This window comes from Schistocerca cancellata, chromosome 2, assembly GCF_023864275.1.
Source record: "Schistocerca cancellata isolate TAMUIC-IGC-003103 chromosome 2, iqSchCanc2.1, whole genome shotgun sequence".
Lineage (NCBI taxonomy): Eukaryota > Metazoa > Arthropoda > Insecta > Orthoptera > Acrididae > Schistocerca > Schistocerca cancellata.
Genome location: NC_064627.1, coordinates 529,402,238 through 529,546,416, shown reverse-complemented (window position 1 = coordinate 529,546,416; position 144,179 = coordinate 529,402,238). Strand labels below are relative to the sequence as shown.

Here is a 144,179-nt window from a genome sequence, read left to right as displayed (position 1 = left end):
TCTGTCGAGGTCGCCGTGTCCGACCGCTCTCCCGCTGGGACTTCTCCCAGGCCACCACATGCGTCAGCTGCCGTCACGGACCCCGCCCCCGGCTCCTCACACTGGGGCACGCCTGCTGGTCCCTCGCAGCAGCCAGCACGTGCATCACCTCCATCGTGTGAGGTACAGAGCGCCTCACCTACTTATAGCTCTAGTATTAGTGATCCTGTGGCTAGTGGCAGTTCTGTCCCCCGCCCTTTTAGTGAAGCAGATCAGGTCGGTGACACCATACTGCAGTTACAGTACTCGGCGATTGCCGACGCCTTCCAGGAGCCTATCTCAGTCACTAGGATCGAAAACCTGTCAGGGGGGAGCCGCGATCCTGTTGGATTTTTAGACGCGTGCCTCCCTATCCTAGAAACCGAGCTCCTCAAGGTAGTCGTCGATAATCCGCGTTATCCCACCGTTAAGTGCAGTGCAGTGCTCTGCATTGAGTTATCGCACCTCCCCCCCCCCCCCCACCAAAAGATCAGTCTGGTGATGGAGAGACCAGCATTCATTATCTTTGGGGGGATAATGGCGTGATAACGCGGAGCACATCGATCGCCGAGTGGTTCCGGAAATCCATCTTGAGTGTCATATTGGGCCGGTTTTCCGAGATGGAAGTCAACGGCTCAGCTAAGGCACTCAGCAGAATTCTACACCTGGAGATCCATATACATGTCCACGATCCGCTAAATGGAGGGCCTAGCTATATTAATCTCCCTCAAGATATAGCTAACAAGAGGGCGTGCATTAACGTCCAAAATAGATAAGATCAGGCTTGTTTTGCATGGTCAATCCTGGCTTGTGAAAGAAAGTATAATTATAGATATCGCACTTGTCGTCCAGCTACATACAAAGTCAGTGATATTAACACATATTATAACTTTGATGGTATTGAGTTCTCCTTCAAGATCCAGGACATACCTACATTCGAGGCACAAAATACCGGAATATCGGTACATGTTTATGGCATGGAGAAGAAGAAAAGCAAGTCAGATGAGCAAGACAAGCATCTCCTAGTCGGCCCCCTCCATTTCTCAAAATTTGCTGGTGAGCGTGAACTGCATGTAAATATGCTTCTCTTTTCTGAAGGTGACAATTATCACTATGTCTGGATCAAGGACATGTCCCGACTCCTTTCCTCCCAACTATCAACTGATTGTCGTGTAAAACATATTTGTTATATCTAGTAGACTGTACCTCCAAGAATGCAGTACGTGTTATTATGCCCATGGAGGAAAACAAATTCATAAAGTTTAGGAATGCTCACCACCAGGAGCGGTGTCCGTTTGTAGTGTATGCCGACTCTGAGTGCCTGCTCGCTCGTGTGACCCACTGTGAGGGTGACTCTACGATCGCCGGCCACGGTGGCCGTGCGCTTCTGGCGCTGCAGTCCGGAACCGCGGGACTACTACGGTCGCAGGTTCGAATCCTGCCTCGGGCATGGGTGTGTGTGACTCCTTAGGTTAGTTAGGTTTAAGTAGTTCTAAGTTCTAGGGGACTTATGACCTAAGATGTTGAGTCCCATAGTGCTCAGAGCCATTTGAACCATTTGACTCTACGATCACCCACACCACCTTTACAGAAAAACACATACCTTATGCGGCAGCGTACCAAACTCTATCGTCATATGACACCAACCTTAACCGATACAAATCTTACGTCGGCGATAACCCATCGATTTGGTTGCTCTCTGAGCTTGAAAAATTTTCACTGGAAGTTGATAAGCTGTACAGTGGCAACGTTCCAATGACCAAATCGAAGGAGAATGAAGATTTGTATAATAAAGCCACCGAGTGTCATATTTGTGGGCTGCCGTTGGACAGAAAAGCGGAAACTCCTCGTAGGGACCACTGTCATCTTACAGGGAAATTCCGTGGCGCAGCTCACAATGGGTGCAATTTGAAGTACCAATTACCTAGGCACATACCAGTTTTCTTTCATAATTTAAGTGGGTATGACGCTCATTTTCTAGTTGAGCACTTGGCCGATTTCGGTTGCGAGAAAAATCAGGTGAGTGTCCTACGTGAGAGCGTCGAGAAGTATATATCATTCTCCAAATGAATGACGCCAAGAATTACGCTGCACTTCCTCGATACACTACGTTTTATGCAGGCACCACTACAGAAACTTGTTGAACTCTACCTCCGGCGGATAAGCATATCACTCGAGCTGCGTTCCCCGACGAGGAAAAGTTTCAACTTGTGACTAGGAAAGGGGTTTTCACATACGAGTATGTGAATAGTGTGGCCAAACTCGACGAAACCAGGCTACCCGACATAACTGCATTCTCCAGCAACCTCACAGGAGACACGATAACGAATGCAGAGTATGAGCATGCCATGAATGTCTGGCGGGAATTAAATATTTCTAATTTAGGAGAGTACGCACGTCTTTACATGGACACAGACGTGCTCTTGCTTGCGGACGTTTTCGAGAAGTTCCGGAGTCTATGTATAATCACATATTCTCTGGCCCCTGCCTTTTATTACACGGCACCTGGGTTGTCTTGGGACACGATGCTCAAGAAAACGAAATACAGTACGGATTATTGACCGATCCTGACATGCTTCTTTTCTTTGAGCGAGGGATCCGTGGGGGGCTCTGCCAATGTATTCATAGACACGGGAAAGCAAATAACCCGCGGATGGGTGACAGGTTTAACGCATCCCTTGATTCGAGTTATATATTGTATCTCGATGTGAATAACTTATACAGACACGCTATGAAGCAATGTCTGCCCATTGGCGAGTTTATGGGCTGTCTGAAGACGAATGCACGGGATTAGGTAGAAAAATCAGGGGGGGGGGGGGGTATGGCTGCCGATTCTGATGTAGGGTATGTTGTGGAGGCAGAACTCAAATACCCTATTAGTTTGCATGACACACATGCCGATTTGCCGCTGTGTCCAGAGCAACTAGTTCCACGAGGAGGTTCCACACCGAAACTGATGACAACGCTGGGGGACAAGCAGAGGTACATCATTCACTATCTTAACCTCCAGCAATGCCTCAGCTTGGATATGGAGCTGGTTAAAATCACCCAGGCCATCTCCTTCAAGCAGTCTCCCTGGTTGAAGGAGTATATTGATCTGAATACAAGACAGAGAACTTCCGTGTCGTGTGACTTTGAGAAAGATTTTTATAAATTAATGAATAATTCAGATTTCGGAAAAACTATGGAGAATTTCAGGGAACGACGTGAAATTTTTATTATAACGCAATGGGATGGGGGTTATGGCGTACGAAAATGCATTGCCAGACCAAATTTTAAATGGGTCACTATTTTCAATAAGAATTTTGTTGCTGTGGAGATGGCTAAAACTGCAGTAGAGTTTACTAAACCTATCTATGTGGGGATGTGCATACTAGACCTATCCAAACTCCACATGTACCGCTTTCATCGTGAGTTCGTGAAAACTCATTTTGCAGATCCTAAATTACTTTATATGGATACAGATAGTTTCATCTATTGGGTGAAGAACTGCGATCCATATGAAGTAATTAGGTACCATGCCAATGAATTCGACACGTCTTCTTATGCGGCCGATAATCCTTACGGTATTGTTCCGCAAAACAAGAAGGTTATCGGTCTCATGAAAGATGAGGCGAATGGATTGCCGATTGTGGCGTTTGTAGGTCTTTGGTCCAAGATGTATGCATATCGCACATTGGAAGGTCCCACTCAGAGACGGGCTAAGGGGGTAACACGGATGGCACCACGAGCTCTGTCTATCGAAGACTATTTGCAGTGCCTACGCGGTGATGAGCTGCAGCTGCCGCATATTGTCCGGCAAACTAGTATTCGATTGATAGCGCACGAGGTGTACACTGTGCTGCAGTTTAAAATCGGTCTGTCGCCTCATGACGATAAACGGGTCATCTGTGATGACGACATTGAAACTCGCCCGTACTCACACTACTCACTTGTAGCGAGAGAAGGGGTGGCGGACTCTGATTGAGAGGGAGAGAGAGATAGTGAGAGAGAGAGAGAGAGAGAGAGAGAGAGAGAGAGAGAGACGGCGAGAGTGTCTGCAGAGTAGCAGTATGACCCTTTTATCAAAGTGTAAATACTGGATGAGAGTGTTTTGTAGTGTGTATCAGCTTGCGTACTTCTGTGTATGTCTGAGTGTGTGTGAATGTGTGCGAGCCTGTGTTAAGTGTGCATGTGTGTAACTATTATTTATTCTATCAAAGAAAAAACAAAAAAAATCATAAAAAACAGAAACTAAAATAAAACCATTTATAAAAAAAGTCTTTATATATATTTGTATATTTTTTCGCTACTATTACTTGTCAATGGCTATATGACTGAAAACAGATAAAAATTTTACACCTCTTATAATCAAATAGAAGAAGACGAAAATACAATTTTCGCAGTTCGTATCTACTTCGATCTTAGTAGTAGTTGTAAGTTTCACCTGCTGCTAGCCATCCAGTCAGAACTAGTTTTTTAAGAATGTGAGTTCCACCAATTAAATTCTTTACATATATATATATAGAGGGAAACATTCCACGTGGGATAAATGTATCTAAAAACAAAGGTGATGTGACTTAGCAAAAGAAAGCGCTGGCAGGTCGATAGACACATAAACAAACACAAACATACACACAAAATTCGAGCTTTTGCAACCCCCGGTTGCAAAAGCTCGAATTTTGTGTGTATGTTTGTGTTTGTTTATGTGTCTATCGACCTGCCAGCGCTTTCTTTTGCTAAGTCACATCACCTTTGTTTTTAGATACACACACACACACACACACACACACACACACACACACACACACACACACACATATATATATATATATATATATATATATATATATATATATATATATATATTCACTTGACTGTGGAAAAAATCTTTATACCGAGAAATATGTGTTCATCTGCTTGTTGTAGTGGAAATTGTCTAGAGCCACTTACTTCAATGAAATATAATTTAAATTGCTAGTGGAAAATGTTTTAGAGCCACTATCTTGAACTAAAAATAAGTTTGCCGTTAGTTAAAAAAGTGTTTCCAGTGGAACTTCACTAAAGATATTATTTACTTTGTAAGATACTATAATTACGTTCTAGTGCCTCTGCTTTATATATATATATATATATATATATATATATATATATATATATACTGCACAATGCTTATATATTTGTGAATAATGTAAAAACACGTATCTGCAAAGATCAGAACTTTCATATTTTTACTTGAAGACAAATAATGTATCTCTAAGCTCATATAATGTGAAAAAAAAGAGTGAATCATTTTACTGTAAATTGATACGTCACAAACAACGTTTAAAAAAATCTGAATTGAATAATAAATTCAATTATTTTATTGTAAGAAAATTGCCCGTGTTTGTTATTATTTCCACCCTCAATTATGATCCATGTACGTTGCACTGGTACAGAGAGAGACCTATAAGGTTTTTAGTGATTTAAAGACAGAGATGAAATCTGAATGATGCGTGCTGGACTTTGTCCGCCGGTCACAAACAGACCCCGCCACTCTCTTTGTGGTCCTGTCACTTTAAACAGCGTGCATCTGGCGAAGCCCTAGCACTCTCTCTTTCAGGTCCTGTCACTTTCAACGGTTGACTCATCGCCGCGCTGGCGAGGTGGAAGCAGGTAAACTGGCTCAGACAGCTCCAGTGGAATGCGCTTCACGCACAGTATCCCCAATAAACTTACTTCTATGGACGTAGGTGCCACAGTAAGGAAACAACAAGAATTCTTATGGAGAAAAAAAAATTATTTATTTATTTGTGAGCCATTTTAAAAGTAATTTTACATTTTCAGATGCGGACACAAAACTATTTTTTTCTTCTTCCCACGTTTGCTGTCTAAGTTGTGGATAGGTGGACAATCGTAGTATTTCAGGTTCTGGATAGCCGCATATTTGAAGATTCGACGCAGCCAGCTACTCTTCTCATCGCCTTTAACGTAGATTATTGTCTTCTTGTGATCAAATACTCTCACCAACCGCAGCAAATGTTTATAAGAGATGCCAGAGGCATCCCACATAATACCATGATAAAATTTTGTTAGCCACATCGCACTTCTGACTGTCTTATTGCACTTGACGTCTTTAAATGGTTTCGGCGATTCAACTCTTGATACAAATGTTCTTATTACTCCATCACTTTGCGTGAATGCTATTAATGAACAGTCTTTATGAAACACCTGCACTCATCATAGTAAAATCCTTGAACGTCAGCTACGATCCTCACACCTTCAGGTAACATCGTGATCTACGCTAGAGCTAGCAGAGTGAGTATTAATTTATACAACTCGTTGCACTACAACAGTGAGCGGACAGTAGTTAACGAGACGATCATGCAGAACGAGAGCATATGTCGAAGTCTGATCAGGGAAGTTTGCTGAAGATTCAAATTCAGTCCGTACATCTATAGGTCCTGATTTAATTATCTCATTCTGTTTTGAACAATCAATCACTATTATTGGCGCTAGCTTCTTGAAACTCTGTGGGCTGAGTAGGCATCCTTCATCTTCAACACCTTCGTAGTAAGATGCTCGGAATCTCGCATACATGTCAAATACCAGACTGTATACATTACTATCCCACTGTAGATGTAGATTCTCATAAGGGTAGCATTCTGAATTCAAGTAGACTCTGGCGTTAGTTAACTTGCAGTGACAAATTCAGTTGAATCCTTTGATACATTAGCACGCCTTTGAGTTTGAAATGCGATTATGATGAATCGAGATGCTTCCAACTGCACTGATGTTTTAATAGCCCAAGTATGTGTAGACGCTGTAGGTAGGACTGGGTATTCAAAAAGCTCCCATGATCGGAAAGTTAGTGGTAGGTAGGTGCCAGCATTCAAAACTTTTAAGAACTTCAAGCGCTCCTCGTCGGCAACGGTGATGTGAGGCATTTTCCATGATATGCTATTGATCTTGATTTGAACATTCTCTGCAGCTGTTTGAGACAATGAATTCGCGTCACTTGCGCTTCTTACCAAAATAAGTTCCTGTTTAGCGTTGATAATTATTCGCTGCATATCCTCAAAATAACCCATAAGCATTTTTAGTGGCACGCACGCGGTAAATCGGCTTTGTCCACCCTCCCCATCCGCTGTATCTATGAACCACCCAGCATTTTCCAAACTGTTTGAATCAGAGGGTGAGGCTGAAACGTACGTCTTAAGGGCTGATGTAATACCAACGTTTCGTGTTCGGTCTATTTCAATTCCGTTGAGTTCATAGCGTATCTCTTGAAACAGGAATGCTACGGCATTTCGAGTGAGTTTCGAGAGCGCTACGGCAGCCCCGTCAGCTTTCTTAAATGTGTAGTCCAGGTAGAGGACGCTCTTGCTAGGCAGTGTTACCACGTCCTGATGCTGGATAACAATCGTAATTTCATCATTTTTGTTAAATGTGCTTGAAGCGTAGGGTTTGTGTGAGTGGTATTCATGACGAATAATTCGGTCATCATACTCTACTGACTGAGTTACGTTGAGCGACGTCATTCTGCGGTTTTAAACCTGCTAAAATGAGGAATTCGTAACTAAGACGTGTTATCGCCTTGCCCTTCCGTGTTGCACTGACGGGTTGTGCGCCTGGTGTGCTAACTTTATACCTTATTCCCATCTCGCCTTAGATGCAGGCATACAATGATCTCTTCTCCTCTAAAGTTAACAAACTGATTATTCTGGTGCACAATACGCAGTTCAAGGTAGTCCAGTGTCTGAACAGTCACCGGGAGATATATAGCGTTTGCGGGAGCTTGAACTATTTTATACCCTGTGCCAACTGTAGGAAAGAATCCGTAAATTGAGTGAGTCAATTTACCGTTCAGGTATGAGTTTTTGGCAATGTTACACTCAACGTGGATTGTACTCACTGGGAGTATATCTACAGCATGATCTGATGCGTAAAATTTACTTCCGTCCTTCACCAAAACGCGATCCTTCGCAAAACATAGCAGTGGACCAATTGAGTGTCTCTGTGTAAAGTCGATCGTAGCACTCTCTGTCCCTATTTCCGATTTAAGGGTATTAATGTTTGCCCGTAGTTCAATACCTTTTTTTGACTTTTTAAGAGTTCGTTTAAATCATCAATATCGTAGGCACCTGGTTGTATTTGTAGACTCTCCTTCTGGCCGTCAATTTCAAGATGTTGCTCTGTGTAATATTTGGAATGCTGTTATACGTCTCTAGACCAATCAGTGCAATACTCCAGTCCCCTGCACTTAAATCAATCGGCGGAAAGTAATTTGCGCGTAATACTGATCCTCGCTCTTTCAAAGTCAGAGTGTACAACATTGCATCTAAACATCAAATGATGGTCATGTGTTCAATGACAGCTCTTTTATATATCGCGCACATGATCTGACGATGACGCAATCTAGAGGGGGTTTGCCGACGCTGTGATGAGGAACATAGCGCAGAGATGACCACAGAGATATATGTTAAAGTCCTGATATCGCCGGACATTGTAGAAGACGCGTCTTTTGCTGGTGAAGTAGCGTTGTAATTCTTCAGGCGGCTGTAAATCGCCGAATGAATCGAAATACTGAAATGTATTTGGACTTATCTTAACATAAACAACCAAATGGGTCCCTGGACCCCCAGCAACATCTAAATTTACAACTCCGCACACATTAGTCCGCCACATGGTCTTCGGTAATGTATTCCGCATAAAGACGCCGCGGAATCCACGAATGTGAAGTTTTTGTTTAAGAATTTTAAGTAGATCTTTATTCGTGAGCGCTCGGTCGGGTAGGATAACTAACGGACTTTTTATTTATTTATGAAGAGACCTAGTCCTTTCCTGTATGGTTTCAAGTAGAGACCTTTTCCGATAGCTGCTGCCTCCATAGCGGGATTATGTCTTCTGGCTTCCTCTAGTTGGGCTTGTGTATTCTGAGAGTTTTTGACCGTTTTGGTGACAGCTGCGGCACCGCCTGTGAGTGACCCTACAGCGGACAGGGCTGCAAGGGCTGGAACGAGGAACTGGATAATTCCGCCCGAAGTCTTTGGTAGTGGTAGGATCCTAGGTGGTTTAATTGAAGTCGTGTTTTTCTTCTTGTTCCCACCATTCAACAAACGTTTAGCTGCAGACATCGAGGTGAGAATACAGTTTTTCAAACAACCGGGTTTGTTGTTGTTCTTCCTGTTCTTCTTCACTCGCAAAGCTGTTCGCGCTGCTTTCATAATTCGTTTGACATTCATCACACCCAAGCCCAGCTTAATTTTTCCACGCATGGTTTTATCAACCACGAATGCAGCAACGCGTTGGCCTATTCCGAGATCTTTTCTTCGCCTTATTTGCTTGGCTTTATCTGCTAATATCCGGTAGGCGACGTGGCGTACTGGGAGATCCTTATTTGCTGCGTATGCGAGGTCGTGCTCAAGGCAGGCTTCGTCTAGTAGGTTAATACCTTTATCGCCACGTGCCAGGCGCTTCTGAAGCTTTGTTCCAGGCCCACAGAAGTTATATCTTGGAATGTGCAATTCAACAGGCAACTTGTCGAGAACACCATCTCCACCTCTTATTATAATGTGCCTTCTATCGTGCATGGTACGCTACTGAGGAGATAGAGGTCTACTCTCCCTGTTATATACTAACATGTCAGCTTCGATCCAACTGTTTTCTGATGATGGAAATCCTAGCCAGCCGGCCGCGGTGGCCGAGCGGTTCTAGGCGCTTCAGTCCGAAACCACGCGGCTGCTACGGTCGCAGGTTCGAATCCTGCCTCGGGCATGGATGTGTGTGATGTCCTTAGGTTAGTTAGGTTTAAGTAGTTCTAAGTTCTAGGGGACTGATGACCTCAGACGTTAAGTCCCATAGTGCTCAGAGCCAGCCAAATCGTAGCCATTTAACCAGTGCTCTATTCCCACGACGTCTTATCACGCGCTCGATGAGAAATACATCTGGTTCAGAACTCTTGTGCAATTCCTCCGTGTAAAAGCATCCTGCAATTCCTTCGCCCTTGCCGTCCTGTAAGATATATGTCCTAGGGTTGGTTCGCTGCGCTTTGGATACTGTGAATATCTCAGCCGACCAATTTGGTAAGAACGATTTCTCGAACGCTGTCTTGTGTTTTGAAATACGTACTAAGTCGCCTATATTGAACCTCTGTTTGCGAGGGTCGAGCATTTTAATCCGGAAATATACTGTGTCCATGAGTGAATTATCGCGAACATCGATCGGTCTCATTTTTATTGTACTAAGTTTGGTTCGATTATACTTTGCAATTATCTGTGGGAGGATATCCACCCACTTGTACGAACCGCGAAGATTAAACTGCATCCACATTTGAGCTTTAATTGTTCTGTTTAAACTCTTGACGATACTAGCTTTAAGTTGGGTAAACGTGGAGTAGTGGTGTATGCCACACCGCGCCATCACAGTCTTGAAATGATCATTGTAAAACTCCCCACCGTGATCGGTTTGAAGATTGGCCAGGCATCGATTCGTTCCTGTCTGCAGCAGACGCTCAAACACCACAGCAATATTTCTACCGGTTTTCGTTTTCACAGGTAATGCCCATGCGAATTTAGAGTATGTATCAATAACCATTAAAATGTATTGGAATCCATTATTATGAGGTGAATATCGATTCATATCTACAAGATCAGCTTGCCAGAGGTCATCCAGCCCTTTAATCATGATATGTATATGAGGGTATATTCTGCGTGCTGGCTTGTGCAGTTTTCGAACCAAGGTCTCCATACTTATTCGATGATACCTCTCTCTCGAAGCTCTGAGATTATGGATACAACCTCATTCAAATGAGCTGAATTGCCCGCAGCAGCCGAAGCCATCAACGGTCGAAGTCTGTCTATTAGTTCATCTGGGTCATCGTAATATATATACTGTGGGACTTGATTGCTCACTCCTTTATGCTGAAAGTCTACACCCTCACCGACACTTTTAGCTTGCTCATTGAGTAAAGGTTGTATAATGGTAGTGTATTTAGAGTTTTCAGGCTTTTTCAGTGTTCCGTCGGGATTTTTGTACAGGTCAGTCAAGTTAAGTATTTCCCGATAGACTTTGCGATCATCGGTAGAGTATTTAAAGTTTTTTGATGGCCTTAGAAAGATTAGGTTCGTTAAGCCAGGTGTTCTTTTAAACTCTGTATCCCCGATGCGTATTGTGATATCGGATAAAGTTATAGTTTGAGAGCCCAGCATGTACGGTCTCGCCCTGCAGACACCAAATGTTCTATCTACCTTGACGGTCGGATACTGGTTGGTGAATTCTGCGATTGGGTCATTATTATGCAAAGCTACCTTGGTGATAGATTCGGTGACAGGTTTAAAAGTTTCATTTAGTGTTTGCTCGCGATCTACACTCCTGGAAATTGAAATAAGAACACCGTGAATTCATTGTCCCAGGAAGGGGAAACTTTATTGACACATTCCTGGGGTCAGATACATCACATGATCACACTGACAGAACCACAGGCACATACACACAGGCAACAGAGCATGCACAATGTCGGCACTAGTACAGTGTATATCCACCTTTCGCAGCAATGCAGGCTGCTATTCTCCCATGGAGACGATCGTAGAGATGCTGGATGTAGTACTGTGGAACGGCTTGCCATGCCATTTCCACCTGGCGCCTCAGTTGGACCAGCGTTCGTGCTGGACGTGCAGACCGCGTGAGACGACGCTTCATCCAGTCCCAAACATGCTCAATGGGGGGACAGATCCGGAGATCTTGCTGGCCAGGGTAGTTGACTTACACCTTCTAGAGCACGTTGGGTGGCACGGGATACATGCGGACGTGCATTGTCCTGTTGGAACAGCAAGTTCCCTTGCCGGTCTAGGAATGGTAGAACGATGGGTTCGATGACGGTTTGGATGTACCGTGCACTATTCAGTGTACCCTCGACGATCACCAGTGGTGTATGGCCAGTGTAGGAGATCGCTCCCCACACCATGATGCCGGGTGTTGGCCCTGTGTGCCTCGGTCGTATGCAGTCCTGATTGTGGCACTCACCTGCACGGCGCCAAACACGCATACGACCATCATTGGCACCAAGGCAGAAGCGACTCTCATCGCTGAAGACGACACGTCTTCATTCGTCCCTCCATTCACGCCTGTCGCGACACCACTGGAGGCGGGCTGCACGATGTTGGGGCGTGAGCGGAAGACGGCCTAACGGTGTGCGGGACCGTAGCCCAGCTTCATGGAGACGGTTGCGAATGGTCCTCGCCGATACCCCAGGAGCAACAGTGTCCCTAATTTGCTGGGAAGTGGCGGTGCGGTCCCCTACGGCACTGCGTAGGATCCTGCGGTCTTGGCGTGCATCCGTGCGTCGCTGCGGTCCGGTCCCAGGTCGACGGGCACGTGCACCTTCCGCCGACCACTGGCGACAACATCGATGTGCTGTGGAGACCTCACGCCTCACGTGTTGAGCAATTCGGCGGTACGTCCACCCGGCCTCCCGCATGCCCACTATACGCCCTCGCTCAAAGTCCGTCAACTGCACATACGGTTCACGTCCACGCTGTCGCGGCATGCTACCAGTGTTAAAGACTGCGATGGAGCTCCGTATGCCACGGCAAACTGGCTGACACTGACGGCGGCGGTGCACAAATGCTGCGCAGCTAGCGCCATTCGACGGCCAACACCACGGTTCCTGGTGTGTCCGCTGTGCCGTGCGTGTGATCATTGCTTGTACAGCCCTCTCGCAGTGTCCGGAGCAAGTATGGTGGGTCTGACACACCGGTGTCAATGTGTTCTTTTTTCCATTTCCAGGAGTGTATATGTCCCAACTTCAGCAAGCGTAATTTCTCTCGAACTGCTTTGCGCGCCTGAATGACTTTATGCTTTGTCGACATCTCGAAGGATACTAATCAGAGCTCTGAATATCACGTGGTTTTATATATGCTTTGTTGTACTTCTTCTTCTCCTTTTTTCCTACGCCACCTTCTTCAATAACAACGGCCTCGGCTTCTATCATGCCCTCAATTGCGCTAATTCTCTTCTATATCCGGTTTTGGTTAATGGCAAGAAGTTTCTGGATGTCCTTTAATTCCCTTGCAACTTTAACTAGTCTGGACTCAAGATTTTTAAATTTGATATCGGTGTACATTCGGGCACTCTGTCTTTGCACACCTAATCTCTCAGTCTGAGCGTCCGTCATGCGTGCGAATTTGTCCATGGTGAAGTGTTAACTGATGGGATAAGGTATTTTCGTACGTTTATATATGGAGAAAGTCTTGGAAGTTCGGGCTATACCTACCGTCATTTAGTTTACGGGTTTTATCAATAATGAGAAAGCCGTATTGTGGGTGGTTCCAGCAATCAGCACATATCTTTACAAATTCATTTATGACATGTCGGTCCCTACGTGAGCATGGTAAATGTGCTTTAAATTGAGGTTGTCTTGTTTGAATGCTATAAGGAGATTTGCGTTGTCCCTCACCAGCTGTTTTGGGATCCTGAAATACGTTTGATTCAGATAAAATACATCAACACCCATATGAAGGCCAAAGCAGAAATATTTACGGATTTGATCTTGCTTTTCAACAGCGACATCGTCAAATATGAAGACAGTATTAGGCTTTAGCTCTTCAGGTGGGGGGACGTCGTCGCTTTCACTGAAGGCTCTGTACGTTACACCGTCTACTCCATCTAATATTTTCTTCAGTAACTGGTACTTGGGTGGTTCATGGTGTGGGTTCCTGTAGTTATGTCCTAGTTCATGAACCACGGGCAACGTATGAGTGGCCAAGTAAGTGGTCCCGACAGTCGGGATACCAGTTACTTTGGAATAAGGCTGGGCATCTCGGACATATTCTGAGTCGTGGTCACCTTTGTGCTCATACGGCAAAGACTACCAAATCCATCGGTTAGTCCCTCAGCCGTTAGGGGTAAAACCCAATGGGACTCGGAGCAAGTAAGGCTAGCAACCTGCTTCCCTGGTACTTTAAATATGATGCTGGCAACAATCAGAGCAAAATGCCTCGGACCTTTGGAGGTGACGGAGTCCCATCTCTAACTGACAAACCAGGGACTCCTAAGATACGACTTGGCAAACAAATGGTAATGAGATGGGGAGCTATTAATATCAGTGGGGGCTACTCTGGGAAGAAGGTAGAGCTGGCAGAGGCTGCAAGTAAGATAGGGCTGGACGTTTTAGCTGTTAGTGACATTCGGGTAAGGGGTGAGAAAGAAGAGGAAGTGGGAAAATACAAGGTCTACCTGTCAGGAGTCAAAGCAGGAATAGCACAATGGGGTGTAGGGCTTTACATGAGGAAAGAAATGGAACCCAGCGTAGTTGCAATAAGGTATGTAAACGAACGACTGATGTGGGTAGATTTGACAGTGTCTAGCAAGAAAATTAAGATTGTGTCAGTATATTCGCATTATGAAGGGACAGATCAAGATAGGATGGATAGTTTTTGTGAGGCACTCAGTGATGTAGTTGTTAGAGTAAAGGACAAGGACAGTGTTCTGCTCATGGGTGATTTTAACGCCAGGATTGGAAATCGAACAGAAGGGTATGAAAAGGTTATGGGTAAATTTGGAGAGGATATGGAGGCCAACATGAACGGGAAACAACTCTTGGATTTCTGTGCCAGTATGGGCTTAGTAATCATAAACTCCTTTTTTAAACATAAGAACATTCACCGGTATACTTGGGTAGGCAGGGGAACCAATCTGTCATTGACTATATAATAACAGATCAGGAATTCAGGAAGGCTGTGAGGGACACACGTGTATTCAGGGGATTCTTTGATGACTGATCGTTATTTAATCTGCAGTGAAATTGGGATTGTGAGGCCGAAAGTGCAGGAGGTCAGGTCCATATGTAGGAGGATAAGAGTGTAGAAACTTCAGGATAAGGAAATCAGGCACAAGTACATAACAGCGATCTCAGAAAGGTACCAGTTAGTTGAATGTAGTCAATTACAGTCATTGGAAAAGGAATGGACAAGGTACAGGGACACAGTACTAGAAGTGGCTAAAGAATGTCTTGGAACAGTAGTGTGTAAAAGTAGGATGAAGCAAACAGCTTGGTGGAATGATACAGTCAAGGCAGCCTGTAAAAGGAAAAAGAAGGCGTATCAAAAATGGCTACATACTAGAACTCATGTATACAGAGAAAGTTATGTTGAAGAAAGAAACAAAGCCAAACAGATAATTGCAGCATCCAAGAAGAAATCGTGGGAAGACTTTGGAAACAGGTTGGAGACTATGGGTCAAGCTGCTGGAAAACCATTCTGGAGCGTAATTAGCAGTCTTCGAAAGGGAGGTAAGAAGGAAATGACAAGTATTTTGGACAGGTCAGGAAAACTGCTGGTGAATCCTGTGGATGCCTTGGGCAGATGGAGGGAATATTTTGAAGAGTTGCTCAATGTAGGTGAAAATGCGATCAGTAATGTTTCAGATTTCGAGGTAGAATGGGATAGGAATGATGATGGAAATAAGATCACATTTGAGGAAGTGGAAAAAATGGTCAATAGATTGCAGTGCAATAAAGCGGCTGGGGTGGATGAAATTAAGTCGGAACTCATCAAATACAGTGGAATGTCAGGTCTTAAATGGCTACACAGGATAATTGAAATGGCCTGGGAGTCGGGACAGGTTCCATCAGACTGGACAAAAGCAGTAATCACACCAATTTTTAAACATGGAAACAGAAAAGATTGTAACAACTACAGAGGTATCTCTTTAATCAGCGTTGTGGGTAAAATCTTCTCAGGCATTGTTGAAAGGAAAGTGCGAGTATTAGTTGAGGACCAATTGGATGAAAATCAGTGTGGGTTTAGGCCTCTTAGAGGTTGTCAGGACCAGATCTTTAGCTTACGGCAAATAATGGAGAAGTGTTATGAGTGGAACAGGGAATTGTATCTATGCTTTATAGATCTAGAAAAGGCATATGACCGGGTTCCTAGGAGGAAGTTATTGTCTGTTCTACAAGATTATGGAATAGGAGGCAAACTTTTGCAAGCAATTAAAGGTCTTTACATGGATAGTCAGGCAGCAGTTAGAGTTGACGGTAAATTGAGTTCGTGGTTCAGAGTAGTTTCAGGGGTAAGACAAGGCTGCAACCTGTCTCCACTGTTGTTCATATTATTTATGGATCATATGTTGAAAACAATAGACTGGCTGGGTGAAATTAAGATATGTGAGCACAAAATAAGCAGTCTTGCATATGCAGATGACTTAGTTGTGATGGCAGATTCGATTGAAAGTTTGCAAAGTAATATTTCAGAGCTAGATCAGAAATGTAAGGACTATGGTATGAAGATTAGCATCTCCAAAACGAAAGTAATGTCAGTGGGAAAGAAATATAAACGGATTGAGTGCCAAATAGGAGGAACAAAGTTAGAACAGGTGGACGGTTTCAAGTACTTAGGATGCATATTCTCACAGGATGGCAACATAGTGAAAGAACTGGAAGCTAGGTGTAGCAAAGCTAATGCAGTGAGCGCTCAGCTACGATCTACTCTCTTCTGCAAGAAGGAAGTCAGTACCAAGACTAAATTATCTGTGCACCGTTCAATCTTTCGACCAACTTTGTTGTATGGGAGCGAAAGCTGGGTGGATTCAGGTTACCTTATCAACAAGGTTGAGGTTATGGATATGAAAGTAGCTAGGATGACTGCAGGTACTAGTAGATGGGAACAATGGCAGGAGGGTGTCCACAATGAGGAAATCAAAGAAAAACTGGGAATGAACTCTATAGATGTAGCAGTCAGGGCGAACAGGCTTAGATGGTGGGGTCATGTTACACGCATGGGAGAAGCAAGGTTACCCAAGAGACTCATGGATTCAGCAGTAGAGGGTAGGAGGAGTCAGGGCAGACCGAGGAGAAGGTACCTGGATTCGGTTAAGAATGATTTTGAAGTAATAGGTTTAACATCAGAAGAGGCACCAATGTTAGCACTGAATAGGGGATCATGGAGGAATCTTATAAGGGGGGCTATGCTCCAGACTGAACTCTGAAAGGCATAATCAGTCTTAAATGATGATGATGATGACTGGTACTTGGGCTGAATGAGTGTTTTGGAGAAGACAAATAGGTGCTCGAAGCGGACTCCGTCTATATGCGTTAACAGAACCATGAGAACATTTGTCTTACCACAGCTGGATGGTCCTACAATCATAGCTCATATGCTGTCAGGAAGGAGTGGTCCATTCTTGTTGGTCTTCTGGTCTTGGTCATCATCACAGGACCAGTCACCTACAACAAAGCCCTTGAGGCGAGGGTGTTTCACCCAGCCTGCAATGATACCTAATGTGGTAGGTCAAGGTGTGGTATACGCTTTTATATGATTAAAAATATGTGTTTGTGTGTAGTCACTATAGCGCAGTCACCTTACCAACTGAGGTACAATGGCTACACAATAGAATGAACTCGAGGTGGTATATTTAAAGGGAAGGCTGTCATATAGATTAACGTAGGTGACATTTTGTCTTGACAAATAAAAAACACGCAATGACAAATTTAATATTATAAAATAATATATTTATTTATTAAAATATTTACAAATATGATCAGTATGAGAAAAAATCGCTACATTTTTTTTATGCGGTGCAGCAGAAGTACAGTATTTGGAAAATAGCTACTTATTGTATGCTTGAAATTCAGCACGTATATCTTGTAATGTTATGGGTGAATTACAATAGTCCAGTATTCCGTCAGTAAATTTGAGTTCGACATTTTCAACACTTATTCGAGGAATAGCATAAGACTTGGGCACAGGTGCTATACACATACTAAAACAATGTTCTATATCATCTATGTGAATGCTACATGTGTTTAGCCAGTTAATGATGTCGCTGTACACTGCCTGAACATATGGGCACCATCTGTTTAGTCTCTCTATCGTACTAGTTAGAGCCATGTCTAAATTGAACAAGTTATCAACAATGGGGTGATGCATGACAATACTATAACCATCAGCACTTTTAATGTTTAGTGTAGCATCATCATACATTGATAGAATACTCACAGTTAGACTGCCACAGTACATGTCGTGGTAGGAGGGGGATGGATAATATTCGGAAGTCATATGATTCTTGATGTGTGTTTTTAAACGACACAGTTCATCCCACTCGTAGTCAGAAAATTTCACTTTAATATTTTTGAGCACATTTTCCAGCACTAACACAGTTGAGAGGCTACCGTACTGTGAAACATCAAGTCCTACATGGATACGTTTTGAACCACTAACTGTTAACACATAGCTTGAGGCGAATAGTAAAGGTTGAGGTGAAGCGGCGGTCGGTATCTTCTCATCCACGACATCCACACCAGCGCTGTTAGTCTGCTGTCCTTGCACTGATGGTGGGATGTTCCTTGTGAGATTATGATCAGTGGATGGTGCGTACGAAGGAGCCCAGTACTGTGAAGCCCCATCAAGCACAGCCTCTGGCACTGACATTAACACCTGGCTATCCTGCTCCAGCATGCTGAGAAGCTGAGCTACAGGATCCTGCGTGGACGAGTCTGAGGACTCCACGTGCGTGGGCCGGGACATGCTGGGACCTGCTGATGCTGGCGTCATGGGTGGAGCTGCTGGAGGACCAAGACGAATATCCATAAGAAATGATGTGATGTTGGTAGAGAAATAATAATAATAGCAATAATAATAATAATAATAATAATAATAATAATAATAATAACCCCCGTGGAGGCCCGGGAAAAGAATAGGCCTCCGGTATGTTCTGCCAGTCGTAAAAGGCGACGAAAAGAACAAACCACTAGAAGGGCTAACCCCCCTTTTAGTGTGATTACTTGGTTCAGGACAGAACTAAAGAAGCCTCGGACAAGCGCCGTCATGGTCGGGGACGACGCTTGAACCCTATGCCCGCCCACAATGGTAACGACACTGCTAGCCAACTGGAAAACGATTTAAATCCAAATAGAGGTGTTTTGCAGGATATGCTTCCTGCAACCACCCTAGAAGGAAAACAAAGACAGAGGATGAGATGGTCAGATGAAGTTAATCGACACCTCATGTTCTGCTATTACCAAGCAACAAACCTAGGAACCAACACAACTGGATACAGATCACAAGTATATACAATATTTATTACCAGATACCCGGAATTAAAATTTTTAACAGAACAACGACTAGCTGATCAGATCCGTGTAATAATAAAAAATAACAGGATACCCCAGTCAGAATTAGAAAACATCAAACAACAAGTACAACAAATACTGGAACAAAATAATGTGCAATCAGAAGAAGAAGAAAATACAGTAATGGACTCAAACATCCCAGAGCAAACAAACAAACAACAACACGCATCAATTAAACAATCAGAGGAAAACGAAATCTTAAGACAGCCACCAGAACAAGCACAAATAGAACACGAAGAGACACACGTGTTAGATATAGAAGAGAAATTTCAGCTGACATATATAGAATACAAAGGCACAAATACAGACATTAGACCATTCTTGCATAGACCGCCAAATAACCCACAAGTCGAAACAACAATAAAAACTATCAACACAATCATACACAACAAAATAAATGAAAATACAACTATGGAAGAGTTACAACTACTGGTTTATATAGGAGCACACACTACACTAAGTATACACACTAGGCAGAGATCAGAACAAACCAACACACAGAAGAAGCCCACAAAACCAGCATGGCAACACAGGCTACAGATCAGAATAGAAAAACTGAGAAAAGACATTGGACAGCTAACACAATTTATAAGAAATGAAATATCAGACAAAAAACGAAAAAGGTTAGGTAAAATCTCACAACAAGAAGCAATAGAGCAATTAGATGAAAAGAAGCAGAAATTACAAGCATTGGCCAAACGACTTAGAAGATACAAAAAAAGTGAAAATAGAAGGAAACAAAACCAAACATTCAGCACAAACCAAAAGAGATTTTACCAAACAATAGATAACACACACATTAAAATAGACAATCCACCAAACATACCAGACATGGAACACTTCTGGAGCAACATATGGTCAAACCCGGTACAACATAACAGGCATGCACAGTGGATACAAGCAGAAACAGACTCATACAAGATGATACCACAAATGCCTGAAGTGATAATTTTGCAACATGAAGTCACCCGAGCAATTAATTCTACACACAATTGGAAAGCCCCTGGAAATGATAAAATAGCAAATTACTGGCTAAAGAAGTTCACCTCAACACATTCACATCTAACTAAATTATTTAACAGTTACATTGCAGACCCATACACATTCCCTGATACACTTGCACATGGAATAACCTATCTGAAACCTTAAGATCAAGCAGACACAGCAAACCCAGCTAAATATCGCCCCATAACATGCCTACCAACAATCTACAAAATATTAACTTCAGTCATTACACAGAAATTAATGACACATACAACACAGAACAAAATTATAAATGAAGAACAAAAAGGCTGCTGCAAAGGAGCACGAAGATGTAAAGAGCAACTGATAATAGATACAGAGATGACATATCAAGCTAAAACTAAACAAAGGTCCCTACACTACCCATACATTGATTACCAAAAAGCCTTTGATAGTGTACCCCACTCATGGTTGCTACAGATATTGGAAATACACAAAGTAGATCCTAAATGGATACAGTTTCTAAACATAGTAATGAAAAACTGGAAAACCACACTTAATATCCAAACAAATTCAGATAACATCACATCACAGCCAATACAGATTAAGCGTGGAATATACCAAGGAGACTCATTAAGCCCTTTCTGGTTCTGTCTTGCTCTGAACCCACTATCCAACATGCTAAATAATACAAATTATGGATACAATATTACTGGAACATACCCACACAAAATCACACATTTGCTATACATGGATGATCTAAAACTACTGGCAGCAACAAATCAACAACTCAAGCAATTACTAAAGATAACAGAAGTATTCAGCAATGATATAAATATGGCTTTTGGAACAGACAAATGTAAGAAAAATAGCATAGTCAAGGGAAAACACACTAAACAAGAAGATTACATATTGGATAACCACAGCGACTGCATAGAAGCGATGGAAAAAACAGATGCCTATAAATATATAGGATACAGACAAAAAATAGGAATAGATAATACAAATATTAAAGAAGAACTAAAAGAAAAATATAGACAAAGACTAACAAAAATACTGAAAACAGAATTGACAGCAAGAAACAAAAAAAACGCTATAAATACTTATGCTATACCAGTATTGACCTACTCATTTGGAGTAGTGAAATGGAGTGACACAGACCTAGAAGCACTCAATACACTTACACGATCACAATGCCACAAATATAGAATACATCACATACATTCAGCAACAGAAAGATTCACATTAAGCAGAAAGGAAGGTGGAAGGGGATTTATAGATATAAAAAACCTACATTATGGACAGGTAGACAATTTAAGAAAATTCTTTCTAGAACGAGCAGAAACTAGCAAAATACACAAAGCAATCACTCATATAAATTCATCAGCTACACCATTGCAATTTCATAACCACTTCTACAACCCTTTAGATCACATAACATCAACAGATACAAAGAAAGTAAATTGGAAAAAGAAAACACTACATGGCAAGCACCCGTATCATCTAACACAGCCACACATAGATCAAGACGCATCCAACACATGGCTAAGAAAAGGCAATATATACAGTTAGACGGAAGGATTCATGATTGCAATACAGGATCAAACAATAAACACCAGATATTACAGCAAGCATATTATTAAAGATCCCAATACCACAACAGATAAATGCAGACTTTGCAAACAACAAATAGAAACAGTAGATCACATCACAAGCGGATGTACAATACTAGCAAATACAGAATACCCCAGAAGACATGACAATGTAGCAAAAATAATACATCAACAGCTTGCCATAAAACATAAACTAATAAAACAACACGTTCCCACATACAAGTACACCACAAAATGTACTGGAGAATGATGAATACAAATTATACTGGAACAGAACGATTATAACAGATAAAACAACACCACATAACAAACCTGACATCATACTCACCAATAAAAAGAAGAAATTAACACAACTAATTGAAATATCCATACCCAACACAACAAATATACAGAAGAAAACAGGAGAAAAAATTGAAAAATACATCCAACTGGCTGAGGAAGTCAAGGACATGTGGCATCAGGATAAAGTTGACATTATACCAATTATACTATCAACTACAGGAGTCATACCTCACAATATCCACCAGTACATCAATGCAATACAGCTACATCCAAACATATATATACAACTACAAAAATCTGTAATTATTGATACATGTTCAATTATCCGAAAGTTCCTAAATGCAATATAACGTACACCATACAGTTACAAGGAAGTCACGCTTGATCAAGGTCCACGTCACATTCCATTTTTAACCAGACTTAACAGTCTGAGAAAGTAAAGAAAAAGAAATAATAATAATAATAATAATTTGGGGACTTACTTTTCTGGTGCTGCTTGCTCCTCCTCCTATTCTGCTGTATTGGTAAGTGACACTTCATCTTGACCGACTGGAACAGAGATGGAGAAGCTGCTGAGTGCTCCTTATATAGAAGCCAACATCATGATGCTGTGCTGCTATTGGTTGAATGAGGTGAACACGCGACCTATCGAAGTGCCCTCTAGTGGAGAACTCGTGAACTAGATCAGTTCGTCGCTCTGCTGGATCGGAGGCAGTCGTCTCTTGTGGGCTGGGAGCTTATATGTGGGCTTTAGAAAAGGTAGACAGTTCCAACAGTAGCAGATGTTTCCATGAGATGGGTAATGCATTTTTAAAGCATTTCGTTGGAGGGAATTTATTTGGAGGACTGTGTTCTTGTTCTTATTCATATGTTCCAGGATTAATGCACATTTCCATTCAGCATGTAGTAGGTTATGGGGGCAGTCCTTGGCTGTATGCTTGCAAACTAAACTGCTGTTAAACTCATCACAGTCAAACACCAATAACTCATCGATTGAACACATTCTGCAGGATGGTCTCCATGGTCTCCAATGGTATATACGTTGTATACGAATATGCTTATGCCGAAGTGAATTGGTGTCAACTGAACATCTCTTGCGTTTTGGAAGTGTCAATGTTTGATGGTAAATAAGCCTGCAGTTTGCGCATGCGCATGAGCATATGCTGGTTATGGGATGCATCCTGGATCCATTCCTCTGCATTGCCGAAATCTGCTGAACAGAATTCTTGTACTTATTGCCCCGACACTCCTCCATTATCATATGCTTCCACACCTCATGTAGTGAACTGTGGCTACAGTCCTCCCTCGAATGTCTATATGAAATACAGATATTGAAGGCTGCTCTATCACCCACATCTATTTCTATGATCGAACACATGGCAACGACAGCTCAGCAAAGACTGAATGTGCAAGAGAACGGTAATGGTAGTTCAGTGGAGGTAGCGCAAATGGCTTTCTTCCTGCCAAAATCAACCATCTTTAATGACATCACGGTGGCGCTCTCTGGTAGCAAGGGTATGAACTAACGCAGTTGGATTGCATACACACGTGCATGATATAAATAATAATAAATGATAATGAATGTTAACAAATGATAATCAATAATAATAAAGACGAGTACGGTTTTTGCATGCATTATTGTGTTGGAATTCAAACTTCCCGCCATTTTTTCTTCTGGAGGCTTGGGTTAGGGGACGTAGCACAATTGGTCTATTTTCCCGCCAAAATTCAAAATTGCCGCAATTTTTTCTGGAGGTTAGGTTAGTGGACATAGCCCAATTGGGCTATTTTCCCGCCAAAATTCAAAATTGCCGCCATTTTTTCTGGAGGTTAGGTTAGTGGACGTAGCACAATTGGCCTATTTCCCCGCCAAAATCCGACATCTTGGATGACATCATGTGATGTTGCCAAGTCTACATGCCGCCATCTTGGATGACGTCATCGCCGCCATCTTGAATAAATTTGGCAACAATGCAGAGTGGTCTGACGCATAGGTTGCCCTATTACTTACTCGATTTAACAAATTTTTCTTCTTCAGAAACGCTTTTCTTGACATTGCCAGTCTACATTTTATATCCTCTGTATGTCGACCATTATCAGTTATTTTGCCTCCCAAATAAGAAACTTCATTTATTACTTTAAGTGTCTCATTTCCTGATCTAACTCCGTCAGCATCAGCTGTTTTAATTCGACTACATTCCATTATCATCGTATTGCTGTTGTTGATGTTCATCTTATATCCTCCTTTCAAGACACTGCCCATTCCGTTCAACTGCTTTTTCAAGTCCTTTGCTGTCTCTGACAGAATTACAATGTCATCGGCAAACCTGAAAGTTTTTATTTCTTCTCCCTGGACCATAATTCCTATTCCAAATGCTTCTTTTGTTTCCTTTACTGCTTGCTCAGTGTACAAATTGAACAACATTGGCGCTAGGCTACAACCCTTCTCACTCCTTTCTCAATCTCTGCTTCCACCTCATACCCCTCGACTCTTATAACCTTAACTGACAGTCTGGTAATTTTCATACTTGTCAGCAACTGCTGTCTTTGCAATTGGAATTATTATATTCTTCCTGAAGTCTGAGGGTATTTCTTCTGTATCATACGTCCTGCACACCGGATGAAAGAGTTTTGTCATTGGCTCTCCCAATGCTGTCAGTAGTTCTGACGGAATGTCATCTACTTCAGAGGCCTTGTTTCGAGTTAGGTCTTTCAGTGATCTGTCAAATATTTCTCGCAATATCGTGTCTTACATCTCATCTTCAGCTATGTCCCCTTCCATTTTTGTAATATTGCCTTCATCTCCCTAGTATAGATCATCTAAATACTCCTTCCATCTCTCAGCTTTCCCTTCTTCGCTTAGGACCGGATTTCCATATGGGTACTTGCTATTTATACAGCTGATTCTCTTTCCTCCAAAGCGTCATTATTCTTCCTGTCGGCAATATCTGTCTTTTCCCTAGTGAAATATGCTTCTACATCGCTACATTTATCCTCCAGCCATTCTTGGTTAACCATTTTGCACTTACTATCAATCTCAATTTTTAGATGTTTGTATGCCCTTTCAACTGCTTCATTTGCTGCACTTTTCATATTTTCTCCTCTCGTCATTTAATTCAATATCTTCTGAATTATTCAAGGATTTCTACTAGTCATTGTCTTTTTTTCTACCTGACCCTCTGCTGCCTTTACTATTTTATCTCTTAAAGCAACCCACTCGCTTCTATTGTATTCCTTTCCTCTGATATAGTCAGTCGTTGCCTAATGTTCCCTCTGGTTCTTTCAAATTATTCAGGTCTCATCTCCCTAATTTCCTACCTTTTTGCAGTTTCTTCAGTTTTGATCTACTGTTCACAACCAGTAAATTGTGGTCAGAGCCCACATCTGTCCCTGCAAATGTCTTACAGCTTAAAATCTCGTTCCTAAATTTCTGTCTTACCATTATATAAGCAATATGAAACCTCCTGGTGCCTGCAGGTCTCTTCCACGTGTAAAAAATTGTTTCACAATTCTTAATCCAAACGTTAGTGGTGATTAAAGTCTGCTCTGTGCAAAATTCTATCTGGCAGCTTTCTCTTTCACTCCTTTTGCTAAGTCCATAGTCACCTTCAATTTTTCCTTCTCTTCTTTTTTCTGCAGCCGAATTCCAGCCCCCCTTCATAATTAAATTGTCGTCTCTCTTAATTATCTGAATAAGTTCTTTTATCTGATCATACATGTTTTCTGTCTATTCATCATCTGCGGTGCTAGTTGGCACATAAACTTGTACTACTCTGGTAGGTATGTATTTCGTGTCTATCTTGGCTACAATAATGCATTCACTGTGCTGTTCATAGCAGCTTACCCCAGATTCCTGTGTTCTTATTCATTATTAAACCTTCTCAAGAATTACCCCTGTTTGATTTTGTATTTATAACCCTGTATTGACTTTACCAGTAGTCCTGTTTCTCCTGCCACCGAGCTTCACTAATTCAAACTATATCTAACTTCAACATATCGATTTCCTTTTTTAAATTTTCTAACCTGCCTGCCTTATTAGGGGATATAACATTCCACTCTCCGATCCTTATAACGCTAGTTTTGTTTCTCCTGATGACTATATCCTCCTGATAAGTCCCTGACCAGTGATACGAATGGAGGACTGTTTTACCTTCGAAATATTTTGCTCAAGAGCGCATCATCATCACTTAACGTTACAGTAGAACTGCATGCCCCCGGGAAAAATTACGGCTGTAGCTTCACCCTGCTTTCAGCTGTTGGCAGTACCAGCACGACAGGGCCATTTTGGTTGCTTTTACAAGGCCTGACCAACCAGTCATCCAGAGTGTTCCCTCTGCAACTACCGAAACGGCTACTACCCGTCTTCAGAAACACACGCTTGTCTGGACTCTCCACAGATACCTCTCCATTGTGGTTGCACCTGGGGTATGTCCATCTATATCGCTGGGGCACACAAGCCACCCCACCAACGACAACGCCACGGTCTTACTGATTAGTGTTTTAATATTTGCTAGGAATTGGATACGAATTTTTGCTGGTCTTGAAAAGTTTATTTTGGTGTAATGCATATTTAGAACATCCAATATGGTATGATTAAGATCTCCACCGCCTCTTGGGCGATCACTCTGTATGGTGAGACTATCACTCCGATCCTATAGAAGTATGGGAAACGGTTACGCGAAAACTTTAAATTAAATTCTTCAGTGGAAGTGTAATATTTGGATTACTGTTGCGATGGCATATGAAATGATGGCAGCGGGCTTCAGTTACTGCAAATATCTATAAATCGATTCGACAGTGGGCCAGCAGATTCGGCATGTGCGGCCGCGACGAGTGGAATTCTTCAACTAAATCTACATCTATACTCTGGAAAGTACTGTGAAGTGGATATAAGAGAATTTTTCCATTCCTATTCGCATGTGGACCGTGAGAAGCATGCCTCTGTGAGATCTGTAACGAGCCTAATCTTGCCTTCGTGATACGTATGGCAGCAATGCGATTACTAGATTACGTACTTAACGCTGCTCTTGAAATAGGATTTCGCAGGATAATTGACATCCATCTTTAACTGTCTGCGACTTCTTGCTTTATCAGCATCTTTTAGACGGTCCCTTTTGTGTCCTAAAACGTTTGAACCAGTCGTAGACATTTTTTCTGCGTATGTCTCCGCTCACTAAATGAATACCGAGACAGTAAAAAAACGCATGTTGCAATTGTCTCAGTCTGGTGTTGGGAGCGACGCAGCTAAAGATGTGGACCGATGAAACTTTTGACAACGCAAATTGCTTATCGCGATCTGATAAACTCTCTGTGCTGTATGGTTGGCTGATATTCTGGGACAACTTCCTCGAATTAGTGCAGTTTCAGGTTGTATGTTAAGAGGAAAAAAGATATTGAAAATCAGTAACAATGTTACACACATAATGGATCGGTGCCACATCGAAATGTTGCGTCTCTCCCACAAAAAAGCTAAATATGGAACTAGCAGCGCAATGATTGTTAACATGAATTGAGCTTGGTATTTTAATAAAGTATTCAAACACAATTTGAATGAAAGTTATCTCAATATGTTAGAAATTATTCAAAGCTACTGGCAACGATGCTTACATGACAAAATCAGGATGGTAAAAGGCAAAAGCGAACAGCCAGGCGTCTCCTAGCTGCCCTCAAAGAAAAAACTGAAGGCTTCTCCCTCGCTTATTTGTACAGACAGTGTAAGTATTGCCATGTAGACTAGAATATACCAATTATATGTTCCTTTACACAAGCATACACAAAATGCTATACATAAAAATTATAATTTATAGAAACGAGGCCTTATATTGCTCCTTTGAATGGTTTCGAAACAGTTCATCGCTTTATTGTGAGTAGTGATTCCACTCACAGAAGTGATAGATTCCCTACACATCTAGAAAAGAAAAATTAATATACACATTTGTGCATGTTCGTCGAAAACAGTCCCCTGATTGAATGATACGTTCGTTAGTTGTCAAGTTCTTGGAACAGGCTCGTCTATAGGTACGCATCAGTATGACATGTGAGCAACACTATTGTTCTGAGGGTGAGAGTAGAGTTCACACTCTTGATTTGTGTACGTGACACAATGCAGGTCCCGAGCCCAGTGGAGTAGAGACGTCAGACGCAGGCTGCATGACGTCACACGGGCAGCTATAGGCCAGCGGGGACGGTTTCACTCCGTACGCCCCAAGGCCTACCAGGTGTACCGGTAATGAAATAAGCGTTAAGATGCAAATGTGTCGATAGAGAACATTTGTTGTGAACAAGCCTTAATTTTTTTTGTTTAGTTGGTATGACATCTGTCAAAGATATTCAGTATACACAAGTCATGGAACAAACAACATCATATGTTTTCATCGTGTTAACTATGTCGAATTTTGTACCAGAAAGTGATGATTTGCGGAAAGCATTAATTTTTTGTTTTCATTTCAAAAAACGTGCTGTAGAGTCGCATCGAATGCTTGTCGAGGCATATGGTGGTCATACTCTATCAGAAGCAACATGCAAAAGATGGTTTCAACGGTTCAGAAATAATGATTTTGATGCAATAAATGAAGAACGTGGAAGACTACCAAAAAGTTCGAAGACGCCGAATTGCAAGCAATATTGGATGAAGATGATACTTTGAGTCAGAAGCAAATGACAGCAATGCTAAATGTTGAACAACAAACAATTTCTGACCGTTTGAAAGCTATGGGAAAGATCCAAAAGTGTGGAAAATGGGTGCTACATGAGTTGAATGAAAGACAGATGGAAACCGAAAAACCATTTGTCAAATTTTGCTTCAGAGACATGAAAGAAAATCAATTTTGCATCGAATTGTTACTGGCGATGGAAAATGGATTTATTTTAAGAATCCTTAACGGGAAAAATCATGGGTTAATCTGGGACAACCATCAACATCGACCGCAAAAACAGATCGATTCGGCAAGAAGACAATGCTCTGTGTTTGGTGGGATCAGAAAGGTATGGTGTTTCATGAGCTTCTAAAACCCGGCGAAACTGAATACTAATCGCTACAGACAACAAATGATCAATTTGAACTATGCGTTGATGGAAAAAAGACCAGAATGGGCCAGAAGACATGGCAAAGTAATTTTTTTACACGACAATGCACCTGCACACAAAGCAAAACTGATTCTGGATACATTCAAAACACTTGGCTCGGAGCTGCTACCCCACCCGCCCTATTCACCAGACTTGGTCCCTTCCGACTACTATTTGTTTTCATAAATGGGACACGCATTGGCTGAGGAACAAAGGGTTCAAATGGCTCTGAGCACTATGGGACTTAACTTCTGAGGTCATCAGTCCCCTAGAACTTAGAACTACTTAAACATAACTAACCTAAGGACATCACACACATCCATGCCCGAGGCAGGATTCGAACCTGCGACCGTAGCGGTCGTGCAGCTCCAGACTGTAGCTCCTAGAACCGCTCGGACACTCTGGCCGGCGGCTGAGGAACATTTCGATTCCTACGAAGAGTCGAAAATTGGGTGTCTGATTGGTTTGCTTCAAAAGACGAACATTTCTATTGGCGTGGTGTCCACAAATTGCCAGAGAGGTGGTCAAAATGTATAGAAAGCAATGGTTAGTACTTTGAATAAAATGTTTTTACTTTTCAATTCAAAATTAGTGATTCATTTTCACAAAAAACGCTCATTTCTTACCGGTACACCTGGTAGAAACACAGTTTACCTAACGTCTGCTCGGATACGTGCAGTAATGCCAAATCTCCGCGATTCAGGAAAAATTCATTTCATGCCATCAGTCTCTTGAAAAAGATGCTGTACTACTGTGTACGCAGGGTTATAATACCGAGATAAGTACATACACAGTAGATAAAGTTTGTGTTTCTTTCGTGTCTATAAATAATGACATGAATTTAGAATGTTCATGCTATGTACAATAGAAATTACTCATTTTCATTTGATCTTAATTAATTGGAGAAACTTGGACATTCCCAGCGCACAGGTACATTTTTTAATTCAGTTGAATCTGTTAGTCTCTTTATCGCGATAGTGCGCTGCTTATCTACAAAACTCAAAAGTTGATAAATTCACAGGAGTATTATCGTACCCATGGTTTGTTCACTTACACGTATTTTAGTGTGTACATTAAAACGTTCAATAATGTGCTTCCCACAACCGTCTGGGGACAATCACATTTTACTGTAGGCACACCTGCGACGTACCTGTAGTTCAGTCATGACAGTTGGACGCGGCACATGATGTTTATGATGTGAAGTTTTCTCAGCGAAGTTTGTTCTTGGAGATGCGTTTTGAGTTCCTGTGCAGTTGAGTCCATCGACTCCCCTTGGGTAGCACACACTCTTGGAGAAAGCAGTTCCACTTTTGCGACAAGGCAAGTACACACCTTCGTATCCAGCAGAAATGCTGCGTATTTGTCCTAATGTTCTTTCAGCACCCCGCCAAGTATCGGGATTACGCACTGTACTCCAATTCTGCCCCAACACACGATTGGTCACTGTTTTATCACTTACACACCACTAGTTTGGGTTCACTATGGTAGAAGTTTAAATACCTTCATACGATATTTCGTATTTACTATGGGCTTTTATATTTACAGATTTTCTGTGCAAGTCATTTCATCTAATAATTTTTTAACCAGTGGCATATTTTCATGAATTTTGCTTAGCTTGTTATTAGCCTTTAAACTATGCTTTAGAAGCTGTGTGTAGCATTCATATATTATGAAGTTAATATTGCATTTATTTATATGCACGTTAAGTTAGATCACAGAAAAGTCACTACACCACGTCACTAAGTAAAGTACGTGAGAGAGAAATAGCGAAGTATCTTCAACTAGAAACGGTTCAAGTACAAAACAAACAGATACTCACCCGAAAAGAGCAGAGGGTAAAAACCAGTTGTTATATGTTTTGCGTCAGCAGTACACTACCATTTATGTTGCTGAGTAGTAATTTGCGAGTATGTGAGCGCATTACTAACGTTTGCTTTGTGAACAGACTACTACATTACGTATTTGCATATGGCGGTGTTGTATTCAGATGGTATATAGCACACAATGCAGTGTATCTGTATAAATATGTTCATTTATTGACAGGACATTATCTGGCATTTTGCTACTCACTCAGTTATATATGTTCATGACCGTCTTTTACGCTCTTCACAAAGTCTGAGATGCACCTCTGCTCTCCGAGAAAATAACCTTATATCTGTACAGTTGAATGCATTTATTATCATAATAAACGTAGAAAAACCAAAGATAGAAGTGAGTCAGTGCTACAGCAAATACTCCTCAGATTAATACGTGTGTACATATGCAAATGGATAAATAAAATTTCAGCAAGTGTAGATTCCGTACCAGTGATACATATATGTGTTGCAAAAATAATGATCATTCCAAAATGAAATCAGAATACCTGATGTTTCATGTGTTTTAGTTAATTCAGCGATCAGTATGACGAATATTCTCACAGCTGGTATTTACCTTCCATGATGCTGATTTACTGGTTTTCTGTACGTTGAAACTTCTTCAGGTCTTTGGTGGGTAAAAACCTTTAATCTTATTGGTTCTGGGATTTGTGAGTAAATAACAACCTTGGTGTGGAATGCATGTGATGATGTATTAATATGGTAGAAGTAACGCCCACTTGCTGTTTCTTCGTTTGAGCTGTGAAGATTCGCGATGAGTTCTGGGTAAAACATAATATTCTTTTGCGTGGTTTTGAGATTCTTGCGTGCTGCAATTTTCTAAGGTGCGCTTGACGAAAGAGCGCAATTAACACGGAGCTTACCTTTTCATCGAAGGATTCTGTTTGTCTTGGAAGTATCTATCCACTCATTATCTTCTTTGACACTGAATGTCTGCAGGAGTATATTGTGTATCACAAATAGGAATATGGTTCATTACCCGCTCAAATAAATCAAGACACAGCATCCAGGATGTGTGTTGATTGTGTGCTTATGAGAGTCTGAACCTGTTTAAATCGAGGACCACTCTTTCACACGGATTGGCTTTCTGGCTAAAGCGAGATTTTAAAATTATTTGTTTGCTATTATCTTGAAAATACTCTCTCCATTTGTAGCCTGCGAAGTAAGATGCAATGTCTGTTAGCAATGTCCTGCTATAGGAATGTGATTATTAGAATTTTTTTGTAATCACTGTAGCCATAGCGGACTTAGCAGCATATAATTTTACCAACATGGAAAAAATTCAGAATCATGAAATAACATACTTGGTATCTCCACAGGCAGCCGGTTATGGACCGACAAAATCAACAGCTGCGATTTCAAGAGGTTTGCTAGGCAAAGCAGAGTGCGGGTCAGTCTCGCTAGTTTTGTTGATGGGTTTTGCTTTCTGACAGATGACACAAGCGCCTGGTAATCGATGCCCTTTTCGTCACATATTGGGAAAACAGCAAAACAGGTTAAGCTTTCTTAAACACTTTGTAGTTCCGTAGTGGCCCCAGGGATGATGTGTATACCACATGAGCTTATCTACTACGCTTTCAGACGCTACGCGTACACTCCAAGCGTTTGTGTTGGAGTGCCTTCTATAGAATGGTACATTATGGTGTTGGGTGTAATATTATTCCAATCTGCTTGCATTATGCTGTTTCAGCTGTGTTCTCATTTAGTGCCGTTCTGGATCTGGGTCTCGTAGTTCATTCATGTTTCTGCACATAACAACGTATACTAGTGGTAATGTTTGTCATGTATGACTAAAATGTGATAGTTTTATTGTTGTTCTAATGTTTCTGCATTTTCGATTAGACTTTGTGGCAGTCTAGACAATGCATCAGCTACTTTTCCTGCTATGTGATTTATTTCAAATGAATATTCCTGTAATAACAACGCCCATCATGCCAGGGAACAACGCCCATCATGCCAGGCGCTGGTGTAATAATCTGCACAACATCAAAAAGCTCAACGCTTGATGATTAGAACAGACATTCAAGATTCTACATTAATGTAGTAACTGAATATTTTGAATGTTGATACGATTGCTAATGTTTCTAATTCTGTCGCTGAATAAGAACACTTGTATTCAGTGAGGGCCCTACGTGCAAAGGTAATAATTTTTATTTCGTACTCACCTTGTTCTTGATCAATTTGAAACAGACATGAGACCAAACCTGTGTATGAAGAATCTGTAAGTGACAAAACAATATTTGCTCATATCAAGATGAGATAAGATATCTGAATTAACTAATGCTTCTTTGCTTGTGCTAAAATCTTTTCTGTGCACACAGCCATAAAGCATTCTTCTTAAGTAAACCTAGTTATGCCGCGCTATTTAGTAATTTCTCTGGAAGAAACCGCCGAAAGAAAGAGCACAGACCGAAAAACGCTTTTAACTGCTTCTTGGTGCATTGATATGGGAAATTCTTGATTGTGCTAAATTCACCAGGATCTGGTCGTATTCCTTGTGAAGATATTATATAGGCTAAAAATTTGATTCGTCTCTTCCTAAATTAGATTTTTGTAAATTTGCTGTGACTTGTGCTCGTGAAAACTTCTCTAATTTTCTTTCTAAAATGTGTAGATGTTCTTCCCAAGTGTTTGTTTCTGTCAGAATATCGTGAACATACAGTGTTACCCTTTCTGGAGCTTCTCGACCTAGTACTGTGTCGAAAGCAGTGATGAACTGCGCAGAAATGACTTTACGTCCAAAACGTAAGACACAAGACTGATAACTCCTGTCGCCAGTTATAAAGTTTCTAGAGTCTAACGTTAGTTTTTAAATCAATACTTGTATGGGATTTGACACCACGAAATTTTTGTAATTCCTTGTCGATGTTTTCTGATCTTGTGCGTACAGGAACAATTATTTTATTTGTGGCTCGTGCACCTAACATGAGACTAGTACTTCCACTAGGTTGGGTTACCGATAGCAATGGACTACAGTAGATGTTTCAGTTAAGTTCCATTCCAGCATTTGCTTCATCTTATCTCTCACTGCTGCTCGCTTTTGGCAGTGGATCGTGTACGAGTTGTGGCAAACTACATCATGGAAGCAACAAGGTGCACAGTGCTTCTCTGGAAAGAATACCTGAAATTGAGGATATTTATTAAACTCTCTTCTAGTAGTACAGCTGACAGGTATTGCCCCCAGATTCGACAATAGGTCATTAGTGGGAAACTGAGCGCCATACACATTTTCGTTTCGAAAGCTTCGAGCAGTTTACATTTTACTATAACTTTCATGTGTGGATGTAACAATGGGCGAGGAATGTGTTACACTTTCCTGTACCAATTTAGTTCCTTTTGCAAATTAGACAACTGTGAGCATATATTTTATGCCATGCTGACAGATCTTTGTCAACAGTTTGTTTAAGTTGTTCATAAGTCTGTTCAGGTTCTGAAACATCATTGCTTGCAAAGCATTCATTCCCCGACCATAGAACGGCTCGCGGTAACGCTTCACTAATATATTTATCAGTGTTGTAATCTTTGTTGTCAATCCATTGGAATGATTATTGCTAAAAATACGCATTTGATCATCAAATTGTAACTTTAAATTATTTGCGTTTTCATCAGAGACATTTTCTACTTTAGACTGAAGTGCATGTACAGTGTTGCGGAGCGTTGGTATTTTCACCAGTGAGTTTATTTACATTAGAAGACAAAGTTTGACAAACAGTAGATAACTTTGATACATTGCAAGCTAGCGTTTCTTGTGGCTTAAAATTTTTATTCTATTGGACTATTTGCCCTACATCTAGGGAAACGTTACAAGACTGTGACTGCAAACTAGATACAGTCAATAAAAGCTCTGAAATTTGTTGTGATATTTTTCGTTGCTTCATGGAACTCTGAAGTCATTTCTCCTGACATCAATGTAGCAATTACAATTTTAAAAGCGGTTATTTCATCGGTAGTACTCAGGCTGGTCGCATTAGCTAGTACCTTTTGCAATATATCTCGCATATCGAGTCCACTAGAAACTTATATGGCCGGAAACGCAAAGTCGACTGATGGTCGAACCATTGCATTGAAGATCTGTTCATTACTTCTAGTTGGTTGAATGTCTGATTGAAGTTTGTCTCATTCAGATTGCTTATTGAAGATATGTTACCAGAATTTGTTCCTGCCGTTTTTGTTTCTTACCAATTTGGACCTTAATACTGAAAGATTAATAAGTCTCAATAAAGTGTTTTTTTTACAATACATAGCATTGAATGATAATGGAAAATATTAACCCTGCTGCTAAATGATCACAATACAGATTACATTTATTTCAATAATGAAGCGCGCCATTACGCGCAAAGATGTTACAAGATCGTCCACCTTGGAGCAACTAAACTGCGTATGTTACGTTTTTTCCTGTTAATTGTCCATAAGATCGCAGTCTAGGACTCACTAAGTCAAGCAGTAAAGCACAATAATGAATTCTCTCGTACCTTAAATATTTTCATTCTGCTTCGGCTGGTTGTGTTTTGGTTCATAGATTTCTTTCTATATTTTATTTCGTAACATTTCTTTCCTCTCAGTTGCAGTTTCCAATTACTTCGAATGTCCTTGCAATAATGCTATGAACGATCACTCGATCCTGAAAAAAAAAGACAAAACAATTCTAACCATGAAAACATCTACATCTACATGGCTACATCTACATCTACATGGATACACTGCAAATCACATTCAAGTGTCTGACACTTCACAATTCTCTATTATTCCAATCTCGTATAGCGCACGGAAAGAATGAACACCTGTATCTTTCCGTACGAGCTCTGATTTCCCTTATTTTATTGTGGTGATCGTTCCCCCCTATGCAGGTCGGTGTTAACCAAATATTTTCACATTCAGAGGAGAAAGTTGGTGATTGGAATTTCGTGAGAAGATTCTGTCCCAAGGAAAAACGCCTTTCTTTTAATGATGTCCAGCCCAAATCCTGTATCATTTCTGTGGCACTCTCTCCAATATTTCGCGATAATACAAAACGTGCTGCCTTTCTTTGAACTTTTTCGATGTACTCCGTCAGTCCTATCTGGTAAGGATCCTACACCGCGCAGCAGTATTCTAAAAGAGGACGAACAAGCGTAGTGTAGACAGTCTCCTTAGTAGGTCTGTTACATTTTCTAAGTGTCCTGCCAATAAAACGCAGTCTTTGGTTAGCCTTCCCCAAAACATTTTCTATATGTTCCTTCCAATTTAAGTTGTTCATTATTGTGATACCTAGGTATTTAGGTGAATTTAAGGCTTTTAGATTAGACTGGTTTATCGTGTAACCGAAGTTTAACGAGTTCCTCTTAGCACTCATGTGGATGACCTCACACTTTTCGTTATTTAGGGTCAACTGCCACTTTTCGCACCATTCAGATATCTTTCCTAAATCGTTTTGCAGTTTGGTTTGGTCTTCCGATGACTTCATTAGTCCATAAACGACAGCGTCATCTGCAAACAACCGAAGACGGTTGCTCAGATTGTCTCCCAAATCTTTTATATAGATAAGGAACAGCAAAGGGCCTATAACAATACCTTGGGGAACGCCTGAAATCAATTCTGTTTTACTCGATGACTTTCCGTCAGTTACTACGAACTGTGACCTCTCTGACAGAAAATCACAAATCCAGTCACATAACTGAGACGATATTCCATAAGCACGCAATTTCACTACGAGCCACTGAGTGGTACAGTGTCAAAAGGCTTCCGGAAATCCAGAAATACAGAATCGATCTGAAAGCCCTTGTCAATAGCACTCAACACTTCATGTGAATATAGAGATAGTTGTGTTTCACAGGAACGATGTTTTCTAAACCCATGTTGACTGTGTGTCAATAGACCGTTTTCTTCGAGGTAATTCATAATGTTCGAACACAATATATGCTCTAAAATCCTGCTGCATATCGACGTTAACGATATGGGCCTGTAATTTAGTGGATTATTCCTACTACCTTCTTGAATATTGGTGTGACCTGTGCAACTTTCCAGTCTTTGGGTACGGATCTTTCGTCAAGCGAACGGTTGTATATGATTGTTAAGTATGGAGCTAATGCATCAGCATACTCCGAAAGGAACCTAATTGGTATACAGTCTGGACCAGAAGATTTGCTGTTATTAAGTGATTTAAGTTGTTTCACTACTCCGAGGTTATTTACTTCTACGTTACTCATGTTGGCAGCTGTTCTCGATTCGAATTCTGGAAAATTTACTTCGTCTTCTTTTGTGAAGGCATTTGGGAAGGCTGTGTTTAGTAACTCTGCTTTGGCAGCACTGTCTTCGATAGTATCTCCATTGCTATCGTGCAAAGAAGGCACTGATTGTTTCTTGCCGCTAACATACTTCACATACGACCAGAATCTCTTTGGATTTTCTGCCAGGTTTCGAGACAAAGTTTCGTTGTGGAAACTGTCATAGGCATCTCGCATTGAAGTCCGCGCTAAATTTTGAGCTTCTGTGAAAGATCGCCAATCTTGAGGATTTTGCGTCTGTTTAAATTTGGCATGTTTGTTTCGTTGTTTCTGCAACAGTGTTCTAACCCGTTTTGTGTACCAAGGAGGATCAGCTCCGTCGTTTGTTAATTTATTTGGTATTAATATCTCAATTGCTGCCGATACTATTTCTTTAAATTTAAGCCACATTTGGTGTACACTTATATTATTAATTTGGAATGAGTGAAGATTACAATTACATTTTATACAATAGACATTATTTAACAATCGTAGGGGTGCGGTCACTAGTGTGAGTTGGCTTCTACTTCCCCTCAGTAGTAGAATACCGAAATCAGTAAAAGAATGTATGTTGTAATTGTTACAGATTGTGTTGAGAATAGCGCAAATATGGACCGATGAAATTTTTGAAAGTGAAAATTGCATATGACGATTTGATAGCCGCTCTATGCTATGTGATTAGTCAAAATTCTCAGACTTCTTCTTTGAATGACTGCAGGTTTAGGTTGTACGATAAGAGAAAAAAATATATTCAAAATAACTAACAATGTCATGCTAATGGTCGGTCGGTGTCATGTCGAAGTGCTGCGTCTCTGCCACAAAAAAAGACTGAAAATGTAACTAGCGGCACAATGATTGTTAACATAAATATGTGGACTGGTATTGTAATAAAATATTCAAACACAGGTTGCACGAAATTTATGTCCATAAGCTAGAAATTATTCAGAGCTATAGACAAAGATGCTTCCATGACTAGATCAGGGTAGTAACAGACAAAAGAGAAGAGCTAGGCATCTCCTAGCTTCCCTTGAAGAAACTATTGAAATTCGTACCCTCGTTTATTTATACAGATAATATAAGTATTGCCATATGGACTCTTTGGTCCTCAATTGATATATAGATTATATGTTCCTTTAGACAAGCATACACAAAATTTTACAGTAAAAAAATAGTTAGGAGGTCCTATAGGCTTGTATTCCTTGCACTTGGCGCATCATGACATGCTTCTCCATAGCTGTTTTTAGAAATTTGTTACAAACCTTAAGGTTTATGTATTGCCCGAGACCACGATGGCACGAATATTCATACTACTTCGATCGAACGACGCATGTTCTTTGCTGATCACACATCACTTCTTCATCTAGTTCGACCAATCTCCTTGAATGTAAATATGACTAACGTCAAATTAACGACTTTCATGAACAGGATGCTTATCTTTTGATATTTAACATTGTCGCCTAGTTCAGAGGTTCTGTGTTCTTTTCGGTTTCTAGGTTGACTTCCTTATTGGTTCAAACAAGCAAAACAAATAACGTGTTTCACATAATTTACGTTCTTCTTTGTTACTTAAAAAAACTCCTCCATTGGAATTGCTAGAAGTTTAACATAAGGTACCACCTAAGTACCGTTCACACAGACAGACTCACATCTACTAGAGTAAGACCTCGTACACATGTTGTCTCAATATTCATCTGTCTACTTCCGCTGAGAAGGATTCTTTTAAAGTTGTGGCTCGTGATATCACAATTCGATCTTTTATAGGACTGTACATCATAATGACGACACAATTCCTTGGTCAATTATCGAACGAGGTGGCATAGTGGTTAGCACACAGCACTTGTACTGCACTTAAAATCCACTTTCACCCATCCAATTTAGGTTTTACGTGCTTTCCCTAAATAACTCAAGGAAATACCACGGCGGTTCCTTTGAAAGAGCACGGCTGATTTCATTCCCCATCCTTGAAAAAAATTGGGGTGTGCTCCGTCTAATGGTCAATTTTACATAAAAAATTATTATTTTCTTAATCTTCGAAATGACCAACTAGCGTCGTGTAAGAATTTCAGTTCCGCTTATTTATTTGTTGATCCCTGATTTCTAGTACTCCATCTTACCCACATATTGTCTTTCCCTTTCTTGACTTCGTATTGTTCCTGGTTTCTTATTCCCCTGTCTTGAAAGCTCTCTCAATTTGGTATTTTATTGTTAAAAATATTTCTTTGTGTTATTTCCGATTCTCTGGATTTCCTTTCTAATTCTTCTCTTATTTCGGTAATCCACGCTACTGTTGACTTATTTTTCCAGGAATATAGACATATTTATTTCATTAGTCTGTTTTCAGACATTCGGCAAAAGTGCCCTGAGAAGGTTAACTTTAGATTTACCTTTACGTTTTTTTTGTATATTCTACTTCCCATCTTCCACCATCTGTAGTTTGTATTGCACCTATCTTTCAAGTATCTCTATTTTGTCCAGGTTGCAGTTCATTAGTAGGCATTCACAAACATATAAACATTCTTTTATCGTACCTTGTAATATCAAGTGGAAAATTTTGTGATCTGTATCAGTTTTAATCTCTGATCTAGATAACATAGAGTCCATGGACACTTTATGTCTGGCTTATAGAATCTTTGTCGCACTTCTGTTTTCAGTGACGAAGATGATAATCATATTTTTGTGTTCTTATTCTAGTTGAAGTATTTCTGGAGAGGTAAGGGTATGTATCCTACTTATGATAATAATCATTAATAATTCTTGAGCTTATCACAGCAAAATATCTGAAATAATTAACAGTTAACGATTTTTACCTTTTGTGTAAAAGATGGGAATTATTATAATGTGTAAAGGTAGTTGTGTGTCTTTCTGATGCTGGAAGAATTTGAGACATTGATTGCTAATTCATCTTTTGGCATAATTTCGAACAAAAGGTGCAGCAAATATTAAAGAATTGCTTAAACTGTCAGCAAGCTGAAACATCAAATAAATGTTGCAATAGCGAGTTGTGCGCTATAATATCAAACAAATTCTTGAAAATTGTAGCAATAGGTGGATGTGTTCTACTCCCACGAACATCTGCTACAGCTAAATACACTCCTGGAAATGGAAAAAAGAACACATTGACACCGGTGTGTCAGACCCACCATACTTGCTCCGGACACTGCGAGAGGGCTGTACAAGCAATGATCACACGCACGGCACAGCGGACACACCAGGAACCGTGGTGTTGGCCGTCGAATGGCGCTAGCTGCGCAGCATTTGTGCACCGCCGCCGTCAGTGTCAGACAGTTTGCCGTGGCATACGGAGCTCCATCGCAGTCTTTAACACTGGTAGCATGCCGCGACAGCGTGGACGTGAACCTTGTGTGCAGTTGACGGACTTTGAGCGAGGGCGTATAGTGGGCATGCGGGAGGCCGGGTGGACGTACCGCCGAATTGCTCAACACGTGGGGCGTGAGGTCTCCACAGTACATCGATGTTGTCGCCAGTGGTCGGCGGAAGGTGCACGTGCCCGTCGACCTGGGACCGGACGGCAGCGACGCACGGATGCACGCCAAGACCGTAGGGTCCTACGCAGTGCCGTAGGGGACCGCACCGCCACTTCCCAGCAAATTAGGGACACTGTTGCTCCTGGGGTATCGGCGAGGACCATTCGCAACCGTCTCCATGAAGCTGGGCTACGGTCCCGCACACCGTTAGGCCGTCTTCCGCTCACGCCCCAACATCGTGCAGCCCGCCTCCAGTGGTGTCGCGACAGGCGTGAATGGAGGGACGAATGGAGACGTGTCGTCTTCAGCGATGAGAGTCGCTTCTGCCTTGGTGCCAATGATGGTCGTATGCGTGTTTGGCGCCGTGCAGGTGAGCGCCACAATCAGGACTGCATACGACCGAGGCACACAGGGCCAACACCCGGCATCATGGTGTGGGGAGCGATCTCCTACACTGGCCGTACACCACTGGTGATCGTCGAGGGTACACTGAATAGTGCACGGTACATCCAAACCGTCATCGAACCCATCGTTCTACCATTCCTAGACCGGCAAGGGAACTTGCTGTTACAACAGGACAATGCACGTCCGCATGTATCCCGTGCCACCCAACGTGCTCTAGAAGGTGTAAGTCAACTACCCTGGCCAGCAAGATCTCCGGATATGTCCCCCATTGAGCATGTTTGGGACTGGATGAAGCGTCGTCTCACGCGGTCTGCACGTCCAGCACGAACGCTGGTTCAACTGAGGCGCCAGGTGGAAATGGCATGGCAAGCCGTTCCACAGGACTACATCCAGCATCTCTACGATCGTCTCCATGGGAGAATAGCAGCCTGCATTGCTGCGAAAGGTGGATATACACTGTACTAGTGCCGACATTGTGCATGCTCTGTTGCCTGTGTCTATGTGCCCGTGGTTCTGTCAGTGTGATCATGTGATGTATCTGACGCCAGGAATGTGTCAATAAAGTTTTCCCTTCCTGGGACAATGAATTCACGGTGTTCTTATTTCAATTTGCAGAAGTGTATATTGTAGCTCTCTGTGATATTTTTACTACACACATTAAACTGTATGAAATCGAAAGTGTAATGAGCTCTCCCACTATCAGAAAACTTGTGAATGATTGCATTCCAAAATTTGACAATCCAGCAACAGTCTTATCAGATAATGCAAGTAACTTTACCAGCATACAATGCAGAAGTTTGCAACACGATGACAGCATAAAACAAATACCGATCTCACTCTACCAACATGAAGCCAATTCAGTAGCGAGAATGTTTAGAGAATTTAACAGATTCATCAGAACATACTCTTCTTCCAAACCAACCTGGATAAACTGTGTAACACCGTTTGAAAAAGTAGTTAATAGCTTTCAGCATAATTCAGTCAATCAACCAATGTTACATAAAATGAAATGCTGCTCAACAAATCAGAAACGAATGGTTGGGAGGATCCACATTCAAGACTCTATAGATATAACATTTTCCCGTAAATAATTAGGTATATGCATGTGCTCACTGCAGTGTGAATTGTATTACTAAACATTTGTACTTGCATTGTGAAGAAATAGGCGTCTAAGAACAAAAGCTTATTTAAGGATACCTTCTGAATGTTATGGTACAAGGAATCCACAGTCTCCACCAACTAATTACAGAGCAATAATCTAATTATGATGTATTTGGTTTGTTACCGTAATCACCTGTTTTTCATTAAAAATGTCTTCTTATCAACGAAAATGACAGTAATATGCAATTATTTTAACACAGCAGGATCCAGTTTCTCATAGGCGCCTATGTACGGATGCAAAACTTCTGTGATGTCGTCGCCGTCCTTGCAGTAACAGCCCAGCGTAGCGTCGTCGTGCCGCTCTTCCATTGCATGCAGTGAAACGACGCACAAGGCCTACTCTTCATCACTAACTCTATAGTTTCTGCTGTGTATCACTCTAGTACACACGTAACATTGACATAAATCCAAACTTGAGACATAGCCGAGCAGTGCTATTCACAAACTTGAGGGTGTAGCCTAAAGTGGCCATTATTGTTGTCAACCAAAAGTTTTGTGGGTGAATGGGCTAACTTTGTTTCCAGATAAGACTGAGAGCACATACTGTCGACATTTGCACTACTGTGCACTATTTTTAGAATAATATAGATCCAAAGTTAACTGGGAAAATATCCCAAGCGAAGTGCAATAACTCTATAACAAGCCTCCAGAGACCAAAGGTATATTGTATCAAAATACTCTGAAGTTGCCCATGAACAACCTCTGAAACTCTGCCAGTGGAGCTATAGTTAACCCTGCATAAAAAAGTATTCCTGTAAATGTGTTAATACATTTTCCACAGTCTAGGGAATCCAGACTGATATATAATGATTTGCAATTTCTAAATTTATTCATGTTCATTATTTGTTAAGTGGACTTAGTGTATCTTGACGAACTTCAGTGGTGAAAAACATTTTTCGTCCTGGAGGACAGCCTGAATTCAGAAGATACTTGGGTGTAAACATATATAATAATAATTTCAATTATAGATTGAGGAGAGCTATTACTGTGTATTGTCGCTAGAGAGCTATCTTTGCATTTAATATGTTGTAGGATTTTATGAGTAACTCATATTACTTATGGCATTAGGAAAGAGGAGCTATTACTGTGATTATTTACTCATAAAGTAACTGAATGTAAAAATAATGTAACCAACTAACGACTTAAAATGAAGTTAGTACTTTGGCCGAATTTTGAACTGCAGTTGAAGTTGAGTAGATTAATTAGGTTAGGTGCTTATTTCATTCAGAGTTCGTATGGTGTAGAAGATTTTATTGTCTTAGTTAGTCTTGAGTTATTAGCAAGTTGTGCTGAGCCTTGGTGTAAGTACTGATGGTAAAGACTGGAATAAGTAACGAGATGCTCTGAACACGAGAACTAAGTGTGTATAAGATCAAGGAAGGGTGTGTCTAAAAAGTCAGCTTCGAGAAGCAGAGGTGTAATTTACTCATTAACATTTGAAGGATAGATGATTGTGTAACATTAGCACATTAATTTCATTTAATCGTACTTATAGGTTGCCAGCTCTAAATGTTGTATGGTGGAGATCCGATATAAATCAAGTCGATTTGAATTCACATATTGCCAGTATGAACATACAATCATTAACTGAGTGAGTCATTTGCTGCTGAACTGACAGTGGAGGCTCGTCTAAAAGAGTATTACAAGAGTAAACAGAAACCAAATTCATAATAAGTATATTAAAATAAAGAGAAGTAGTACTCACTCAGTGGCGTAAGATTGAGTCCATACGTCGCTGTTTTCTGCTGCAGAATTTATCTAGAACCTTAGAGTGGAAACCTTTAGCATTGGGTACCATTATCTTCTCAGTTCTTCTGCCTCATCGCACCCTGAGAATTGATGATGTTAAAAACCATTCATCAGCTTCGAACGCATAAAATGTTTCTCTATTTAAGAAAACCGGTTTCGACAGACTTTGCTGTCATATTCATACTTTAAAAATCTTTTTGTTATGAAACGTGTTCAGCCTGTCACATGTCACCAGCGTGCGCACAATCGAAGGAAACACAATCACTCGTGAGCGAGCGGTCTGACGTAACTATGTTTTCGAAACAGGAACAACGGAGTTGGATCAAGATAGAATGTACCAGAGGACGTACATCAAGACAGTGTTATCAAGGTCTTCAAGAGGTGTGCGGGGAATCGGCATTGCCTTACAGAAAAATGGCACTTTGGGTAAAAGCCTTCAACGAAGGTCGGCAAACTGAGGCAGATATGCATCGCGCAGGTCGTCCTAGCGTCTCTGAAGAGGAAGTGCATGCTGTTGCCGCGTTAGTGGACAGTGATCGACGCCATACGATTCGTGAGCTCGCCCACGAAACCGGATTAGCGCATACGAATGTGCTTCGCATCATGAAGGAACGCCTGGGCATGCGAAAAATTTCATCACGATGGGTTCCGCATGACTTGACGGAAATGCATAAGTGGATGCGTTACGACGCTGCTCAGACGCGCTTGGAGCACTATGAGGGCGAAGGAGAGGCCTTCTTACGCCGTATCGTAACACTGGATGAGACATGGCTCACATCTTACGAGCCAAACCTGAAACGTCAATCCAACGAATGGCGTCATTGTGGGTCGCCGTGAAAGTCGAAAGTGCGTCAGAGCCCCAGTATGGTGAAAGTTATGGTGATTCTTATGTACGACTGTGATGGTGTTATCCTTACGCATTACGTTCCTCCACGGCAGACCGTCAATGCACAGTAATTATTGTTAGTTTTTGGAGCATTACCTGCGACCAGCTTCGCGAAAGAAGCGGCGACACTTCTTGCGCAACCCATTCATCACTTTGCACAATGCGGGCGCGTACAGCGCCAGGCTGTGGCTGCTCTGTTCGGTCAACGGGACTGGGAAGTACTGTACCATCCAACATACTCCCCGGACTTAAGTCCTTGTGACTTTGATTTGATTCCGAAGATGAAGGAACCACTTAGTGGCATTCGCTTCAGAACTACAGGCAGTAGACCGCTCCATTCGCACCATCAACAGGACAAGCTCTGCTAACGCTATACTACGCCTTCCACATCGCTGGCAACGGTTTCTACACAACTACTTTGAAGGACAGAAACAGGTGCAAACATATAACTTTTGTATCGGTTGTGAATAAATAGTTGCCACATCACAAAAACACAGCATACATCTCAAAATAATATGTAAAACAAGTAAAGCAAAGAGTTTGCACTAAGAGAGATGTATTTCATTGTATCGGAGATGAACAACTCCTCATATCTCTTAAAAATGGTTCAAATGGCTCTGAGCACTATGGGACTTAACATCTCAGGTCATCAGTCCCCTAGAACTTAGAACTACTTAAACCTAACTAACCTAAGGACATCACACACATCCATGCCTGAGGCAGGATTCGAACCTGCGACCGTAGTGGTCGCGCGGTTCCAGACTGTAGCGCCTAGAACCGCTCGGCCACACCGGTCGGCTCATATCTCTTAATGTATGCACTTTAGAGCCCATATTTGCTAGACTACCTCCTTCAAAAACATGAAAAGCAAACAGCTTGCAGTAGAAGAGTTGTATTTAGTAGTATCGAAGTGCTCATATAACTTGCCTATGGGCGCCTGGAAAAATGCTAACAATTTTCATAACATTTACACAGCCATTGTCAACAAACGTGAACTGTTAGCAAAATGAAGACTGTAGAACAGGAGCATTTCTTGCTGAACATTTTGATATATTATTAATCGCATTAGATTTCATATTGCTTTGATTACATTTCTTTTTGTGGAGATCAGTAAATTACCTTTTTTTTATTTCTGGTCTTTATTTGGAATCTGTGCACAGACTAATTATCTTACTCAAATGCTTGAAACTTTATGTACACATTAACAACTTGTCTATCGAAAACGGAGAGTACATCATGTCATTTCAGTCAGAAGCTTTTATTCTGGAAGTATCTATATCTGATAATCAAAATTAAAGCTACTTTTTTATAATCGACTAGTATGTATTTTTCTTCCTGCTGATAATACAGTAATGTCTGTAGTCTGCGTTCGTGCTAATACCATCCTGAAACATCTCAAAAGATTTCATAACTCAAGCTCAAATAGATGACATCTAACTTGTGGAACCTGCAAAAACATGGGTATGGCCTCACACTTCAGGATCGTCAAATTGATTTATAAACAACTTTCCAATGTCCAATTTAATTCTTTTAACTGTCAATTTGTTCAAAACACTTTAAACTTTGATTTAAGATGAAAAAACTTGATTTTTTTGAAGAGCATTCTCAAGCAAATAGCATTAAGGTAAGCGCTTTAGAGCCCATGTTTATTCGACACTTTTTCTTGTTTTAGTGTAAAGAATCTATCCCTAAATTTATCATTGATTTTTTGAGACACCCTGTATAGGCAAAGTAAAAGCTGCAGCTGATCCACTTGTCCGAGGCGAAGAACTGACACATCCACAACTGAACCGCAGACAAAACAGACGCGTTAATTACTTCATGAGGGTAAACGATTGTAGCCACAAAAAATTCTATGTAAAGCATTTTACTTACAATTCGTCAAGAAAGCCATCATGCGTATCAGATTAGCATTTGCTGGACATGATGACATCATAGTCCAAGTGATGAACCTTATTATTGATCAATTACTACCCACTGTAATACGTATCTTCAACCACACCTTAACAACAACTGTATTGTATGAAGCCTAGAAACAGGAACCAGTTAAACCATTAACTAAAAAGGACGTTGCCATAGTTCCCTCTAATTACAGACCTATTTGCATTCTTCATGCACTGTCCGAGGCCTTAGAATATATGGCCCACGATTATCTAACAAACTATCTAACCACAAACAACCTACTAGACTAATACCAATCAGGTTTCTGTAAACAATGCAGCAAACCTTGTGCCTTAATAAAGGTAACAGTTGACCTGAAGCTTGTCATGGATGCATAAGAGACGACTGTCGTGTGTTTCTTAGACTTCAGCAAAGCCTTTGTCCAATCGACTTCGACATTTCACTTGACTAACTTAGTAGCCTAAATTTTTCGACGGTGATTTCGCTCATACCTGACGTCTCACTAGCAGTGCGTCGTGTGTAGCACCGTAAGTCCCAACGGAGGTAGGTAGTATGAGGCGCCCCCAGGATTGGTATTAAGCCCTATACTTCTTTCACTGTACGCCAATGATGTCTCATCAGTTTTCTCCTACTACAAATACCATGTGTGGGCTGAAGACCTCCAATTGTGCATCCAAGTGTAAAACCAATAAACCCGAAGATAGCTATCGAGAATCTCAATACCGACCTATTTGTATCAAAATGGGCACCGGATATAGGGCTTAAGCCCAGCCCATCCAAAACCCAAGACGTACTGGTTGGCCAGTCTGAGCCCATTTGCCCAAATTATCGGGAATCTCTACCATCTTTAACCCTAAGTGCGACAAATATCAACTTCTCTCCTTCAGCAAAGAGTCTAGGAGGAGTAATAGCTGAAAACTGAACTAAGCACGTAACTGCAATGTACAAGAACGTATCGGCATCTCTCCATGTCTACAAAAAAGTAAAATGCTCTTCCCTCTTGACCTGAAAAAGAAACTTTTACAAATACTTATACTTACAATTATTGACTACCGAAGTTATCCTGCATGGCCTTTCTCATGAAAGCTCACGGCGTCTGGAACTTGTTGTGAATGCCTATGTTCTTATATCTGTGATGTTCGACTCTTTGATCGTACTTCACCATCATATACACAGTTATTCTAGTTTCGTGCAGACAAGCGCAGAGATTTCCATACTCCCAACCTCCTCTACTATCTTATCAACGTTCAGTGTCTCCTATATCTCTCCTCAGACTAACGCTCTTGTCTGAACAACATGACAGAAACATCCGTTCCTACCAGAACAAAATCTTTTCTTTCCCACTCCATCGTTCAGCCACTTTCGCGAAGACCTTCTGAGTAGCAGAAAACCGACTCTGAAGTAATCTCTCGGATTAGATAAGAAAACCGAAGAACATCTGAAGTTTCAGAACCCATTTACGATATATCTACTAAACCAACAAGAATGATTACCATTGTCCCTGTACACACTCATTACCCTTGGACATTCTTCTTTCCAACCAGATCTTCCTCATTTCCCAGTATTCTTAGCTGGTGTGGTCTTCTTAAATTTCCTTTCCCCAGAAGTCCTTTTAACAGAAAATATCTATTTTGTTCATCATTATTGTTATTATAGTCATAATAATAATAATAATTATTATTATTATTGATATTATCACTATTAGTGGCAGCAGTAGTAGTATAAGTACTGCCACAATTAAATATATTTGTCCATAGTATTATTTACTCACGTTGTCACTAAAGACAAATCATTTTAACAGTATTTGACATATCAAAATTCTGCTAAAGAACTATATGACATAGTAGAACTGTCATTTGTAGCACTATGAAAGTAATAAATACACGGCCTGAAAGAAGAAGATATCGATATAACTTTTGCATGTACACACCATCGGTGGATATGTAAATGATTTGAGCTCCAACTGTCTGTGACAAGTAAAATGGCCGGCAGAGTGCGTTAGTGTTGTTCGTGGTTAATGTTGTTACCAGGCCTGGTAGGGTATACGAAGAACTGAATGGGGTCAAATGTTGAGTAATGGCTGTGAAGGACACGGATACGCCGTTTATTCACGAGAGACAGCGTTATGAGCTCCTGACAGTTTGAAAGGAGCGTCATAGTGAGTCTACGTTTGACCGGCTGGTAAAATAGTGCAATTTCCAGATTTTTGGGGCATTCGCATGTGAAAGTGGCCTCATGTTGGATTGCGTGGGAACGTGAGAGCAGGCATACCAGTCCTGAAGGTTCTGGTTGATCATGGGTGACCACCACAAGGGAGGATCGCCATACTGTGCACTATGCACATCACAATCTATTCACATCTACGCCTACCATTCGAGGATAAGTAATGTAGTCCCTAAACATTCCGTGCCATCCTGTTCCATTGGTCAGAGACTCACAGCAGTTGCACAGCCTTGTGTACGCATCTGTTAACAGCACAGTATAAACGGGCGCGTTTGGAGTGATGCGGTGGTCATGAAGCATGGCATGCTGATGAATGGTGTCGCATTGTGTTCAGCGAAGAACCGATGACAATCGTCTGCAAGTACGGCGGCGATCAGACTGAAGGTCCAATTCGTCCAAAGTTTTGGAGAAGTACAGCGGTGTTACTCTTGGCGTCATGATGTGGGTAGCCATTGGGTACGACTTCCGATCGGACCTTTAGTGACTGAGGGGACTCTGACAGCAAAACGGTATTCACAGACATCTTTGCCACCTCATGTGTTACCTCTCGTGCGCCAGGATCGTGGTTCTATTTCACAACAGGGAAATGTTCGTCCACACGCAGCATCTGCCTCTATGAACAGTTGCTTAATTTTGAGGTTGTGCCGTGGCCAGCGAGATCGCCAGATCTGTCCCCAATAGAACATGTGTAGTACCAACTTGGACGTCAACTTCGACCTAGCGCCAGTGTCCAGGTTATCAAGGACCCATTACAGCAGTTGTGGACCACCTCGATTCAGCACAGGCTACAACGACTTTCTGACACTTTTCCCAATCGAATCAGTGCTTGCATCCGGGACCGCACGGGGTGCATCTCGTACTAATGAGTTGGCACATACTGCCAGTTTCTTTGTCTATTTGATTCGATTTTATATTCACTGAAATAACTACACTTATCTCTCAATCCGTGATGTTTCATGTCGTTTGTTGCTTCCATTCTGTGTATTCACTTTTGTCATGAGACAGTGTATGCAGGTACAGGATGTTATACGGAACAGGAAGGCACGTCCTTTGCGTGTGACCATCTGATACGGTGTGATACGAAAGCTGGCTGGGCTGCCGGTATCGGCATAGCTCAGGTGTGGCGCAGCATGGGGCCTGTGCAGCTTCAGCTGTTGCTGATCTTGGTGCTCTCCGCAGCTGTCTCCGTCCTGGCGAACATAGCCCTAGCGGTGAGTGCAGGCTGTCTGCTGGACGCTCCTCAGGACCTATTGGGTCACAGAATCTTCTGCAACACTTTAGACGAATGTCGTCAAAACACTGTGTAACAAGGAAGTGCGACAGGTGTCTGAAATCGATTCCCTTTTACTCTGAAAGGAAGGCTGTAGTCAAGTTAAAAAACTGTATAGTTTTATATGCACTGCATCGTTGCTTTTTGCTTGCAATGCTCTTCCACCTGCGTCATCAAGGCCATCTTACATACACATTTCTCAATTAATTTCTCTGCTCTTCTAATTTACTCTATTGCATGCTTACAGAGGACTATGAAGTTCTATGTCGAGAATAAAGTTGCTTGTTGGCAACATGGTATATGACAAACACTTATTTTATGTAAAATGTATTTTAAGTACAATAGAGTACCTCCAGTGTGAACACTGGAGGTACTCTATTTTACTTATTTTATGTTTACCATTATATATCAGTTTAATTTTTTGTCAGAAGAAATACAAAACCATGTTCTGAAATAGTGTCTTGTTTCTCCATTAGGCAGTGCCACAAGTTCCTCCAAAAAATCGTACCTCAACACACACACAAATGTCATACTAACTAATGTAAATCCACCCGATGATGGAGGTTTAAACCTTTGAAATGCGTCGTGGAAATAAATAAAACGGTGACTGATAATATTAAACTTGTTGGTTCATTTAATGTCAATAACAGTCACGGTAGAGCCTAACCTAAAATGTTCGCATTTGTCCCAATTGTTTTGAAGCAGACCTGGAAAATTATATTTTAAAAGCTTTATAAATGAAGCATGTTAACAGTTTGTTGTCTGATCTGTTGGAGATTACTTGATATTTACACCTGAAGGTGATGTGCACTTTCTCCGTGTGGTTAAAAGCTTGCGAGTTCATAGAGAGGAAGAAAACGTGCGACAGAACACTTTTCGTGCTGCTTTTACATTCGAACGTAATCAATGTTTTCGTGACTGACGTTTCTTAAACAGTTGATAGCCCTAAAAATCAACACCAGAAGACAGTACCTCAGCTTCTAGTACTCTCCGTCATAACATGTATCTCTCGATTGGAGGGGTTATGCGCTCCCACAGGTAGCTGTCCAACCCGTCATGTCGAAATGGTTCAAATGGCTCTGAGCACTATGGGACTCAACTGCTGTGGTCATAAGTCTCCTAGAACTTAGAACTACTTAAACCTAACTAACGTAAGGACATCACACACATCCATGCCCGAGGCAGGATTCGAACCTGCGACCGTAGCGGTCGTGTGGCTCCAGACTGTAGCGCCTTTAACCGCTCGGCCACTCCGGCCGGCCGTCATGTCGAAGCATGCACTGAAATTTTTTATGCGCGGAGAATACACAGTAAGAAACACAATGTCAGTAAGTATTTTAAAAATAATGTTCAAATATGTCAAAGTCGTAGCTCACGAGGCGGATGGAGAAATGTGTTTAGTTGTAGCAGACAGTTCATGCGCAATTTGGCGAGCACATATACTCGGTTGACGCCGCATCAGTAGACATATAAAACGGCACAACTTGATCCTAATTTATAAAGCGAATTTCCGTTTCCGTTAATAGTTTCTCCGGCGCAATAGCCCACGTTGAAAATTCGCTCGAATTTGCAGCTCATTTAATATTCGTAATAATTAGCAGCTGCCTTTGTGATATAGCTAAGTGTTAACAATGATGACTGTTATGCTAATTAAACTCCAGAACAGAATTAGAGCACCTTCGAAGCCCAAAAAAAAAAAAAAAAAAAAACATGTACAATAATAGCTTTCAGAAGAGGCCTTAAAATTTTTAGTTAAATGAAGGAGAGAGAAAAAAAATGGTTCAAATGGCTCTGAGCACTATGGGACTCAACTGCTGTGGTCATAAGTCCCCTAGAACTTAGAACTACTTAAACCTAACTAACCTAAGGACAGCACACACATCCATGCCCGAGGCAGGATTCGAACCTGCGACCGTAGCGGTCGTGCGGTTCCAGACTGTAGCGCCTTTAACCGCTCGGCCACTCTGGCCGGCTAAAGAGAAAAAGGTTATACATAAGCAGCGTGCAGAGCGGGTTTCATTTCGTGAATCCTGAACATGGATTGTATAAATGGAAAAAAGATTTACACGAACTGCAAAATATGCGCCGAAATGAAAGTCACAAAAGTGTGAAAAAAAATCTGTTCGAACGATTTGGAACTGCTCGTGAGAGTCAACGCAACATTGACCAAGGGGATCTATGAGAACGCGTGCTCTGAATTGCATGTGAGATGAACATTACTGATTTCCATGCTTGTTTGACCTGGTTTACCAGATTCAGGAAATTGTACAGAAAAGGAAGTCACAGAATTACGAAGTTTACTTGAAGTAAATGTATAGAGGAAGTACCATTAGTTGGTAATGTTATAGAGAAATTGGTAGCTGACATGAATCTTCTTGGCATCCCCTAAAATATTCTGAGTAAAGCCAGTCAGTTAGGTATCGTACAAACCGCAATTTAACATTTCGCGTGAAAGAAAAAAGAGGAGTCAGTTGAGCAGTTGATGAATGCTGAGACACATTCATATGAAACTTGCAAAAATATTATAATCGAAGTAGTGCAATGTGGAGAAATGAAAAAGAATCATTTGCGCTGTTACATGCGGAACGTCTTCGTAACATTGGCAGAAAATAATTCGTTGCTTTTGTTGCGCTCTTGGCCTGGACATAGCGACACCTCTGTGGAGGGCTACGAAAAGAGTTTTAATATAATTTAGATTCCACCCGGAACTAATAGTGTGATTCGGCCTCTCAATAAAAGAATTTCCAAGTCTAAAGCATTTTTATACCATTGTCGAGCAATATAATTTTTCTGAGCACAATGTCATTTCAGGTTTTTCAGCGGAACAGTATTGTTAAACTTCAGTCATTTCTGCATTATTATTTTGCATCATCCCTTTTTTAGGAATTTGAACAAATATGTCTGGTACACAACACATGTATTGTTTAGGGATATTTGTAAACATCCCAAAACACCATTGGTAAGCCGTCGACAAGAGACGCTCGTGAGTAAATTGAATAAGGATAAATGTAGTGGGAAAAGGGAGACTGTGTGTTTTCCTTTCTCGTATGCAGTGAATGTGGAGCAATGGTGGAGCCGGCGAAGAGGGGAGCAGTAAAAATGGTATTACAGCCATTGGTCGTCCGGGAGTCATTTGTGCCATGGTGCAGCAAGTGCCTGAATCCGAGAACCACGGAGTAAACGATGCATCAAGGAGACCATGATTAACAACTGAAGAGCGGTAGTTGATTTTCTGGTTTTTCTCTCTGGTCCTACAGTACGCATGTACGGACGTTTGAATGTATTCAAGAGAGTGACATTACCATAGCAATTGTTAGGTGTGTTGTGAAAAGTAATAGTGAAAATTTTGGGCAAAATATACCCATGTTTGTGAGAAGTGTGGCTATTTATTTAGTAGCGCAATAGAGAGAACTTGCGGAAGCATTCCAGGTATCTTCATCGCAGTTGGATCGACCGGGAGGTGGCTCGGACGGATCCGGACCACCAAAAAAACTACTCTGAGAAGAGAGGATAAAGGTAATACTACTGTACTTTCATCTAGCTGTGTATTGGCGTCGGTAAAATATTGCCCTGTTATATCGGCCAGGGACGCCACTTCCCGCTAGCGATGGTATAAGACCCACCATAACTCTTACAAAATAAACAACAGCAGGAAAAGAGGGAAAAATACACCCTACACACTATGCAGAACAAATGCATGATCATTTCTTACCCTTCAAGTTCTGTCTTAACAACTCTAGTAATTAGCGTGAAGTGCATGAATATGTAGTGACCTATTTCTGACAATCGATCCCTACAAGTGTACAGTGCTTCATAAACATTCCGCGAAGTGTTAATTTACGTGCAGTGATATAGTAATTCTTTGACTTAGCTTTTGTTAGTTATTCCGTGCTGTTCATGTCTACACAATTCATTAGTGTGTGTAGTGTTAAGTTATTGCTAAATATATGTGGGAATAAAGGAATTGTTTTCTCCAACACCCACATTTGGTGACCCCGACGAACTACGTCAACATCCGCGTCGGCTTCAGCGTTTAACGAAGTTCCGCAACGTTCGCGTTTGTAACTTCCGCGCCAGCCGCGTCGCGCTCGTTTCAGCACGATAATGACCGATTCGCCAGTCTCAATTCAACCTGAAGCCAGCAGTGCAATTAATAGGGTGACGATAAAACCTCCACCTTTCTGGTTACATAATCCTCTATTGTGGTTTGCCCAGTTAGAAAGCCAGTTCGTCCTCGCACAAATATCGGCGGACGAAACTAAGTACAGCTATGTGGTTGCAGCACTTACAGAAGATCTAGCAGCAGAAGTACAAGATATTCTAGCTGCACCACTGGATACCGATCGTTATGCATCCATTAAAAACGCATTAATAACGCGTTTGTCACAATCAGAGGCAAAACGGCTAGAGAAGCTACTGCGCACTGTCGGAGATCGCACTCCATCACAACTCTTACGGCGTTTGCGCACACTGGCAAGTAACACTGTAACTGATGATGTGCTACCAAATATATGGTTGTCTCGGTTGCCGTCAGATACTCAAAAAATTCTCGCGGTATGTGCAGGAGATTTAAACGCACTGGCATAAATGGCCGACAGGTTAATTGAAATGTATTCCACATCAAGTGTCTCAACATTAACGCCACAACAAGAAAATTTGCCCACAGTGACGCTAGTCTCCCTACAATCACAACTGGCAGAGTTGACGCACAGGTAGCTGCATTACAAACAACGCACAACCGCCAACGGCCACGCCGCCGACGGTCACGAAGTCGCAATCGATCACCATCACTACAGAAATTATGCTGGTACCACAAGACATTTGGTAATGATGCTCGAAAGTGTACGCCCCCTTGCAAGTGGAAACATGAAGGAGACACCGTAGCAGCGATAACTTCCAGTGCAAACACTCGCCGACTTTTTGTGTCAGACCGCGAAATAAAACTACAATTTCTCGTCGATACAGGCGCAGAAGTGTCCGTATATCCAGCAAACCGCCTATCATGCCGGAGCTGCGACGACTGTTATCTATTCGCCGCCAATGACTCCAAAATTAGAACATACGATCGAGTAACATTATTCCTTAACTTGGGGCTACGCCGTGTGTTTGAATGGCAATTTACAGTGGCAGATATATTACAGTATATTATCGGAGCAGATTTTTTGTCCTTCTACGACTTACTGTCAGATCTGCGACGTCAGTGACTAATAGATTAGACTATTAGTCTGCATACAACAGGAAAAGTCCGTTGTATCACACCACTAGAGGTACGCACAGTCACAGGCGACACACCATATATATGATTACTGAAAGGATACCCCGAGATCACACAGCAATCGCCTACTCTCCCACCAGTTAAGCATACAACCGCCCACCACGTTTTGACCACGCCAGGGCCGCCAACTCACGCTCGGCCTAGACGTTTAACGGCCGAAAAGCTAAAAGTGGTAAAGCAGGAATTTCGCAGCATGCTGTCACAAGGTATCTGCAGTTCCTAGTAGCAGTTGGGCATCCCCAATTCACATCGTGCCTAAAAAGAAGAATGGATGGCGCCCCTGCGGCGACTATCGCCAACTCAATGCAAGGACCATTCCAGACCGGTACCCAGTCCCACATATAGAAGACTTTTCTGCAAATGTTCACGGTAAGACTATATTTTCTACCATTGATCTAGTTCGAGCTTACTATCAGATCCCTATAGCTGCAGAAGACGTTCCTAAAACAGCGGTGACAACACCATTCGGTCTATTTGAATTCACCCGAATGCCATTCGGACTATGTCATGCCGCCCAGACCTTCCAACGTTTTATGGATGAGGTTACAAGAGATTTAGATTTTTGCTATGTGTATATAGATGATTTATTGGTGACGTCTGCATCGGAAGAGGAGCACTTACAGCATTTGGCACAAGTGTTTGACCACCTACGCACACATGGACTAGTAATTAATCCCGCCAAGTGTGTTTTTGGTGAGAAAGAGGTCCACTTTCTAGGATATTTGGTGAATTCACAGGGTATTCAACCACCACACAGTAAAGTAGAGGCCATAAACAAATACCCCCGCCCTGTCACAGTCAGAGAATTACGACGATTCATTGGAGTAGTGAATTTCTACCAACGCTTCATTCGCAATCATGCACTGATAACTGCACCATTGAATGAACTACTTAAAGGCTCACCTAACCCTAACCACAGTGTGCATTGGACTATCGAGGCGGACACCGCGTTTCACGCTTTAAAAAAGGCTATAGCAGAGGCCGCACAATTAGCACACCCGATCGCGCATGCTCCACTCGCTCTCATGGTTGATGCTTCGTCCATTGCCATTGGTGCCGTACTTCAGCAACAAATTGATCAGTTATGGCAGCCCATTGGATTCTGTAGTCATAAGTTGTCACCATCTCAGCAACTTGGGCAACATATGACCGTGAGCTGCACACCGCTTATGCGGCAGTAAAAAAATTCAGACACGCATTAGAAGAGCGACAGTTCACGATTTACACAGATCATAAACCGCTTACCTATGCCTTTAAGGTAAAGCCAGAGAAAGCATCGCCCAGGCAGCTGCGACACTTAGATTATATCAGCCAGTTCACGACCAGCATTGAGTATGTGGAAGGGAAGCTAACTGTTCCAGCTGATGCACTTTCTCGCATAGAAGCAGTGTCCACAGTAGCAGATGACATCGCACAGGTGGAAGCAGTGACAAAGGCCATTGATTACGACGCCCTCGCGCATTCGCAACAATGTGATAGTGAGTTGCGTGATCTATTGCAACAAGAGAAAGGATTGAAGCTACAGCTCGTGACATTTCCTGAAGCAAGCATTGAGTTGTACTGTGACGTAGCAAAAGGAAAGATACGTCCATTTGTGCCACAGCAATTCAAAACACAGGCAATTGCATCAATGCACAATCTGTCACACCCAGGAGTAAGAGCCACACTCAGATTGGTCAAACAAAAATTTGTATGGCCATGTATGCACACAGACTGTAAAACATTTGTGAAGCAATGCTTGGCGTGCCAGAGGAATAAAATCTCACAGCACGTCAGGGCACCATTAGGCACATTTCTTCAACCAAATCAGCGTTTTGACCATGTGCATGTGATATCATCAGCCCACTCTCGACATCGGAAGGCTACAGTTATTGCCTCACGGTGATTGACAGATTTACTAGGTGGCCTGAGGCATTTCCAATGAAAGACATCACTGCAGAAACTATAGCTCAAACATTTTTTCATGGTTGGATTGTCCGGTTTGGAGTTTCACTGAGAATTACAACTGATCAAAGACGACAATTTGAAGCCTACGTTTTCAAAGCATTGGTTACGTTATTAGGTACGAAACGCATACGCATCACGGTACACCACTCCGCATCAAATGGCATGGTTGAGCGTCTTCATCGACAGTTATAGGCAGCACTGAGATGTCACGCAACACCGAATTGGACAGCGACACTACCTATCGTACTTTTGGGTCTACGAACGTCATTCAAAAGTGATCTGAAAGCAGCAGTAGCAGAACTGGTGTATGGACAAACGTTACGCCTACCTGGAGAATTCCTGCACAGCATGGCAGATGATACAATCACAGCCTCAGAATTCGCCACAAGATTAGGAGAGCATATACGTCAATTGAGACCAACAATTCCTAGAAACCAGCTTGGAAGACACTCGTTCGTTTTTGCGGAGCTAGACAAGTGCACGCATGTATTCTTACGCAGTGATACTGTGCGTAAACCACTGCACTCACCATATGACGGACCATATCTGGTAGTCAGTAGGGATACCAATACTTTCCGCATAATGATTAACGGTACACCCACCACAGTTACAGTGGACCGTATCAAGCCTGCATTTCTGGACGCAACAGACACCACAGCTACCACTGAACACAAACCAGAGAAGACAGGAGAAGCTTCAAGATGTGTTCCTGTACCTCATGAACACCACAACGCTCAGCGAACACCAGTCACTGCAACACCAAGACCGACGTCGAGGAATACTGCACCACTCCCTGACACAACCACTGACACACGTGGCGCACCGCCCGGTTTCAAGAAAGAAGTAGTTACAAGAGCTGGCAGCGTGTGAAATTTAATCTGCGGTATCGTTAGCATTAAAGGGGGGAGTCGTGTAGTGACCTATTTCTGACAATCGATCCCTACAAGTGTACAGTGCTTCATAAACATTCCGCGAAGTGTTAATTTACGTGCAGTGATATAGCTATTCTTTGACTTAGCTTTTGTTAGTTATTCCGTGCTGTTCATGTCTACACAATTCATTCATGTGTGTAGTGTTAAGTTATTGCTAAATATATGTGGGAATAAAGGAATTGTTTTCTCCAACACCCACAAATAAATAGATTTTTTTTTTAGCAGATGTGCGAGGTCTAAGGAAAATATTTGTTTTCGTCATCCAATAGATATTTCGCATTTTTGTGACGACTACAAGGAATAAGCAAGGAAACGTTTCATTATTTTCAAAATATGCGTAATTCGAAAATTATCATAAGAACTGTGCTACAAGTATTGTTATAAAACATTTCACGTCAACAGATTAAAGTCGTGACTGGTGTAAGTCGTTTGTAGAGTAACATCATATACTTGCTTAAATAGAGATGGGGCCCCTCCACGCCCGCACCAACGTGGTGACCAAACCAAAAGTTCTACTGTCACCTCCGTAAACATGTTAGTTATCCAGTAAGTGGATCACAGAATGCTGGGCTGTGACGTTATCCGTGCGTCTGGGTAAGACTACGCATTAACACGGTCCTTCAGGTGATAGTGGACGAAACGCGAGTGAGGGTAGTGATTTGAAGAGCAGAGGGAAAAAAGTGCCATGGCTCGTGCCGTGTGAAAAAAACCTCTGCGACAGTGGGATGGGTAGTAAGAGCAGTAGTGGCTTACTAGCTGCGATAGTTTATGCAAGGTTGGATTTGTTAGTATGGGTATGATGCGTCATTACCGTGGCAAGCGATGGCGATGTATCCCAGTTGCTGCAGCCGCTACATTCCTGGAATAATCAAGATCGTTATACAATAGTGGGAGATCGTCCATAGGGGATGTGTGGGGGATGTGTGGAGCTTGTTTGCATGCAGTGTACGGTACGGCTTCCCTGCGTGGTGCCAGTTATTCGGCAGTGTATTCCACCTGGATATCCAGTAATGGCGTCTGATTAACAGGGGCTCGCCTGTACCGTTATGTTTGCGTATGCTTGGCCATAGATGTTAGGTCCTTATAAGTATGTCTTTTGGCCTTTTATGTTTCCATCTATGGTTGTGGTCGTAGTTCCCCAGATTCAGAATAAACGGGTTCTGCGAATGTCTGGAGTTTCTGTATAGTCTTGTGGTGAGTTTGTGGATTACCTCCGTGAGAGTCTCAAGTCGGTATTCCCGGTGAAGGTCCGCGATGCGTGTGTATCGTGGAGCATTGCTTATGAGTTTGAGTACTTTGTTTTGTATGAGCTGCAGACGGCGCAGGCGTATAGGCGCAGCGTACCCCCAGACAGGAGCTGCGTACGTCATCAGGGGTCGGATAAGTGTCATGTACATGGACCTCGACACCCTTCTGTTCAGTGTGCTACGCCTGTTGAGCATAGGGTAAAGCTGTTTGAGCCTCGCGCTAGTTTGGTTGGTCATGTGTTGCATGTGGTCCCCTCAGAGTAATTTCCGGTCCAGCCAGACACCGAGGTATTTGACTTTCTCGCGCAAACGTATTGGGCGTGCATGTAGAGTTATTGGTCTGCAGTAGCGGTGTTTGCGCAGTTGCTTCGGTCTTCTAGTGAACAGAACGGCTTCGCACTTGTCGACGTTTACTCTAACACGCCATTTTTCCAACCAAGGCTCAGCCACTCTGAGTGCAGTCTGTAGGCGTGACGTAATGTTTGATGGTTTCCAATCTTGCGCGAGGATGGCTGTGTCATCTGCGTAGATTGCCATCGTTGTGTTGTGTGTGGTTGGGAGATCGTTTACGTAGAAGTTAAACAGTAGGGACCTTAGGATGCTTCCCTGGGGTACTCCCGCGTGTATACCGTGTCGTGTTGATTGTTTTCCCTGCGCATCAGTGTTGAAACTCCTGTCTGTGAGGTATGAGTGTATTAGACGCACCAGCCCATCGGGGAATCCCGCGTCGCTGAGTTTGCGAATGAGGCCGTTGTGCCATAGACGGTCGAAAGCCTTTTCGATGTCCAGGAACACCGCCCCTGTAGCTTTGTTTATGTTGAAGCCATATGTTATATGTTCAACGACCTGTAAGAGTTGTTGTGTTGTGGAGTGGTGATTCCTGAAGCCGAATTGCTCCGGTCTCAGGATGTCATTCGTTATGCAGTGCCTAGTGATGCGTTTGAGAATCACCTTCTCAACAATCTTACTGAGCGAGCTCAGAAGGCTGATGGGTCGGTAATTTTGTGGGAGGCTGTGGTCTTTTCGCGGCTTCCTGAACATCAGGACCTTGGCCGTCTTCCAAAAGTCGGGGAAGTGTTGGTGTTTTAGTATGGCATTCGTTATGTGTGTTAGGTACTTAGTTGCTTTATCCATGAACTCATGGAGGACACGGTTTTGAATGCCATCATGACCAGGGGCTTTCCTAGCAGCGGAATGCATTATAGCCCAGGAGACTTCGGCTGTGCTAGCATGTCGAATGTCGTCGCGCGATGGTTGGGCTAGAATGCGTGTAACCTCTTGGTCAGTAGCAAGTGTGAACACTGGATCTGATGGTACCAGGTTCGGTGTGAAAGACGCTGCGAGTGTGCGAGCCATTACTTCTGCTTTCTCTTCCGCTGAGTATGCAGGTCCGTCAGGCCCTTGAAGCGTTGGGGTGTATATTTTCTCCCTGGTGAAGTGTCGGGCTAGTTGCCACACGCCAGGTCGTGCGGTGTCCAGCCCTTCTAGTTTTTGGTTCCACTGTTGTGTTCTATGTGTTTGTATTTTATCGTGTATGATGCCCTGTAGCCTGTTAATGTGCCGTTTGAAGTACTGACGCCTGGTGCGCTGCCATTGTCTCCTGAGGCGATTCCTCATTGAGATTAGGCCCAGGATTTCCTGGGGCAGGGCCGCACTGTGTTGTTGTGCGATCAGGTATGGTGCCTGCCATTGCGTCCTGGACGGCGTTAGTGAGGATTTCTACTGCCTCATCAATTTGTGCTGTTTCATTAATTTCGTGTATGGGTGGGATGTGGCTATCGAGCGTTTCCTTGAACAATGTCCAATTCGCACGCCTGTAGTCCAACATCTTGCGTTGTTCCATGTGCTGCAGTGTTTCCTCAATGTATAGTATTACAGGTTGGTGGTTTGAGGGCAGATCGTTTTCAACGGCAACGTTGAGTGTCGATGTAATGCCCTTGATAAGGGCCATGTCTATCACGTCTGGCCTGTGTCCCCTCTGATAGCGAATGTGCGTCGGTTCAGTCGGCGCTAGTATAATGTAGTTTCTGCCTAGTGAATGTTCGTACAGTTTTTTGCCGTTGGCATTTCGTATGCGTGAATTCCATTCTGGGTGTTTTGCGTTCAGATCTCCAGCGACTATTACTCGCGGTGAAATGTTGAGTAGTGTGCTGATATCGCGTGTTGAAATGCCTACAGGGCTGTTGTATACCGATATCAGTGTGGTGTAGGCTCCGTTGAACTTGACTCTGACGGCCGTAGCCACGATTTTTTCCAGTTCAGGGAGCTGTATGTTTGTGTGCTCAGTGTCTTTGTGTATGACGATTGCAGTTCCACCTGCCACGGCGTCACCCGGTCGGTCCGTACGATAGACGCAGTAGCCAGGAAAGTTTAATTGTTTGTGCGGTTTAAGCTTAGTCTCGCTCAGTAGCGCGACAAGGATTCCCTTGCGCTCGATGAACGCGGCAAATTCTGCCCTTTTGTTGTGGGCCGAGTCTGCATTCCAGAACAGGATCTGTGATAGCGTGTGCGGGTTTGCGTTATGGGCCGGGTGTGGTATATTATTCATGGAAGAGTGTGAAAGAGTGTTGTGATGGCAGTGTGTATGACAGCCCAGTATTGCTCGGGTTCGGCGCTCATGAGCTTGGTGATGAGTGTAGTGACGGCCGTCAGTACCTTGGTAAGGATTTGAACGGTCGTGTGTATATACTTGCTTGATTTTCTGTTCTCTGCCGGTCACTTGTGTAACAGTTACACCTGTAACGTTTAGCTGTCGATATGGCCTGCAAGTTATTAATAAGATTTGTGAAGTGAGACATTTTTGGTGTGGTTTAAGTGCTTAAAATTCGCGTGGGTGCACTTTGGAGTTCGCACAATGCGGCCTACGTCCTCTCGTCACGAATAGTCTGCTTATTCGCTATTCGAGCGCTGGTGCTGTGCAAACCGCTGTTATAAGAGGTTCATCAAGCGGAAAAAACGAGTGATTTTAACATTTATATATAAAAAAGAAGAATCTTGCAGTGCGCCTTAGCAGCTAAAATTTTGATAGAGCATTTGTTTCGACGTGTTCTTCCAGTGTGAAAAATTTTAGGAAAGGTTTCGACATGTAGGAGTGGACGACTCACTTTTTCAGAGTAACAGAGATTCTGAGTGAGAACGACAGCTGTGAGGGGTTTAATGGCTGCAAATTACAATGCCGCCCGTTCTAAGGACTGCTAATGAGCTAGTAACACAGTAGCATTGTCAGCTGCAGCGCTGTGTAAGCAGTAAACATTAAGGCGCAGGATGTATGCGTCACACGGAACAGGAAGTGTGAGGATCAGATATGGACCTATATGAAAGCTAACTGCGTTGCGCTAATTGGCAGAGTTCGTCTCGTGCGCAGTATACGGCCTCCGAAACTGCTGGTGGCTTAGGCGCTCTCTGAGGCCGTCTCCGTGCTGGAAGACGCAGCCGTTACGGTGAGCGCAGGCCTCCTGCCGGACTCTCCTCGGACCAACTGACTCGCACAGTCTTTTTCAACACTGCGATCTGATATGGTCAAAACACTGTGGGCCGGGGAAGTGCGAAACGTGTTCGAAGGCTGGATTCCTTTCACTCTGAAAGGTAGTTTCCTGTCAAGTTCAGATACTGTGTAATCTCGTCTGCACTGGTTCTTTGTCGTTGGCTTGCAGTGTTCTTCCTCTGGAGTCATCGAGTCTGCGTCGCCGATTCACGTCTCTGCTTTCCTTTATTTCACAAATCTCACTCTACTGTGTGCCAACAGAGCACCACGAAATTGTTGGTCGAGAAATACGTTCCCTATTGGTTCACAAGTAATCCGACCCAAACACTGAGGCAATTGTTGCAACTGAGTCTTGTATCCAATTTTCTTAGCACACCAGTAAACCCCCGATTTTTTTAGGTATGGAACTCCCATGTATAAAACAGCTTCAAACTTGTCATATTTTTACAAATCGGTTAATGTGTTAAATATTTTGACGTTAAGCATGAAAGCGAGAGAAGTATAGAAAAAAGTTTGAAATTATGTTTAAAATTATTTAAAAGTGCTCTCATTCTGAAATACTGGATGAATCTACTCTAGATATTTTTCCAAATGAGCTAGTCTGCCTAAAGTGATATAAAAAATTCCTAACTGTAATACTTTTCTTATTGTGTTAGCTCTTCAACATAAGATTATAAGTGTTAAAGGGTAGATCATGATACCATTTTAAATCCTGTCAATAATTCTATGAAACACTGAAAATTAAATTCTTGTTACCTTTGGAAGCTGTTATTTAGGCTACTGCTAAGTGGGATTGAGAGCCATGAAGAGGGTTCGCCGTTTAGTATTAAAGATGCGTGTCCTCAAAACACTTCCATAAAAATCTGTCTTTCAATGTGGTCGCTACTACTGATTTCACGACTTTGTTCCAACTCACATCACTATATAATCAAATTTGAGGTTTAGTAATAATCCAAACACGATATAAAACGTTTGTATGTATGTTCTACATCTCCTCCCATACCATGGCCCGATTTCAACCAAACGTGATACACATATTACTTATTGTCTAGAAAGAAACACTATGGGGGTAATAATCACCTACCTATCAATCGGGTCGAGGTCAAAAAGTAGTTTTGCCCATGATGCGTGAATAACCATACCGTATTCAGCCAGCATTTGAGAATGGGATCACTTAGTGACTTGCAACAAACAAGACATAAGGTTCAAAGCCTTTACGAAATTTTTGCTTGCTAACAACCCCACAAAATAATGAAAGGAAGAAAGTTTATCGCTTACTCATGAAGTAAAACTGCCACATGGAGCGTCACATTTTAGTTTGTTACTCCTTTGGTACTAACTCCATACATTTTGCAGAAGGTATTCACATATACCACTGAATGTAACATTGTTCGACACGTAGTTCAAGAGATACGACATCGTACACAATGAGATGCTTGGAAATACGTTTAGAAATATGTGTCAAATATGTTAAATATGTTTGAAATATCCTAAACCCTTGGAACCATATCAATCATATTTGGTACATACTGTGCGGGTAAGAACCAGCAACTTTTATTAGGATGTGATTAATAATGTGGGAAAAGAAGGGAGGAGGACATGGACTGGCAGATGGGGAAGGAGGAGAAGGACACAGTTGGGAGGAGGAGGAGATGGACAGAGAGAGAGAGAGGGGAGGGGGAGAAAATTGAAGAAGGAAGGGAAGAGGAGCAGATGGAGAGAGAAGGGAGAGGAGGAGATGGGAAGGAAAGGTGAGGAGATGGACAAACAGAGGATGGAGGAGGAGAAGTGAGAGTAGCGAAGAGAGAAGAAGATGGAGAGAGGGAGGGGGAGACAGGCAAGGAGTGGGAGAGGAGGAGATGGGCAAAGAGAGGGGATAGGCAGAGATGGGGGGAGGAAGAGATGGACAGAGGAGGTAGGAGGAGATCAGCAGAGGGGGAATAAGCAAATGGACAAGGGGGGGGGCGAGAGGAGTAGGTGGACAGCAAGAGGGGGCGGGGGCAGATGGACATGGAGAAGGAAAGGAAGATGTGGACAGAGATTGCTGCAGACGACAGACAGAGAGCAGGGGAGGGGAGGAGTTGTGGAGGAGATGGATAGAGAGAGCGGGGCAAGCAGATTGGCAGGGAGAGTGGGAAAGAGGAAGAGGAAGAGGATAGAGGCAGAGGAAGGAAGGAGGTGGACTAATAGAAGACGGGAAAAATATACATTCCAGGCCAATGCTAGGTACTCAATCAGTATCCGAACATGATTAAGTAGGTTTCTCCCTCTCGCTTACTTACATTTTTCCGCTTTTAAGGAGAACTTTCATCCAGTACAGCAAATGCTAGACTCTTCTAGCGATTCTTCGTTCCGTACAACTATCCACCGATGACACCTTCGTGAAGAAATTATTATCACCCGTGAGTGCCGCTGATGAATCTGATAAATCTACTAATAAACTCTGCACGTAAGTCATATTACGCTTTCTTGGTGTTTACACTGAAGGTAGACGTGTTGCGACGGAGGTGAGAAACAGAAGACAATTGATAATTCTGGGAGAGGGAGAAACCAAATGAAACTTAACGGCTAGTTGCTTTCCTGTACCTAGTCTGTATGATCACTCGTATTTGTCCCTTCTTTATTATTACTCAAACCGTTCTTTGCAACGCTCCCCTTTTCTGTCGAAACAGCAGTCAGACATGCGTGGAATTGCTTTACTTCCGGTCCACAACCGGGGGAAAGGCCGAGAATGAGAGAAAACTGGCAGTTTGCGGCAATAGTTACTTGAATTAATATTGCCTAATATTATAAGCGCGCAACGGATAACCGGGGAGAGAACGAGGGAGGTCCAAACGGAACAGCAGAACGTGTCTTTACTCTTTCGTATTTACTGGTTATCAAAGGGACTGGGGTTGCTCATGCTTGTGATGGTAGCATCCGACTTATTCTACTGATTTACAGGAGATATTTGTCTGCATGTTAAAGATTCTTCTATTCGTCATTTAATTACTTATTAACTGAATAACATAACATCGTTATCGACATACACCACGGTTAAGACAAATATTAACATCGCTACGATTTAGAAAATACTTTCATTACGATTTAGACAAAAGTTTCATTGACATACAGTACAATGAAGAAGAGACTTATTATCACTACGAGTGCACACTGCTTGAACACGTAGGGGTTGGTTGGGATTACGTTTCGTCAACTTGCCACAACCCGTAATTCGTTAGTCTAGTGTGCATGCATTCAACTACACGAAATGAGAAATCAAATACAATAAGACAGGAATGTAATAAGATAGAGAGTGCTGGGGAGAGAGCAGAGATTCACTACTCGCATTCAGATCTTTAACGGACACGAGGTTACCTTTTGCGTACAAGGAAACGTTACACTTTCTAAACTTCTTCCCTCTGTGCGGCCCTAGCTTACTGTGCTCGCCTATTACGCCGATGACCACGTGGTCCTGGTCAAACACATCACCCGGTATCCTGTTTGCAAAATCAACCTAACGCGTGCATGAAAAGGGTCTTGAAGCGGCAAGGATTACTGAATCGATTCTGTTCGGCATCTGATTTTATTGGCGGTGGGAAACAGTCGCTCTAACAGCGGCACTGTGTGCATGGTCCACATGAAGCCTCATGGGTCATAAAGAACAAACCGTCACGAAATTCACAAGCCAGAAAGGAGATCTTATCCTTCGTTAATCTAGTCATTTCACACGATATAAGGGCTTGCAGTTAATGTAACAGGGGATGTAAGAGGTTTCTGCGCCGCCACCTTTCATATGACGCAGCCCTGCCGTGGGCGCCGCGCAACCGCATGTCGACGGATGGCAGTAATCAAAAACATTGTAAATAGGTTGTATAGATTTACGTATTATTCTTTTTAGGTTAGTACTGAAGCGCTATTTGTATGTATACATCCCATGTCCTTCCCCTCCTATCCCTGAGCGTGGTCAACGTTAGCTGGGAAGCAGACGACTTTTCGCAGCAGCTTCAGCACTGGCTACCATGTGGCGAGGAACAAGGAACAGAGTCCTCTCCTACACATTTACGACAAATCTTAATAAATTTCACAGAAAGCAGACATGAAGCCTTTCCCTATGCAACGATGTGTGAGAAACAGAATGGGTTAGTACATTTATCAAATATTCAAATACGTTTGTCCTGAATTTGGAGACAGACGTGCTCCCTTACATGTCTTCTTACACTCTGCCCCCGTCTGCCGAACTGGTTGGCTTCGGTGGAGGGGATGAACGCGCCAAAAAACTGCCGTGACCAACCTCTCCACCTCCAAGCTTTTTTCGCTCAACCGACTATCTCTGGTCACTACCTGTTCACGTCCTCTCTGCTCTCATCCCAGAGTGGAAGAAACTGGGCTGGTATTACTCTGTACAGATTTTCCGCTGCGAAAAGTCGTCTGCTTCCCAGCTAACGTTGACTACGCTCAGGGATAGGAGGGGAAAGACATGGGATGTTTACTTGCAAATAGCGCTTCAACACTAACCTAATAATAATACGTAAATCTATACAACCTATTTACAATGGTTTTGACTACTGTCATCCGTCGACATGCGGTTGCGCGGCGCCCACGGCGGTGCTGCGTCATATGAAAGGTGGCGGAGCAGCCGCCTGTTATTGCGTTTCCGTCCTTTTATATTGTTATTATTGTTATGGAACGGCACAGACGGTTTCGTTTCAACACCACAGTAGTTTCGTTTCTGCCCAACATCTCATTCCCATTTTAACGTTCTGAGAGGTGGCTATGGAGTTAATCGGCAATATGCAGGGCTAATGCACGAGATGTAGTTGAAGAGCAATGGGAATTCGATAGTTTCGCGTATTGCAGTAATCCGATTCGCTCGAGTTTGTAATTTTTATATTGGAAAACATGTATCAAAAATATCTGTATAGTGAATAATGAATATTTAGTCAAAAAGGTTTTCGTTTACCATTTTTTTCGTGCCAAAACCGAGTCACAGATTCGAAGTCGGCTATGCACAGCAAATGGGTGGTTCAAAGTTCACTTACCTGTACACGTAAAATACGCACATAAAATCCAGTATGAGGCAAAGAAGTACTTTATAAAATGACATAGCTTGGAGAAATATGCTGTGAAGTGTACAAGGCACAATGCATTGCTTGTTAAAAAGTGCTAGTAGCAGTGCTCGATTGCCAAATTTGAACGGTTCCTGAACCTTACTGTGAGTCATATGAGTGTATGGTTTTGACCTGGGCATAGTCAAGTCGCCGTAAGTATACTATCAAAAATTTACGAACCCATAAAGCTCTTTTCGTATGGTTGACATGCACCGCTTTGTCAGGAAAAAGAAAGGAACCAGCGGGAAAATGCTTCTATTAGAGAACAAAAAACGAATATACTCCTGTATTAATGCATGGTACCGCGGTGATACGTGTTAATAAAATCTTATCGGGCTTCCAGCAGCGTCAGATGGTTAAACTGCCACGGGCTTTCGACCGAGCTCTCCTCAGTCGTTTTCAATTGGTACGAATTACTGCTGTGTCGCCGTAGCCGCGTCGTTATATAGGCGCACTGCTGGCTGTGACGTCACTAGTGCTCTCTTCCTCGCCATATATGGTAATGTTTTCGTCCCGCGTTCGTCGCTCCCACTTTAAGCTCGCGATGGTCGGGTCCCATGCTGTGCTGAGCTGCAAACCGCCGTCCTTGTTGATGGTGTTTTCAGAGGTTTTTTATTTCAATAGCTTCTTTTATGACGCTAACAGAGAACACCACAGAAGAAGAAAGCAAGAAACTTTTTTCGCCTTTCTGTGGTACGCGAAAGTTTAGCCGGCTCCTGAAGAGATATAACATTTCGTCGGTGTTCAGGCCCCCAGCACAAATCCGACAGCTCCTGAGACCTGTGAAGGACGATCTAGGGCATAGAACGCCTGGAGTGTACAAAATACCATGCAAGTGTGGCTGTTACTACGGCGGCCAAACAGTACGCACTGTGGAGCAACGCCGGACGGAACACGAGAGGTACTTACGCCTACGCTATCCAGAAAAATCAGCCGTGGCAGAACACGCCTTAGAAAATGGACACCGAATTCTATTCGACGAAACATCTGTCGATATGAGGACGAAGGGATTTTGGGATAGCGTCATAAAATAATCTATTGAAATAAAAACCTCTGAAAACACCATCAACAAGGACGGCGGTTTGCAGCTCAGCACAGCCTGGGACCCTGTCATCGCGAAGTTAAAACGGGAGCGACGGACGCGGGACTAAAACATTACCATATATGGCGAGGAAGAGAGCACTAGTGACGTCACAGCCAGCAGTGCGGCTATATAACGACGCGGCCACGGCGACACAGCAGTCATTCGTACCAATTGAAAACGAGTGAGGAGAGCTCGGTCGAAAGCCCGTGGCAGTTTAACCATCTGACGATGATGGAAGCCCTTGGTCTCCCTCTACGATTTTTACCCTCCACGCTGCCATCCAATACTAAATTGGTGATCCCTTGATGCCTCAGAATATGCCCTACCAACCGATCCCTCCTTCTAGTCAAGTTGTGCCACAAATTTCTCTTCTCTCCAATTCTGTTCAGTACCTTCTCATTAGTTATGTGATCTACCCATCTAATCTTCAGCATTCTTCTGTAGCACCACATTTCGAAAGCTTCTATTCTCTTCTTGTCTAAACTATTTATCGTCCACGTTTCACTTCCATACACGGCTACACTCCGTACAAATACTTTCAGAAACGACTTCCTGACACTTAAATCTATACTCCATGTTAACAAATTTCTCTTCTTCCTTGCCATTGCCAGTCTACATTTTATATCCTCTCCGACCATCATCAGTTATTTTGCTCCCCAAGTAGCAAAACTCGTTTACTGCTTTAAGCGTCTCATTTCCTAATCTAATTCCCGCAGCATCACCCGATTTAATTCGACTACATTCCATTATCCTCGTTTTGATTTTGTTGATGTTCATCTTCTATCTTCCTTTCAAGACACCGTCCATTCCGCTCAGCTGCTCTTCCGAGTCCTTTGCTGTCTCTGACAGAATCACAATGTCGTCGGTGAACCTCAAAGTTTTTGTTCCTTCTGCATGGATTTTAATACCTACTCCGAATTTTTCTTTTGTTTCCTTTACTGCTTGCTCAATATACAGATTGAATAATATTGGGGATAGGCTACAACCCTGTCTCACTCCCTTCCCAACCACTGCTTCCATTTCATGCCCCTCGACTCTTATAACTGCCAACTGGTTTCTGTACAATTTGTAAATAGCCTTTCGCTCCCTGTATTTTACCCCTGCCACCTTCAGAATTTGAAAGAGAGTATTCCAGTCAACATTGTCAAAAACTTTCTATAAGTCTACAAATGCTAGAAACGTAGATTTGTCTTTCCTTAATCTATTTTCTAAGCAAGTCTTAGGGTCAGTATTGCCTCACGTTTTCCAACATTTCTACGGAATCCAAACTGATCTTCCCCGAGGTCGGCTTCTACCAGTTTTTCCATTCGTCTGTAAAGAATTCGTGTTAGTATTTTGCAGCCGTGGCTTATTAGACATAGTTCGGTAATTTTGACATCTGTCAACACCTGCCTTCTTTGGGATTGGAATTATTATATTCTTCTTGAAGTCTGAGGGTATTTCGCCTGTGTCATACATCTTGTTCACCACATGATAGAGTTTTGTTAGGCCTGGCTCTCGCAAGGCTGTCAGAAGTTCTAATGGAATGTTGTCTACTCCCAGGGCCTTGTTTCGACTTAGGTCTTTCAGTGCTCTGTCAAACTCTTCACGCAATATCATATATCTTATTTCATTTTCATCTACATTCTCTTCCATTTCTATAATATTTTCCTTAAGAACATCGCCCTTGTATAGACCCTCTATATACTCCTCCCACCTATCTGCTTCCCCTTCTTTGCTTGAACTGGGTTTCCATTTGAGCTCTTGATATCCATGCAAGTGGTTCTCTTTTCTCCAAAGGTCTCTCTAATTTTCCTGTAGGCAGTATCTACGAGGGCAGTTCAATAAGTAATGCAACACATTTTTTTTCTCGGCCAATTTTGGTTGAAAAAACCGGAAATTTCTTGTGGAATATTTTCAAACATTCCCGCTTCGTCTCGTATAGTTTCATTGACTTCCGACAGGTGGCAGCGCTTTACGGAGCTGTTAAAATGGCGCCTGTAACGGATGTGCGTTGCAAACAACGGGCAGTGATCGAGTTTCTTTTGGCGGAAAACCAGGGCATCTCAGATATTCATAGGCGCTTGCAGAATGTCTACGGTGATCTGGCAGTGGACAAAAGCACGGTGAGTCGTTGGGCAAAGCGTGTGTCATCATCGCCGCAAGGTCAAGCAAGACTGTCTGATCTCCCGTGTGCGGGCCGGCCGTGCACAGCTGTGACTCCTGCAATGGCGGAGCGTGCGAACACACTCGTTCGAGATGATCGACGGATCACCATCAAACAACTCAGTGCTCAACTTGACATCTCTGTTGGTAGTGCTGTCACAATTGTTCACCAGTTGGGATATTCAAAGGTTTGTTCCCGCTGGGTCCCTCGTTGTCTAACCGAACACTATAAAGAGCAAAGGAGAACCATCTGTGCAGAATTGCTTGCTCATCATGTGGCTGAGGGTGACAATTATTTGTCAAAGATTGTTACAGGCGATGAAACATGGGTTCATCACTTCGAACCTGAAACAAAACTGCAATCAATGGAGTGGCGCCACACCCACTCCCCTACCAAGAAAAAGTTTAAAGCCATACCCTCAGCCGGTAAAATCATGGTTACAGTCTTCTGGGACGCTGAAGGGGTTATTCTGTTCGATGTCCTTCCCCATGGTCAAACGATCAACTCTGAAGTGTATTGTGCTACTCTTCAGAAATTGAAGAAACGACTTCAGCGTGTTCGTAGGCACAAAAATCTGAACGAACTTCTCCTTCTTCATGACAACGCAAGACCTCACACAAGTCTTCGCACCCGAGAGGAGCTCACAAAACTTCAGTGGACTGTTATTCCTCATGCACCCTACAGCCCCGATCTCGCACCGTCGGATTTCCATATGTTTGGCCCAATGAAGGACGCAATCCGTGGGAGGCACTACGCGGATGATGAAGAAGTTATTGATGCAGTACGACATTGGCTCCGACATCGACCAGTGGAATGGTACCGTGCAGGCATACAGGCCCTCATTTCAAGGTGGCGTAAGGCCGTAGCATTGAATGGAGATTACGTTGAAAAATAGTGTTGTGTAGCTAAAAGATTGGGGAATAACCTGGTGTATTTCAATGCTGAATAAAACAACCCCTGTTTCAGAAAAAAAATGTGTTGCATTACTTATTGAACTGCCCTCGTATCTTACCCCTAGTGATATGTGCCTCTAACATCCTTACATTTGTCCTCTAGCCATCCCTGCTTAGCCATTTTGCACTTCCTGCATTATTGAGTAATGAACAGAATTCGAGTTATTGATCAGACCAGGGGCACCACATTGAAGGAATATTGGGTTTGTGAAACCTACAATCATAATCCTATCATTTTCTGATAACAAGTCGAATATAACTGTGTCAATGTGAGGAGAAAAATACAGTATTTGGATTGGCATTTTGCGATTAGTTTCGGCGTGTAGCAGTAGTGGTCTGGCGCTGAACCATTTCGAAGATGAGCGGTTGCTACATTAGTTCTATTGTTACCTTAACTCTCGAGCTATGAGTAAGTTTTATTTGCTCTTATTTTATCGAATTACCATTTTCATTGTGGTAATAAGAAAACACTAAATGGTGACAACGTTCAGTGCTTTTGATCACTTTATGGGAAATTAAATCGAGTACCCCACCACTTCGGTAACAAAAATTGGAGTATAGGGTTAGTCAGCCGCCAACACCTAAAGTGGCAGAGACTTGCATGAATATTTAATTGTTAGGGATTAATTGCCGGTGACACAAATCAATTTTTTGTAGGAAGGAATCAATTAGCACTCATTACACTGGAACTCGATTGCCACAAAGTGCACCTGACGCGTTATTTGGAAGTAAACACATCGTTAATAAATGAAATATATTCGCAGATGCGAATATGCACAACCATTAGCTGTATAATGGAATAAAGCCAGTGAAAATTACGGCTGGTGCGGGACTCGAGCCCAGATTTCCTACTTATTGCGAGCAATCGCCTTGCCGTTTGACTACTTGAGCGCAACACACACCCAGCCCCAAACTTCCATCTTTCGTCAAGCACCTGTGTACAACCTGTACTCTTACATCCATTATGTATATCCCCGTACAGGGGAGGCATCGTACTTGAAAGTCGCTCGACCGGTGTCGGCAGATATGCGATATTGCAGTGCTTGTGTAGTTCCGCATTACGTACCAGTGTTACTTTGGACACGCATGCATGCACGTTACTGGGCGGAAGGTGAAAGAGGGAACGGGCCACACGACTGTCTTCTCATGCCTTAGCAACAGGTGAGAGGTGTTACTAGCAAGGGAAGGGAGGCTCCCCATCGCACCCCCCTCAGATTTAGTGGTAAGAGGGCCCAGTGAACAGCCAGTCAAAAACTGAACACACATCAAGAATTAAAACAGCAAGGGAGTGTACTCAGCTGTGAAAAAAGCAAAACAGAAACAGTGAATGGTCCAAGAATAAGAAGTGCAAGTTAGAGATATGCTTTAGAGCCGTGGTGTCGTGATTAAGTCGTCATTGGGTGAACTGTCGAGCGGGATAACCAGGTTTAAAGCTCCCTCGTGGCAATTTGTTTTCCTTTCATTTTGTGAATGAGTCGGTGCAACATCCGGTGGCAACAGCAGAGGTCGGGTATGCTAGTTTCGCGTGCTCCAGTGTTAGGCGGGTGATGGCACCCCTCAGGGAAATAGAATGCAGGACGGGAAGAATGCCAGTGCCCGCATGGTACGTGTGCCGGGGAGAGGGGGTGGGGGGGGGGGGTTGGAGGGGCAAGTCCGTGATGTGCCGTCTGCAGTAGAGCGCACTGGGTGCAACTGACGGCAAATAGCGGCGCATGTTAGGACGAATGACGCCTTCCGCTTCTGAAGCAATCCTCAGCTCTGAAGGATGGTTTTTTTTCGACCTCCGCTATCGCTGGAGAATTGTCGCGTTCCTCTTAGTATGTCAGGCATGCGCTACACGCAGGAATCGACTGCTAGCGTAGCAGAGTACGTGTGGCGAGCACATGCTTCTTTTTTTTTTAGGTTCGAGAACTCCCCTTTGAGATCAGAGACGGACTGCCTGTAAAATCGAAGTTACATTACCGACAATGTTCTCAGAAAATGCTTGTCCTCGCATATAGGATATAGAAAAGGTTTATATGATATTCGTAAACTACAAGAGCATTCAAGGAAATATCAGAGAATTAGTAGCGCTTATTAAAGGATATTAGGGACAGAAAGCTGGTCGAAATCAGCAACGAAATTCTAATCTCAGTTTGGGACATTTATCATAAGGATAGGTTAGTAGCTAATGGTGACGGCATTTTACTACAGTAAGAAATTCGATAATATGCAGCGTGGTTGTTACGGATTCCGAATGTGAATTAATCTGGATGAAGCTAAGCATCGAAGTGAAGGAGCTGCAGTGGTAGAGCGCTTCAGAGAGAAATAGCAGAATATCGTTAATAATTTTTCTGATCATGCCTTTGTAATAGGAGCTGACTGGAAGAGTCATGCCATCGAAACTGTTGCCACAGACAGGGATTCGCGTGATACTATTCTGAGCATGTTGTCCGAAAATTGCTTCGAGCAGATAATTTGATAATTAACTCATGAAGGTAACGTCTTAGACCTCGTAGCCATAAACTCGAACTTATTCCAAGTTAATGTACATAAGGTATCAGTGATCACAACGCTGCGATAGCAACTATGAATAAGGGTTATACAAGGAATATTGAGAAAGGTAGGAAGATATTTATGCTTAGCAAGAGTGACAGGATTCAAATTTCAGATTATCTGAGCAGTCAGCATCAAATATTCGTGTTGAGAACGAAGATGTGGAGCACAAATGGAAAAAACTTGAAAGCATCGTTCAATACGCCTTAGACAAGTACGTTCCGAGCAATGTCTTCAGGGATTGGAAAGATCCAACATCTTTTAATAACCGTGTTAGAAAACTACTCCGTAAACAAAAAGAGCTTCATATCAGATTCACGAAAATTCAAAACCTAGCTGGCAAACAAACGCGTTCAAAGACGTTGAAGGTAAAATTTTGTCAACCGATCTGAGTAAAACACTAAGAGTTATCGGTATTATATAAAATCAGCGGATTGTTCGAAATGATCTGTTGATTCACTCAGTGACCATACTGGCGCCTAAATAAAAGACAGCAGCGAGAAGGACGAAAAACTGAATTTGATTTTCCGAAATTATTTCATCGCTGAAGATCATAACATGGTTCTTTCTTTCAGTCATCATACAAGCGGCGAAATGGCAGATATTCAGATAAACGATTGCGGAGTAGAAAAACAGCTACAATCGGTTAGTAGTGGAAAGAGATCAGAACCAGATGAGATACCTATAAGATTCTACAAAGATTATGCGAAGAATTTGCTCCTCCTGTAGCAGAAATTTATAGTAGATCGCTTGAGCAGCGAAGGGCACCTGGCGACTGGAATAAAGCGCATTCCGGTTTTCAGGAACCCTCGTAGGGCGGGTGCACATAATCATAGGCATGTATCGTGGACGTCAATCTGTTGTACAATTATGGAACATTTTGTGCGCTCAAGAATTACGTACTTTTTGGAGTATGAAAAACGCCCCTACAAAAATCAACATAGATTCGGCAAAAGTACCTTCCGAATCTCAGTTCTCTGTGTTCCTCCATGAGGTCCACAGCACTGTAGACAACGGCCCTCAGGTTCATACCGTATTCCAGGGCGTCAGAAAGGCATATGACACCGTCGTGCACTACATTTTAGTGACAAAAATAGGAGCTTCATGAATATCGGAGCAGATTCGCATCAAGAGTAAACGCTTCCTTGCAGACAGAGTTCAACACGTCGCTCTTAGCGGAACAAAATAGATAGCTGTAAATGTAGAAGTTCGTAGGCTTCAACGGACTGTGTTTGCTTTGGATAAAATAATTTTGGATATTGGGTCGCGTCGTTGTCAACTACTAAAGCAATTAAATTGCCTACGCCTACGTTTGGATTGCCTTGCTGCGCTCCTCTTCGGGCTGTTCACGGCTGTTATACACTCGTGGAAATGGAAAAAAGAACACATTGACACCGGTGTGTCAGACCCACCATACTTGCTCCGGACACTGCGAGAGGGCTGTACAAGCAATGATCACACGCACGGCACAGCGGACACACCAGGAACCGCGGTGTTGGCCGTCGAATGGCGCTAGCTGCGCAGCATTTGTGCACCGCCGCCGTCAGTGTCAGCCAGTTTGCCGTGGCATACGGAGCTCCATCGCAGTCTTTAACACTGGTAGCATGCCGCGACAGCGTGGACGTGAACCGTATGTGCAGTTGACGGACTTTGAGCGAGGGCGTATAGTGGGCATGCGGGAGGCCGGGTGGACGTACCGCCGAATTGCTCAACACGTGGGGCGTGAGGTCTCCACAGTACATCGATGTTGTCGCCAGTGGTCGGCGGAAGGTGCACGTGCCCGTCGACCTGGGACCGGACCGCAGCGACGCACGGATGCACGCCAAGACCGTAGGATCCTACGCAGTGCCGTAGGGGACCGCACCGCCACTTCCCAGCAAATTAGGGACACTGTTGCTCCTGGGGTATCGGCGAGGACCATTCGCAACCGTCTCCATGAAGCTGGGCTACGGTCCCGCACACCGTTAGGCCGTCTTCCGCTCACGCCCCAACATCGTGCAGCCCGCCTCCAGTGGTGTCGCGACAGGCGTGAATGGAGGGACGAATGGAGACGTGTCGTCTTCAGCGATGAGAGTCGCTTCTGCCTTGGTGCCAATGATGGTCGTATGCGTGTTTGGCGCCGTGCAGGTGAGCGCCACAATCAGGACTGCATACGACCGAGGCACACAGGGCCAACACCCGGCATCATGGTGTGGGGAGCGATCTCCTACACTGGCCGTACACCACTGGTGATCGTCGAGGGGACACTGAATAGTGCACGGTACATCCAAACCGTCATCGAACCCATCGTTCTACCATTCCTAGACCGGCAAGGGAACTTGCTGTTCCAACAGGACAATGCACGTCCGCATGTATCCCGTGCCACCCAACGTGCTCTAGAAGGTGTAAGTCAACTACCCTGGCCAGCAAGATCTCCGGATCTGTCCCCCATTGAGCATGTTTGGGACTGGATGAAGCGTCGTCTCACGCGGTCTGCACGTCCAGCACGAACGCTGGTCCAACTGAGGCGCCAGGTGGAAATGGCATGGCAAGCCGTTCCACAGGACTACATCCAGCATCTCTACGATCGTCTCCATGGGAGAATAGCAGCCTGCATTGCTGCGAAAGGTGGATATACACTGTACTAGTGCCGACATTGTGCATGCTCTGTTGCCTGTGTCTATGTGCCTGTGGTTCTGTCAGTGTGATCATGTGATGTATCTGACCCCAGGAATGTGTCAATAAAGTTTCGCCTTCCTGGGACAATGAATTCACGGTGTTCTTATTTCAATTTCCAGGAGTGTATAAGTGAGCCGTCCTGAAGAGGACCGGAACAAAACGGTCAAAATGCAGGCAGTTTAGTAGTTTTTGTAGTTGACAACGAGCCCAAAACCCAGAAATATTGTATCCAAGATGTAAATGTAACTCCGGAGTACCCCAAGGAAGTGTGATAGGACCGTTACTGTTTGCAGGGTATACAGGGTGACTTTTTCCACCGTGTACAAACTCTAGGGATTGATCGAAGAGGGGATACGGAACAAAGAAGATCTAATGAACCATTTCCGGAAATTCATGGTTTCCGTGCTGGAGACCTCTTATCCAGTCATACATCGTTACAGAGACTGCGGTCGAATACGCCGCTGCACCATGCAGCCACAGTTACAGTATGTGTTGGAAATGGTTTCCATATGCATGTACGCACCGTCTCACACGTCCACACCGGGCAGGCTGCATCCGAACACTGTCAACGGCAGCATGAATGCGCTGCTCCAGTGTCTCCACATATGGAATGGACTCTGCATACACGCTACATTTGAGATGATCACATAACAAGAGATAACACGAGTTGAGATCCGGTGAACGAGCAGGTCTTGCAACTGGACCCCCTCGACCAGTCCACTGGATTGTGATACGTCCGGACGTTAACGGCGAAGTGCTGTGTACCACCATCATGTAGCAGCCACATAACCCTTCGAATCAACAACGGTACTTCTTCCAGCAGGGGAGGCAAAGTCACTCGCAAGAAACGCCGATAGTTCCGGCCTGCCAGGCGACGTGGAAGGAAGACTAGTCCCAAAATAGGCCGCCAATTATTCCGGCCTACACATTCCGGCTGCACCGATGTTGATTATTTGCTGTCACCATACCATGGGGGTTCTGCATACTATCCCACAGATGACTCTTACGAAAGTTGAAGATACCACTCCGTGTGAAGGTGGCCGCGTCTGTGGATGAGATGGATGACACAAATCCCTGAATCGTGGTTGCTCTGTCGCTAGTAAGCCCTGCACACGCTGTAAGTGATAAGGGTAGTAATCATTGTCATGGAGAATGTTCCACGCGGTCGTCTGGTTTACCCTATATTGGCGGGCAAACTGCCTGGCACTGACACGGCGGTCGCCTTCCACAGTATTAATCACTTTTTTCTCCATTTCTGCTGTCCGAACATTTCTACATCTACATCTACATCCATACTCCGCAAGCCACCTGACGGTGTGTGGCGGAGGTACCTTGAGTACCTCTATCGGTTCTCCCTTCTATTCCAGTCTCGTATTGTTCGTGGAAAGAAGGATTGTCGGTATGCCTCTGTGTGGGCTCCAATCTCTCTGGTTTTATCCTCATGGTCTCTTCCCGATATATGCGTAGGAGGGAGCAATATCCTGCTTGATTCCTCGGTGAAGGTATGTTCTCGAAACGTCAACAAAAGCCCGTACCTAGCTACTGAGCGTCTCTCCTGCAGAGTCTTCCACTGGAGTTTATCTATCATCTCCGTGACGCTTTCGCGATTACTAAATGATCCTGTAACGAAGCGCGCTGCTCTCCGTTGGATCTTCTCTATCTCTTCTATCAACCCTATCTGGTACGGATCCCACACTGCTGAGCAGTATTCAAGCCGTGGGCGAACAAGCGTAATGTAACCTACTTCCTTTGTTTTCGGATTGCACTTCCTTAGGATTCTTCTAATGAATCTCAGTCTGGCATCTGCTTTACCGACGATCAACTTTATATGATCATTCCATTTTAAATCACTCCAAATGCGTAGTCCCAGATAATTTATGGAATTAACTGCTTCCAGTTGCTGACCTGCTATATTGTAGCTAAATGATATGGGATCTTTCTTTCTATGTATTCGCAGCACATTACACTTGTCTACAATGAGATTCAATTGCCATTCCCTGCACCATGCGTCAATTCGCTGCAGATCCTCCTGCATTTCAGTGCAATTTTCCATTGTTTCGGGTCGTCTTTTATGATTTCATGTCTCAGACAAACGGCAAACACTGTTGCAAGCATTGACCGCAGTGGTTATTGGTGGCGGTGACAGGTCTCCTGATACAACCTTGCTGCCCGCCACCCGTTGCCGTTTGCCTTTCCACGAGTAAACACCAGATAATTTATGGAATTAACTGCTTCCAGTTGCTGACCTGCTATATTGTAGCTAAATGATATGGGATCTTTCTTTCTATGTATTCGCAGCACATTACACTTGTCTACAATGAGATTCAATTGCCATTCCCTGCACCATGCGTCAATTCGCTGCAGATCCTCCTGCTTTTCAGTGCGATTTTCCATTGTTTCGGGTCGTCTTTTATGATTTCATGTCTCAGACAAACGGCAAACACTGTTGCAAGCATTGACCGCAGTGGTTATTGGTGGCGGTGACAGGTCTCCTGATACAACCTTGCTGCCCGCCACCCGTTGCCGTTTGCCTTTCCACGAGTAAACACCACGTCGGCACGCTCTCGATTCGAATACGCAACCACGGTGTGCAAGGCTGTATCACCTCCACTACAGGATGAGTCAGCAAGAGAAGTGTATCGGACATAACATTACCAGTTACTATGACACGAGAGGGCGCTAGGGCATGACGTATGAGGAACAGTACTACCTTCTAGGAGGAAACCATGCGTACTGTAACTGTGGCTGCATGGTACAGCGCATATTAAAACGCAGTCTCTGTAATAATGTATGATTGAGTAAATGGTTTCTGGCATGGAAACCATGCATTTCCAGACACAAGTTCATTAGATCTTTTTAGTTCCGTATCCTCTCATCGATCAATCCCTAGAGTTTGTACATGGTAGAAAAAAAAACACCCTGCATAACTGATATAGTAGAAAGCATCGGAAGCTCCTAAGACTGTTCGCAGATGATACAGTAATCCGTAACAGAGTAGGACGCCAGAAGACAATATCGATCTGCAGAATGGCCAACAGAGAATTGATGAGTGGTGCGGTCTCCGCAGTTCACGCTGAATGTACATCTACATCTGCATGGCTACATCTACATCTACATGGATACTCTGCAAATCACATTCAAGTGCCTGGCAGACGGTTCATCGAACCACCTTCACAATTCTCTATTATTCCAATCTTGTATAGCGCGCGGAAAGAATGAACACCTGTATCTTTCCGTACGAGCTCTGATTTCTCTTATTTTATTGTGGTGATCGTTCCTCCCTATGTAGGTCAGTGTCAACAAAATATTTTCGCATTCGGAAGAGAAAGTTGGTGATTGGAATTGCGTGAGAAGATTCCGTCGCGACGAAAAACGCCTTTCGTTTAACGATTTCCAGCCCAAATCCTGTATCATTTCTGTGACGCTCTCTCCCATATTTCGCTATAACACAAAACGTGCTGCTTTTCTTTGAACTTTTTCAATGTACTCCGTCAGTCCTACCCGGTAAGGATCCCACACCAAGCAGGAGTATTCTAAAAGAGGACAGACAAGCGTAGAGTAGGCAGTCTCCTTAGAAGGTCTGTTACATTTTCTAAGTGTCCTGCCAATAAAACGAAGTCTTTGGTTAGCCTTCCCCACAACATTTTCTATGTGTTCCTTCCAATTTAAGTTGTTCGTAATTGTAATACCTAGGTATTTAGTTGAATTTACGGCTTTTAGATTAGACAGATTTATCGTGTAACCAAAGTCGAGTTCCTTTTAGTACTCATGTGAATGACCTCACACTTTTCGTTATTTAGGGTCAACTGCCACTTCTCGCACTATTCAGATATCTTTCCTAAATCGTTTTGCAGTTTGTTTTGGTCTTCCGATGACTTTATTAGTCGATAAACGACAGCGTCATCTGCAAACAACCGAAGACGGCTGTTCAGATTGTCTCCAAAATCGTTTATATAGATAAGGAACAGCAAAGGGCCTATAGCACTACCTTGGGGAACGCCAGAAATCACTTCTGTTTTACTCGATGACTTTCCGTCAGTTACTACGAACTGTGACCTCTCTGACAGGAAATGACAAAGCCACTCACGTAACTGAGACGATATTCCATAAGCACGCAATTTTACTACAAGCCGCTTATGTGGCACAGTGCCAAAAGCCTTCCGGAAATCCAGAAATACGGAATCGATCTGAAAGCCCTCGTCAGTATCACGCAACACTTCATGTGAATAAAGAGCTAGTTGTGTTTCACAGGAACGATGTTTTCTAAACCTATGTTGACTGTGTGTCAATAGACCGTTTTCTTCGTGGTAATTATAATGTTCGAACACAATATATGTTATAAAATCCTGCTGCATATCGACGTTAACGATATGGGCCTGTAATTTAGTGGATTACTCCTACTACCTTTCATGAATATTGGTGTGATCTGTGCAACTTTCCAGTCTTTGGGTACTGATCTTTCGTCGAGCGAACGGTTGTATATGATCGTTAAGTATGGAGCTAATGCATCAGCATACTCCGAAAGGAACCTAATTGGTATACAGTCTGGACAAGAAGACTTGCTTTTATTAAGAGATTTAAGTTGCTTCACTACTCCGATGATATTTACTTCTACGTTTCTCATGTTGGCAGCTGTTCACGATTCGAATTCTGGAATATTTACTTCGTCTTCTTTTGTGAAGACATTTCGGAAGGCTGTGTTTAGTAACTCTGCTTCGGCAGCACTGTCATCGATAGTATCTCCATTGCTATCGCACCGAGATGTAAATAAATGTAACATACTGCGCGCACATAGGAAAAGAAATCCACTGCTGCACAATTACATTACTGATTACAAATTTCTGGGAACAGTATCTACTGTAAAATATGCTGGAGTAACTATTCAGAGCGACCTTAACGCACCACCAGTTTTGCTATGAGCATTTTGCTCACAGAAACTCTAAAGCATTCTGCATTTTCTGAACAAATCCTACAGGGTTCTCGTTCACTCAGTAGCTGGAGTCTGTACGTCCCCTGAACCCCGCAAACTGTTGCCAGTACGCGGGTGTCTCATGCAGAGGTCACTTGTTTGCGACGGGCGCCGCCGTGCGGCATTTAGTTCACCGCCCGAGTGTCGACGTACTTATGTATTTCGCAATTCATATTTTTTTAAAATGTCATTCTTTGTGTATTGCTCTTTGTTTATTTGGTTTTTTGTTATTTATGGTGGTTGAGAATATATGAAATGGGTAAACTAACATTTATTTTTATAGATGGATAGACAAATAGAAGGAATTTTGGCGTGGCTGGAAGAAGCTGTGTTTTATCCTTTACAGTAAGTTATTAATTGATTTACCAATGAAAGTCAATTTTCAGTTGCTGAAAAACCCAGTGGCATTTGTAAAGCCTGTCCAAGACGAAAATATCGGAAGATCAAAAATGCATGTATTCATTGTCAAAACTTTTTGTGGAATGAACATGTTGTAACATTATGTGACATGTACAAAGCTCAGATATACGACGGGGATTAAGTCACAAAAGTTAAATACTAAGAAATACTCGTTTTTTTCAGTTTTTGTAGTGCATTAGCAGACTGGCGATTTTAATTATACTAAGATTATTAGCAATAATATACTGATTGTTTTGTACTGCAAATAAATATTTTAAATACTAATCTTGTGTCCGACGTCTTAGACACTGAGGTAGCTAGTCGTAAAACACTTAATCAGAACGCTCTGAATAAGGAATACTTTATTAACTGCAACAAAACTTATATTTGCTTGCCAGTCTGGGATGTAGCTTTGAACTGTAGACGTTGACTTGGGGTGCAGAACATATTAAATGGGCCATGATTACTGAGTGGCAAACTGATGCAAATTCAGAATGGCCATAGAGTGCCTTCACTACAGTCATTAGAAAACAAAAGTTCGTAGACACTTGTTGACACAGTTCTGATAGCGTTGGCGCGTAGGCGCAGTTCACAGGAGGCGGAAGTCTCTTCACCCCCCGACGGCTGACGGGGGCTGTGTCACGGCGAGAAGGCAGAGCGGCTACGCTACTCCGGCAGGAACTTCCTGGAAGTGGGCAGGATCCGAGCTCTGGCGGCGCTGTTTTAGGGCGGAGGCGTCTCGGAACTATGTGAGACATGACTTCTTCCAAGCATCTCATTGGCGCCACTTCATACCGCTCTGCTGTGTAGTGTCTCTGCGGTGGTCGATACATCTTCTACCGCTCTCGGTACTCGACGACACTCCAAGCAAAATATGACATCTTTATTACAAAAATAACAAAAACGTACTTACACATATTAAGTACACTTCAGACTGCATATTGAGTGCGAACAAAATGCTCGACGCGCGACCGGACCGATCGCATAGCTTTTAAATGCGTGAGTTCTCGCGGGTTAAATGAAATGATCACATGAAACAAAATAGTTGCAAAAACAGATGCCAGACTGAGATTGATAAAAAGAATCTTAAGGAAATGTAACTCACTCACAAAGGAAGTGACCTAAGGACATCACAGACACCCATGCCCCAGGCTGGATTCGAACCTGCGACCGTAGCGGCAGCGCGGCTCCAGACTGTAGCGCTTAGAACCGCTCGGCCACTCCGGCCGGCGCTTGTTCGACACATTCTTGACTATTGTTCGTCTATTTTGGATCCTTACCATGTAGGACTTGTACAAGTGACAGAGAAGATCCAGCAATGAGCGGTTTCTATAGTCACGGGATCGTTTAGTCGGCGCGAGAGCGTCACAGAGACATTCTACAAACTCCAGTGGTAGACTTTACAACATAGGCGTTGTGCACTAAATTAAAATTAAAATTAAAATTTAGAGAGAGCACTTATCGGGAAGAATCGACAAAAAATACTTCCTCCCGCATACATCTCGGCAAATGACCACTCTCCCTGCGGGTTCGGGGGTAAGAATAGGCCCGCGGTATTCCTGCCTGTCGGGTTTCACCTCCATATCTCAAAATTATTCTGAAGAGCGAGCCGATTGGGTAAGGGCGTCTTACTTGGTGGATTGTGTCCACCATGCGTTGAGACCTTTCACCAGCTTATTCGTCGTTGCACTGCAGTCCCGCCCACTTTCCATCTCTTGGACATGGATATGTTCCAGCGTGCACTTTCCCCCATGCAATGTGCAGTGCCGCTGTCTGCACTGCCGACGACCATGGACTAATTGCCACCTAATATCCAACATGGTAGCCAGTCCGTTGTGGTGGGGCCGCCATGTACCCTGTTGGTTTTAGCCCCCTGACAACACAGGGATCGCTCTGCTGATGCCTGCGCCGTTAACTCCCCACGTATGCCAAGGAGTAGATGCCTATCTCCCTGGGGCATCGGGACTCCCGGCAATGGCCATCCTGCCAGGTGGCTCTTGCTGAGGCTGGGTGGCGCCTGTGGGGAGGGCCCTTGGTCGGAGTGGGTGGCATCAGGGCGGATGACCCGCAATGAAGCGTGGTACATCATCTCTCGCTGGTGGCAAGCCGCCAGCAGTCTCTAAGCGTTCTCGGGCTCAATTTAACGCTCAGAAATACGATCCGAAAATGTTCCCCTCCCTGACCACACCGTGGGAGGAACGTAAGTCTCAGAATGGCAGTGACAGCTATTCGCCCCGGTTCCTAGTTTGTACGAGATCTGATGGGGAGTCTTTCATGCCCACAAAGCCTCAGTTCTTTGTAGAGCATTTAGAGGACAAGTTTGGGGAGGTGGAGGGCTTGTCCGAAATGCGCTCTGGGTCAGTACTGATAAAAACGGCATCCTCTCCCAGTCAAGAAGGTTACTTGCTTGTGACAAGTTGGGGGATGTTGCTGTTATGACCACACCCCATAAGAATTTAAATATGGTCCAGGGTATTATTTACCATAGGGACCTTCTTTTGCAGTCTGATGACGAGCTGCACGCCAATTTAGAGCGTTGAGGTGTTCATTTCGTCTGGCGCGTTCATCGGGGTCCGAAGGATAATCACATTGCTACCGGTGCCTTCATCCTGGCCTTTGAGGGTGATACAATACCGGAGAAGGTCAAGGTGATGGTCTACAGTTGTGATGTCAAGCCCTATATCCCTCCCCCGATGCGGTAATTTAAGTGCTGGAAGTTTGGCCATATGTCTTCCTGCTGTACTTCCAGCCTCACATGTCGAGATTGTGGACGCCCAACATATCCCGATACTCCATGTGCCCTGCCTCCCATCTGTGTCAACTGTGGACAGCATCATTCATCTTGCTAGCCAGACTGCAGGATCTTACAGAAAGAGCGAAAAATCATGGAATATAAGGCCCTGGACCAACTGACCTATACTGAGGCTAAGAGGAAATATGACTGACTACATCCTGTTCGAATGACATCTTCATATGCTGCTGCTACAACAAGAATGTTAGCCCCATCAGTTCAGCGAATTCCAGCCAAATCACCGAGCCGTACAACTCCACATGCCCCCTTGCCCATGGGGAGCACTACCAACCCTGTTGCTTTTGCGCCGCCTACCTCAGGAGCAACCCCCCCCCCCCTCACCCATCGGGGATGTCTGTCCCGCTTTTAAGCCGGTGAAGCGTCCCACTTCTTCGGCTCCTCTCGCTCGCAAGGGGTCCCTTGGGTCCCTCCCTTCCCAGGTTTCCACAAGCGGGAAAGATGACGCCCGACGGTGGCATAAGTGCCCACAGGCAGCTGTTTGTAGGGCTTCGCGATCCTCCTCCGTCCCGGAGACTGAATCGATGAAGCCCTCCCAGCCAGTGAAACCCAAGGAGCAGCGAGAGAAGTCCAAGAAAAAGACCTCTAAGACCAAGGAACTTGCGGTGGCACGCCCCCCCCCCCCCTGCAACCTTCAAGTTCTGCGTCTGAGGATGAGGTGGAGATCCTGGCGTCCGCTGAGGACCTAGATCTCGCTGGTCCCTCAGACACAATGGATAGTCTTTGCACAGGTGCTCAATCGGTGGCGGCTGGTGACACAGCAGCGTAATCTGGCTCTCCAGTCGCTTCACGCCTTTCTTGGCCATGGACAATGTCACCCTCCAGTGGAACTGCAGCAGTTTTTTCCACCATCTTGCTGAGCTCAGACAACTTCTCAGCCTTCACTCTTTCCTCTGCATTGCTCTTCAAGAAACTTGGTTTCCAGCAATGCACACCCCTGCCCTCCATGGCTATCGGGGTTATTATAGGAACCGGGCAGCTTACAGAAGGGTCTCTGGTGGCGTTTGCATCCATGTCCTTCACTCCCTTCACAGCGAGTCTGTCCCTCTACAAACACCTTTAGAGGCTGTCGCTGTTCAGGTGTGGACGCCACAGGGTGTTACTGTCTGCAGTCTGTATCTTCCACCGGATGGTGATGTCCCGCAGCATGTCCTGGCTATGCTGATAGCCCAATTGCCGCCACCTTTTCTGTTACTGGGCGACTTCAACGCCCATAACCCTCCGTGGTGTGGAACAGTGGCAACAGGCCAAGATGGCACAGTTAAGCATGTATTGGCACAGCTCGACCTTTCCCTTTTAAATGATGGTGCCTTCACACATTTCAGTGTGGCGCATGGCACGTACTCAGCCACTGACCTTTCGATCTGCAGCCCTAGCCTCTAACCGTCTGTCCAATGGAGTATGCATGACAACTTGTGTGGTAGTGACCACTTTCCGATCTTTCTGTCAGAGCCAAAGCGTCACTCTTCTGGGCGCCCTTGCAGATGGGCTATGAATAGGGCTGACTGGGACTTGTTCTCCTCCATTGCCACTATTGAGCCTCTTTCCAATGACGCCCTTGATGCGGTGGTTCACTCGGTCACCACCGGCATCGTTACTGCCGCAGAATCTGCCATTCCCTGTTCTTCTGGGTCCTCTCGGCGGAGGACTGTGCCTTGGTGGTCGCCTGAGATGGCTGAGGCGATTAAAGATCGCCGGCGGGCGCTCCAGCGTCACAAGCGCCATCCCTCATTAGACACCTCATCACCTTTAAACGGCTCGGTGCGCGGGCCCACCGCATCATTTGCCAACACAAGCAGTAGTGCTGGGAACGGTATGTCTCCACCATTGGCCTCCATATCTCTCCATCGCAGGTCTGGGCCAAGATTAGGCGCCTCTATGGCTATTGGACCCCTGTCAGCAACCCTGCGCTCTCACTGAATGGAGCAGTTTGTACTGAATCCGACATAATTGCAAACCGCGTAGCAGAGCATTTTGCTCTGAGTTCCGCTTCTGCAAATTACCCACCGGCCTTCCACTCCCTGAAAGAGTGGTTGGAACGTCGGAGCCTTTCCTTTCACAACCACCACCCTGAATCCTACAATGTTCTGTTCAGTGAGTGGGAATTCCAAAGTACCTTAGCCACTAGCCCTGATACGGCTCCCGGGCCAGATCACATCCACTGTCAGATGCTCAAACACCTCTTGGCGGACTGCCAGTGACGCCTCCTAGACCTTTACAACCGTATCTGGGTCGAGAGTGAGTTCCTGTCGCAATGACGGGAAAGCATCGTAATCCCCGTTTTGAAACCTGACAAGAACCCACTGGAGGTGGACAGCTACCGCCCCATTAGCCTCACCAGCGTTCTTCGCAAGTTGTTTGAACGCATGGTGAGTCGGCGGTTGAGTTGGGTGCTCGAGTCTTGGGGCCTTCTGGCTCCGTCTCAGGGTGGGTTCCGTTAGGGCCGCTCTGCCGCCGATAATCTGGTGAGCCTGGAGTCTGCCATCCGTACGGCCTTTGCCCGCCGTCAGCACCTTGTCGCTGTCTTTTTTGACACGCGGAAGGCATATGATACGACATCGCGAAATCACATCCTCTCTACGCTTCATGGTTGGGGTCTTCGGGGTCTGCTGCCGATTTTCATACGAAATTTTCTGTAGCATTGTTCCTTCGGCGTGCAAGTTGCGGCCTCCCATAGTTGCCCCCGAGTTCAGGAGAATGGGGTACCGCAGGGATCTGTCTTAAGTGTATGCCTGTTGTGAATTGCGATTAATGGGCTCGCTGCGGAGGTGGGAACGTCTGTCTTCCTTGTATGCTTCTACTATAGCTCCATTGTAATTGCAGCTGCTGAACGTCAGCTGCAGGGTGCTATCTGCAAAGCGCAGTCTTGGGCTGTAGAGCATGGCTTCCAGTTTTCGGCTGCCAAGACCTGCGTCATGCATTTCTGCCGGCGGCGCACTGTTCACCCTGAGCCACGGCTTTATCTTGACGGTGAACCTCTTGCTGTGGTGGCGACACATCGGATTTTAGGTGTGGTTTTTGATGTCTGGTTGACTTGGCTCCCTCATATTCGGCAGCTTAAACAGATGTGTTGGCGGCATCTTAATGCTCTGCGTTGCTTGAGCCACACCAGCTGGGGAGCCAACCGGTCCACCCTCTTACAGCTCTACCAGGCGTTAATTCAGTCCCGCCTGGATTATGGGATCCTGGCTTATGGTTCAGCATCCCCTTCCGCGTTGCGGGTGCTGGACCCCATCCTTCACAGCGGGATCCGACTTGCCATTGGAGCTTTCCAGACCAGCCCTGTGAAAAGCATACTTGTCTAGGCAGGTGTCCCTCCACTGCGGTTACGTCGCCAACGTTTACTGGCCGCTTATGCTACACACGCTTGTAGCTTGCTTAGGCATCCCAATTATCATCTTCTGTTCCCTCAGTCTGTCATCCATCTCCCAGAACGTCGGCCCTGGTCGGGTAGTACGATCTCAGTTCGTGTCAGAGAGCTTCTCTCTGGGCTTGGGGTTTTCCCTCTTCCAGCTCTTTTCCGGGCCCCTCTGCGTACACCCCCATGGTGTGTGCCCCGCCCATGTGCCTCGACTCAGGGCAGTTTTGCGGCAGAATGTACTTCACACGTGGGGTGAAGAATGGCGCACCCCGCCTTCACCAAACGAACTTCGGGCCATCAAGGAGGCTACCGGTGCATGGCGCTCCTCCTTGCGGGTCTCTCACAAGGAATCTGTTGTCCTCTGCCGGCTGTGCATTGGGCACACCCGGATGAACCACAGCCACTTATTGCGCCGTGAGGACCCACCTCTATGTCGCTGCGGATCCGCTCTGACGGTGGTCCACATTTCGTTGGCCTGTCCCCTTTCAGCTGTGCTCAGGCAGACGTTTGCGCTGCCTGATACGCTCCCTGCCCTTTTAACAGATGACACTGCCATGGCAGGCTTAATTTTACGTTTTATTCGGGCAGGGGGCTTTTATCACTTAATCTGAGTGTTTGTCATTTTTTTGTTTTGATTCTGGCCTTTGGCCTACGATTTTAGGCAGGTGTCCCTCCACTGCGGTTACGGCGCCAACCTTTACTGGCCGCTTATGCTACACACGTTTGTAGCTTGCTTGGGCATCCCAATTATCATCTCCTGTTCCCTCAGTCTGTCGTCCATCTCCCAGAACGTCGGCCCTGGTCGGGTAGTACGATCACAGTTCGTTATTTTTTTTAAGTATGTTTATAAGTGGTTGGCTTTTCCTTTTTTGTCTCTATGGTCGGCCAACCACTGTCACACTCTGTGTGATTTTAATTCCTTTTGTCTGGTCTCTGTCTGAGTCTTTCTTGTCCTGTGTCGTCTGTTGTCATCTCCATTGTTCGTTTTTATTGTGGGTGGGTGTTTGAAGTTTTGGAAAAACGGACCGATGGCCGTAGCAGTCTGGTCCATTCAATGTCACAAACCAACCAACCAACCAACCAAATGACCACGACGAGAAAATTTGAGAAGTTAGAGCTAATACACACGCTTGCCGACAATCATTCTTCCCACACTCCATTCATGAGTGTAACAGGGGAAGGGGAGTCAGTTAGCGGTACCAGAAGTACTCTTCGCCACACATCTTACGTCTCTCGCGGAGAATGATGTAGATGAATAAACATAATCTTTTCTAAACGTCTGCCTATAGTCACGCGAATGTTATCAAGTGGACCTATATTAGCAACACAAGCTTGTAAGCAACTATTAAAGTTGTAAATCATATCCTCACAATTTTCGCCACAGTACAGACTGGAAACAGTAGGACCATTCTGATTCACTTTTCCAGGCAGTGTACTTAAAAATTTTAATGATCAAAAATAAATTACAGTTTTATGTTGCACTATTTAGCTTTAAACCCAAACATTTAAGTAACAAAAATGGTACAGTCATAGACCTCACTCTATCTGTATGTAATGCAAGTATTGTTTCTATTGACAGGGTCCATACTCTTCAGATGTCGAAGAATTTTCACCGTGTGATGAGATTGGCAGTCTTTCTATCGATTTCAACGTTAAACTCGTCAGTAAGGATGGCAGAAGTGTTTATGAAGGTAACATTACATTTCCATACGACTTGGACGACGAGAACTTGCTGGTATGTGCCAACAAATGCATAATTTATCCCTGTTACATTAGATAAGATATACTTTTCGTTCCATAGATCCATGGTGAGAATATCTTCATTAAGTTGCATCAAATTATAAATCAAGAAACCAGAAAATATGTTTACACAAAAAATCTGCTTACATTCCTTTCACAGCTACGATGAATATATCTGACACTCTCAGAGTAGGGGAAAGTAATTGTAAGCAGATAATCAAATATAAAGGCATAAAAATTTCAAAACTCTCTATAAAGCTTTTTAACATTTTCACAAATTTTCTACATATTTTCTCAGACACATTTAAGAGGTTTTTTAAAGAAAAACTTTTCAAAATTTTTATAATATTATATGTGATAATATGATCATCATGGCTGTGGTATAAGTAAAAAGTCTGACTTATAATTTTATTTAAGAGTTAATACAAACCTTAATACATTGGAATCTATGAAATAATTCTTAATCTTTTGTAGACAGCTGAATGTGACTATCATAGGAAGCAATTAGATGAGAAAACATAGACCACCGAAAATGCATATAAAACAAGTCTGACTGGTCTGTCCCCTCAAATGTGTAAAAGATAAAACAACAGAAAGAAAAATATATATAATATACACTAAAAACATGAGTGTTAAGCAAAATGCATAAAAGAAAAAGTAACAAAAAGCCAAACAACAAAAATGAAAATAAAAGAGGAGAACATACCTATGGTACACAAATGTATATCTTGTAATTATACAAAATACATTAAAAACATAATTTTTAAGTAAAATGTGAAAGACAAAGTGACGAAAAGAAAACAAAAAAGAAGCACAAATAAATTAGGGGCAGATGAGGATAGCATTTAAATTTGTATCATGTCATTAAGCAGTTAAACAACGTCAGGTGAAGTGTGGCAGGACAATAATGGCAGCCATTATAATCTATAGTCATTACAGACATATCTTTAAGATAAAAAACAAAGTGTAAGTATAAAAAAGCCTAGTAAGGATTAAAATGGTATACAAAACAGTTCTAGCAGTAAAGCATACAGAACAGAGCAGTGCATAAATACAACAAGCACAAATTCGTAATAAAAAAGAAAACAGAGCAACTAAAAGAACCAAGCCAACATGTACTGATTGAGGACACAGACTGAGATACAGTAGGGCAAATGCAACCACTGAGTTGTTAAAATAAAATATGTAGCCACCATGCACTACATGGTGTTCTGCTGAGCATTCAAGAAGGTGTAATTTAGTTGAGTACGACTTGCAGGCGAGGCCGATTTAAGGGACAAACGACACAAGTCATCGCTTGGGGCACCAAGCTGCCACGGGTATCAGAGTCACCATAACTGTAAGATTTGTGTACATGATGGATCACAATTGGTAGCGGCCGCTTATGGCGGCAAACTGAGAGGGCTGCCCCAGTGCAAGGTTTGTATATAGTGAGTATCACAATTAGTGGCGAGAAGTGACCGGTGACAGTGTGACAGTGTATGAAGGGTAAGAGGGGAGGGGGGGCTCAACTGATAAATCTCTTGAACGGAAACATGTTTTCGAACCGGTTCTGCTTGCTAGCTGCTAGTGATAGTGAAATCGTACCTCTGTTTTAGTACATTTATGATGTTATATTTCCCTCAATGTGACCGCCAGCCATTGAGTGTATGGATTGTCGAAGCCTTCTGTGCTTTACGAAACAGACATTTTGCTTTTCTGGATCCCAGATTTAATAAATTGCTACCGAGTATGTATCTTTATGATGTCATGACTTGATAATTTATTCACCACTGCTCTTCGTCATTTGATTGGTGAGTCTGACCAACTGACTGAAATGGTGTACTGGTTAGTTCTATACACCAGTGTTTGGCTACTGAAAATATTATTGTATTAAAATTTTTTGTTTTTAAAATTCAGTCTTAATCACACCACGTATGTTACAAGAACATAGGTGACCGGTTTCGGTCATATCACATGACCATCATCAGACCTGTAATTTAATTTAGAAAGTAATAGAGACCATACTAGATTTACAATAAATTAAGACAAAATGCTTATAGGGATAAAATACAATAAGACGTGTTATACCCATGGCATTCTTCGAAGGTGGTAAGTGGAGCACTCTTCTCAGCTGCTGTGATGTCAGCTGGTGCCAGCAAGTGACGAGCATACGCTTAAGTACGAAGATGCTCCACCTACCTCTTCTCCCTCTATCTCACATCAACCAATTAGTATAAAAATGGGTTCACATAATCGTCAAAACGTAAAAAAAAGCAAAGTACAATAATAACATAAAAATAGTTATGTATAGTATCTCTTTACAACCATGGAACTGTTTAAAATATCAATTAAAACTTTAAAATAACTGTACAGACGATGTATAGTCAGTGTGCCCTCTATGGGCTAAGGTGGTCCTACCACAATGGTTTCAAAGTCAACGATGTTGTGGAGGTCTTTGGCATTGCGGCATCATATCGTTATGTGAGTTGTGACTCGACTGCAAGTATGTATCTATGCTAGATTCAGTCTGTCTGTCTTTTATTAAAATGTCATGAAACTGATTTATTGAAAGTGGAGTCATATTTCGTAATATTTCTATTTGGAAGTTTAAAATTGTGATATAAATATTTACATACTGTCCTAAGGTACATTTCTGCCATGGATACAACTGGGTCCTATGATTTTCTGAACAAAAGAGTACATATGCGTTCATAGCATTTCGTAAAAAAGATCATAAAAATGTTTTTCACAAAAATCTAATTGTTCATTGAGAAGCACTGACGGTTCATCTCTATAATGGGCATATATCTCGATCTCCTCCAAAATATTTAATAATAAGCCTTTATTCGTGTAATGAAGGACTTGTAAATCTGTTGTACCGTCCCTTCGGCATGCTTGTTAAAAGTTATGTGATGGCCAAAGACTGATTTTGCTCGTGCGGTACCTGATGTATGTTCTTTGTATCGTGTAGTAAAGCTCCGGCCTGTTTGGCCAATGTATATTTTTCTACAATCACCACATTGGATCTTGTAAGCCCCTGATCTGAGAAATCTATCGTTATCATTACCTACAGTATGTTTTAATTGATTTTGCAAAGTATTCTTAGTTTCAAATGCTATTGTTATTTCAGAATTCTTAAATAGATTACTGATCCTATGTAATATGTTCCCCATGTAGGTCATTTTTGTGTATTTATGAGCTTCTATTAGTGGTGTACTTAGTGATTGTTGCATTTTATTAAACATACTGTCAACTTGACGTGTATCAAAAGAATTGGGCTTCGCAATCTGTTTTAGAATAGTTGTTTCTTTTTTATTTCATTTTAACAACCGGCCACTGTTCCAAAAATGTTTATTAAAATTATTGTATTAGTTTTAACAGTCGATCATTTAATCGCACACCTGTTTGTTATAAGTGCAAATTTTATGATATTTTACAATTTGTTCCCAGATATCATTTCGACCATTTGGACTATTCCTATTTTTTTCTCATTTCTCTTCATTGGGTTATTCAGATATCTATCTATCGCTTATGCCTTTGTCCCGTATTGTGCGAGGGGTTGGCGTGGTTAAATCGGTTTTGGCATGTTAATTTGAAGAGATGGCCGGATGTCCTTCCTGCCACCACCCCGTAACCCCTCCCCCCCCTCCCCCCCTCCCGGGACGGAATCAGAGTATCCCATCTGTCTGCGTCGAGTGTAAATCGTATATCATGGAAAAGTGCGAATGTGTTTCGAATGTCTGTGAGTCGTGTAACTGAGGCGGGACGTGGGGACCAGCCCAGTATTCACCTAGAGGGATGTGGAGAACCGACTAAAAACCACATCCAGGCTGGCCGGCACACCGGCCCTCGTCGTTAATCCGGCGGGCGGATTCTATCCGGGGCCGGCGAGCCTACCCGAGTCCAGGAAGAAGCGCATTAGCGCTCTCGGCTAACCCGGCGGGTTGTTATTCAGATATCTCTTCAGGGGTATTTCTGAAACGTTCTTGAGGTACGCCAATATGTGTTTTATCTTAAGGAAGCATGTCGCTAGACATTGTGTACATCACTGACGATAGAAAAAAAAGGTAGAGACTATGTTTAACTAAGTTTAAAAACTATAGAATTACATAAGAAACTGATGATCATATGTCCTCTGAGTGTTTTAAACCAAAGATTTATGGAGGCCTCTATGTAACTTCGATGTGGTTGAAGAGCACGTAATATTAGTTCTAACTTACCGTTTGAATGGTGTTTACTAATTTCTAATACTTCTCATGGTTAAGGACTACAATTATATCTCGTTACGTTCAGAATAATGAAACTATGTTCCTGTGTATGTAGACAAATTCGAGTTAGCGTCATTGTAGTGCATATATTTGTTGTAAAAATTGTTTTGTAGAATCAGAATTGATGAGTAGAAAACATAGTTTGACTGTATTTTGATATGTTAACGACTAACAAGTAAACATGTTTTGTACTAACAGTACATCTTATTTCCACAGACCAACGTAAAGACCTACATTTGGGGTAGTACTGGTGGATGGGGCGAATTCTATAATGTGACACAATACGATTTTATACCGTACACGATGAACAACTTCCCAAACGTCTTCGCGATTTTCTTCGGTCCCATGGGCATCACAGGAAAGCCAGCTCCAGCTGTACGTATGAAAAACTCATACAGTTGGTCCAGAGAGAGTTAAAGCTTTCTATTAAGTAAAAGTGTTTTTGTTATTATTTAACGTGACGATTGTTTTATTTTTAATGTTTATTTTACTGCCATTGCTTATTTACATTTTTGGGACAAGGCTTGCTCGTACTGTATATTAAATTTTGCTGTCTTGTTATCTGGGATGTATATCACGCCTGCACTTGTATTTATTTTTCAGACGGTACCTTGCGAAAAAGTAAGAGATACTGTAACGTATCGCATCTGCTATATGTTTCCGCAATATGCTCTTGTGTATTCCTTCGGTGTTGAAGCTGTATTTGTTGCCGACGATTACCGCTGCGACTTCGTTCATGCTCACTGCTTGGTTTTTATCGACCAGAATGACGATCTCATAGTTGGCCAAGGGACATCTTAAGGACATTGACCACATTACAGCGGCTCACGAGTAGGTGTAGTTCCCGGACGGTTTATTGTCATGGGCCCTAGATGGTAGTGGAATGCTGCTCCACTTCAAGTTGTGGCAAAATACGAATATCCTTGTTTGAATTTTGGCATTTGATATGATGTCGGCTATTGGGAGCCAACTCATTGATAACCTTTTGTTAGACGTTAAAACATGGTCTACATCTACACTGACGGAAGAAAAGTCGCAACACCAAGGAAGAGTTGTGCGACACCAACGAAAGTTGGTAAGGTAGTTTCTACACCTGAAAGGGAAGTCTATTCAAATTTTGCGCCAGTCCCATAAGAGTGACGCTAGTGGCGCCACTATGAGGAGGCATGTCAGGTTTGCTTTACACGCACGCTGCAACGGTCGTAAGCGTTACTTATCTTTGAGACTGGACATGGTGAGTAGATGTTAGTCGAGAATATCTTCGAGACCGGAAAGACGCCGTTATTGACATCTCACTGAGTTTAAACGAGGATATGTAATAGGGCTACGAGAAGTTGGATGTTCCTTCTGCGATATTTAGAAAGACTTGGTAGGAACGTAGCGACGTACACATTTGCTGACAGCTATGGTCACGGCAAGGTGCGGTCGCAACAAGTAGACCGGGCTCCGGACGGCTAACTGGTACTACCGAGAGGGAAGACCACGTGTTCGGCGCATGGCTCCGGTCCATCGTACTGCATCTGCATCAGCAAACTGAGGAGTAGCACCACAGTGACACAAGGAACTGTTACAAGTCGGTTACTTCAAGGAGAGCTCCAGGCGTGTGGTGTGCGTTCCACTGACTCCAATACCACCGCCATTTGCGACTTCAGTGATGTCAAGAAAGAGCCCATTCGAGGGCAGCGTGGAGGTCTGTGATGTCTGTAGTGGTTAGAAGGAGGGCAGTTGAGAGTCTGCAAACAACCTGTCTGCATGCTAGTCACACTAGATCTACACCTGTAGTTATAGTCTGTGGTCCGAATTCAGATTACTGCAGGACGACTCTCATGGCTATCCCAGTCACCCCGACTGAAGATTTGTGCATTAATCTGGTGAATCAATCTGTCGTACTGCTATTCAAGAACAGGAGTCCAGGGAGTGATTTCCGACGTGATAAAGTTGTTGTAACGCCACATGCTCTACAGAGTGTCGACACGATTCCTTGGCTTACTCGATCACCAAATCTCCCTCCAATCGATCACATATGGGACAATATCGGATGACAACTCCAGCGTCATCCACAACAGCTTTAATCGTCCCTGTATTGACCTACCAAGTGCAACAGTCATGGAACTCCATCCCACAAACTGACATCGGGCACCTGCGCAATACAATGCTCGCACGTTTGCATTCCTGCATTAAACATTCTGGTGGTTGCACTGGTTACAAATGTACCAGCACTTTACATTTGTAATGGCTAATATCGCGCTTACATTAATGTGTCTTAAAAAAAATTAATCACTTAAATGTGTTGCGTAGACAAATGTATTCCCGAAATTTCGATTCTGTACATGAATTGTTTTTTAGTTCTGCGATTTTTTTCATTAGTGTATATCTATGTCTGCATATATACTCCGCAAGCCACAGGTGGTACGTGGCAGAGGATACGTTGTACCACAGCTAGTCATTGACTTTCCTGTTCCACTCGCAAACAGACCGACGGAAAACGACTGTCTATTTGCCTCCGTACAAGCCCTAATTTCTCTTATCTTCGTCGTCCTTGCGCGAAACGGACGTTGGTGGCAATAGAATCATCCTGCAGACAGTTTCAAATGCCAGTTCTCCAAATTTACCCCATAGTGTTTCGTGAGAAGATCGTCGCCCCTCCGTAGATTCTCATATGATTTCACGAAGCAACTACGCATGTTGATCGAAACTACCGGCAACAAATGTAACAGCCCACCTCTGATTTGCTTCAGTGACTTTCGTTAATTCATGGGTATCCAAAGCACTTGAGCAGCAGTCAAGAATGGTTCGCCCTGGTGTTCAATACGCGGTCTCCTGTACGGATTAACCACACTTTCCCAAAGTTACCCCAATGAACTGAAGTCGAACATTCGCGTTTCCTACTACCATCCTTTGGTGCTTCTTGCATTTCATATTACTGTGGAATAGTACTGTTAGACATTTAACTGAGTCGACTGTGTCAACAGCACACTGCAGTGCTGTATTCGAATATTATCGGATCGTTTTTCCTATAAATCAACGTTATCTTACATTTTCCTACGTTTAGAGCGAGCTGCCATTTATTACACCAGCTACAAATCTTGTGTAAGTCACCCTGTTCACGCAAAGACGACGTGATCCTGTACACAACAGTGTCGTAAGCAAACAACCGCAGACCTGGCTGAGAGCTGCTGGGCTCCCTAATCGGGTCAGGTGTGCACTACACGCCAGAGGCTGCTACTTAGGTAGCTGACTGTGTGTGGGACGCACACAAGGATTTTTTAGATTAGGCGACTCTCCATCCCATCCAGAAAACGATATCTGTAGAAAACCGAGATATATCAGTGTAAGCTGGATAGAAACGTACGCACCAGGTGAAAGTATTAAAATCCTAGTGGTTAACTGTGGAAGCATTTGCAACACAGTGCCAAAGTTTCAAGTGCCCCTAAAAGGCAGTGTGTTCACATAACACCGGGTACAGAAACCCGGCTAAAACCGAAAACTGACAGTAGTGAGATTTTTGGGAAAAATTTAAGCGTGTACTTAAAGGGTAGACGAATGGGAAATGGAGGTGACATATTCGTCGCAGTAGACAAGAAACTCAAATCCACCGAGATAGAAATTGAAGCTGCATGCATGACTGTTTGGGCAAGACTCAGCCTCAAGCGTGGGGATAAAATAATACTGGGTCCTTCTATCGACCATCGTAGTCACCTCCAAATGTAACCGAAAACTACAGATGAAACGTCGTTTCGCTTGTACGAAAGTTCCCTAATCATACTCTAACCATCAGAGGAAACTTTAACCGTCCAACAATTAGTTGGGATAGTTACAGGTCTGTTAATGGTGGGCGTGACAAGACACCCAGATGTGCCGCGAAACATTACTAAATACCTTCTCTGAAAACTAGTTAGAACAGATAGTTCGGAATACACCCATGCTGAAAATATATATGAATTAATGGCAGCAAACAAACCCGCCCTATTAGAGATGCCCACGTCTAAACTGGTATCAGTGACCACGAGGCAGTTGCAGCAACAATTATTACCAAAGTACAAAGGGTAACTAAAACTAGCAGAAACATATATAGATTTATACAAAGAAGTAGTAGTGTCACATCTCAGTGAGGAAACTTTTATCTCAGGACAGGGACATATATAGGAAGTATGGCTCAAATTTGACCATGCGCTGTATATACACGAACTCAGTAAAACAGTTCGTGATGTGAGGGACTCTTCATGCTATAGGGTAACAGTAAAGAAACTTCTAAAGAAATAGAGGCTACGGTATAAAATAAAGCATAAGACTATAGACAGATAGACTGAGAGATGCTGAATGAAACGCGTTTGGCTGTCAAAAGAGCAATGCGTGAAGCCTTCAATGAGTACCATAGCAATATACTGTCGAATGATATTTCGCAAAACCCAAAGAAATTCTGGTCGTAACAACCATTACTGGCACCAAAATTAGTGTTCAGGCACTCATGGACGAGACAGTTTCTGAAACTGTGGACAGCGAAACAAAATCAGAAATCGTTTAATCTGCTTTCAAATCTTCCATTAAAAAAGGAAACCCAGACATACTGCCCCACTTTAATTTTTGTAGCATTGAAAAGATGAGTGAAATAGATATTAGTGTCAATGGCGTTGAGAGACAATTGAAGTCGTCAAAACTGAACAAAGCGTCAGGGCCCAGTGGAATCCCTATCAGATTCTATGCCCAATTTGCATCTGAGTTAGCCTCTCTCTTAACTATAATACATCATAGATTCCTCAAACAAAAAGCAGTGCTCAGTAGTTGGAAGAAACACAGGTCACAAGAAGGGAAGCGGAAGTGATCCACTAAAATATCGTCCAATATTCATAACATCCATTCGTTGTAGAATCTTGGAACATATTCCGAGTTAAAACATAATGTGGTATCTCCAACACAATGACCTCCTTAATTCCATTCAGCTCGGATTTCGAAAACATTGATCATGTGAAACCCAGGTCTCGCTTTTCACACATGACATGACATCCTAAAAGCTATGGAACAAGACGGTCAGGTAGATGCAATATTTCTCGATTTCTGAAAAACATTTGACTAAGTACCACACGTAAGTTTATTATAAAAAGTATGATCCTGTGCGGTGTAAAGCGAAGTTTGTGACTGGATTGAAGATTTTTTGATTACGCAGTCTACGACAGAGATAGATAGCTTCGACGGTACCCTAAGGAAGTATGATGTGTCCCTTGCTGTTCATTTTATGTATTAATCAACTCGCGGACAATATTAATAATAACCTCAGACCTTTAGCATACTATGCAGTTATTTATAGCTAAGTGCAGTCTGTCAAATTGCACAAATATTCAGTCAGATCTTGATAAGATTTCAGAATGATACAAAGAATGGAAACTTGCTGTAAATGTTCAGAAATGTAAAACTATGGACTTCACAAAAGGAAAAAAAACGTAGTATCCCACAACTATAATATCAATGAGAAGCAAGTGGAATCGGCCAACTCATACAAATACCTGGGTGTAACACTTCGTGTGGATGTGAAATCGAATGATCAAATAGGCTCAGTCATGTGTAAGGCAGGCGGTAGGCTTCGGTATATTGGTAGTATAATAGCGAAATACATTCAGTCTACAAAGGAGATTGCTTACAAAGCACTCGTGTGAACCAACCTATAATATTGTTAAAATGTCTGGAACCTGTACCAGATGGGACTGACAGGAGATATCGAACTATACAGAGAATGTCAGCACGATTGATTGTTGTTGAGGCGGATGAAAAAACGCACCTGAGACAGCCTCGGCTGCATTTGTTGTGGGTCCTAACAAGCTAGATTTACTTTAGGAGGAGGTCGGGCGTTTACTATAACGCACACAACATATTAGTGCATTTTATTATAACTCTTGAATATAGAATACTTAACCTAGATGTATTCCACGTCCACTTGAATGACAATATGTTTTTATTACTGTCGCAGAGTCCAAGAATACTGTTTATACTTTGATAGTACTGAAGGGCAGTCATGTATCAATGTACATTTACCTTTAAACTTTGGTACACAGTTCTAAGTAATAATACTGGCGCCGCTGGATATGAACTATGTTGCTGGTGCTTCCTTAATCGGCAATCACAGAATGGGGTGAGCGGAGCTGCGCTCAGACGTAAGTAGACACCCAGCAGCGCCAGCAGCGGCGATGTATGGAACCTCTAGAGGGCGTGTCATCGCCGACATCTCTCCTTGGTGGCTGCATCTGACATCGATTGTCTTTAGCTTGTGGTACCGTCGTGAGGTAGCAGCTTTGATCTAGGACCTTACTCTTCGGACGACACCACAGTCACATGTTTGTGTGACCTTTGAAAGAACTGAACTGACAGACCCCTGGAGACAGACGTAAATTATCTCGAGAAAGCCTACTTACGAAGTCTAGGGAACTGACTTTGAATGATGACTCCAGGAATATTGCTACAACCTCCTCCAATAGAGATCGCGAGGACAAGGTCAGAATGATTAAAGCACACGCAGAGGCATTTAAACGATCGTTCTAACCGCGCTCCGTAGGTGTGTGGAATGGGAAAAAGCCTTAATAACTGGTACAGTGGCACATACGCTGTGGCAGGCAGTTCACAGTGGTTTACAGAGTACGGATGTAGAAGACTAATAGATCGCTACTCACCTTTTCCATCAGATCATTAACGTATATAGTCACAGGGTTTGTCAAACTGTGTTCTGCGGAACACTGGTATTTCGTGGGAAGTGAATAAGTGCTTCGCGAAAACGATTAATAACATCACATTTTATATTTAGACATTGTATTTTTTAAAGTTTCATTGTGATTTTTTTATTTTTAGTTATAATTTAAAACTGAAGTAGTCCATTCATTTTAAATTTTATTAACCTTCAAAATAAACAAGGCGTTCCATCAAAGTACTAGGATTGTCAAAGTGTTCCGTCAGAAAAAAGTATTTGGAACCTCTGGTATAGAGAATACGAGGATTACTAATACTTCCTCTGAGGCAGTCCTGGGATACCCTTGTCTCTGATGGATATTCGCCGACGAGGGTAACGTACTGGGTTTTATTACTTTGAGAAGTCTTCGAGCCACTAACATCTGGAGACCTACTCCATGCGCTTATACCTTTGTTAAGAGTCTTCAGTGGAGCACCGTGTCAAACGCTTCGTGAAATCTAGGAACGTGGGATCTGCCTGTTGGCTTTCATCCATTTTCGTAGGATATCGTGTGAGAAAAGGGTAATCTGATTCGCACGAGCGACTCTTTCTAAATCCGTGCTATTTTGTAGGCAAAAGCTTTTCCGGCTCAAGGAAATTTGTTATATTCGAAATCACACTATCTTCAAGAATTCTGTAGCGTACCGATGCTGTAATTTTGTGTGTCCGTTCTTTTACCATTCTTATATACAGGAGACACCTGCGGTTTTGCTTAGGATCTTGCTCTGGGCGACAGTGTCGCGATAAATAAAACATAAGAAAGTGGCTAGTACCGTCGAGTACTCATTGAAAAGTGCCCCCGTTTTGTATAAATGTAGCCTCAGACGACGTCATATGGAAACAAATATTGTAACCGTGTATATTTTGTAGCAAGTGTTTCCCTTCTGATATCTTCATGGTCTTATAGGTGAAAAGTTTTGGAAGCAGCATTTGTGATATTGACAATCTCACTTTGCCACTCGTAAATCACATGACCGGAATCCCGCCCTTGAATTTAATTTAACCACACTATCCACATTTCTTGTCTATTTTCTCGATGACGACACTTGGATGTTGACTGAATTCCTTTATGGTATCATAATAGAACAACACAGTTTCCAAATTGCAATTCCTGCGCACTTAGGCCCTTTGATTTTCGAGAACAGTGCTCATTCTTTCTCTTTTTCACGCTTCCACAGTTATTGTCGGTCGTTCGTCTGATTCTCTGTTTCGATCCGAACATGCTATAGAATAATTCTCGTCTCTTCTGAAATATCTTCATATTGTTCTACATTTCAGGTTCCTCTTATTGTATTCCTTCTCGAATTCTAATTACTCGGCTTTCTTTTTCTTCTTGTTTCCCTTTTTTTCTTTTTTTCCAGTGCCCGCTCATCTCGCTATGATGTTGCGTGGTATTGAGTAAATATTGTTTCATTGTAACACTGATGCATGTGCACTGAACACTGCCTTCTAAACCTTAAAGGATATAAATTTGTAGAACATAGCATCTACAACGTACGGCTTCAGAATATACCAAAAAAATTATAAACCTTTTAGGACGTTATTCACAAAAGCAACTTGAACCTGTGGCTGAGCATTACTTCCATTACGTAAATGTAATTTAGTTATAGTTGTTTCATCACCCTCGCTTTATAGGGAGGGGGGGCGGGGTCGTCAATTGTACAATTATGCGTTTTCAGCTAATATTTTTCAAAAATACATAAAGAAAAAATTATTAAGAAGCAAAAATTTACATGTCTTTTAAAACTATTAAAAGGTGATATTCATTGATGGCACTAAAACATGTTAAACTGTAAACTTCATTTCCCATTAAGTACAATAAATGAAGGTACTGTAAATAAGGCATAGGTAGTTGCAGTTCTTGAAATGAAGCAGAGCATATTCAGTAGAAGTTGGCAGACGTGCACTAGGGTACAGATATGGGAGTGAATCTTTAGAAGTTCTTTGGAATTGTTGGGTGTAGTTATAAACAAAGGGGTGCGGTGGGCTGTGACAGTGGATATGAGGCTGGGTGGCAATTGAATCGTGCAAAAAACAGAAGAGGTTTTGGAGAGTGGCGTGTGTGCCAGGAAATGATATAAAGAGGACAGGGATAGGAAAGGATAGAGAGGGAAGAAGGAGCTCTGACGTGCAGTGAAGTAGAAAGGGAAGAGTTAGCAATAATACGACGGTTAAATATTGGAGGGAATTATATTGTTTGTCACAGCGAGGGATTCAGCTAAAGTTTCGTTAAGAGAGGATATGGAGTTTGTGTAGATGCAGGATTGGTGGGATGTGTTGACGTAGGCCTGGCAGAGTAACAGGATTGGGAGTTAGAGTGGAGACAATAAGATTGTTGAGTTGGATTTGCAGATAGTGTAGGCTATAAGGAGGTGATTGGTATGAGTAAAAAGACATGGAGTTATGAAGAGAGGATAAAGGATACATGTGGAGAAAAGTAAACTGATATGAAAGGCAGAGTCCATGTCACTAAAGGATTTGAAGAAAGTGACAGAACTTTGGTAGAGCAGATACCCAGGCTACATTGGTATAGGAGATATTAGGACAGATCAAGCTTCTGTAGGTCTAGAAGATAACGAAGGGGTGCAACATCTATGTTTGGCACGTTGACGATATTCTGGACTTTTTTTTTAATGATTAGAAGTGGGGTTAGTTGTCAGTCGAGCAATAGTGCAGAGAGATTCTTGAAGTTTTCCCGGCGGACATAATGTTCCATCATCTTTCGGGCGTGCACTCGGGACAGCAACAATTATTCTTGCGATATTTCGGGTAGAAACCTCCCAGCCATCTTCAAGGCGAGTCAGAGACTGAGTTCATAGCGTTTGCGCGTGCCTATTTATACGGAGAGTCACGTGATACAAAGCTGCTGAGGATTGAAAGCGCATACGTCAAAGATATCAAAGTCACCACTACTGCGCTAGTCATAGATAAGATGTATATAGCAAAGATAAACATATAAGCGCAGAGTGCAAACAAAATAGTGCTGCTGTGAATCCACCGTGCTTGTAAATAAATAATTAATCTTTAAAAGTGGTAACATCTGTCGGAAGTGAAGATGCAGAAATTCTTTCCGAACAAAGGTGTGAAATAAGCGGTTTCCAAGCATTGTCAAGATGAAATCCTTCGTCACGGTTTAGCAGGTTGTCGGCTAGTTGTATTTCTACAGCTTCCTTAACAACTGAGTCCCAGAAAGATGAAGCAGTAGTTAAAATCTTAACATCTTTATAATCCATGGCATGGCCAGTAGAAATGCAATGTTCGGCAACTGCTGATTTGTTGGACTGAAGAAGACGTGTGTACCGCTGGTGTTCGACGCATCGTTCCTGTACAGTGCGCGTGGTTCGCCCTATGTAACGTTTGCCACACTCACAATGGATTTCATAAACTCCCGCCTTTCGCAAGAGCAGATCATCCTTAACGGATCCCAACAAGGCTGCAGTCTTAGCTGGTGGGCGGAATATCACATCCACTTTATGTTTCTTCAAGATTCTAGCGATTTTAGAAGAAACATTACCCACGTATGGGAGAAAGACTGTAGATTTCATATCCCTTTCCAATTCCTCATCCTTTTCCTGCGATTTTTCTGCAGTTTTTATTTGCAGGGCTTTCTTAATCTGCTGTTGTGAATAGCCATTTCTCCTAAAAACTGCCTCCAGGTGTACAAGCTCATCCTGCAGGCTGTCAACATCAGACACTACATGAGCCCTGCGGACCAAAGTTTTCAGAGCACTCATAATTTGCGACGGATGGTGGCAGCTAGACGCCTGCAAATACAGGTCTGTGTGTGTGGGCTTATGGTATACGCAATGACCTAAGGATCCATCTTCTTTCCGGCGAACCAGCACATCCAGAAACGGTAAACAGCCATTCTTCTCTCGCTCCATAGTGAACTTGATGTTTCCGTGAATGGAATTGAGATGTTCCAAAAACTCTATCAGTTTATCCTCTCCGTGGGGCCACACTATAAAAGTGTCATCCACGTATCTCCAGAAGACCGTCGGTTTTAATACTACTGAGTTGAGGGCTTTCTCTTCAAAATCCTCCATAAACAAATTAGCTACCTGGGGAGAGAGAGGGCTCCCCATAGCGACACCGTCAATTTGTTCGTAATATTGTTCATCAAATAAAAAATAAGTGGAGGTTAATGCATGCTTAAACAAAGCTGTTATATCATCCTCAAACTTGCTGCTAATGAGATACAGGGAGTCAGCCAGAGGTACTTTGGTGAACAACGAGACAACGTCAAAACTAACTAATAAATCTGTGCTATTGAGCTTCAGACCTTTCAACCTACTGATAAAATCCGACGAGTTACGGATATGATGTTCACATTTCCCCACAAACGGTCTCAACAAGAGGCTAAATATTTTGCCAATGCGTACGTTGGTGCACCTATATTGCTAGCTATTGGTCGAAAAGTCAGCACTTTTAAAATCTGCTCCAAACATGGATTAAGATTTTCAGTTTCTTCTGAACTGGACGTTCGTAGAACTTTGTGTACCTTGGGAAGGCCATATAATCTGGGGGGCACAGAGCTGTGTCCCTTCAGTTTGTTGGCGACTTCTTTAGGCAGAGAACTGGAGTTCAGAAGCGATGCAGTTTTCTTCTCAACCCGAGATGTGGGGTCCTTGTCAATCTTACGGTATGCAGACTCATCCAGTAAGTATGTTTATCTTCTCAATATAGACGTCTCTCGGAAGCAAAACTGTGGCATTACCCTTGTCTGCAGGAAGGACCAAAGACTGGGAATCATTCCGGAGATTACGGACTGCAGCTCTCTCAGCTGAGGATAAGTTGTTTTTTTGTGGACGAAATCTTGTAAGAGTACGGCACACTTCACGTCTTATTTCTTCGGCAGAATCACCAGGTAACTTTCGGACAGCTTCTTCAATAGCTGAGATAAAAGATGTTAACGGCAGGGGCTTTGGCGTGGGAGCGAAGTTCAGACCCTTTTCTAAAACTGACATAGTCGCATTGTCCAAGTCCTTATTTGTAAAATAAAAACAGAAGATTTAAAACACACATCTTGCTGCGACTGAGTAGTCAGACGGTCGAATTTCGCCACTTGTCTTGCAGTGGAATCTTGATGAGTCCAGTCCGATTTTGCCCATGTTATGCCATCAGTCCATTCCCAAGAAATAGGTGGGAGTTTAGCTGCTATCTTCAGATGTAAATGATACAACTCTGCCGAGATCAAATCCAACTTCCTGCGAGTATATCTAATTCTCTCCTTAACCAATGCCAAACTCGTTTTACGAGTAATCTTACTAGCTGCAACAGTCTTGTTAAAATGTAACACTTTCGCAAATTTAGGTATAATATCATGGCTCCGGCATCTTAGTAAAAAGCTCAAGGAACTCAATAGTCTTGCTCTTAAAGTTCGTACCTTGTCCAACCTCCGGCCATTTAAAGCCATCTCCTCCACGAAGAGGACTGCGATGTCACAGGCTGACTCGCCTTGAAGATGGCTGGGAGGATTCTAGCCGAAATATCGCAAGAAGATTTGTCGCTATCCCGAGTGCACGCCCCAAAGATGATGGAACATTATGTCCGCCGGGAAAACTTCAAGAATCACATTATAAAGATGTTAAGATTTTAACTACTGCTTCATCTTTCTGGGACTCAGTTGTTAAGGAAGCTGTAGAAATACAACTAGCCGACAACCTGCTAAACCGTGACGAAGGATTTCATCTTGACAATGCTTGGAAACCGCTTATTTCACACCTTTGTTCGGAAAGAATTTCTGCATCTTCACTTCCGACAGATGTTACCACTTTTAAAGATTAATTATTTATTTACAAGCACGGTGGATTCGCAGCAGCCCTATTTTGTTTGCACTCTGCGCTTATATGTTTATCTTTGCTATATACATCTTATCTATGACTAGCGCAGTAGTGACGACTTTGATATCTTTGACGTATGCGCTTTCAATCCTCAGCAGCTTTGTATCACGTGACTCTCCGTATAAACAGGCACGGGCAAACGCTATGAACTCAGTCTCTGACTCGCCTTGAAGATGGCTGGGAGGTTTCTAGCGAAATATCGCAAGAATAATTGTCGCTGTCCCGAGTGCACGCCCGAAAGATGATGGAACAATAGTGCAGAGTATTTTAGTGTATTGGTTAGTAGAGTATGTTGGCCATAAACGGTTAGGTAAAAACCATGGGGACTGAAGCTGTGGGTTGTTTCTCATACAGTTCCTGTCTAGATGTTTCGAACTGCTTATCTCGAGGAATCGTTCATTACTCAAGGAGGCACAATGTTTAAGGTAGAGTTAGAGGAATTCATGGGATTTCTGAAGTGTGGGAGAGAGGACTTGGAAAGTGTAGTCATCAGGCTACTGAATGAGGAAATAGTTGATGGTGGTTTGGGCATTGGCAGTGCACAGGATATAGGAGAGAGGAGAGAGGAATAAGCTTTGGTACACATCTGCTGTAGAATAAAAGATACGGGATTTGGTAATGTCAATAGTAAATAAGAATGGATGATTAATTAGAAAGTATACAATGAGGCGAACTTAATGAAATAGTCAATTATATGTGTATTTGTTTATTTATTTAACCAAATCAGATTAGTGCTTTCAGGCCCTCTCTTACATCGAACCAGGGTTTAACAGAGATGATGATGTTTGGTTTGTGGGGCGCTCAACTGCGCGGTTATCAGCGCACGTACAAATTCCCAACCTTTGCTGAGTCCAAACTAGTCACTTTCACGAATGATGATGAAATAATGAGGACAGCACAAGCACCCAGTCATCTGGAGGCAGGTGAAAATCCCTGACCCCACCGGGAATCGAACCCGGGACCCCGTGCTCAGTAAGCGAGAACGCGACCGCGAGACCACGAGCTGCGGGCTTTAACAGAGAGTAACGCTTTTTAGATCATAGTTACCTAGAAAATGTCATAATTTTAATATGACAGATAATAAAAAATAGTATTAACACAATTAAAACTGATTTAAATGTATATGGAGGGAATTGGTATAAATAGTACTGTCTAAGAATTAATGAAGTTAGTACTAGTGCGTCTGCCGGCCGGAGTGGCCGTGCGGTTCTAGGCGCTACAGTTTGGAGCCGAGCGACCGCTACGGTCGCAGGTTCGAATCCTGCCTCGGGCATGGATGTGTGTGATGTCCTTAGGTTAGTTAGGTATAATTAGTTCTAAGTTCTAGGGGACTGACGACCTGAGAAGTTAAGTCCCATAGTGCTCAGAGCCATTTGAACCACTAGTGCGTCTGTGATGTGTGCCTATATTTGCTGTTAACATGAGTATACTCACCACGAGTCTATGGGAAGGCATTGCCGATAGAATTCAAGGAGGATGAGTAGAATTTTTTTAAGAGGGAGAGGGGAGGAGTAGAAGGTAGGGTAGATAGTTATAGCGTCTGACAAGATGAGCCATAGGATGTAAGTGACGTGTATATTGGAGACTGTTGGAAGGTTAATGTATGGCTCGTGGAGAGGAGATCAGTGTTTGACATCCCGTCTACAATGGGGTCATTAGAGATGGAGCACCAGCTCGCATTACGGAAGGATGGAGAAGGAAAGCGACCGTGCTCTTTAAAAGGAACCGTCGCGGCCTTTGCTTTAAGAAATTTAGGGAAATATCGGAAAACGTACATCAGGATGGCCGGACGCGAGTTTGAACCGTCGTCCTCCCAAATGCGAATCCAGTGTACTAATCACTGCTCTAACCCGCTCGATGATGGCTTGGATTCCTGATAGACATTCCAAGTAGGATTATGAACTTTTATGGCGGCTCTGGGTATGGATGTGTGGTGATGAGGTAGTGTTTAGGGGATTGTGAGTAGGAAAAGTAAGTGACTACTTCCAGTTCGATCGAGGACTTCTGTAATGATGCGTCCAAGGATGTTAGGAAATTCTAGGACTAGGTCTAGAGCTGTGATACTTTCAGGACGTGTGTACTGTGGGATGGGGACTATGTTATCTGAGAGGGAGTTGGTCAGCTGCCAATGGACTCCTGCACAGCACCTGTTATGGGTATTAATATAAGTAGCAGTCATATGTGTTCTAGTGAAGTCAGCGGTGAAATTATATATAATCATACGAAGTAACGCGAATGCGCACACTTTGCCCGAACTCTTACGGGAATCGTCACGTTAGTTGGCTCGAGTAATGAGTGAATGGGCAAATATCCTGTAGGAACATTGCGAATGTAGGTTGTGGACAGTTGGGAATGTGGGTCTCACGGGAAGCAGTTGCGCTATCATCTGTGCCCTCGGTGGCTCAGTTGCCGGCACGGTAGCTCAGCGTGTTCGGTCAGAGAGCCGGTTGGCCTCTGTAATAAAAAAAAAAAACTTAGTGGAAGGATCGACAAACGAACTTGAACAGATGTCATTGTGACGTCCGCAACGACCAAACACAACGAACAACAGCGAACAAAATGCAAAAGAAAAAAAAAAAAGGTGGATAGAGCGTCTGCCATGTAAGCAGAAGATCCCGTGTCCGAGTCCCGGTCGGGGCACACATTTTCAGCTGTCCCCATTGAGGCTTATCAACAACACCTGTTGGCAGCTGAGGGTTTCGATTAATTATCATACGAAGTTTAGTTCAACACTGTAATTACTATCTGCGTTCTTTTTGATTGTCTTATGTTAAAAAAAAACACGAAAAATGTATGGCCACCTACTTTGTTCTTCTAGCTTGAGTCTTGCTATGAGGACATTTATTAAAAGAGATCTGTATTTTATTGTGAAATAAAAATTTATTTTCTCTTAAATATGTTAGTATGTACTAGTGCTGAGACTATTTCTGCTCTTTATTAATGATTCATAACTCTGCATATTTTTCAGCTTTTTAAGTATGTTGGAAGTGGTCGTTTTGGTGATGCAACGATCGCACGCCATAAGCGCACTATGGTTTACGCATTTCAGTATCTGTAGATCGAGCCTGCAATATATGCTCGTAACAAAGTTGGATCACTATTATTATTAATATATAAGTAATTTCTTTGCATTAAAAATTAACAGTAACACGGTTTTATCACCAAGATTGCCGCTTACTAACGACGACATCTGAGCCTGATGCTTTAACAACATGATAAAGCAGGTAACTCATGAGAATGAAATTAATCACGCAGCAGGAGAACTCAGTAATAATTCAACGCTCCAAATCTAAAGTCTATGTTGGTATATGTTTTCACCATTCTCATTGTCAATGTGATGTGCGTTTTCTTCATCAACGTTTTGTCTTCTTGTGTGAAAATTAAAATGAAATCCACTCTGGTACAAAGGAGGTAGCATTACACTGGCGAACTTGTTCCAGGACTGTAATTTGACATATATTCTTTCTATGAAATTTTATTATCATTGTATTGTCACATAATTTTTTTATTTGTTACATGTACAATAAAAGCAACAAACTGTTAAGGAAGAAACTCTGTGAAGCTGAGGAACAACAAATTGCGTTGACTAATGTGCAATTAACAGAAGAACATAACAGAAATTTATGGAACAATTGCTAAAATAACATTTTTGAGAAACTGATGCTAATTACAAAGCAACGTATAACGTAAAGGACAACATTACTTATTCTCCTTTGCCTATGTTTCACGTTTCTGTTACCAGTCAAACTTGATCATTCACGGCCCGTTCATTACTCGAAAACTGATTAGTAGAAGTTTTTCTAATTACGTCCAATTATATAATTTTGGTTTGTATAAGACGGCTGAGTTTATATTGCAAGCAAGAATGGTGCAGTGCTTCTATAGTGTTACAGCAAAATTAATGTTATCTTTCCAGAAAGTTCGCGTTCAGCACTATTCTTAATTGTGCGCTGAAATCAAATTAAAATATGTAATTTTTACACGCACAAACTCAGCTACCCTTATGTGTGGTAAAAATAGTGAAGTTCACAAAAATGGTATCCGAAACACGTGATGAGGTAGAATCTTATGATGTGGACAGTAAATTTGCTGATATGGCTATTGAAATTTTCGATGCTTCAGCACAAAAAATGGAGTTGCAAGCTGAGAGTGAATAACTTATTCCTCAAATTAGCCCCATTCAAGACCCAACTGCGGCGTCGTATCGTAGTTTGGAGGAAATGATAAAAACAAAATTTGAACACTTTCATTACAGCAGAAATCAACGTCATCTGAAACATCAACAAAGCTAAATGAAGTGTCCACTAAGTATAATGAAATTTCATCACAACAAGATACAATATCATCTAAGCTAAATGAAATGTCATCTAAGCATAATGAAATACTGCTCAAGAAAATGAAGCGTCTTCTAAACTGACAACTGGATGCCCTAACAACCGAAATTATGAGATAAAACAATCTGTTCATAAACTAAATGAAGAGGTAGATAATTTTACTGCTGGGCAACAAGTTAAAGGCAAAGTCTGATGCTCAAAGAGAAAATTTTCACAGGATTTTTCACGGTACATTTCAAGTAAAGACACACAAATAAATGAAAGGTTAGATTCAGAACTACCACTTGTTCTACAGCAGTCTGTTACTGAAGTGTTATCTCAGAGAGACACTTCATAAGAAACATTTACGACAGAATTAAACCATATAAAAACTGGATTAAGTAGAGATTTACCTGAATGGTGTGACAGTGTCACATCTCAGATTAGTAATCTACAGAAGGAGCTGTCTGTTAGTAAACAGATAGTAGGCTACATGACAACAGCCTTCTGTTACTAGGGCAAGTGAAAAATGTAATAGTCCTACGCCATATGACAAGATGTGTAGAAATGGAAAAGGTTATACTGATCTTTCACCTAACCTTATACTCATATTTTATGGGGTGGGAAGCCCCTTCCTTATCGTCCGCTTTATTGCATGAAAGCTTGTTGAAATACAGACATTCAGGTCTTCACACCCAAGATGAAGACGATTCACCCTGTTATATTCATAAAGCCCTTTAAAGAAGTGTTTCCTAGATAATGGACAGATCAACAAAAAATAAATTTCACTGCATACTTCGTTCAGAAAGAAGCCTACATTTGGATAACCGAAATGGTTAAGAATTGCTAAACTTATGAACAATTTGAGAAGGCGTCATCTCGAATTGAAAAATGGCTCTAAGCACTATGTGACTTAAGATCCGAGGTCATCAGTCCCCTAGACTTAGAACTACTTAAACCTAACTAACCTAAGGACACCACACACATCCATGCCCGAGGCAGGATTCGAACCTGCGACCGTAGCACCAGCGCGATTCCGGACTGAAGCGCCTAGAACCGCTCGGCCACAGCCGCCGGCCGTAAGGAATTGAGTGCAATTCTGTACACAATAGGAAAGACTCCACAAGAAGGTGTCCAACTCAGAATCATTTCACAGTGTGTAAGAAAGGCTTTGAAAATATTTAGAAAATTGACTGAAGAGGACCTGGTATTGGGATTAACCCATTTCAAGCAGAGATGTTTTGTGAATATTGAGGGTGAAGTTGCCACTGGACATGAGAGACTAATTAATCGATATTCCAGAAGGAAATATAGACCACTTCATGCCCATTTTAGATTCTCTCGATTTAATAAACATGAATTTGAAGGTAAATAATAACAATAGTGATGGTGGCATTGCTCAGTTCACTCTGGCACACTCGCAGTTTTAGAGACACAGCAGATCGAGAGATTGTCACATTAACTTTGTGACGCAGCTGACAGTACCTCTGCTTTGTAATGCTTGGCTTGCTGGTCTAGGTCTGCCGATTGTAGTGAAATGAACACCTGATAATAAATACCACCCCAGATACTACGGTAACAGAGCAGGTCAGTGGCGAAATAATAATAATAATAATGTCAGTGAAATTCTCACATGAGAAACCATAGTGATTTAAACATGAACAGTACATACTAGCAAAATGGTACAATACAAAACCATGCTCTTGATGTGAGCTGCCAAACAAAATCTCCAGTAGTAAATATTATTGAAATGACAGAAGAATCCCGCCCGACTGTGACAAATTCAACAAATTAGATCTGGCCGCATAACACCCTCCAATGATAGTTGTAGGATGGAGTGGAGGCAGAGGACATAATTCCGTAAACCTAGTGAGATATAATAATAACATGGACATCAGAGATGAATAAGTACTGACCACTATAAATACCGTGGTCGAAATAAAGAAATTGTTAAGGCTAGCGTAAACGCTATTGCGAGAAAAGTTCCGATTGTTCCAGCTGTACTTGCTACAGATACTACAGTGAATCTGATGTCAGCAAATTGATTTAGTAAGATTGATGAGGGTACGAGGGTACCTCCTATCCCTGTACGACACTGCAAGTGTATTGTAGCAGCTGGTGTCAGGTAGTGACACGTCAAAGAGCTGATACAGGCTGACGTAGTTATAGGAAATGAAACCATAGCCTGCCCTTTCCTAATTGTGAATAGTTTAATGCAGAATTCCTTTTTTGGATGGAATGCCTAAGGGAGAGAGGTGCAAAGATCGACTTATCCTCGGGCAAGTGCTATATGAACACTGATGGCGAGAACATTTTTGTTGATTTAGTAAAAGCAAAGGCTGATCTTTGTAAGGCATAAAGATAACGATTATTAAGAAGATAGCTGGACAGATCAGCAATCAACCTCCTCACTGCTTTTTGGTAAAGAATAACGGAGATCACAAGAAGGGTAAGATTATAGAATCTTCAACTGTTGATTCCGTGCAGAGGGCTAAACTGTGAGATTAACTTTCGAAATGTATACATGTTTTTGATAAGAAACCATGCATTATTCGTGCTTATCAGTATCACATGGAAGTACAATCACATGGAATTTACTGCTAAAACACAGATTCCATCCCAAGGACAAAACGAGAAGCGATTACCAAAGAAATATGGGGAACTTTTCAAACGATAAGATGAGACAAGCTGTAGTCGCACTTACGGGAAAAGCATATTTAAGGAAAACCTATTTTGATGAGAAGTTATGTCATGTACAAAGATATCAGGTAGGAGACAGTGTGTTGCTGAAAATAATCCAAAATCTTCACTTTTACATCATAAGAACCATAAGTGGCAACTGCTTTACACAGGTTCCTACAGGAATCAGGATTCATTGCGAAGGGACCTACTTGTTAGCCTATCCTAGAACCAACAAAATAAAAGGATTTTGCTCTCATCGTTATCTTAAGACGTATCTGCAATGATAATCTTATCTGTCTTTCATTGACGTCTGTAAGAAGAAAGGAATAACTGACTGTATATCAGTAATTAGCTTAACTTGCAATACTTGGAGGAAATTATAGAATTATGTTTACCCATGAAATCCACATAGATTGGAAGAAGTCAATGTAAGCAGTATTATTTACAGTTGGACACTTGTCACAGGAGGAAAAATTTGCCCCACAGAGACAGTCTCTCAGTGCACGTTGTGGACATTAACTACACGAGTGCTATTAACCACATCAGCTAAAAGTTAAACATTTAAATCGTTGCGTCTTGGACATTGAACGGTGTTTTAAAAATGAGGAAATATAAAAAGATACCACTAAGCTAAACACAGATCCATTTCATGTATCAAGTCAAGGTATTCTTTGTCGTTTATATCCAGTTGCGGCAGAGAGTAATTCGGGTTCCAAGTTATAAAACTTTTAACGTAAGATAGGCTGGTTACGACGCGTATAGCGGCGGAGCAGGAAGCACGGTGATGCAAGACAGACGGGCAGCACAATCTGCAACTTTGCAGTAGCTGAGTGAGAGAAAGCATACGCAGCAGGAAAACAGAAAAGGACAGCGACTAAACAAAATATCACGCATGCTCTTTAACGCTGCAAGATACCGCAAGAAACAATAGACACGGCTGGGGAAAACACTGATAGACCAATTTAACTAGTTGCTAAGAGAGAATTAAAGTAAGGGTAGAAGAATAACGAGGCCACATGCAGTCATCGCTAGTAAATCGCACGTCACAGAACTACAGAGGACTCTTTAAATACCGGAGCCCCAGCTCCAAGTAGGGGAGAACGGTTCAGGTCAATGGGAACGATGGAGTCCGAATGGACGACATTCCGTTCCACGACCATGTTGTTTTAGCAAGTCTTGTCTCAGATCAACCAGCGCAGTACCAAGCAGCCGTGGAGTGCCGCAGAGATGAACTCCACTGACGAACTTCATATTGTGTCACACCAACCATTACTGATGGGAGAGCTGATGAACTACCATCAGCAGTGCAGTACCAGGTGCTGTACTTTATGAGTGTGGGATGGAAGACGACGACCAGGGTTCCTGGCGGACCACCGTCCGGTACGCCTAAGCGCATCCAGGTGTGGGCTTACCAGGCGGGCAGTACTGGGTTCAACGCCTGCCGCCTACACCACACCGTGGATGGGGTGGTCCAGGGAACAAGAGACACGGAGTGGGATCGAGTACACTCCCTCAGACGGTAGCAGCTATCCATGCTGTACCAGGCTGGATCAAGAATCAAGAGGAACGACTTCTCGCTAGGACGCAGGGGCAAGGACTGGCGCAGCGTCCGACAGCGTCTGTCCGTGACCAGGGCAGGAGGCAACTATGGCCAACAGTGCACTACCCTTAGTAAAGTTGTCACAATAAACGATTCACTGGCTAATCATGATTTCTTAGCCCCACGAGCGCTTCCAAACGATTCCTGGCATGGTGCAGAGGCGTCATCCGCTCGGCCCCTCTGGAATACGTAAAAAATTACTTGTACATTAACAAAGATTTTCTTTCAGCACAACTTATGTAACTCATGCACTATGTAGTTCTAATTCTTTTGTACAACTGTTACGAGTAACTGGATAAATATGAGCTACCTGGTGCCCCTTTGAGATACATCCCAAAACTATGTTGAGGTATCCCGCCAGTTGTTCCGGTCATCGACCTCGTTGTCGGGATCCTAGCCATATTGACGTGTCCCTAAACAGCGGACAACGTCGCCGACACCTTTTCCTTGGGTCCATAAAACTTTGTCATCGTCAGCTGAACCATCCAGCCATCATCAAAATTCGGCTTCTCCTAACTTCTGGCACTTACTGTTATCAAACACAAACTGTAATCATCTTACTATACTTATCCTACGTATTGCATGACACACATACTGTGTTATGTGTGAGAACAAACGAACTCGCCGCGCGGGATTAGCCGAGCGGTCTTGGGCGCTGCAGTCAAAGACTGTGCGGCTGGTACCGGCGGAGGTTCAAGTCCTCCCTCGCGCATGGGTGTGTGTGTTTGTCCTTAGGATAATTTAGGTTAAGTAGAGTGTAAGCTTAGGGACTGGTAACCTTAGCAGTTAAGTCCCAGAAGATTTCACACACATTTTTGGACAAACGAATTCAAGACTAAGAACACTAGCTAAAGTTTTGTAGATCTACGGTCGTTTCAACGAATTTAAATTGCACAAACAAAGACTTTCAAACCGTGTGTTCAATGTCTTTTTTACTGAGCAAAATAATCTCATAAGTTATCTTGCAAAAAACTATAATTAAAAGACCTAAAAAGACCCTTTCTTATAAAATTAATTACATAACTAAACTGTTTACAAGAAACCGTTATTCATCTTCAACAAAGTAGTTGACTTAACAAAAACCTATTCATGGTCCATTAATTATAGCTAGGTAATTATTATTATATGTCCAGTATAGAGCCCCTGAGTAATGATATGTTGAATGGTGCATCCAAATTCTGTAATAGACATAGTCTGCACCATTCAAGAGACGATGACACAAACCTTTGTGTTTTAATGAAGTCAGCAATGAAATTGTATCTCATCACACGAACTTTAATTCAACGCTATAATTATTATATGCTTTCTTTTTGCTTGTCTTATGTTTGAGCCATATTATGAGTAGGTCAGGTATTACACCAACTCTGCATTTTATTGTGGAATAAACATTTATTTGAAATACGCTCCTACGCAGTAGTACTGAGCCTATTCCTGCTCTTTTTTAATGATTCATAACTCTGCAAAGTTTTCAGCCTTTTAAATATGTTAGAAGTGGTCGGTTTAGGGACGCAACAATCGCTCGCCATAAGCGCGCTGTCGTATATGCATTTCTATATCTGGAAATTGAACCTGAAATTCATGCTTCTAAGGAAGTCCGAACATCTTTGATATTAATATGCAAGTCATTTCTTTGCATTAAAACTTAACAACAACACGGTCCTGTGTCACCAAGCTTGCCGCTTACTAACGACGACATCTGAACTCAGTAGTAATTCGACAATTAAATCCAAAGTCTACGTTTATACATGATTTCACCATTCTCCTGCTGTCGTCAGTGTGATGCACCTGTCCTTCGTCAACGTTTTACCTTCTTACGTAAAAATTATAATAAAATCCGCACCATTACGAAGGAGACAGAATTGTGGTGGGAATGGACTGTACTGCAATACGTGTACGAGGAAGTCATAGGGGATGATGGGCTTGAATACATTTTGAGGCACAGGTAAAGGTTAAAATTTTGAAGAAGCGGATATGGATGAAGGGAGTTCTGTGGCGGGATTGTGGGCAAACTGATATGCCTTTTTGGTGGCTAATTTCATCTCTGCTTCAGGCCATGGGAAGGGGATTGTCTGAACGGTGTATAACATGGAGAGAGGTTCGAATGACATAGTGGGGCTGACGAACATTTCGTTCAGGATAAAAATCTGGTCTTTATATTGGGATAGCATATGCATACACCCAGAGTTTAATTTTTGGAAGGAAACGGACGATGTGGAACAGAGTATTGTATACCTGTCATGGAATGATGAAGCTGAAGGAGTGGTTTGTTTGGGCGAAGACTTGCAAGGTTTTGGATTAGGGTGTCGAGACAAGAGATGATGAAGTGTACTTGGTTTTGGGAATAGGTGGTATCTGTATTTAGGCTCTATATGGAGCAAGATGTAAGTAAATGTTGTTGGAGCGTGTGTGGTCATTGGACTTTTTGGATACTTTGGAGTATGGTGGTCAGGAAAACTTGAATTATCTTTAGTACTGGGAGGTTGGCGCAGAGAGGATTTGGGATGAATGGGATATCAATGGGTCAGATAGATGTAGTTCATACCGGTTTGGATGGTGGTGTTTCAGTTTTTACATTTGACGGAGTGTGTAGGATGGGAGTCGTTGCCAGATGGAGGAGAAGTGAGGTTTACACTCTACAATCGCCAGTGTCATGATTATTGTAATGGAGACGCCTTAGGCAATGGTAGGACCATCGATGGGATTTTCATGGTTCAAACTCTTGGCGGCGATGGAATATCCCTCGATAATTAAGTGATCTATTAAGTTGAGAGATTTAGTGAGGAAGCAGAAGAGAAAAGTACGGCCTAAGTCATTGTTGAAGCGGAGACGATTTCGGGATATAAAGGTTTAAGAGTCATGAGAGAAGGTTGCGTACGTGAAAGAGATCTGGGGAAGGGGGTTATTTGAATGCTTTAGGACACGGAGGAAGGTTCGGATGGCATGGTAGGATTGACAAAACATTTTATTTAAAATGAAGGTATGGGCTTTACATTGGGACACGATATGCATAAACAGAAGCCTGTTTTTTGGGAAGGAACGGATGTTATGGAAGAAACTGAAGAAACTGTTGAAAGACGGGAAATTAAGGAGATGGGACCTGGATGAATTGAAAAACCAGAGGTTGTTGAAAGTTTGAGGGAGCGTTAGACAATTTTGGACTGAAGCAGCAGAAAGGAACACAATAGAAGACGAACAGGTTGTTTTGAAAGATGAAATAATGAAGGCAGCAGAGGATCATATACGTAAAAAGACCAGGTCTCGTAGAAATCCCTACATAACATGGAAGATACTGAATGTAATTTACGAAAGGAGAAAATATAAAAATATAGAAAATGAAGCAGAAGAAGAGAATACAGACCTAAAACATGAAATCGGTAGAAAGTGCAAATTGGCTAAGCAAAAATGGCTAGAGGAAAAATGAAAGCTACAGAAGTATGAATAACTACTAGCGCAAAGACAGATCCCACCAGTCCGAAAATCAAAGAAACGTTTGGGGGAAAACGAAATAAATGCAGAAATATTAAGAGTTCAGATGCCAAGTCCGTACTAAGCAAAGAAGGGAAAGCTGAAAGGCACAAGGACAGCATTGAAGACGTATACAAAAGAAACAAACCTGAGGACAATATTATAGAAACAGAAGAAGAAGTAGGTGAATATGAAATGGGATGTATAACACTGGAACAAGAATTTGAGAGAGTACAGAATGACCTTTGTGGAAACAAGGTCCCTGGAGTAGACAACATTCCGTCAGAATATTTGTCATGTATTAATGTTTTTCTGACGTGTTCTACATCCCTTAGGACCTCCTCACTACGGATCAATTGGAATGAAAATAAATCTAATCTAATCTAAAGAATTATTGAGAGACAGCTATGACAAAACTAATCCATCTGATGTGCAGAATATATGACATCGGTGAAATACCGTCAGACTCCAAGAAAAATGTATTAATTCCAATTCCAAAGAACGTAGCTGCTGACAGGCGTGAACACTACCAAACTATCAATTTTAATAAGCCGAGGTTGCAAAATGTTGACGAAGATTATTTATAGAAGAATAGAAAAATTGGTAGAAGTCGACCTCGGGGAAGGTCACTTTGGGTTTTGGAGAAATGTAGGGACGCGCGAGATAATACTGACCCTACGACTCATTCTGGAATCTAAGCTTAAGAAAAGCAAATTTACGTTTATAGCATTTGCATATTTAGAGCTGTTGACAGTGTTGACTGGACTACGCTTTTGAAATGTTGAATGAAGCAACGATAAAATACAGGTGTCGAAAGGCTATTTACGACTTGGACAGAAACAAAATCGTTGATATAAAAGTTGAAAAATATGAAAGGGAAGCAGTGGTTGAGAAAGTATGAGACAGAGTTGTTACGCATCCGTAATGTTATTCAATGGGCAGGTCATGTGGCTAGAATGGAGGAGTCTGAGGTGATGAAGAAGATTCTCTTTGGTAATCCAGGAGGGCAAAGAGGGCGAGGTCGACCTCGAGCAAGATGGCTGGATGGAGTGCAAGAAGACCTATGGATGCTCGGATGCAGAAACTGGAGGAAGGTAGCATGTGACAGTGATGGATGGTGGAAGCTTGATAGGAAGGCCAAGGTTCATCCTGGACTGTAGTGCCACAGAAGAATAGACAACGTGCAGCCGAGATATACTCAGGCACCTAAAATTCCTCTTTCATTCTGCTGTCTCAAAAGAAGTTCTGACGCTGACTAATAGAGAATCTGTCTCCAGCACAAAACAAAAAAATTAATTTGATGACCTCATATAAATGAACAGTAGTCTGCCCCCACCCCTACCCTCCTTCTTCTTTTACTACTTTTCACATCTTCATTCTATCTCATTCTGATTGCAAAACAATTAGATCCAAAAATTTAACATCTACTATTAAGAAATACCTCCCATATCTTACTACAAAACAGTTATACTCTGAGAAGTTTCTGTCCATATCAAATCCATTTATTCCAACGTCTGCACTAAATATCCATCACAAAATCCCTCTCACCAACTTCAGCGCCCTGCATCGCTATCCCCAAGCCAAAAAACTCAAGCCTCCCCTGTGTCCTCCATTCTCCCCCAAGATCAGAGTAGAAGGAATGGAACTGGAAGCGAATTCTCATCATTACGTGTTATTGTTGTGGTCCTCAGTCCAAAAACTGGTTTGATACAGCTCTCAATGTTAGTCTATTCTATGCAAGCCTTTTCATCTCTGCACATCTACCACAATCTACATCCATTTGAACCTGCTTACTGTATTCAAGACTTGGCCTCCTTCTAAAATTTTTATCACCAGCACCTCCTTCTATTCTGAATTCATGATTCCTTCAAGCCTCAGGATGTGTCATATCAATCGATTTCTTTTGTTGGTGAAATTGTGCCACAAATTTCTTTTTTCCCCATTTCAATCTAGTATCACCTCATTTGCTATTTGGTCTACCCATGTACTGTTCTTTAGCACCACATTTGAAAAGCTTCTCTTCTGTTCTTATCTGAACAGTTTATTGTCGACTTTTCACTTCCATACAGGTACAAGACTACATTTCCTACAGGTATCTTCAGAAAACACTTATTAACACTTAACTTTATATTCGTTGTTAAATTCCGGTTTCAGAAATGCTTTACTTGCTTTGGATAATCTTGTCATGAGCACAGCTTAAAATTTCTGTTTCTATTCCCAGAAATCTTTTCCAGATTTACCCTCAGATTCTTTCTTCAGCCTGTTGAATGTACAGATTGAATCATATCAGGATCAGGCTGCAGCCCCGTCTCACTCCCATTTCAAACACTAATTCCCTGTCATATCTTATCACTCTTATATGTACACTCCGAATTCTGTACATGTTGGAAATAACCTTTCGCTGTGGCGAATCTTCTTTAATAAGAGCAAAACAAAGTACAATAACCACATCGAGAAGAGCATTGTGCAAGTTAACAATTCAGTCACGGAAGGCGTTGCTGAGTTGGACACACACAATAGCTACCGCGTATTAACGCTATTTTTCATCTTTAGAAATAGCTTTAGTCTCCACTGAAAAATTGGAATAAGAATAAAATCTTGATGAACATATTCAATAGGGCTTTAAAATACAGTTTGGTAGCATTCGTTCAAGATGTTCATAGTGTCAGGTTTTCCATTTCCGTCAATAAATCTGCGACCTTTCGGTGCCAGTATCTGTTATCGACTGAACTTGAGGCCGTCTGTGACACGTCGGACTATGGTCTGGACGTGGTCGCGAGTGGCGTTTGAGTTACGTGCTCCGCGAAGCGATCAGCGGGCGTGCACGACCTCAAGCTCAGTTTGGGGCGTGGGTGCTTGTCGGCCAATGGCTAGGGATAGCTCCTTGCACTGGGGTGCCCTGGCCCCAGTCCCAGCCGTTCGTATTTTCAGCTTCTTTAACTCGCACGACCAAGAGCGAACCACGTAGCCACAGTACTACCACAATCTAGTGCACTGTCACTTTCAAGACTTTTTGCGAAACAGTCTGCTGTTTCACTTTCCATATCCCTAACACGGTTCTGTGCTTTGGGATCGTAGAAAAAAAATAAAGAAAACAGTTATTACTAGTATCCTATAGAACTTGCCTGAGTGGAAAACAGTTATTCCCCACGTCTTCCTCTTCGACAGTCCGCGCCGCTTTGTCTGTCTGCTGCCGCCATACAATGCACCGTAGCATTACATAGATTCCTCGAACCAAAAACTGCCCACACTAGTTGGAGCAAACCAAAGTTCACACCTGTCTGCACCAAGGGCAGCAGAAGGGCTCCACAAAATTACTGATCAGTAATAGCGTATACCACCGGTTGTACAGTGTTAGAATATATGAGCTCAGACGTAATGTGGTATCCCGAACAGAATGTCATTCTCCACGCCAGGCTGCATGGATCCTGGCCGCGCGGTGTATCCGCCTTGCCACGGTTCACTCGGCTCCCCCCGTCGGAGGTTCGAGTCCTCCCTCGGGAGGAAGTATGTGTGTTGTCCTTAGCGTAAGTTAGTTTAAGGTAGGTCCCGTAGGGACTTACCATCACCACTATGGATTCTGAAAACGTCGATCGTGCGAAACCTAATTCGCGCTTTTCTCACATGACGTCCTGAAAGCCATGGATCCGGGTAGTCAGGTAGATAGAGTCTTTATTGATTTCCAAAAAGCAACCCTTATTAAAGAAAGTACGTTCATATGGTGTATCAATGAAGATCTGTCAGGGAACTGAGGGCGTATTGGTAGGAAGGATGCAAAAAGTTCCAGGGAAGGGTGTTGGCACCGTTGCTGCATAAAATATCAGTCAAATCATTTCAAAATGGTTCAAGGAATGGCAACTTCCTTTAAATATTCAGCAATGTATAATCGTACAATTCATAAAACGAAATAAAAGTGGTATCCTATATCTGCAATATCATTAAGTCACATTTCGACACAGTCAACTCACCCAAATACTTGCGATCAACAATTTGTAAGGATATGAGATGGAATGCTCACTTGGGCTGAGCCCACGGTGAAGAGGTGGCAGGCGTATTTCCACTGGTAGAATACTGGAAAGAAGAAAATAGCTGGATAATGAAACAGCGACAACCACCCTACAAGATTGTTCACGTTCTTTGGAGCCATAAGAAATAGGAATAATAGCGGATATTGAACGTATGGAAAGGAGGGCAATCCGAATGGTCACAGGTTTGCTTGAAAATCTGAATATTGGCAGAGTGTGACGGGGATGATGATAAACCTGAACTGGAAGACAGATGAAGGTAGAAGACTACTTAGAAAGTTTCAATAACCAATCGAGGGGCGTTCAATAAGCAATGCGAAACATTTTTTCTCGCCCATTTTCCGTTTAAAAATGCGATATTTTCTGTGAGACACCGCGGAATATTCCCACTTCAGTCACTGGAGTTTCATGAAGTTCCGATATGGTGCGGCGCTGTATGGAGCCGTCAAAATGGCGCTGCAACGAAGGTGCGCTCCAAGCAGAGAACTATCATTGAGTTTCTTTTAGCGGAAAACCAGAGTATCATAGATATTCATATACCCTTACAGAATGTCTATGGAAACCTGGCAGTGAACAAAAGCGCGGCGAGTCGTTGGTTGAGGCGTCTGTCGCCATCGCAACAAGGCGGCCCAAAAGTATTCGATCTCCCGTGCGCCGGCCGGCCGCACGAAGCTGTGACTCCTGCAGTGTTGGAACGTTCGGACACTTTCATTCCAGGTGATCGACGGATCACAGTCAAACACCTCGCTGCTGAAATGGTTGTCTCTGTTGGTAGTGCTGACATACTCGTCCACCAGTTGGAGTACTCAAAACAGTGCGCCCGTTAGGATCCTCGTTGTCCAACAGAACACCTTAAAGACCAGCGAAGGACCACATGTGCGGAATTGCTTGCGCGTTACGAGGTTGATCGTGACAATTTTTGTCGAATATCGTCACAGGCGATGAAATTTGGGTCGATTACTTCTAGCTGGAAACACAACGGTATTCCATGGAGTGGCACCACACAAATGTTCAAAGCCACTCACTCAGGCGGTAAAGCCATGGTGACTGTCTTATGGGACTCTGAAAGGGTTATTCTGTTTGATACGCTCCATCACGGTAAAACGACCAATTCTGAAGTGTACTGAAGAAATGACTTCGTCGTGTTAGTCGCCATAAAAATGCAAGTGAACTTCTCCATGACACTGCAAAGCCCCACACAAGACTGCACTCCTGAGAGCTCACAAAATGTCATTCGACTGTTCCTGCTCGTATACGCTACAGCCCGGATCTCGAACCTTCCAACTTCCACTTGTTTGGCCCAATGAGGAATACACTCCGCGGAAAGCAGTACGTGGATAATGGGAAGGTTACTGATGTTTTTGATTGAGAATGCTCGACAAATATTAAGCCTGTCGGTACCTAATGCTGTCACAGTTTTTAGCCACCGACCTGCTCAATACGCCACGCGGAATTTATGTCTTTTCTCGTCGCAAAATTCACTTAAAAACTATGAAATTTCTACACATCCATCGGAATAATTATGCCGTCACTTTACTACAATTTTGATGTATGAAACACTGCTAGATCCGGCAACTTATCATTTCCATCGGAACTACTACTACACACGTCCGGACTGTTTCATGGCTGGGCTCCGACTCCTCTCTAGAATACTCTTTCTCTACCAGCAGAGAAAGGCGCGCGAAGAATATTGCTTTACCATTGGTCAGTTTACTCAACAGCCAATAGCAAAACAACATTCTCCCGCGTCAGTCCGCGATTTTCATCAATAACCAATCGCAAAATAGTAAACCTAACGACTGCACTTTTTACCGACGTAATTATCTAATAGGCTGAAGTTTTGTTTATGCGTAAAGTTAGCTACTATTGTTATTTATACCTGAATTAACTTTCCATTTAACATAAACTTACTTTACAAATCTGTTCTACAAAAATCCTCTTTGTCCACATCCAAACTTCTTCGAAATGTTCCCACACTAAATCCCACTACATAACTCGTTAAACAATTATCTTCATATAAACTTAAACCACACTCACGCATCATTCATACTGCTAAAACACATTTATAACATATTACATACGCAAAAAGACATAATAACACTTTATGAAAATGCTAAAACAGTTTATGAAAAAAATTATATTACTTCAGTCCACTCTAGTGGGTACAATCGAAACTAAATCACAGTCCCATATCCAATACTGTCCTCTATCGGCTGATACATAAACTACGTGCGCGTCCAGTCTCGCATCACCATCTGTCACCACCCAGCTCTGAGACACGTCTCCCACTTACCCGCCTCCAAGGCAGGATCGGTATATGGCGCTACGCCTCAAAGTGCACACAGAGTTGTTTACGCAATCTTTCTTTACACGTCCCACAAGCGAATAGGCCTGGAAAGCCCTAATAAATAGTTCAGATCAAGTACATTCCACACTTCACAGTGATTTGAAGAGTATAGTTGAAGGAGTAGGCATATAAGGGATGATAAAAAATGTCCGATTGAGGGCATTGCTGCAGCGTGTATGCCTCGTAGCGCGAATCCGACGTGGGTACATAAGCACCGTCATGTAGGCAAGGGATTAGTGTGGCATTCGTGACTTTCGGTCACGTCTGCGGTTAATGCGGAAACGTGAACTATGTCGACGTTATTACCAATTGCGTCCGAACAGGACCAAAGTGCTGTTATTCTTTTCTTGGTAGCCGAAGAACAAACACCAGTAGACAACCATCGGAGAATGAGGAATGTGTATGGGACAGCCTGTCTGTCGAAAACTGCCGTTGTGGAATGGAGCGCCAAGTTCCTTACTGGGTGCTGCTGCTTCATGATAACACACGTCCCCGTATCGCAAATGTAGTTCAGGAGTAACGCCAACTCGAATCGGAGACACACCAGCACCTGCCCTATAGTCCTTATGTCTCCGCATACGATCATCAGGTCTCTGATCCCTCAAAAAAGTCCTTGAAGGGTAGACGATTCCTGAAACTTCCTGGCAGATTAAAACTGTGTGCCGGACAGAGATTCGAACTCGGAACCTTTGCCTTGCGCGGGCAAGTGCTCTACCATCTGAGCTACTCAAGCACGACTCACGCCCCGTCCTCACAGCTTTACTTCGGCCAGTACCTCGTCTCCTACCTTCCAAACTTTACAGAAGCTCTCCTGCGAACCTTGCAGAACTAGCACTCCTGAAAGAAAGGATATTGTCCCCGGTCCCGAGTTCGAGTCTCGGTCCGGCACACAGTTTTAATCTGCCAGGAAGTTTCATATCAGTAAGCCATGTCTCCGCAATATCCTTTCTCTCAGGAGTGCTAGTTTTGTAAGGTTCGCAGGAGAGCTTCTGTAAAGTTTGTAAGGTAGGAGACGAGGTACTGGCAGAAGTAAAGCAGTGAGGACGGGGCGTGAGTCGTGCTTGGGTAGCTCAGATGGTAGAGCACTTACCCGCGAAAGGCAAAGGTCCCGAGTCCGAGTCTCGATCCGGTACACAGTTTTAATCTGCCAGGAAATTTCATATCAGCGCACACTCCGCTGCAGAGTGAAAAACTTATTCTAGACGATTCCTGACGGACGAGAATGGGCAGCATGCAATTACAGATTTTCTAAAGCAGCAGGACGCGGAGTTTTACCAGACGGGTATCTGCAACCCGCTGCGCTGGTGGATAACGGCGTTAATGCTCATGGCGACTTTTCCTGATTGGCACACCGATTCTGGACTAAACGGTTTTCGAACGGAAATTTTTTGATCGCCGTTTGTAGGTGCCTCAGTGCTACATAAATCGCTGCCGGAGTATTGGTGATTCTTCTTGGTTTGCTGTCCCTCTTAGCATAGATCATTAAAATGAACATCGCAGTAGACTAAATTGGAATCGTTCTACAAAATGGCCACATAAATTTCCGCTTCAAGATAAATTTTATTTGTGATAATTAACAAATCTGTGTTCTAAATTGACAGTGGGTGTCGCGTGAAACATCTGATGAGCACAGTACATTTGAGTTGAATCCATTTACAAATTGAAGAAATGAATTTATAAATACCTCCCGACACAGAGAGAAAATGTGCCTGACAACTCCAAAGGCAGACAGCCGTTATGTGATCTCCACTAGTTAAAGGATCATAAAATAAGCAGTAGTAACTTGGCAATACATAAAAAAAATTAACGTCTCGTTGGTTGAGTATGCTGTTGCTGTAATGGGGCACATAAATATCTGGCCGAGGAAGACAAGTAAATGCTTTGTAGCCGTACAGAAGGAGAAAGCTGTGATAGCAGACTTGATGCAACGGAGTCATGGTACTATGAAATGTCCTTCAGTATTCAGTCGAGAGCATAATAATGCGATATTTCGTCAAGCAGACTTGTTGCCATCTTTAGGCGAACCTATTGGCTAATTGTCTTCTACTGGGCTCCATGTCACATACCCCTTCCGCTTTCGTTGTCAGTTCGGGCCAGCAGAACCAGACACTACTCCACTGAAGATGTGGAGGGGAAATGCGTAGTGAGGACATGAACCATGGACCTCAGCGTTTATGCCGCCACCATGGAGTTAGGACGCTGAAGATGCGGAGGAGGTGCGTCAGTTCGTTAGTGGAGTGAGAGGATCTACGCGTAGCTTGTCGTTGTGCTTTGAGCACGCTCAAAAGCGGGTGCCAAGTCTTACTGAAATGGAAACCACTGTCTTTGTATATCACAAAATATTTGATCAATTGAACGCCCACATCGGAGGAACATATTGGTGGAATAAAAAGTCCGTTTCAGTTGCCAGTAATTTATTTATTACACCAGCGGTTTCGAAGCCTAAAGCTTCTTCTTCAGGTGCCACTAAATAATTATGAAAACAGCGGTCGGGCCAGTCAGTGTGTAGGACCAGCAGCCACGGGGCCCGCCTCGACAGCACTGCACGGGACTAACTAGTGGCTCTAGTGGTACTAGTCGCCTCCCCCCTCCCACCCCTCCATCTCTGACTGACCCGACCATCACACATTTATGTCTCCATAATTATTTGGTGTCTCTCGAAGATGAAGTTTTAGGCTTCGAAACCGTTCCTGCAATAAATAAATTACTGGCAACTGAAACAGAAGTTTTATTCCACCAATATGTTCCTCAGATATAGTTGTTCACCTGATCAAATATTTTGTGATAAATAAAGGCAGCAGCTTCCAGTTAAGTAAGACTTGGGACCCACTTTTGAGCGTGCTGAAAGAACAACGACAAGCTATGCGTAGATCCACTCCACTGGACACAACTGAATTGGATTTTTTATTGCGTCAGCTATATCAGTTCGTCATGCAGGCAAACATCAACAAATTCCTTAAAACTCATTAATATGGGGTCAAGGCCTTTTCCTTCAAGCACTCTGGCGAAATCACAGAGTCGCACATGCATATGCAGTTTGTCCAAGACAACAACATCAATTATTTATAAAGCTTGGTCCCATGCAGTGTAGTTCTGCTAACATGTGTAGAGTCGATGAAAAGCATTTGATATCCTGATGGTATGTAGTATTCCTTTCTACTTCCGACTTTGACTCAATAGGTCAAAGGATTTTGCTGGAGCCCGCATCTCGTGGTCGTGCGGTAGCGTTCTCGCTTCCCACGCCCGGGTTCCCGGGTTCGATTCCCGGCGGCGTCAGGGATTTTCTCTCCCTCGTGATGGCTGGGTGTTGTGTGCTGTCCGTAGGTTAGTTAGGTTTAAGTAGTTCTAAGTTCTAGGGGACTGATGACCATAGATGTTAAGTCCCATAGTGCTCAGAGCCATTTGTACCATTTTTTTGATTTTGCTGGATACACAAACCGAATCACTTCCGCGCTATATTGCACATACTCCTAATAAGTGACAGTTACTGTGTTCCGATTGCCATACGAACTGACGAAAATCTTGGCAAACGAGCATGGTTGCGCTGGAAGTTTATGGGAAAGTATTATCCTTCTAGAAGAGGTTCTCTCTTGTATTATAGAAACAGCAACACACTGATGTCGCAAGCTACATATTCTCTGAGTCGCACAGAGTCTATCTACGAGACATTTATCTAGCAGGTATGGTCTCTTCATTAGCAGTGCCAACATGACACTGCACAAGTGTCTGAATCGTTCTGTTCATGATGAGACTAAAAAACGTGTAGCTTTCTGTCAGCGGTTTATGTGGCTGGTAACGCCAGATGGGAGGGTTCTTATGCTTGTGTTTGACCTGACGATGAATGGTCTCACATCGAAGGACGTGTGAATGTACAGGATACACGCATTTGTGCCACAGAAAATCCTCATTAGTAGTGCAAGTCCCCTCTGAATGTACAAACGGGGGATGTTTGGTGTGTAGTTTCAGGTAGGAGTAAACTTCATTACATTCTTTCGTGGCACGATGAACAGTAGCGCTGCTTACAGATGGTGCATTAATTTTCTAAATATTTAACCTGGAGATCAGCTGTAGTACTCCTAGTTTCAGCAGTAAAATGCTGTGGCAATGGCATTCTTGTGTCATTGTTTTCACGGACAATTAATTTCGAAGGAGTTGTGGTCTATCTCGGTCTCCTGATTTATCCACACGAATTTTTCATGTGGGGATACATTAAGGACACTGTTTACAAAACTCACCCTCACGCTGCTCCCAAACTGTAGAAAGAAACAGAAATAAGTGTTGCTGGCATTCGTCAGAAAAAACTACAACGTGTGTTTAAGAATATGCAATGTTGTATTCAATTACAATGACGAGAATGGGAAGTGATAAACCATGAGCATCTTGGTCGAACGCTACTAAACTGATACGTCATTATTTGCAAGCCACTGGGATATATTGATTAAAACTGCATCCATTTGAGAGTTTTCAGTACAGAAAAAACTAGTTCTACACGTGAAGAACAGTACGAGTACTTTATGGCTGTTGGGTACATCTGGGGATGATGATACTTTTCAGGTGGACAGCACGACACAGAGAAATTGCATGTGCAGCTTATCGCCATCTTCCAGACTCTGAAAAATATCGAATCATTGGAATGAGGTAGACGGGAGCATCATTGCGCCCCAGAATAATATTTCGGGCGGACATTAAACATTACTGAAGTTCTTCCCCGGGAACGCCAGAGACTAAACAGAATAGGTCAACAGCCAGGCAAAATGCCAGCGAGAGGGAAGCGCTGCTAGAGTAACAACAAACATGAAAACTATTGCAGCACCACAGACAGGCTGTGCCCTCAGACAAGCAACGTAACAAAATGACATCATCACACAGAAGGACATTCTCATAATGTTGGCTGCGTAAAGTACCGCAAGAAAGCTCTGGTCTAACGCAAGAATAACTGTTCAGTTTCTGACACAGCAGAAAAGAGCGCCTGAAAGGCAAAATTGTGGCGGTCTGTGCACTTCAGTTTGGAACCACGCGGCTGCTACGGTCGCAGGTTCGAATCCTGCCTCGGGTATGGATGTGTGTGATGTCCTTACGTTAGTTAGGTTTAAGTAATTCTAATAAAGTCTACTGGACTGATGAGCTCAGATGTTAAGTTCCATAGTGCTAAGAGCCATTTTTTGAGCAAAATTGTGACGTACTGTAGCGACTGTGAGTGCTGATGAGCTCCGAAAACCAGGGCACCTTCGGTCATCCCTGCAGAAGAATAACGTCATTGGAATAGACCAACATTTAATTCTGCTCTGACTTGCACAGTTACAGCTCAGTTAGAGTTCAGTTTTGCGGCAACTAGCACTGAGGTGACACTCCATCCGTGGCATAGTGAGATGACTTACGCTCACTGATTGCGAATTGAAGGCAAAAAGCGACGCAGCCACTTCCCATCTGTAAGCAAGCAGCACCAAACACCGTTTATAGAGCCCCTCATACGCCAAGCAAGGCAGAGTCTGAGAGTTCCAATGAATGGAAGAGATCCAGCAACTGCAGCTCCGCTGAAAGCGCCTACAGCAGATGTGATGCGAGTGAGCACTGAACTCAATTAATCTTGTACTCTAAGAAGGACTTGCAAAAGCCTCTGGACTAGTATCATTGGTTTCCATCACACGTTTGTCTTCCTATACCTGTGTCTGTAAGTCACTTTCACTGTGACAGGTACTTCAACCTAAGGGTTTGATTAGAACAATAGAATCTGACACTTCCATGATTTGTGGTCGGTAGTACCATACCACAGGGTGGCCTTTTGTTCTGACAATTTGCGACATCTATGCTTTACTCTGCCTGAAGCTATGTACTAGTATATGTACTCTTCATCATGTTCATTGCAAATATGTGAAGAGGCAATAAAAAACAGACCAGTAAGCCAACACAGAGTCTCATTTCCCTAGTGTCACCATATCTACCTGCTTAGCCTAACATCCAAGTCCTTCCGTACTGACCTGAAAAATCTCAGCTTCACCCTGTCGCCGTGTCACTCCCGTTTGCAGCATCTCATGTACCAAGAAACGAATGATCAAAAATTCCTCTTCCCCTCTAACGTGAACTGAGCATGTCGCTATCTGCGTCACGTTACTACACTAGTACTTGAGACATAGAAGTTGCTCTCCATGCATCAGCACGGCTTTAGAAAGCATCGCTCCTGCGAAACGCAACTCGCCCTTTTTTCACATGATATCTTGCGAACTATGGATGAAGGGTATCAGAGGACGCCATATTCCTTGACTTCCGGAAAGCGTTTGACTCGGTGCCCCACTGCAGACTCCTAACTAAGGTACGAGCATATGGGATAGGTTCCCAAATATGTGAGTGGCTCGAAGACTTCTTAAGTAATAGAACCCAGTAAGTTGTCCTCGATGGTGAGTGTTCATTGGAGGTGAGGGTATCATCTGGAGTGCCCCAGGGAAGTGTGGTAGGTCCGCTGTTGTTTTCTATCTACATATATGATCTTTTGGACAGGGTGGATAGCAATGTGCGGCTGTTTGCTGATGATGCTGTGGTGTATGGGAAAGTGTCGTCGTTGAGTGACTGTAGGAGGATACAAGATGACTTGGACAGGATTTGTGATTGGTGTAAAGAATGGCAGCTAACTCTAAATACAGATAAATGTAAATTACTGCAGATGAATAGGAAAAAAATCCCGTAATGTTTGAATACTCCATTAGTAGTGTAGCGCTTGACACAGTCACGTCGATTAAATATTTGGGCGTAACATTGCAGAGCGATATGAAGTGGGACAAGCATGTAATGGCAGTTGTGGGGAAGTCGAATAGTCGTCTTCGGTTCATTGGTAGAATTTTGGGAAGATGTGGTTCATCTGTAAAGGAGACCCCTTATAAAACACTAATACGACCTATTATTGAGTACTGCTCGATCGTTTGGGATCCCTATCAGGTCGGATTGAGGGAGGACATAGAAGCAATTCATAGGCGGGCTGCTAGATTTGTTACTGGTAGGTTTGATCATCACGCGAGTGTTACGGAAATGCTTCACGAACTCGGGTGAGAGTCTCTGGAGGAAAGGAGGAGTTCTTTTCGTGAATCGCTACTGAGGAAATTTAGAGAACCAGCATTTGAGGCTGACTGCAGTACAATTTTACTGCCGCCAACTTATATTTCGCGGAATGACTACAAAGATAAGATAAGAGAGATTAGGGCTCGTACAGAGGCATATAGGCAGTCATTTTTCCCTCGTTCTGTTTGGGAGTGGAACAGGGAGAGGAGATGCTAGTTGTGGTACGAGGTACCCTCCGCCACGCACCGTATGGTGGATTGCGGAGTGTGTATGTAGATGTAGATGTAGTATGCCATCTCCAAATAGATCAGAGAAGCTCTGCTGCCGAGAGCTGCTGCTGCCTCATCCTCACCATCGTTGATGGGAAGACTTTGGTCTCTTTCAACACAACGGACTCTGTAGGTCTCAGATAGCCGTTGGCACGCTGATCAACCACCATCGCTCCGGGGGAGCGCAGTAACTGGCGTCCCTCGACTCGCTGATACGAGCAGTCTTCAGGGTGATGGGCTGGTCTCTCTCAGAGAGGCCTGGATTCTCGTTGACTGGAGCAAAATTGTATTCATTGATGAGTCCCGCTTCGGACGAGGCCCTGATGACCAGTGAAGACGTCTCTGGACGCGCCCCAGACAACAGTGGCTTGCCGACCTGACTGTCGCCCACCATATGGCCCGACAACCAGGAGCAACTGTTTGGGGTGAAATTTAATATCACAGCAGGATCTCCTTGGTCGTCATCTGCGGCATCCTTATGACACAGCGGTACGTCAGCGATATTGTTTGTTGCCCTTCTTGGCAAGACATCCTGCGCTTACATTTCAGCAGGATAATGCCCGCCTGACCGCGACGACAGTTTCTGCTGCTTGTCTCCATGCTTGCCAAATCCTACCACGGCCAGCTAGGTCGCCGGATCTCTCCCAAATTGAGAATGTTTGGAGCGTTATGGGCAGGGCCATCCAGCCAGCTCGGGATTTTGGACAGAATTTGCCACGATATCCCTCAAGAGGATATCCAACAAGTCTATCAGCCAATGCTTGCATAACGGCCAGAGGTGGACCATCGTGTTATTCACTTGCTCAGTTTGTGAAGCTCTTTCTCTTGAATAAATCACTAAAATTTGTGTGAAATTTTAATCATTTGTTTGTCTGTGCGTGTACGTCACATATACCGGTTTCCGTGACATTCGGATAATTCCTTTGCGGTGCGTCGTTTTTCTTTTTCATCTCAGAGTGTATTTATTTTTTAAGTTCTACTTGTGCAGATACGGTATGCATACATTAGTTTCAACTGTTTGTAAATCGTTGTGTATCGCTGTGCTTTGTTTACTTACTGGCAAATGAATCAGCATCTAGCAGTTTCGGTAGCAGAAGCAGGCGATAGCGTTTTATATTGTAATCACCCCTCACCTAATGAGGAATGGAATAGACAATGTAAGTTCTACACTGTCGCTGTTCGCAGGGTACCTACCACATAGAAAACTTCAGACCTACGGGGTTCAAACTGAAAAAGATGGATGCTATGATGTTTGGTTACTACAAACTTATGGCGATACAGTCCAAAGATGGTGTTGACCTCGGTTGTCTTCAGTTCATCGTCTATGTCAAGGAAGCGCCAGGTGAGTAGCTCTAACTGGAATAATTGTCATTTATTAATAAAATTTACCTTTTAAGTTTAGCTGACGTATTTCAGGCGATGTTTAGTCTTCTCTTTTTTGTTTCTTTACCTGTGTATTCGACAATTTTCATCAACTCCTCTAAGTAGAAAAAAGTCACCCTCTGCCTCTTTAGCCTCACATTTAAATTCTACGATCTTGTTTCCGATACGCTGTTATACATTGCTTTGTCCGACTATAATAATTTTTCAAGTCTACGATAATCTTGTACCGCAGAGAAAATTTTTTTCCATTTGGTTGGCGTTATTTTGTAAATATATTGTATATTACATGTTTTGATAGATCTGTAGCTTTCCCCGCGACTGAGCCTATGTGATCATTCTACTTCATATCCGTACAAGTGTTACACCCAGGTATTTGTATCAGTTTGCCGATTCGAACAGTGACTCATTGATACTATAGTCATAGAACACCTTGTTTTTCCGTTTTGAGAAGTGCACAATTTTACGTTTCTGAACATTTGAAGCAAATTGGCAGACTTTGCACCACTTTGAAATCTTATCGATTTCTGACCGAATATTTATGCAACTTCTTTTAGACAGTACTTCATTAAAGATAACTGTATCATCTGCAAAAGTCTGATATTACTATTAATATTGTCCACAAGGTCATTGATATACAACATGAACAGCAAGTGTTCCAACACACTTCCCAGGGACACACGCGAAGTTAATTCCACATCTTCCATTCCATTCCTTCATGTCGGCATAATCTTCCATTACATCATTGTAGAATAATACAGAGTAACTGGAGCTTATGACTCGTAGTATACCGACATGAGTCTGGCTAACCTTCGACAGACATACTGAAGGGGCTTGCTGTACAGAAGCGCACATACGGTGAGGAGATTGTGTAAAAGACAAAGGGAGATAGAACAACAGTTAAGATTGTCAGACAAGCATTTTAGACTTTTCACCGTGCCTTGTGCTATAATAGTACAACTATTCACCTATTTATAACAAGAAACTTTTTATTTACAGCTGACAAGAGGAGCGGTACGCCGAACAGCGGATGAAAACATATGGAAACATGATCATAAAAATTAAGTCGCACGCGCAAACGCATACGTACACGCTGCTGCACAACTAATATGAGATGTTTGTACAGAAAATAAACGTTCGTTTGACATACACGCTGTTCGTATTGTTGCTGTGAAAACAATAATGTGGTTTTGTCTTCAAAACTAATACCAGCCAGCTACAGACACGTTATTGATGTAACTATCGTCGTACTGATAGAAAGCTGAAATTTCAACGTCTAATTCAGAGTTCAACAACACCTTCTGCAAACACCTCTGGCGGGTATACCATTAGCAACCAAGCAGATGAGCAGTGCTGCCTACGAACAATGTCAAAAAGTTACTAAATCCAGCTGTTTGCCTGAAATTTCATGGAAGAATTCTACAAATGCATATATTCTGTTACATTACTAAGTTTTTCATTTACGATCCATTTATGTAATGAAATGTAACTGAGTGCTACTTATTAAAAGTGTTATCGAAGTTTACCTTATTTCTCGCCTACCTCACCCGTCCCGAGACGAGACGCTTTTTTTTTTTTTCTTTCTTGTTGCTCACACCATTTAAATAGCGTAATAGACAGCATATTGTTTTCTTGTACCAGTCTGCTGTTGTTATTAAAGCATCCAAAACTATTATGCTTAAAAAATGGTCAGTGCACCACTGTTTAATGTATGCAATCGAGATGCTAGCGGTCACTTTTGTTATCCATTTTCATAGAAGTGCTGGTCATTTTTTATTTGCTAATGATCCTGATGCGTCACTGTCTTTCAGAAACCTGACATGAAACTGCGACAAACAATACACACCGGCAGTAGCTGATTAACCACATAAGCAAAATTCGGCATTAATACGTAAGGGAACGAAGCTGCAAGTATTCAGTTGTTTGATTAGCCACAAAGAAAACATTTTGTTTATCCCTTGTCATAAAAAGAAGTAGTTGTGTGACGTGTTTCTGCACACTTGAGACACAAATTTTTAGTTCAGCTTTGGTATGCCATGTTTCCAATGGTTCCATTTGCGTTTTAAGAATATGACAGAAACCGTGATTACAGGTATTCCTTTTATAGTAGGGTGATAATCAGACATTATTTTTTGTGCTATTTATTCTCAAAAATAGCGTATTTACCTTTATAGATATGATCTCATTTTGGTCTTGCTACCTAGTGCCAGACACTAACTCTGAAGGAAATTAGTTCTTTTGTGTACTTTTCTGTTTGTATTTCTTCAATTTATTGCTGTGATGACATATTGTACAGGTATATCTTTCTCCGTTCACATTAGTTTTTGTCTACAAACTATTTTCTACAATTTGCTCTGCGTTGACAGTCGAGATACGTTTACCAAAGCACTAAATTACTGCGTTCAGAATAATTATTGAATAGGAATTCTGCTTCAACTGTTCCATTTTATAACATTGTCTTGTGTTAGAATCTTTTCAGTTGCAGGCAACCAAAGCTTTATTGATTACAAACCAGCACGAAACAATAACTGATCTTTCTTTATACACATGTACGTAAACATCCGCGTTTCTTAAACACGGAATATTGTGATTATGTGCTCTTTGTCCCGGTCTGGTAAATATATTTAATTTTGCAAGAATTGCTTCCGACAATGTTGTAGGTTATAACATTTAATTCATAAAATTCAGCTATTTTTACAGTTATTTTACAATCACTAATATGACGCTAATGCATGGGAAGCAAAAATACAAGATGAACATTAATAAAACAGACAAACTGCAGGGACTTTTTTCTGACTGGAAATCGAGAAAGAAATGATGGAATGAACGTGTGTCAAGAAATGGACGGCTTGCGTGCAACGACAAGAAATCGTCCCGAATCACAGCACAGAGCTGCATCGAATCCACGTCACAACAAATGTTCAAAGTGGCGTGCATGGGATGTAGTACACGTATTCACATGTCGTATCATGGACTGCCGCACTCTTTCACACGTTCCGGCCTCTCTTCGAATGGCGCCAAAGGCGTCGTGAACACGCTGTTGAAGGGTATGCAGATCAGAAACTGGTTCAGCAAAGACAGTACTTTTCAGGTGTTCCCAGATGTAAAAATCCAGGAGTTGAAGTCCGGTGATTTAGCAGGGCATGGTACAGGGCCTCCACGGCCTATCCAATATTGAAGATGTTGTTGAGTTGTTGGAGAACTGTAATGCGAAGTGTGGTGGTGATCCGTCATGCAGAAACCACATAACATGCCGTATTGCCAAAGACACATTCTGAAGCAGCCCAGGCAAAGCATTCCACAGAAGTCCAGGTACGTTCCTCCGTTGCTCTGCTGAGGCGGTATGGAACAATAACCGGTCGAAGTACGTGGTCACCAAGAATCCTTGTCTACACACTGATGCTGAACCGATGCTGATGAGACGCTTCAGATATTCTCCAAGGATTGTCCGTAGTCCACAGATGACGATTATGCAGATTGATGATGCCGGTTTTGGTAAAGGTTGCTTCGTCGCCAAAGAAGACAGAAATCCCATAATTCTGATAGTCGGGTACAAAAGACATCAACAAAATCCTTCCCGTAGAGGGAAATACGCTGCTGATATTCCTTGCACTCGTTGCAGGTGATACAGACAATAGCGATTGTCAGGCGGGAGACACATAATCATACTTTGGCTTACACAATGTGAAACGTCCCCTTTGAACAATTATACAAGACTATGCTTAAAGTGACAGAATATTTTTTAGCGCAACGCAATCTGACTTTCAAAAATCCCTACAAAAGAATGGCCCTGATTAACATTAACCTAAACCTTTCACAAATCACTTACCTCACAAAAATCTTCGTTACTCGAACTACTGCAATACGGCGAGCGCCACTACTCCCAGCTAAATAAAAGATTCAAACTACGGAAGGCACTAACTACTGATAGGGATAGTTAGCAAATGAAAGATTTTAATAGAGAACAAACAATGTATTTACCTTAATATCATCAAAAGTCATAATATATGTAATTTCAAAACTCCGCCATTTCCTTCCACACATCCACCACTGCTGGCGGCTCACCTCTAACTGCGCAACGCTACGCGCTGTTCACATCCAGCTGCCGCTGCCCAACACTACAATGGCAGACAACAATGCAAACTAGCCACAGACTGCACACAGCACAGCCAGTGATTTTCATATAGAGCGCTACGTAACGTTGCCAATAAGAAAACATAAACAGCCTACTTACATAAAGAAAACATAAACAGCCTACTTACAAATGTTTGCGGGCCACGTGCCTCGAGATTGTAGTAGGATTCGTCTCAATATTCTGTAGAGTCCCGTCCTCCAAATCTGGTGTACGCTCAATCCGCTGCCTCCTTGCACGTTCATCTGTCTGAAAGTACTTGTCATCACATAGAAGCCCGAAAAGGGCTTGAAATGTTGGGTGATGCGGTTGGTGTCTGTGAGAGTAGTTATTTTTCTATGGCTGCGCTGCATCTTCTCTGTACACAAACACCATCTCGGCTTGTTTCTGACATGAATACCGGACAATTCTGCTGCTTACAGTACGCTGCTTCAATCATTTGGCCTGTAACACACAAGGACCACTTGGCACGTGGTCAGAGGAACGCCATCTACCTTAGCAGCGATGCATTTCCGGAACCATGTTCATAGGACCTTTTTTCCTCCATTTCCACTCAGGAATCAGCCCCTGCAGTTTGTCTGTTTTATTAATGTTCACCCTGTATGTCTCGTAAATTTAATATGAACAGGACGAAAATAACCACTATTCGTAAGGCGTATGTGACGTTGAGACAGCTTGGTTTCTCACCACTTGGACCGCTACTGTGACCCCAGCTAGCAAAAGCTGTCACCTTTGACAGCTATAAGTGACGTGGCTGTATATTTTTATACTATGACTGCACTAAGGTTTGCCGAAATTGCAACACCATTAGAAATACAGGAGACGGAAATTAATTTTTTACTGTAGTTTTGGTACATGGAAATTCACAACCGACTAGAATTACCGAATTGAGCTTGATATTTGACTTGGAGAATATAGCATGGTGTGGAGCTATCTTTGCTGTCAGAATGGCTAAACATTGCGGCGTGAAGACGGAGAGGGTCTGGGTGTGGTGGGGGGGAACCTCTCGATTCATGTCGCAGACACGTTACATGTGCAACTTGCAATCGAACCTACGGGTATAGGAAGCAATGATACCCGTCGTTCTTGGAAGGAGGTTTCTATGTTCATGACCACTCGCCACCCAATACTGTATACAGTAGATGTGGGGGATGTGGAGCACCCGAAGGATAGGCAGTACCTCGGCGTCTAAAAGTGTGTTTTCACTATGCGAGAACTGCCCCCTTAAACTGTTACACCAGGCTGTCTCCCCTATCATGTTCACACAGGAATAAGTTGCACGGAACAGGTACGAGAAGGATGAGGCGACAGCTTTGGCGAGAACAGCCATCTCTGCGTCCTCTGTCATACCTCTGTGTACTTACTTCGCCTGCAGACGTGTGCAAAGTAGCATTCGAGTTGTCCCCGTACTTTAAAAAGGCGAAGCATTTGCACGAGAACTGTTTCTACTCATACACGCCCTTGTTAATTACAAAGAAACTATGTTTTTTCCTAACGGAACCGTAATAAAAAGTAATAAATAAGTAAGATGAATTAAACCGACATGTTGGTGACGGCTGCAGTAGCTTTCCTCTGGATCTGTTAATGGAAAAACTGGCGTAAATTCTTGGCGAGTGTCCACTTGTGTTTCGTCAAGACCACTCAAATGGGCCTGGCATGACGTAAAAAAATATTGGCGTTCTATGTTTTTTTGATAACGGAAGATTCTACGTTAGTAGATGCAGAAGAAAGTCAGTGCTGCCTCAGCTAAAATGTCCGTTTTACTTATTTAGAGACGATTTACAGCATAACGCGGTTCGCAATCCGAAAAACTTGTATGTTAAATGCAGCAGAAGCCTTTGCTCTGACAATAATATAAACGTATTCCATGAAATATTACAATAAAATGTGCAGATCCAAATTTGCGTATCATACGTAGCGATCCGTCTTTCAACTGCCTCGATCTTGTGCATCTGTACGAACTGAAAAGAAATTTTTCAAACGGCACGTTTTTTAATCTCAAAACATTGTCGATAATGATAGATATTATCAGGATCTGGAAATGGTGATAAGCACAAAAAATAAATTTCAACACGTGGCATAGTTACTTCAAAATTTATTTCTACCAGGTGGCGCAAGATGGTGTTAAAATTTTTTTGTCTACTACGCCATTTTGGCTCTGAAAGACAACCTGAAATTTAGTACAGAAAGTTTGCAAAGTGCTTTCCTTCTGAAGGAATGAGTGTGTAGATCATTGAACTGAATCCCATGCAGACTTTCTGGAGAACATCAGTTCTGACTGCAAAGGTCTAGGAATGTTGAAGGTGTATGTTTGAAGGTTAAGTCCTTTAGATTACAGCATGAGAAATATTTATACAGATTGAGATCGGGACTGTTAGGGAACCATCCCCCACCGTGTCCAGTGAATGCTGAAGTATTCAGGGCAACTGCCCAATCTATGAACGTCACCTGAAGGAAATTCTGTTGGCTCATGCAGAATGGAGCACATTCACACTGTATTTTGGACGACTTCAAACACTTTCTATTACCTATTTTGCATTACCCTGTATTTTTTGCATACAGGGTATATAAAACAACGTGTCAGAAACAACAGTATTTATTATTGATTATCAAAACATAGTTAAGGGAGATGCAAATTTAATGGTCCTAGGAGACTGGAATTCGATAGTAGGAAAAGAAAGAGAAGGAAAAGCAGTTGGTGAATATGGACCGGGGGAAAGAAATGTAAGAGGAAGCCGCTTGGTAGAATTTTGCACAGAGCGTAATTCAATCATAGCTAACATTTGTTTTAAGAACCATGAAAGAGCGTTGTATACGTGGAAGAGACATGGAGACACCAGAAGGTTTCATATTTATTATGTAATGGTACAGCAGAGAATTCGGAACCAGGTTTTAAATTGTAAGACATTTGCAGGGGAAGATGTGGACTCTGACCACAATTTATTGGTTATGAGCTGCCGATTAAAACTGAAGAAACTGCAAAAAGGCAGGAATGTAAGGAGATGGGACCTGGATAAACCGGAAGAACCAGAGGTTGTAGAGAGTTTCAGATGGAACATTAGCGAACAATTTAAAAGAACAGGGGAAAGAAATACAGAAGAAGAAGAACGCCCCAGCTTTAAGAGATGAAATGGTGAAGGCAGCAGAGGATCAAGTAGGTAAAAAGATGAGGGATAGCAGAAATCCTTCCAGTAACATAATACATATTGAATTTATTCGATGAAGGAGGAAACATAAAAATGCAACAAATGAAGCAGCCGAAAGAGACTACAAAGTCTAAAAAATGAGATCAACAGGAAATGCAAAATGGCTAAGCAGAATTGCTAAGTAGAAAAAACGTTCGCACCGTTTTGCTGGTGTGATCGTTGGCGCTCGCGTTCTCCATGCAGGGCGGTGCGACTGTTAACGTGCTGTTTTGGGCCAGCCTAGTCCTGCCCTGGCTGTACTGGTTCGCTCAGTACCCGGGTTCCTACCGGAGTATTTGGCGCGATTCGGAACGTCTTCACCACAGGATTTTGCCGGGCACCGAGTCAACGCCTTCTTCAGGTTCTTCCGTTCTTATGTTTGTGGTGAGCGATATTTGATGTAGCGGTGACAGCGGAGGTGAGGTTGTGGCTCCAATAACAGTCAGACATTCTACAGTGATACTACCAACGTACAGGTATCTCGCTGGGAGAATGTGTTCGTCGCCAGTGTGAGTACGAGAAATAAATATGTAGAAATGAAGGATAAAGATGCAGAATGTTAATAACGTTTGTTTTATTTACAAAGTTTTAAGAGTTTTCACATAAACAATTCAAATACAGCACTTTTCAGCACGCCCTCATATGTCACGCTGGCACACCCGGCAGCTGAAACACGGAAATGATGGCAAGCCATCTAGACTGAGCGCCCACTAACCGGACGTTTCCAGAACTTGGGAAAAACTGTCAGAGAAGGTAACAAAGTGACACCCAAACACCAAATTATTAGGCAATAATGAACTGTAAGTGGTTCATGGTATGTAACCGACAAGGTAGTTGTCATAAGATGTATCTGCTAGTGGAGAAACTAAATAAAAGAAACTGTCTTGGTAGGGTAAGCTTATTAAAACGCTATCTGTCATTTGGAGAAAGGTTCGCACAACGAAATTGTCGAAAGAAAAAGCCAATATAAAATAAATAAAATAAAAAATATTATTTAAATATTAATTTTATTCTATCTGTATGATGGTGATTGTGATTGTAATTGTAATAAATATTTGCTTATCTGGAACGTGGACGTTTAATTATTCGGTATCAGACGCTTGACAATGGCTTTCTCGTAAAGGCAATGTTACTCGTAGTTGACCGTGAAATAAAACTGAAATAATCGGACTTCGTAAATAAATCGTTTCCAAAGACTGCTGCGGTAGGTGCGGACTCATAATCTAAATCTCAATATTTCAATAATTTGCCAGCCATGCCAATACGTCGTACAGAGGTGATTGTCTACTAAACATAAAAAAGTTACACAGTTAGTTAAATCAGATATATTAAATGAATAAGCCTACAGTTCATAATCCTACTTACTTTTATAAATATAAATTCTTTACAGAATCGAGTGCCTAGTCTGGTTGCAACTCGCAGTATTCTTCTATAACATGAAATATGGCGGTGTGCCAGACAATAGAATAAAATACGTGCTTCTCGCCCCACTTCTACCAGAGCTCTCCCTTTTCTTAATCAAACATAAGAGTAACGTAATTGTGCTTTTGTTTTATCAGCGACACAGCGCTGCAGTTGTGTGCCATAGGCTTTATTTATTTGTCACTGATTATTTATTTAATTAATATTTCGCGTTTCCGAGGAAACTCACGCCCGGCATGCAAATGTGCCTTTATAAGCCCTTCATACATTATGACTAACTGCACCAACGCCGATTAAACAGCAAGAGAACCGAGGGTCCCGTGATCACCGTTAAAACTTAATCGCTATTAAGTTGTCTCTGTGCTGCACCAACGTTAAACGCATATTACCAAAACGCGGTTAGCTAATCTGTTGTTTGACTGCGGTTAACTCTGCGTGTTACGAATGAAAGCGCCTATATACATGCAAAGACAATTATATTCGCTGTCTGCCTGTGGCAAAGGTGTTGTAACCGCCTTGGTCTGCGTGCTTTTAATATTGTTGGAGTAAGCTGAGCGTCGTTGCTGCACTATGGAGAACAAGAAACAGACGCCGAATTTTTCCAAATTTGATGTGGACATTTGTAGTTGGTTGCCTCCAATTCAAATATA

General features: G+C 42.7%; 1 protein-coding gene across 1 annotated transcript; it reads left to right on the top strand.

The window, feature by feature from the left end:
* The first annotated feature begins 50,085 nt into the window (after nt 1-50,085).
* Nucleotides 50,086-136,278, top strand: LOC126146595 (uncharacterized). The gene is made up of 5 exons (XM_049915631.1): nt 50,086-50,166; nt 90,694-90,849; nt 95,321-95,479; nt 134,596-134,752; nt 135,790-136,278. The coding sequence occupies exons 1-5, from the start codon at nt 50,086-50,088 to the stop codon at nt 135,822-135,824; spliced, it is 588 nt and encodes a 195-aa protein (XP_049771588.1). The 3' UTR covers nt 135,825-136,278.
* The last annotated feature ends 7,901 nt before the right edge of the window (nt 136,279-144,179 follow it).

Excerpts from the sequence above, each read along its gene's own strand:
- LOC126146595 (XM_049915631.1), top strand. The coding sequence starts at position 50,086 with ATGGGGCCTGTGCAGCTTCAGCTGTTGCTGATCTTGGTGCTCTCCGCA. Across the intron at positions 90,850-95,320 it reads TGGACGACGAGAACTTGCTG|ACCAACGTAAAGACCTACAT; the intron begins GTATGTGCCAAC and ends TTATTTCCACAG. Across the intron at positions 95,480-134,595 it reads CAGGAAAGCCAGCTCCAGCT|GGTACCTACCACATAGAAAA; the intron begins GTACGTATGAAA and ends CGCTGTTCGCAG.